This window comes from Salvelinus fontinalis, chromosome 33, assembly GCF_029448725.1.
Source record: "Salvelinus fontinalis isolate EN_2023a chromosome 33, ASM2944872v1, whole genome shotgun sequence".
Classification (NCBI taxonomy): Eukaryota; Metazoa; Chordata; class Actinopteri; order Salmoniformes; family Salmonidae; genus Salvelinus; species Salvelinus fontinalis.
Genome location: NC_074697.1, coordinates 22828589 through 22950484, shown reverse-complemented (window position 1 = coordinate 22950484; position 121896 = coordinate 22828589). Strand labels below are relative to the sequence as shown.

At 44.1% G+C, this 121896-nt stretch overlaps 5 protein-coding genes and 1 pseudogene across 9 annotated transcripts; 4 read left to right on the top strand and 2 right to left on the bottom strand.

Annotated features, from left to right (window-relative positions):
- Nucleotides 1-1134: 1134 nt before the first annotated feature.
- Nucleotides 1135-15403, top strand: LOC129831835 (V-set and transmembrane domain-containing protein 5-like). Its single transcript, XM_055895328.1, has 4 exons — nt 1135-1465; nt 14262-14588; nt 14857-15000; nt 15124-15403. Exons 1-4 carry the CDS (start codon nt 1390-1392, stop codon nt 15153-15155), a joined length of 579 nt encoding a protein of 192 aa, XP_055751303.1. The 5' UTR covers nt 1135-1389; the 3' UTR covers nt 15156-15403.
- On the bottom strand, nt 15394-21691 carry med17 (mediator complex subunit 17). The gene is made up of 12 exons (XM_055895327.1): nt 21612-21691; nt 20896-21160; nt 19666-19829; nt 19154-19373; nt 18891-19027; nt 18568-18802; nt 18196-18326; nt 17786-17970; nt 17415-17552; nt 16358-16475; nt 15938-16097; nt 15394-15795 (listed from the first exon to the last, which is right to left on the bottom strand). The coding sequence occupies exons 2-12, from the start codon at nt 21134-21136 to the stop codon at nt 15587-15589; spliced, it is 1938 nt and encodes a 645-aa protein (XP_055751302.1). The 5' UTR covers nt 21137-21160; nt 21612-21691; the 3' UTR covers nt 15394-15586.
- Nucleotides 21692-23568: 1877 nt separating this feature from the next.
- On the top strand, nt 23569-27118 carry LOC129832534 (centrosomal protein of 295 kDa-like). Its single transcript, XM_055896653.1, has 11 exons — nt 23569-23594; nt 23773-23974; nt 24150-24274; nt 24363-24453; nt 24722-24835; nt 24919-25059; nt 25256-25439; nt 25697-25846; nt 26015-26269; nt 26398-26491; nt 26661-27118. Exons 1-11 carry the CDS (start codon nt 23569-23571, stop codon nt 26689-26691), a joined length of 1413 nt encoding a protein of 470 aa, XP_055752628.1. The 3' UTR covers nt 26692-27118.
- Nucleotides 27119-27122: 4 nt separating this feature from the next.
- Nucleotides 27123-34643, top strand: LOC129831833 (centrosomal protein of 295 kDa-like). Of its 2 annotated transcripts, XM_055895325.1 has the most exons (14): nt 27123-27233; nt 27377-27592; nt 30392-30512; nt 30652-30861; nt 30992-31164; nt 31280-31608; nt 31741-31934; nt 32176-32736; nt 32896-33033; nt 33152-33224; nt 33361-33696; nt 33847-33928; nt 34053-34152; nt 34288-34643. In XM_055895325.1, the coding sequence occupies exons 8-14, from the start codon at nt 32302-32304 to the stop codon at nt 34315-34317; spliced, it is 1194 nt and encodes a 397-aa protein (XP_055751300.1). In that variant the 5' UTR covers nt 27123-27233; nt 27377-27592; nt 30392-30512; nt 30652-30861; nt 30992-31164; nt 31280-31608; nt 31741-31934; nt 32176-32301; the 3' UTR covers nt 34318-34643. The 2 variants fall into 2 exon arrangements, with proteins under 2 accessions (XP_055751300.1, XP_055751301.1); XM_055895326.1 differs by lacking the exons at nt 34053-34152; nt 34288-34643 and having other exon boundaries at nt 33818-33906.
- Nucleotides 34644-35201: 558 nt separating this feature from the next.
- On the top strand, nt 35202-47125 carry LOC129832533 (coiled-coil domain-containing protein 150-like; annotated as a pseudogene).
- Nucleotides 47126-47367: 242 nt separating this feature from the next.
- Nucleotides 47368-81646, bottom strand: LOC129831832 (endothelin-converting enzyme-like 1). 4 transcript variants are annotated; one of them, XM_055895323.1, is made up of 18 exons: nt 80872-81633; nt 74264-75455; nt 74052-74120; nt 73716-73826; nt 73387-73479; nt 71242-71366; nt 57782-58004; nt 56123-56221; nt 55098-55172; nt 52903-53006; nt 52183-52241; nt 51702-51753; nt 50744-50811; nt 50262-50386; nt 50100-50165; nt 49609-49704; nt 49417-49493; nt 47368-49304 (listed from the first exon to the last, which is right to left on the bottom strand). In XM_055895323.1, the coding sequence occupies exons 2-18, from the start codon at nt 75122-75124 to the stop codon at nt 49205-49207; spliced, it is 2403 nt and encodes an 800-aa protein (XP_055751298.1). In that variant the 5' UTR covers nt 75125-75455; nt 80872-81633; the 3' UTR covers nt 47368-49204. The 4 variants fall into 4 exon arrangements, with proteins under 4 accessions (XP_055751298.1, XP_055751296.1, XP_055751297.1 ...); XM_055895321.1 differs by having other exon boundaries at nt 47368-49493; nt 80872-81646; XM_055895322.1 differs by having other exon boundaries at nt 47368-49493; nt 74264-75451; nt 80872-81646.
- Between the last annotated feature and the right edge of the window lie 40250 nt (nt 81647-121896).

The window sequence follows — 121896 nt, the reverse complement described above, 5'->3', positions numbered from 1 at the left end:
ACAACTTTTTGTGAATTTTTAAGCATTTATGTAATTTAAAAAAGCACATAAAGACTTCAGAATTTATAAAGATCATGTTAACTAACTCATATTATCTCATAGTACAAAACGTGTAAGATCTCCTAAGCCTGTGTATACCACATACCTTTTCAGCGTTCATCTCAAAACCCTATTCTTTCCCCATAGGATGGCTGAGTGAACCAGAGATAACTCATTTCCGGGCTTTAGGACTACAAGCTGACGAGCCCTATTGAGTCTTCACATAGGAATGAATGGTGTCGATGGCTTTGTCCAATCATATGCAGTCATTGGTCCTCACCCCAAAAGTAGACAGGTCTACAGATATATGATCTTAACTTGACCAGTTTCTCACAGCAGATTATAATTAATGGACAGTTTTGTAGGGCAAAATAAATGTTTAAGTGGAAATGACAAACTTAAGAAGCCTTTTTAAACTTTGAATACACTACAAGTTTGCATTTTCTGCTATGCAAATTAGGGTCCTACTTCTGGACATTGATTGGGAGTGGTTGAATAAGTGACAAAAAAACACGACTCATCTAATCCAATTCATGCATAATACAGTGTTACACCAAAACCCTTTAGATAGGAGAAAGGCTGACTGCAGACTAAAACAGAAGGATCACAGTTCTTACGTTGATCCTTGACTAAACAGAACACATTTTGAGGGGAAAAATACTTAGTATTCTAAGCTATTGCAACAGTGACCAGGCGGCCAATAGGCAAAGACGATTTGTGATTTACTACATTGCAACTTTTATTCATGTGGCCATCATAGAGAGGTGCAGTCCTCTTAGAATAGATCTATGAATAGACACTCCTTCCTGTCTGGCCTGCTCAGCAAGGTGTGTCCAAACTCGAATACCAGTTATTCATCCCACGGTGGTGCGTTTCTGGGAGGTAGTACCGGGAGACAGTACAGGGTGGCAGTACAGGTGTGTCTCTCTGTGTGTGTGTGTGTTTCTGCATGAGTGTGTGTCTGCATTTGTGTTTACTCTGTTATTGCCTCCCTCCCTCCCTCCCTCCCTCCCTCCCTCTCTCTCTCCCTCTTTCTCTCTGTGTTAGTTTGAATGTATACACAGTAATCTCCTCCTGATCCTGTCTGATAGGTGAGCTGCCGTTGCACAGGCAGAGCAGCTTAGGTAGCCAGTGAGCACAGAACTGAGAAGGACAGAAGAGAACATCACCAACAAAAGAGAGATAATGTTTTCCACCAGAGTAAAACATTAACAATACACTGAGAATAAAAAGGAAAGAGAAACACAGGAAAGAATGGATTTTCAGAGAAGAGTAAAGCGAATGCTCCAGAATGCGGAATGACCCAGTAGACACTCCGTACTGGTGAGAATATATGGACCTGGGGATCTAATGTGGCCTTTGCGGCTCTGGGACGCACAGGAAGTCGCTCTTTTCCTCAGCCTCACATTGTATGTGTGCCACCTAGGTATGTATCCTACCCATACATGGAAACACTTCTGTCAGCATGTATTCATATATGGAAATACTGATTTGAATGTGTTTAGATGTGTGAGTACTTGCGTGTTTAAGGGCATGCCTATGTTTGCCTTAGGGTGTATGATGTATGCCAATCACTTGCAGAAGAAACTTTCTTCTGGTATCAGTTGACTAACTTTGAGTATTCTCCAACATTTGCTCTGATGTGGTTTGTACTGGTGTATCAGAATAATAGTACAGTTAGACACACAGTGGTTTGTTAATTCACCAAAACTTCGATACGGAATGATGGTTTCAAGGCATTCTTCTGGCAGCCAAATGTTTCTCTGTCATTCTTTCCACGCTGTAACAAAATTATTTGTGCATGCTTGATCTTGTGTACACACACACCTTTAATTGGACTGGTGTGTCTGAGTCAGTAATTCACATTGATTGCAACACATCTTACATGATAAAACAACCGAAAGCAGGTAGCCATGTGGGCAATTCAAAACCCATCAATCAATCAATCAGGAAAGGATTTTTCTAGGAAAAACTCCCTAGAAAGGCAAGAACCTAGGAAGAAACCTAGAGAGGAACCAGGCTCTGAGGAGTAGCCAGTCCTCTTCTGGCTGTGCACGGTGCAGATTTTAAGAGTACATGGCCATTTAGGCCAGATTGTTCTTCAAGATGTTCAAACGTTCATAGATGACCAGAAGGGTCAAATAAGAATCACAGTGGTGTTAGAGTTTGCAACAGGTCAGCACCTCAGGAGTAAATGTCAGTTGGCTTTTCATAGCCAAGCATTCAGAGGTCGAAAAAGAAGGTGCGGTAGAGAGAGAGAGAGAGCGAAAGAGGGAGAGGGAGGGTCGAAACAGCAGGTCCAGGACAAGGTAGCACGTCCGGTGAACAGGTCAGGGTTCCATAGGCAGAACAGCAGAAATGAAGATCTCCCCCACCGCACAAGCCTGAATGGGCGCAAAACAGAACAATTCTAGTATAGCAAAAAAGGCCTGGCACGACATGATGCACCCCTCATAGGGATGGCATGAGAGAGCACTAGCAAGTCAGTGACTCAGCCCCCGTAGTATGGTAAGAGACAGAGAATCCCAGTGGAGAGAGGGGAGCCGGCCAGGCAGAGACAGCAAGGGTGGTTCATCACTCCAGTGCTTTGCAGTTCACCTTCGTACCCCTGGGCCAGACTACACTCAATCATAGGACCTACCGAAGAGATGAGTCTTCAGAAAAACTTAAAGGTCAAGACCAAGTCTATCTCTCTCACATAGATAGGCAGACCATTCCATAAAAATTTAGCTCTATAGGAGAATGCCCTGCCTCCAGCTGTTTGCTTAACAATTCTAGGAAAATTAAGGAGGCCTGCATGACCGTGGAGTACGTGTAGGTATGTACGCCTGGACCAAATTGGAGAGATAGGTAGGAGCTAGTCCATGTAATGCTTTGTAGGTTAGCAGTAAAACCTTGAAATCAGCCCAAGCCTTAACAGTCAAGATTCTAGCGGCTGTATTTAGCACTAGCTAAAGTTGATTTAGTGCTTTATCCGGGTATCCAGGGAGTAGAGCTTTGCAGAATTCTAATCTCGATGTGACAAAAGCATGGATTGGCATTTCTGCGTAATTTTCTGACAAAAAGTAAAACATTTTTGCAATGTTTTGAAGATGGAAAAAAGCTGCTCTTGAAATATTTTTTATATATTTGTCAAAAGAGAGATCAGGGTCCAGAGTAACATTCAGGTCCTTTACAGTTTTATTTTGATACAACCATTGAGATGAATTGTCAGATCTGTCACGTTCCTGACCTGTTTTCCTTTTTCTTGTATTTATTTACTTGGTCAGGGCGTGAGTTGGGTGGGTTTGTCTATGTTTGATTTTCTATGTTGGGAGGTTTGCGTTCGGACGGGTATGATTCTCAATCAGAGACAGCTGTCAATCGTTGTCCCTGATTGAGAATCATACTTAGGCAGCCTGGGTTTCACGTGTGTTTTGTGGGTGTTTGTCTTCCGTGTCTGTGTTTGTTGCACCACACGGTACTGTATCGGTTTATGCACTTCGTTTATTTGTTTTGTAAGTCAGTTTCAGTTTCGTTATAATAAATCATTATGAACCCTAACCACTCTGCGTATTGGTCCGATCCGTCTCGCCTCTCCTCGTCCGAGGAGAAGGAAGAATATGACAATAGCCGTTACAAGATCAAACAGAACATCGCTTTGTTTCTTGAGACCTAGAGCTAGCATCTCTATTTTGTCCAAGTTTAAAAGTAAAAACATTTGCCGCCATTGTAACGATCGTCTGTGGTGGAAGAAGGATCGGACCAAGGTGCAGCGTGGTAATTGTTCATCTTGTTTAATGAAGGTGAACACTCAAAATACAAACAACAACAAATGTGAAAAACCGAAACAGTACTGTCTGGTGCAGACACACAAAGACAGAAAACAACCACCCACAAAACCCAACACAAAACAGGCTACCTAAATATGGTTCCCAATCAGAGACAATGACTAACACCTGCCTCTGATTGAGAACCATATCAGGCCAAACGACAAACCCAACATAGAAACACAAAACATAGATAACCCACCCAACTCATGCCCTGACCACACTCAAACAAAGAAAATACAAAAGAACTATGGTCAGAACGTGACAGCCATTCACTTCCACATGTCTGAAACACAGGCTTTCAAGGTAGGCAATTGTGGGGATTCACCTTGTGTCATCAGTGTCGTCTGCATAGCAGTGAAAGTTAACATTGTGTTTCCGAATGACATCCCTAAGAGGTATACACTGAGTGTCCCAAACATTAGGAACACCTGCTCTCTCCATGACAGGTGAATCCAGGTGAAAGCTATTATCCCTTATTGATGTCACTTATGAAATCCACTTCAATCCGTGTAGATGGGGAGGAGACAGGTTAAAGAAGGACTTTTAAGCCTTGAGACAATTGAGACATGGATTGTGTATGTGTGCCATTCAGAAGCTGAATGGGCAAGACAAAAGTTTATGTGCCTTTGAACGGGGTATGGTAGTAGGTGCCAGGCGCACTGGTTTGAATGTGTCAAGAACTGCAATGCTGCTTGGTCTTCATGCTCAACAGTCTCCCGTGTGTATCAAGAATGGTCCACCACTCACCACCCATTTGAGTCAACATGGGCCAGCATCCCTATGGAACGCTTTCGTAGAGTCCATGCACTGATGAATTGAGGCTGTTCTGAGGGCAAAAGAGGGTGCAACTCAATATTAGGAAGGTGTTCCTAATGTTTTATACACTCAGTGAAAACAGTAGTGTTCCTAAAATGGAACTGAGCAACACCGAAACCATCCACAGAAACAAACTGATATCTTCCTGTCAGATAAGATCTAAAGCAGGCAAGAACTTGTCCGAGTATCCAAGCTAGTTGGAAGAATTCCAATTTGGTGGAGCGCTATTTCCGTTCCAATTTTCTGGAAACTTGCTTCAGGGCTTGGGTATTTTCTGTATATCAGGGAGCTAGTTTCTTGTGACGAATGTTTTTGTTTTAAGCTGTGCAACGGCATCTAGGGTATTACGCGAGGTTAAGTTTAGATCCTTGGTTAGGTGGTTAACTGATTTTTGTACTCCTTAGGTAGGTGGAGGGAGTCTGGAAGGGCATTTAGGAATCTTTGGGTTGTCCGAAAATGTATAGCAAGGGTTTTAATAAACCTTGGTTGTGGTCTGAGCTAATTATTTGTTGCGATTGCAAACCTAATAAAATGCTAGTCCTATAGTCCAGGATTATGAGAAAAAATATTTAGATCCACAATATCTATTCCACGGGACAAAACTAAATCCAGGGTATGATTGTGACAATGCGTAGGTCCGTAGACATGTTGGACAAAACCCACTGAGTCGATGATGGCTCTAAAGCCTTTTGGAGTGGTTCTGTGGACTTCTCCATGTGAATATTGAAGTCATAAAAAATGTGAACATTATCTGCCATGACTACAATGTCCGATAGGAATTCAGGGAACTCAGCGAGGAACGCTGTAAACAGTAGCTATAGAAAGTGATTGAGAATGCTGCATAGACTGCATAGACTTTTTTTGTAAATTGAAATTTGCTTTCATAAATGTTAGCAACACCTCTACCTTTGCAGGATGCTCAGGGGATATGGTCACTAGTGTAACCAGGAGGAGAGGCCTCATTTAACGCCATAAATTCATCAAGCTTGAGCCATGTTTTAGTCAGGCCAATCACATCATATGATTAGTGATTAGTTCATTGACTATGACTGCCTTTGAAGTGAGGGATCTAACATTAAGTAGTCCTATTTTGAGATGTGAGATATTAACACAATCTCTTTCAATAATGACGACAGGAATGGAGGTCTTTATTCCAGTGAGATTGCTAAGTTGAACACCGCCATGTTTAGTTTTGCCCGACCTATGGGGAAAACTGAGCTGACTACACTGACTGTGTTGGGAACAGACTCCACTAAGCTGGCAGGCTGGCTAACAGCCTGATGCCTGCACCTATCTCATTGTGGAGCTAGAGGAGTTAGAGACCTGTCTATGTTGATAGATAAGATGAGAGCACCATTCCAGTCCGTCCCTCCTCAGCAGGCCAGACTTGGTCCTGTTGGTGGTGAGTACCAGGAAGAGGGCCAGTTATGTATAAATTCTATATTTTGGGAGGGGCATAAAACAGTTTGATTTGTGTTAGTCTGCTGTAGAGCTCATCACTCCCCCTAACTGGGAGGGGGCCAGAGACAATTACTCAATGCCAACACATCTTTCTAGTTAAGTTACACGCCAAAGATTTGTTGCGCTTGGTGACCTCTGACTCTTTCATCCTAATATCGTCGGTGCCGACATTGATAACAATATCCCTATAACCTACACTCTTCAGACTATCCTTTACGCCCCCTGGTAAACAATATATGATTGCTGGATAATTCTTTTTAAGTTTAATATTGCGGTTAATGGAGTTGCCAATGATTAGTGTTTTCAATTTGTCAGAGCTAGTGGTGGGAGGCTCAGACCCGGTAACGGGTGGAGGAGAGACCTGGAAAGTCTTGGGCTCTGACTCGGGCTCTGACTCTGACAAGTTGGCTGGTGGGGAAAACCAGTTGAAAGTTTCTATCGGCTGAATGAGCGACAACGGTTGAGCATGCCGACAGCCTTTCTTTCCAGAAGCCATAAGCTTGTTTGGCAAGTTTCAAGGAAGACGAACTAAGAACAACCTGTTATTAAAGACAGTGACGCAGAAGGTTCACAGTACCTGGAAGAACCTGTTCTATAGTATAATATATTTTTAAATTCCTAACATTTCTAACATCTTACTGGTCTCAAGACTGACTTGGACATGACTTAGGTTTCAGGCTGTTAGGCGTGCACATCATTGACGACCTGGAATGGTCCCTTCACACAGACAGTGTGGTGAAGGAGGTGCAACAGCGCCTCTTCAACCACAGGAGGCTGAAGAATTTCGGCATGGCTCTTAAGACCCTCATGAACTTCTACAGATGCACCATTAAGAGCCTCCTGTCGGGCTGTATCACCGCCTGGTACGGCAATTGCACCATTCGCAACCGCAGGGCTCTCCAGAGGTTGTAACGGCCAGACCAACGCATCACCGGGGGCAAATGGCATGCCCTCCAGGACATCTACAGCACCTGGTGTCACAGGAAGGCCATCAAGGACCTCAGCCATGAGCCGTGGCTATTTTACCCCGCTACCATCTAGAAGGTGAAGACAGTACAGGTGCAAAGCTGGGACTGAGAGACTGATAAACAGCTTTTATCTCCAGGTCACCACTAGCCATCCTTCGCCCAGTACCCTGCCCTGAACCTTAGTCACTGTTACTAGCAGGCTACCACCCGGTACACTACTTACTGCACCTTATAAGATTGCATTTAATAATGTTTACATACTGTACTGTTTTTCCCACTTTATAGGTACATTGCATTCGGAAAGTATTCAGACCCCTTGAGTTTTTCCACATTTTGTTACATTTTGCCTTATTCTAAAATGGATGAAAAAAATCCTCCTCAATCTACACATAATACCCCATAATGACAAAGCGAAAAAAAGTTTTTTAGAAATGTTTGCAAATGTATTAAAAATAAAATCCAGAAATATCTTATTTACATAAGTATTCAGACCCTTTGCTATGAGACTCGAAATTGAGCTCAGGTGTAACCTGTTTCCATTGATCATCCTTGAGATGTTTCTACAACTTCATTGGAGTCCACCTGTGGTACATTCAATTGATTGGACATGATTTGGAAAGGCACTTACCTGTCTATATAAGGTCCCACAGTTGACAGTGCATGTCAGAGTAAAAACCAAGCCATGAGGTCGAAGGAATTGTCCGTAGAACTCCGAGACAGGATTGTGTCGAGGCACAGATCTGGGGAAGGGTACCAAAAGGTCCCCAAGAACACAGTGGCCTCCATCATTCTTAAATGGAAGAAGTTTGGAACCACCAAGACTCTTCCTAGAGCTAGCCGCCCGGCCAAACTGAGCAATCGGGGTAGAAGGGCCTTGGTCAGGGAGATGACCAAGAACCCGATGGTCACTATGAAAGAGCTCCAGAGTTCCTCTGTGGAGATGGGAGAACCTTCCAGAAGCTCTGCAACACTCTACCAATCAGGCCTTTTACGGTAGAGTAGCCAGAAAGAAGCCACTCCTCAGTAAAAGGCACATGATAGCCATCTTGGAGTTTGCCAAAAGGTACCTAAAGACTCTCAGACCATGAAAAACAAGATTGTACTCTTTGGCCTGAATGCCAAGCGTCACATCTGGAGGAAACCTGGCACCATCCCTACGGTGAAGCATTGTGGTGGCAGCATCATGCTGTGGGGATGTTTTTCAGTGGCAGGGACTAGTCAGGATCAAGGGAAAGATGAACGGAGAAAAGTATAGAGAGACCCTTGATGAAAACCTGCTCCAGAGCACTCAGGACCTCAGACTGGGGCAAAGGTTCACCTTCCATCAGGACAACGACCCTAAGCACACAGCCAAGACAACGCAAGAGTCGCTTCGGGACACGCCTCTGAAGGTCCTTGAGTGGCCCAGCCAGAGCCCGGAATTTAACCCGATCGAACATCTCTGGAGAGACCTGAAAATAGCTGTATAGCAATGCTCCTCATCAAGCCTGACAGCATCCGCAGAGACGAATGGGAGAAACTCCACAAATACAGGTGTGCCAAGCTTGTAGCATCATACCCAAGAAGACTCGAGGCTGTAATCGTTGCCAAAGGTGCTTCAACAAAGTACTGGGTAAAGGGTCTGAATAGTTACGTAAATGTGATATTCAGTTGTTTTAATGTTTACAAACATTTTTTTAAAATCTGTTATTCCTTTGTCATTATGGGGTATTGTGTGTAGGTTGATGCGGGAAAAAAAACTTTTTAATCAATTTCAGAATTAGGCTGTAACATAACAAAATGTGGAAAAAGTCAAGGTGTCTGAATACTTTCTGAATGCACTGTATTCTAGTCATGGCTCATCCTATATACCGTAACTACTGCTCTATTCATATACTGTCCATACACATATAGGGACAGACTGATATTCTGCAAAAGGTAGAGGGATTGGACTGCTGAGGACTGGGGTAAAGTCATTTTCTCTGAGATATATATATGTCACGTTCGCTGGAATGATTGTCGGACCAAGTCGCAGCGGATGTTGAGTTCCACATTATTTATTAGAAAGTGAAACTAAGCAAAGACAAAAACAAATAAACAATAAACTACCGAACTGTGACTACAGAGTTGCTACGTGCACTAACTCAAAACAATATCCAATCAACACAGGTGGGAAAAACAGCTACTTAAATATGATCCCCAATTAGAGACAACGATTACCAGCTGCCTCTAATTGGGAATCACACAAATCACCAAAGGAGAAAATGAACTAGAACACCTCGTAGAAATAAATACATTTGATCACCCCCAGTCACGCCCTGACCCACTTCACCATAGAGAAACAATGGCTCTCTATTGTCAGGGCGTGACAGTACCCCCAAAGGTGCGGACTCCAGCCGCAAAACCTGAAACCAAATAGGGAGGGTAGGGGGGGGGGGGGGTGATTAGTGTCAGTGGCGTCTCTGGTGCGGGCCGAAGAACCTGCTCATCCCGCGGATCCAGCCATGGACCCAGGCTGAACACTGTGCCTAGACTGGATCTCGATGCCGAGGAAGGCTCCTGCCATGGAGCGGGACTGGACACCGGCCCTGGCCATCGATACAGAGGAAGACTCCTGCCATGGAGCTGGACTGGACGCCGTGTTAGGAGTAGGCATCGGCGCAGGGGAAGGCTCCCGCCATGGAGCGGGACTGGTCACTGTGCCTGGACTGGGCACCAACGCAGAAGACTCTGGCCTTGGAGCTGGACTGGACGCCGTGCTCAGACTGAGCATCGGCACAGGGAAAGGCTCCGGCCATGGAGCTGGAGGTTCCGGACTGTTGACCGTTTCCGGAGGTTCCGGACCGGGAACCGTCGCCGGAAGCTCCGGACCGGGAACCGTCGCCGGAATCTCAGGACAGGGAACTGTCGCAGGAAGCTCTGGACTGGGAACCGTCGCCGGAAGCTCTGGACTGGGAACTGTTGCCTAAGCAAAGACAAAAACAAATAAACAATAAACTAACAACGAGCCGCGACTACAGAGTTGCTACGTGCACTAACTCAAAACAATATCCCATCAACACAGGTGGCAAAAACAGCTACTTAAATATGATCCCCAATTAGAGACAACGATTACCAGCTGCCTCTAATTGGGAATCATACAAATCACTAACATAGAAAATAAACTAGAACACCACATAGAAATAAATAAATTAGATCACCCCCAGTCACGCCCTGACCCACTTCACCATAGAGAAACAATGGCTCTCTATGGTCAGGGCGTGACAATATATACAGTATATTTGGATGAGCAATGTAAGAGCGGCATAGATTAAGATACAGTAGAATAGGATAGAATACATTATATATAGTCGTGGCCAAAAGTTTTGAGAATGACACAAATATTCATTTCCACAAAGTTTACTGCTTCAGTGTCTTTAGATATTTTTGTCAGATGTTACTATGGAATACTGAAGTATAATTACAAGCATTTCATAAGTGTCAAAGGCTTTTATTGACAATTACATGAAGTTGATGCAAAGAGTCAATATTTGCAGTGTTGACACTTCTGTTTCAAGACCTCTGCAATCCACCCTGGCATGCTGTCAATTAACTTCTGGGCCACATCCTGACTGATGGCAGCCCATTCTTGCATAATCAATGCTTGGAGTTTGTCAGAATTTGTGGGTTTTGTTTGTCCACCCACCTCTTGAGGATTGATCACAAATTCTCAATGGGATTAAGGTCTGGGGAGTTTCCTGGCCATGGACCCAAAATATTGATGTTTTGTTCCCCGAGCCACTTAGTTATCACTTTTACCTTATGGCAAGACGCTCCATCATGCTGGAAAAGGCATTCTTCATCACCAAACTGTTCCTGGATGGTTTGGAGAAGTTGATCTCTGAGGATGTGTTGGTACCATTCTTTATTCATGGCTGTGTTCTTAGGCAAAATTGTGAGCCCACTCCCTTGGCTGAGAAGCAAACCCACACATGAATGGTCTCAGGATGTTTTACTGTTGGCATGACACAGGACTGATGGTAGTGCTCACCTTGTCTTCTCCGGACAAGCTTTTTTCCGGATGCCCCAAACAATCGGAAGGGGATTCATCAGAGAAAATGACTTTACCCCAGTCCTCAGCAGTCCAATCCCTGTACCTTTTGCAGAATATCAGTCTGTCCCTGATGTTTTTCCTGGAGAGAAGTGGCTTCTTTGCTGCCTTTCTTGACACCAGGTCATACTCCAAAGTCTTTGCCTCACTGTGCGTGCAGATGCAGATGTCCTGTTGCCATTCCTGAGCAAGCTCTGTACTGGTGGTGCCCCGATCCCGCAGCTGAATCAACTTTAGGAGATGGTCCTGGCGCTTGCTGGACTTTCTTGGGCGCCCTGAAGCCTTCTTCACAACAATTGAACCGCTCTCCTTGAAGTTCTTGATGATCTGATAAATGGTTGATTTAGGTGCAATCTTACTGGCAGCAATATCCTTGCCTGTGAAGCCCTTTTTGTGCAAAGCAATGATGACGGCACGTGTTTCCTTGCAGGTAACCATCGTTGACAGAGGAAGAACAATGATTCCATGTACCACCCTCCTTTTGAAGCTTCCAGTCTGTTATTCAAACTCAATCAGCATGACAGAGTGTCACGCCCTGGCCTTAGTTATCTTTGTTTTCTTTATTATTTTGGTTAGGTCAGGGTGTGACATGGGGGATTTATGTGTTTTGATCTTGTCTAGGTGTTTTGTATGTTTATGGGGTGTTTTCTAGTCTAGGTGTTTGTATGTCTATGGTTGTCTAGATTGGTTCTCAATCAGAGGCAGCTGTTTATCATTGTCTCTGATTGGGAACCATATTTAGGCAGCCATATTCTTTAGGGATTTCGTGGGTTATTGTCTATGTATTGGTTGCTTGTGTCTACACTTTATATATATATATAGCTTCACGTTCGTTTTGTTGTTTTGATTAGTTTGTTTAAGTGTTCTTCGTTTTTGTGTTAAATAAATAGAAGAATGTATTCGTATCACGCTGCGCCTTGGTCCTCCTCTCTTCCACCTTACAACGAACGTGACCCAGAGAGATCTCCAGCCTTGTCTTCGTCAACACTCACACTTGTGTTAACAAGAGAATCACTGACATGATGTCAGCTGGTCCTTTGTGGCAGGGCTGAAATGCAGTGGAATTGTTTTTTGGGGGATTCAGTGCATTTGCATGGCAAAGAGGGACTTTGCAATTCATCTGATCACTCTTCATAACATTCTGGTGTATATGCAAATTGCCATCATACAAACTGAGGCAGCAGACTTTGTGAAAATTATATATTTGTGTCATTCTCAAAACTTTTGGCCACAACTGTACATATGAGATGAGTAATGCAAAATATGTAAACATTATTAAAGTGACTAGTGTTACAGTTATTCAAGTGGCCAGTGATTTCAAGTCTGTGTATATAGGGCAGCAGCCTCTAATGTGCTAGTGATGGCTATTTATCAGTCTGATGGCCTTGAGATAGAAGCTGTTTTTCAGTCTCTCTTGTACTGACCTAGCCTTCTGGATGATAGCAGGGTGAACAGGCAGTGGCTCGTGTGGAGGTTGTCCTTGATGATCCTTTTGGCATTCCTGGTGCTGTAGGTGTCCTGGAGGGCAGGTAGTTTGCGATGGGCAGACCGCACCACCCTCTGTAGAGCCCTGCGATTGCAGGCAGTGCCGTTTCCATACCAGGCGGTGATACAGCCCGACAGGATGCTCTCAATTGTGCATCTGTAAAAGTTTGTGAGAGTTTTATGTGCAAAGCCAAATTTCTTCAGCCTCCTGAGGTTGAAAAGGCACTGTTGCGCCTCCTTCAGCACACTGACTCTGCCGTTTCCTGAAGTCCATGATCATCTATTTTGTTTTGTTGACTGAGTGAGAGGTTATTTTCCTGGCACCACACTCCCAGGGCCCTCACCTCCTCCCTGTCTCGTCATTGTTGGTAATCAAGTCTACTACTGTTGTGTCGTCTGCAAACTTGATGATTGAGTTGAAGGTGTGCGTGGCCACGCGGTCATGGGTGAACAGGGAGTACAGGAGGTGGCTAAGCACACCAGTGTTGAGGATCAGTGAAGTGGAGGTGTTGTTTCCTACCTTCACCACCCGGGGGCGGCCTGTCAGGAAGTCCAGGACCCAGTTTCACAGGGCGGGGTTCAGACCCAGGTCCTTAAGCTTAATGATGAACTTGGAGGGTCCTGTGGTGTTGAATGCTGAGCTATAGTCAATGAACAGCATTCTTACATAGGTATTCCTCTTGTTCAGATGGGATAGGGCAGTGTGCAGTGCGATGGTGATTGCATCGTCTGTGGATCTATTGGGGCGGTAAGTAAATTGAAGTGGGTCTAGGGTGTCAGGTAAGGTGGAGGTGATATGATCCTTGACTAGTCTCTCAAAGCACTTCATGATGACATAAGTGAGTGCTACGGGGCGATCGTCATTTAGTTCAGTTACATTTGCTTTCTTGGGTACAGGAACAATGGTGGACATCTTGAAGCACGTGGGGACAACAGACAGATAGGGAGAGATTGAATATGTCTGTAAACACTCCAGTCAGCTGGTTTGCACATGCTCAGAGGCCAGCAGTTTTGCGAGGGTTAACATGTGTATTGTTTTGTAGTTTCTAGGTATTACTGCACTGTTGAAGCTTGAAACACAAGCATTTCGCTGCACCTGCGATAACATCTGCAAATCTGTATACGCAACCAATAAACTTTGATTTGAGATGAGCGAAGCGCCAGAATCACATACCAATAAGCCATCTCAAAGTAATTTGATGACAGCAACCCCATCATACAGTATGAAATAAGCCAATATAAATGTAAAAGTCTGTTTTTTATAGAATAATATGTTATGTAATGTCTGTTGTGGAACTGGTTATGTAAGGGAGTAGTGTAAAGGGTGGGTATTTCTTATGTCCAGAACTGAGGGGCCAATTGTGCTCTAAAGAAAAGAAAAATTGAAGGTATTTGATCCGTTGCTCATATAAAGGCAAGTGGGCTCGAGTCAGGAAGTTTCTATGGTGATAACATGTCAATAACACATCAGTGTGTGGGTCATAATATGTTGATTTATCTGATTCTAAAATACAAATCATATATATCAGGTTTTCCATCTATCTATCATACATTAACCAGCACTGTTCCTCTCTTTCCCTTCCTCCCTCCACTATGTCCTTCCTCTGGCAGCTGGAGCCATCTCCATACGGTCTCCTCAGCAGAGTCTGACCAGGCCTGTCCAACAGGAAGTGTTGTTCTCTGTGGACATCTCCTGTGTTGGGACTCCCACCATACAGTGGACCTTTATGTCTGGCAGGGTGAGCAGAGACATTGGGGCGTGGCAACCTGGTGGGTATACCAATGTATCAGAGGACTACATGGACAGAGTCCACACATACACTAATGGGTCTATGGGACTGTCGGACCTACGTATTCAAGACGCCGGCTTCTACGTGATCACTGTGACTGAACTGTCCGGGAGCAGCAAAGATGAAGGCTTTGTCTTGAAGGTGGAAGGTGAGTGAATAGTGGGCGCAGGCCTGTATCACAACGTGGCATTTTGCTTTAGGGTACAGTGTTAGTGTTTCATCATAGCTGACATTTACAAGAATCCCTTTATGAAACTGTTTTCTTCTCAGTCCTGGAGACGGTTTCTGTAGCGGCCTTATGGTGTTAATGGACAGTATCTTTACAAGTAGTTCAGTACAAGTGGCCTTCATTTCTGAGTAAGCTAGTTAGCGGAAGTGAGAATGAACATGGTGTGTTCTCCCTCCCTGTGCTGTAGAGGTTCTGTATGAGGACCTCCAGTACCTGGCAGTGTTTGCTGTAGGGCTGGCCTCCCTGGCTGGCTTTCTCATGGTCTCCATGTGGCTCATGGACAAAGCCTACTGCCGGATCAAGGCATGGAGACAGAGGCAGCAGATGCCAGGTCAATTATTTTAGAATGCTTTTTGGTGTAATAGATACATTTAGTAATTCAACGACTCAAGTTTAATTGTTCTTGTGTGTACTCGGTTTGTGTGTCATTGAATCTCATGTTTTCCCTCTCCAGAGAATGATGTAACTGACCTGCAACCTCTCTGATATGAAGATCTATGAGACAGCCAGATGACACTGCCCAAAAACCAATCTGAGCTAAAATGAAAGACTAATGTTAAGCGTCCACAGCGTGTAAATATGACCAGGTTACTGATTCCAGGAACAGATGAAGGATTGTCAACCTACGTGCCTCAAGACTAGCTGCATGTATTATTTTACTGTACACACAACAGCTGATATTAGTCCATGCTATTTTATGTAAGGAAACACACTGACAAGTGGAAACAAATAATATATTTATTTTCACTGTAACATTTGAAATATATATTTTTTTACATTGACACGGGTAAGTCAAATGTCCAAGCAATTCTACTAACATCAATGCATGATTTCCACAAAAGTGGATCAAGTTAGGATTCAGCACATAGAAAACATTCAGAGACAGCAAGAGAGAGAGAGAGTGATAGTGGCCAGACCTAAGGACAGGGGGTGAGGGCAGCCATGAGAAGCTCCATCTTGTAGACAAAGTTGCGTCCCTCCATCTTACTCCAGTGGACCTCCTTGTAGGGCCCTCGCAGGTGGTTCCACTTCCCATCCTGGATGACGTCAGACTTGGGCAGCTCCTTGCTCTGGCTGCGTGGGAACTGGACCAGGACCTTACAGCCACTCTCTGGACCATTACGCACTGGAGAAGATACAACACATTAATTTGGACAAATGTTACCATAAGCTTATACATTTCAGTCATTATATTAGTTTTCAGACTAAATTAGTTGTTTAAGGTGTATGACATCCAATATGCCAGATTGATTGATTGAAGACGGTACCCGAGATGGCGTATTCCCCATTGGAGGAGGCAACGGTGATGGCCGAGGCATTACCGATGCTCTCCACAGAGCCCAGGCCCACATGGTTACTGAAGCTCAGAACATGCCAACCCATCACCTTAGCCAGCTGCTGTACCGCATGGACCTGGTGCTGAGACATCTGTAGTACCAGGGGACAGACACAGGGGACACTGTTACTGACACTGGTTCAGACAGGCAGCTACAAAAAGGCTACATCAATACTTTGAAATTAATTTGAATAAAAGTTTCCCTGGAGCAATAAGCCAAGTGAAGAACTAGGTCTAGCAAATGTTATGCACTTTAGAATATATAGGTGGCTTCTAGCTATACTTGAGTGTAATACTGGGTACATAAACAGCAGTTGACGATGATGTGACAGCAGTCAGTGAGTCCCTTGACCTGGGAGAGAAGAAAGTCCTGCAGCTCCTGTTCCTGGTGAGAGAGTGTGATGACACGGCCGTCCCTGTGCACCACTCGTATCTGCTCAACCCCTATGTTCAGCTGCAGCTGGATAGACCTGCACACACCCACACAGAAGGTCATGGAACATTCTTTTTCCATGGTCAAAGTTTATTGCTAGACAATACTTTTTATTTTTACCGAACGTTGAAAAAGCTGAAGCTAATTGCCCAATTAAATTGGTGGTAATTCATTAAGGTGAAACCTCTTCTTCTGTTGTTCAAGCACGGAACCTAACTTTTCCCCTTTTAATTTATTCTCACCATATATCCAGGCTGTATCACAACCGGCCGTGATTGGGAGTCCCATAGGGCGGCGCACAATTGGCCCAGTGTCGGCTGGGTTTGGCCAGTGTAGGCCGTCATTGTAAATAAGATATTTTTCTTAACCAACTTGCCTAGAAGATATGTTGACAATTCCTGGCCCAGAAGTATATTCTCTAAACACTGTCCCTTAAACAATGTAGAAAGAGTACTCTCTGCCTCTGTTCTCCTGGCTTTAACAGTACTCTGTCTCTGTTGCTCTAGCCTAGCCAGACCTCCTGGCTTTAACAGTACTCTGTCTCTGTTGCTCTGGCTTTAACAGTACTCTGTCTCTGTTGCTCTAGCCTAGCCAGACCTCCTGGCTTTAACAGTACTCTGTCTCTGTTGCTCTGGCTTTAACAGTACTCTGTCTCTGTTGCTCTGGCCTAGCCAGTCCTCCTGGCTTTAACAGTACTCTGTCTCTGTTGCTCTGGCCTAGCCAGTCCTCCTGGCTTTAACAGTACTCTGCCTCTGTTGCTCTGGCTTTAACAGTACTCTGCCTCTGTTGCTCTGGCTTTAACAGTACTCTGCCTCTGTTGCTCTAGCCTAGCCAGTCCTCCTGGCTTTAACAGTACTCTGCCTATGTTGCTCTGGCTTTAACAGTACTCTGTCTCTGTTGCTCTAGCCTAGCCAGTCCTCCTGGCTTTAACAGTACTCTGCCTCTGTTGCTCTGGCTTGGCTCCTGCTCCACTTACTTGCAGATCTGCTCGTAACCCTGGGAGGTGATGAGGACTTTGACACTGGACTCGTACACATCGTTGATGTTGGACCAGTGGGCCTGGATCTGAGGGTCTTCTATACGGCTGGCCAGGCTGTCGATGGTCCGCGCCGTCCTGAAACAGACACGAGGGGTGGACTTGCAGTCAATGTTGATTTGCTGTCCTGTAAAATGTTAATTCAGTAACATATTGTTTCATTGTGCAAACATTTTCATGATTTGTGATTTGACAAAAAAGATAAGGGGCGCTTTGAGTGAAACAACAAGCCTGACAGAAGAATATTATTAAAAAATAAAACAATATGACAGTATGAGCTTACCATTGATGTGGTGTGTTTTTGTGCCTACCTGCTGCGTAGGAAGATGTGTTTGGCCTGTTTGATGATCTTCTCCAGTAGGCCCTCATTCTGCTGCAGGTTGGAGATCTCAGCCTTGTCGTAGGCCATGGGCCCTGCCATACGCTGCCTTTTGTGGCCAAAGGGGGCACTAGCCGGATGGGGCATCACTATCGAACTCAGGGTCTGCTTGTGGAACTGTGGGTGGGAAGGGCGGGGCATTTATATTGATCAATATGTATCACAGTTCACACAATCAGCAGTGATACACACATGTGCATATGTATAAGATGAAATAAAACACGGGGGACTTAGTTTGGTCAGTATCTGTCTGAGTAGGTCTTTGGTCAACAATATAATTACTAGATGGTCAGGTTCAATTTAGTTCCAGAATTTTCCACCCAGAAAGACTGGCGGACCCACCTCTCTCATGAGCTGGTGCAGGTTGTGTTCTAAAACGTAGAGGTGGTCGTCGGGTTTGGGTTTCTCTGGTGACGCCCTCTGGTTCTTCTTCTCTCCAGTGGAGTGACACAGAGAAATGGACAACTGGAGACCTGCAGGGAGGATAGACAACCTTAACGGTGGTGTAATACAGAAATCTCTTAAGAGTAGGACTCTGCACATCTGACGAGGGGTGAATAACAGCAAAAGCATCTCTGGACACTTAGAACGTACTACTCCAGGTAACAGACAACAACAACAACGCATTGATTTTGCAAAATGCATGGTTTCATGGAGTATTCATTTTCCATGGGCTACAATAACTCTCCTAAAAGCATTGTGAAGTGTCCTCACCTGGGAAGGGTTGAGAAATTATCTGGTTCTTGACTACGATGTGGGGGATCTGGGACTTGATCTGAACCGCCTCCCGGGACAGCTGGGCGAAAATCTCCTTACAGAGCAGCACGTTCTGGGCAGCTTCCAGCTTCACATGCCATGGCTGAGTACCTGCTTTAGCTTTAGGCTGCCTCCTGAACAGGCTCACAGTGCCTAGGTCACCTATGTCAGGGGCTTGTTTCTGGATTGAAACCTGGAAGACAACACATAATGTTTGAGCGGCCAGGCCGAACATCAACATAATCACAATGAGGTATGTTCCCTGAGCAGTATCTATTCACTTTGATGTAAGCTGATCCCTCCAGATCACTGGGGATCTGGACGTTCAGTGGACAGTAATCCTCCGGGAGCTTCTTGTCCAGGTCGATGTCCGTGTTCTTTATCACCTCAAAGGTGCCGGCATGAGGAAACAATGATCCTGCAGAGAGATACATGGCATTAGAAATTAGCTATATAATGTCATAAAAACAATGAATGTGCAGTAGGTGGTAAATAGTGCAATGACACTAAATGAAACATTTGAGCAGAGTTAAAGCCTCCACACCTGCGCTCCTGTAGCTGAGATCTCCCAGGATCTTGTCTCCTACTTTGCGTAGTTTCCACTGCGAGCGGAGCCGCAGCAGCTCTGAGTTGAAGTCTCTCTGTCTCCTGTTCTCCTGGTTCTCTGCCACTGACTTGCTTAGTTTATCTGCCCCCTTCAGGAGCAGCTGAGCTGCTGTGGCCAAAGACTTCTTCTTACTGATGAGCTGGAACACCTGGGGTGTCTATAATAAAGAGTGAGGTAGGGAGGTCAGGGGAGAGAGAGTGAGGTCATAGGTACATGTCAAATAGTCCAGTGGCTTCATCTCCTTCATCTGCAGTGACCTCAAAACACAGGATGGATCAAAGTAAGCAATATGTTGGATGTGTATTGTGTACCGGGAATTAGCTTTGATTATCAGTTTAGTTCTTCCACGTCAGTGCAAATGAAGACAGAATGAAGAAAGAACCACTTAAGACTACTGAGATGCATTGAAAAGATTGAAGTCCGGAGTAAAGCCACTTAGCTAGGCCTACCTTTCCGGCTGAGGGGTCCTGGGACACTGGGTCCAGGGCCATGTACTTCTTCTCCTTGACTACGCTGAGGACGTCGTATAGCACACACATCTCTGTCAGGGAGCTGCGGAGGTTGTTACGCACAGAGTCCCAGGGCCACAAGGACGGCTGGAACTTCACTGTGGCTGGAAGAAGGAGCAAGTATCAATCAACCATTCTGTTCAGATCAACTCCCTACAGAGCGCTTAATAGAAATCATAAGTGTTGCTTCAGATTTGGGCGGGTACATACCAGTATTGCGATACTCATTAGTATCGTGGCAAGGAAACAAAACACGAAGCGGATTAAATTTTTTAGGAAAACAGACCTAATGTTGGAAACAAATGTATTATGTTGTCATCCAGTCACATTCATTTATTTTCCAAGCTATAGCACACAATGTTTTACAGACAGCAGGTTTTCAAAGGACCAAAGAGTTAGGTCTGCTTTGTGTTTTCATTTTTGCCATGGAAAAAATATTGTGCTATTGGTATCATTGCAGCCCTGCTACAGATGTCTATCAGATGGTCTCAGGAACATAAGGTACGGTGGTTTTTCGATAATAACTCTCCAAGGCAGAAATAATACCTTTACAGTCAATTAATGAAGCTGGTGTAGACTGTCGTTGAAATTCAGTCCTGAGAGAGATTTGGTCATTTCTTCAAACAATGATATTTATTTAATATTGATAAATTATTGCAATAATGAGGCTGTTTGACCCCCCCCACCCTTGAGTGTTGGACCGAGTAACCTAACCTTCACACATATGAAGAATACTTTATATTGCTGACACTAACAATGCTCAGCCATGGTTGGTTCAACCCCCCTCATGCAGACCAAAGAGCATCATAAGCCACTCTGGGTTCATCCTGTCATTATCTGCACGTGGGTTGTTGTCTTAACCCAAACCCTGGCTTAGTTTCCCAGATGCAAAGATGATTTTGAGACAATGAGGGATTGTTCTACTCCTAAGCTATCTCTAGGAAAACACATTATTGTCTATTCAACGCTGTCTTTAACTCATTTGTTAGCTCAAACCATCTCTGCAGGGAACTAGAGTGGAGACCATAAAAACACAGACACTAACAGGACAGAAATATCCTCATATTTGTTAAGTATTAATTGCTAACTATTAATATCAAACAAAATGAGGTAAATGTGTAATTTTTCTATCACAAGACAAACACTGAATGTGTCCATGGGGTGACATACCTTCATCCTCCTCTGGTTCTTGCTTCCCCCACTCTTGGGGGTCCCTGGGCTCTGTTTCCGCCCCCTCTTCATCGGAGTCTGATCCCTGGCCAAAGTCGATCCTCTGGGCTAGCTTGGCCAGGTTCTGGGACATGGACAAGGGAGGGACATATGTCTCCATGCCATCCAAAGACACCTCCTGGACCTGCTTCTCGCAGGACGACTCGATGCTGACACGCACTGCTGGACCACTACCCGACATGTTGATGGTGAAGAGGAGTCACACCTAAAGCACACCAAACCATTCTAATCACTACATTTTACCCACCATAACTATGATGATCATAGACCATGGGCAAGTTAAGACAAATAAGGAGCTAGCTAAAAAGACTACAACTAGCCATGTAGAAAATATAGTTGGCGTCTCCACCTCCTGGATGGCACTGAGCTCATGCTGCTCTGTCATCTCCATGACGGCCAGCCATTTGCCTTAGCTAGTTGGCAATGAGTGATACTAGACATTGTCACATACTGTAGCTAGTTAACTTTAGCATTGGCTAACAACAGATAGCTAGCTAAACAAAGCAAACAAGCCAGTCCGATTAGCCTAGTATAAAATCCAGCTCCCTAATACACATTACAATTAGATACACGTGGAATACAATCTATGTTAATCAAACGATTTTCAACGGAATGTGAGATAGATAGCTAACTAGCTAAATATAAATATAGCTCACAGTTAAGAAAAGGGCGACTTTTGCAATGTCTTCTTCGTGTCCTGGAAACCACTGGTCGTGGGCTATTCTGCCACCTACAGTGCATTTCAGTGTACAATATATGGGTACGTTCCACACATACTGTGTGTTCAGGCAATTTTGTGTTTAATAACTGATAAAGAAAACAATTTCGTCAAGCATTTTATTTATTAAAGGTCCAATGCAGCCATGTTTAACTCAATATCAAATCAAAAGTAAATTTGATATCAATAAAGAATCTATCAGCAAAGTCAGAGCTAGTAAGGGGGGAAAAAGTAAGGTGCGAGTGTTAGTTCACGAAAGGCATTTTGGGGGCAGGGTGAGAAAGGGGTGCGAGAGGGGGGCTGTGAGATTATTTAAAAGACCCTTTGAAGAGGTAGGGTTCAGATGTTTTTGGAAGAGGGGCAGGGACTCTGCTGTCCTAGCTTCAGGGGGTAGCTGGTTCCACCATTGGGATGCCAGGACAGAGAAGAGCTTGCACTGGACTGAGCGGATGCTGCCCTCTCGTAGGGGTGGGAGTGCTAATGAGAACAGAGGTAGCAGAACAGGGTGTTTATAACTAAACCAAGATAGACCACAGCCTGTCATTTCCAATGGGAACAAATGAGTCATAGTGGGCAGAACAAGCAAGGAGGTGGGCATTGCCAAGCACGAGCTAGCGAGATCCTATTAGCCCGTTCTAGCAAACATCTGCATATTTCCGTTTGGGAATTCCTACTCTGTGAAGTGCGCGTGTGCAATAACTCAATTCGCCTTTGCACTCAGAAAACTGTATTATTAAGATCAAGTGTTTCATCAATGAGAAAATTTGCAGAATGTCGGCCAAAATCCATCTCGTTCCATCTTCTCCCACTGTCGGATACTGGGCTTCCTCTCACTACCATATTTGGTAGTGAGTGGAAAAACCAAGCAGGTACTTCACATTTATAAATCCGTTGAAATATCTGTCTCATTGTTCTATCTGGGATGGAGTGCTCGGTTTAGGGGTGTAGGGTTTGAGCATAACCTAAAGGTATGGAGGGGCAGTTCCTCTTGCTGATCCGTAGGCTAGTACCATTGTCTTGTAGTGGAAGAGCAATATCTCAAGCAATAATTTAGCTAGGACTGTCTGGAATTGGAGAGGGGAAAACTGAAAACTAGCTGTTATTGGCAGATTGGGTTGGAACTCTCTTTCTTATTTGTCTATTAAATAGTTACCTTCTGTGAGTTCACCAGGCAGGCCAAAACTCCATCCCATCAAAACAGGCTGACATTTCTTTCCAAAGACTTGTACTAAAAGGGCGTTATCATAATTTCCCCAATTTCACAGTATTATTCCAACCTCATAAAGTGGAAATATATATAAAACACAAGAAAATCAAGTTGACTGCACTGGTCCTTTCATCAGCAACAGATAAATTATATGTTGCAAGCATTTCTAAGGCTGTGTTTAGACAGGCAGCCCAATTCTGATTTTTCACTAATTGGTCTTTCGAATAAAAAGATCAGCTCTGAAAAACACCCAATTAAGGAAACATTTCAGAATTGGGCTTCCTGTCTAAACGCAGCCATCGTCGCCCAGTTTGTGGTCATGGTGGAACGCATCCAATCACATGATTTAGTTGGCAGTTTAAAATACAGGAAGTGACGTTGGACGACGACCTAACGCTTTTACGCGTTGGCTAATAAACAACACTTTCGAAGATGATTTTGCAACGCATTTGAATGTTAGCTAATTCAAATTAGCAGAGTGTTTTATTTATTTGTTCAGCTAACGCAGCATAAAGATTTACAACAATGTAGAATGCGAAAACGGGTATATTTGTTCTGCTATGTAGTTTCTGGTGCTAGCTAGCTTAGCACAACAACTGGATGGCCTTTGTTTTCATGGGTGTTTTTCAGCCAGTGCTGACCAGCGAACTAATCTTTTCGCCTGTCAACATCCCTGGATTTTCTAAAGATGAAGAGAAAGGTGTCTCGATTACGGTTAAGTCCAAATGAAGAAGCGCAACTCATTCGAGAGGAACACGAAAGGAGAAGGAAGCTGCGAATAGAACAGGTATACCGTAGCTAACGGCTAGCAAACTAGCTAGAAAACACTCACTGCCAGTAGGCCAATGCATACACTGCCAAGTGCGGATCATTAGCTACCACTCTTTCACAGGTGCGGTAAACAGGAGCGGTATATCGCCCTGCAAATCCGCACGGAGGTTCGGCAGCGACTGGAGCGCGAGCTGCAGAACCTGGCGCAGGAGTTGAAGGAGGAGTGGGAGCGACAGCAGAGGGAGAAACAGGAGACCCTGCAAAAGTTATATCAGGACAATCTCCGAGTTTTGGGAGAGGGACATAGAAATGCCAAAGAAAATGTAAAATCTCTCAACCCATGTCTTAGCTATGTGTGATCCATTGCAGACTGCCAGTGTAATGTTACTGGGTTTTGTTGGAATGTTTAGGGTCATGGGTCTTGCCCCAGATCACAAAATAACTCTCTTTACTTCACTATACAACGGGGTGATCAAGGCACACTTCATGTTTCCCCAGAAGCCTGACTGTGAGGCAATTGTACAGAAAAATGAGGAGAATAACGTTCGGGCAGATGAGCGCAATCGAGATGCCATCAAAGAGCTCAAATCACAGAGACAGAAAGAAAAGGAGGAACAAAATCGGTGAGCCTATCCACTGGATTTTTTTGGGCCAAACAAACATGGTATATTTACTTTGTTTTATATTAATTAGTTTTTCTTCTCACCAAAGTGTTGAGGCTAGGAAGAAGGCCATACAAGTGGAGAAGGAGAGGGCAGCAAACGTGGCCAACCTCCCATCCCTTCCACCCAACCCAATTGAGGTACAATTCATGTTTAGGATTCGGGCACATTGTGACCTGTGGTCCTACCATTAAAAAGTTGTACTATGAGCCTGTAGTTTTGGGATGGGAAGTTCATAATCAGATGCAGGATGAAACAATGGAATACAGAACCCACATAACATTCTAAAAGCACACATTTAAAAGTATTCCATTGTAGTATGAGCTAACAACAGTCTGAATAGAGCCTATCAAATCAATACCAGAAAAGATATTCTAAAATGTTTGCATTTCATTTGACTATTAACAGAATATTGAGTCAAGGAAGCTACCTGGAGTGAAGAAATCGGACGTGGATGCCTTCTCTGTGACCCACTATCACATGCCAGAGACTGCAGTGGACAGGGAAGTCGACACAGCACAGGTAATCTACTCTTTCAAAGCTAAAAAATATGCAATGGCCCAGTGTGATATTTCTAATGTAACCGGTGTGTTTTGTTCCATCAGCCAAAGGCATGGGAGGTGGCAGAGGAGGAGGTGCGGCGCCTGCAGGAGCTAGGACAGGAGGAGCAGAGGGAGAGACAGGAGCAGCTGGATAAAGCTCGTCTTAGGGGCAACCACGCACTGAGGAGGGAACGGCTCACACAGGTACATACTACAATCACACTCAACTTGTTGAAGACTATTCAAGTGATAACATGACAGAAAAGTTAATATACAACTTTCTGCATTACGAGGATAAATCTGTCCTGAGCTGTTAAAGGAATGCCTGAAATCCTTTCAATGCATATTGTATACGTCAAGGCCAAGACAACAGCAATACTTATGTTTTCTGCTGTGTCAGGACCGAGAGCGTCTCCTTGTGGAGCTGGAACACATGCATCAGACAGACCTGTTGAGGCGCAGGCAGGTGATGACTCCGATGCCTGCCCAGATCTTCCCGCCGCTCTACAAGAGACAGGAGATGAGGGAGGACTGGCAGAGGGACATGGAGTTCACGTTTGAAGATATGTACACTGGAGAGAGGAGTAAGGAGGGGAGGTGGGGTGGGGGGTCCAAATCAGGATCTACCAGACCTGAGTGCTCTACTCTGGCCATGAGTACAACATTTGTTGGTATTGCCCTGGTGCATAGATAAGTTGTTTTACTTTATTGAAATGGAGAGATTTACCCTATCCTAGACAGTCGTGTGGACACATCGTTAGGACACCTAATTACCATTAGTACGTTGGCATGGAGTTTCTCTATTCGTCTAATTAAACATGTACTGCTCTCTTGCCTGCAGGAGTGAAAGGTGACCTGGTGCTGCAGCTGGGCCCAGAGCCTCTCGCAGCTGTGTCCACTGGCAGCCAGGATGAAGACCTAGACCTGACCCTGGAGGAGGCCATTCCTGACCTTACACCCTTGGCTGGGGCAGAGGAACAACAGAATGAAGGTGATAAGATGGATGACATTCTGATGTTGGACTCTGGCTTTGATTAATGTTTGAATTACTGACTATCAGAGGATGACCATAGTGTTGTCAAAAAAGGTTATGCAAACTGTAATAAATGGAGTTGGATCATGTGCATAAAATAAACAACTATTTTGCCTTTAATGGTAGAACCATCCAGGCCTCTAGGTGGTGCTCCCAGACAGGCCTTGAAGAAACTATTGACCAGCGTCAGGTCACAGAGACACCAGTGGGGCTACCGGAGGCTGGTTGACCCCACGTCTGACCGCCAAACTATTCAGACAGCAGAGTGCGACACGACCTCAGGTGGTACGACCATTGAGTCAGGCTCTCTGGCCAGCAAAAAGCGGGGCCGACCGTTGACCACTAGTCCCAGACTCCCTGACCCCTCTCAGCCAGCCCAAGGTCAGTGAGCCCTTAGTAGACCGTCTGTATTTGCTACCAAAAGTTGAAGAGTCAGGAGAAGCGTTGATTGAGAAAATAGCGTCCCAGTGTTTGTTTGATTTTCCACTTCATGTATTTTATCTGTTCAGCTATAGAGACAACAGAGGAGTACATAGTAGCTGGTAACCTGCTGATAAACAAGCCATCAAGATCCACACATTTGAAACCGAGAGGAAGAGAAGGGTGTGTGTGTTTGTATCTATGTATTCATGCATGTCTATAACATGTCTGTGTAATATTTCTGTCTTGAGGGGGATGTATAATAAAACAAGTGAATGTATTTACCTTTCTGGGAAAGTGTCTCTAGAGCTGAAAGCTCATAGTTTGACCTGTGGGTGCCTCTGTTTTCCAGGAGGAGGAGCTGGAGAGGCAGGAGCAGATAGCCCTGCTACAGGATTTAGGGGAGAAGAACAGCAGGCTGGAGCTGCTGTTACTACAGGAGGCCCAGGAAGAGAGAGAGCAGCTACAGATGGCCATGACCCAAGACACTGCTGCTGCATCTGGAACACCGAAAACACCAGCCCAGGACGTCAGCCCTGCTGCTCCATCTCCTGAGTTAAGTGGATGTGGGTGAGATTGTGTGAATGTATCTGAGTCATGATGTAAATCAATAATAGCCTGAATTTTATTTTTCAATATATTTCATGATGGTTTCTACACTTGAACTGCGCTCTGTGAATGTGTGTGTTTCCACATGCAATAGCGACACTGACTTGTTCTGTGGTTGTCCCTGTGCAGTCTACTATACACTCAGCTGCTGAGGTTGACCACTCCAGGAGAATCAGAGAGTTCACTTCACACCCAGACAGACCCGCCAAACCCCCGGTGGCCCGCGCCAGGCTGGCCGTCATGGAGATGACAGAGCAGCATGAGCTCAGTGCCATCCAGGAGGTGGAGACGCCAGCTAACGCCAGCCTGATCACAGGTCGGTCAGCCAGCCAGCCACACACTCAGGGGGCACCATACACTACACCAAACGTGGCAGTGGTCAGCTCTGGTAACCACTTGTATACATTCTTCATAAACAAGGGTGTATCTCTAACCAGCTACTCTGTGCTGTGTCCACAGGTCCAGAAGGGAGTGGGAGTCTGTCTCGTATTGAAAGGGCATTCCCAGAAGAACAGGACCACTCGGCCCACTCTGAGAGAGGTCACTCCAGCACCTCTGTGTTCAGTGTAGGGGAACACACAATTGGGAGTGAGACATTAACCGGGTCTGGTAGATCCAGCAAGCTATCCTGGAGAGAGAGATTACGACTGGAGGCTGGTGCCTCTCCTGAACCTGGTAAGGAAAGGAGGAAATGGATGAAGGGGAATAGGGAGTTATCTTATGCCAGGGTGGTTACCACAGGTGTATATGACAGGGATCCTTTCACTTAGATTTAGACTGATGGTCAAGGGGTCCTCTGACATTTTCATTCACTCTAATCCAACTATTATTTTTCCTGGATCCCACCCCAGTCTGCACAGAACAGTCTCATTATTCCTCTGAGTTTGGGAGAGGTGTCCCTGGAAAATCTCCTGAGGGAAGTTTAACCCATGATTTATGTCCGAGGGTTTTTACTGGTTATATTTGGCTCCCTCGGAGGTCCACCATATTGTGGATATATTGAGGAGTTATCAAATCTGGGGGTTTGTGGTCTGTCCTACAATGCCCATGATATCGCTTGAGAATACGTTTGTTGTATTTGTGTCTTGTGTTCGTGTCTGGATTTCTGTTTCCTTTCTGAGCGATGATGTAAATCAATATTGTCCTGAAGTATATTTGAAATATATTTCATGATGGTTTCTACACTTGAACTGAGCTCTCTGTCTGTCTGTCTGTGTGTGTGTGTGTGTGTGTGTGTGTGTGTGTGTGTCTGTATTTTCTTTCTGAGCCATGATGTAAATCAAATACTCCTGAACTATATGTGAAAACATATTTCATGAGGGTTTCTACACTTGAACTGAGCTCTCTCTCTCTCTGTGTGTGTCTGTCTGTATTCTCTTTCTGAGCCATGATGTAAATCAAATATTCCCGAACTATATGTGAAAACATATTTCATGAGGGTTTCTACACTTGAACTGAGCTCTTTCCACAGTATTATTTACAGTGCATTCGGAAAGTATTCAAAATCCTTGACTTTTTCACATTTTGTTACGTTTGTTAGGTTCTAGTTATCAGCGTAAGAACTCGACGTACACTATGAAAACTTAAACCAAGTTTATTCTTCCCAAAGGATCGAACAGCTGAATCGACAAAAACATGTTTACAATAGTGGTGGTATATATATATATACCACTTTGAGTCTCCTCCTCGCTAAACATTGTATTTTTATTGCTAGGCAGGAAACTAAGTGAAACTGCAAACTTGTCCTTCTCCCTTAACCTGACCCCCTTCATCACTAATCCATGACTCTCTCTCCTCTTATCAATGCCTGCCACATGATCGTTTTCCCTACACTCAGTACATTCCAAGCTTAATTGCACACACCATAAACTTTCCTCCTACCATTACCTTCTGGTGTAGACCCTCTAAAGCATAGCACTCAATATTTCAATAGAATACCTGATAGAACCCAGAATCCATCACGTTACAGCCTTATTCTAAAATTGATTACATCGATTTTTTTCCCCCTCATCAATCTACATACAATACCTCAGAATGACAAAGCAAAAACAGGTTTTTAGACATTTTAGCAAATTTAAAAAATAAACTGATAGCACATTTACTTAAGTACTCAGTACTTTGTTGAAGAACCTTTGGCAGCATCTATACTCAAGTCTTCTTGGGTATGACTCTACAAGCTCGGCACACCTGTATTTGGGGAGTTTCTCCCATTCCTCTCTGCAGATTCTCTCAAGATTCTCTCAAGCTCTGTCAGTTGGGATGGGGAGCGTTGCTGCACAGCTATTTTCAGGTATCTCCAGAGATGTTCAATCGGGTTGGGCTCTGGCTGAGCCGCTCAAGGACATTCAGGGACTTGTCCCGAAGCCACGCCTGTTGTCTGTGCTGTGTGCTTAGGGTCGTTGTCCTGTTGGAAGGTGAACCTTCCCAGCCTGCTCTGGAGCAGGTTTTCATCAAGGATCTCTCTATACTTTTCTCTGTTCATCTTTCCCTCGATCCTGACTAGTCTCCCAGTCCCTGCCACTGAAAACATCCCCACAGCATGATGCTGCCACCCCCATGCTTCAATGTAGGGATGGTGCCAAGTTTCCTCCAGGCGTGATGCTTGGCATTCAGGCCAAAGAGTTCAATCTTGGTTTCATCAGACTAGAGAATCTTGTTTCTCATGGCCTGAGAGTCTTTAGGTGCCTTTTGGCAAACTCCAAGCGGGCTGTCATGTGCCTTTTTTACTGAGGAGTGGTTTCTGTCCAGCCACTCTACCATAAAGGCCTGATTGTTGGAGTATTGCAGAGATGTTTGTCCTTCTGGAAGGTTCTCCCATCTCCACAGAGGAGCTCTGTCAGTGACCATCGGGTTATTGGTCACCTTCCTGACCAAGGCTCTTCTCCCCCGATTGCTCAGTTTGGCCGGATGGCCAGCTCTTGGAAGAGTCTTGGTGGTTCCAAACTTTTTCATTTAAGAATGACGGAGGCCACTGTGTTCTTGGGGAGCTTCAATCCTGCAGAAATGTTTTGGAACCCTTCCCCAGATCTGTGCCTGGACACAATCCTGTCTCGGAGCTCTACTGACAATTCCTTTGACCTCATGTCTTGGTTTTTGCTCGGACATGCACTGTCAACTGTGGAACCTTGTATAGATAAGTGTGTGTGCCTTTCCAAATCATGTCCATTCAATTGAATTTACCACAGGTGGACTCTAATGAAGTTGTAGAAACATCAAGGATGTAAATAAGGTATTTCTAGTCTATATTCTAAAAACCTGTTTTCGCTTTGTCATTATGGGGTGTTGTGTATAGATTGAGGAAAAACATGTATTTAATCCATTTTAGAATAAGGCTGTAACGTAACAAAATGTGGGAAAAGTAAAGTGGTCTGAACACTTTCTGAATGCACTGTATATACACTCGCTATGTTATCAAACCTTGTCTAACCCTGGTGTCTTCCCCTGTGTTGTGTCCCTGTCAACTGTTTTGTCCAGTTGGAGAGCCTGTCCTTCCAGTCAGCTGGTAGACCCTCAGAACCAGACTACCTGTCCTCCACCACCATCTCTTCTGGCAGCTTCGCCACCACTGACCCTGAACACACCTCCACCAAAATAGGTGTGTGTGTGTGACTTGTTTGTAAGCCTAATCAATTATCTATCCAGGCCAGTCATGTCAGAAATTCTATGTGATAAATGATAGTTGCATTTAAAATTGAGAAATCTAATTGTCTGTTTTATTTCCCCCCCCCTATAAGACTCTTCCCTGCTCTTGGCTGGGTTTGGAAGAGGGAAAAAATCATCGGTCAATGGCTCCTCTTCGGGAAGACACAGTTTCTGTAGGGACGTATCTGGTCCTGGGTCTCCCATCTCAGACTCACTCCTACACGGCGGCAGTATTCAGCGCATCATAGACAAATACACCAGGGAGTTCAACCTCTCTCTCAGTTCTGCTGGGAACCAGATGGGTACACACACAATTTGAATCTTTCTTTTTGATTGCAGTATTCTACCCTTGGGAATTTCCAAACAGCAGCCTCTTACAATTCCCCTTCCTCTCTGATTATTTTTCCTCCTCCCACCCATGTTCCTCTGCAGTGATAGAGGGGTCAGTGTTTGAGGAGCCCAGCTTCTCTGTGTCCCAGCAGCATCAGAAGCCCTGGTCAAAGCAACTGCAGGAGAATGAGGGACCAGACAGGTCACCTGTGTGGGGGGCCGACCCACACACTCTCCCCTTGGACACCGAGTCAGGAGCTCAGAGGCACGACCAAGTGGGTTCATCCACACCCTCACACTCCATTCAATGGCAATATGGGTTCAGAGTAAATACTCAAATGTTGTTGTTTTAGTATCAACATTGACTATATCTTTTTTTATCTTATTCAGGAATGGGACCGCACTGTCAACCAGATCATAGATCGCCTCTCAGACAAGTCCTCCTCATTGGCTCTGGACCAGGGGCAGGACTCCACTATCAGCCCAATGATTTGCCAGCTCTCAGGTCAATCAACCTCACTGGACCAAGGGTGGGATTCGACTTTGAGCAGAATGATTGGTGGACCCTCCAATCAGTCAACCTCTGAGCCAGCTGATTGGTAGGATGCGACTGGACCAGTCATCCCAGTGGCTGGATGAAGGCCAGGATGAAAGCCGGATTATGGGGCCTCTGGTTGGAGAGCTGGATGAGTCTGCTTCCCAATGGAGTGGGAGCTCAGGTAACAGTCAATGAATATGGATGGAATATTACTGTCTGCTTAGGGTGTTTTGGTTTGTGTTATTGCATGTCTTATTTCAGTGTGCAAGAGCACATTTCTTGCTAATGCTGTACTGAACCCCCCCTACATTAGGAGCTGATGGGTCAAACTTCCGGGCTGGGTGGATTTGAGAGGCTCGGGCCAGACAGGAGTGTCATCTGACCGAGAGGGAGCACCTAAAGCCCATTCACTGAGCAGCTCCTTTCTCCCTGGACTGGAACCTCTGCCACACTACCAGTGCCTGCAGCGCTCTGGCACCAGCTCCCAGGAAGTAGACAGTACTGGGGGTAAGTCTATTCGAGATGTTTTCAAATGATGAATCAGGATTTCCTGATAATAAAAATAAAAATAAACAGTAAAAAAAAAAATATATATATATATATACATATATATTATTATAATTTTTTTGTAAAAAAAAAAAATCTGACATCCTCTGTTTCTCATCCTCATTTGTTGTGATGGTATGGCTGAGGTACTAGGTTCAGACTGTTAATCATATTTTACTATGTTCTGTCTCTGTGGATCCAGCCTCTGACTCCTTCCACCCCCTCCTGGCTGAAGTAACACACAATGAGACAGCTGAACCGTCCATGACCTTTCACCTTTCAGAAGAGGAAGTGGACGGGCCATGTTCCCACGAAGAAGAAAGTGACCATGAAGCACCTGCAGGGGACCTTAATCTCTGCATGCTCAGAAGAGTTTGTGGACAACACTTGGTCTGTCACCTCTGACCCCTCTCCCGAGTGCCTGAGAGGAGGGGAGGAACCACCTCAGCCATCACCTACCCTGCACGACTCCTTGTACCAGCTGACCACGTCCCAGTGCCTCCCTCATAACTCTGCTCTGGATGTATCCCCAGGGGCAGCAGTGGGGGGTCTGGCAGCATGTTCCCTCTCAGGCGCCTCTCTCTGTGAAGATGTCCCCACTTTGGACAAGCCACTTGAAGGCGGGGATACTGATATGGAGAGCACACCAGCACCTCAGACAGTTGACCAAGGAGGTGCTATTAAGGACCTGGGTGCAGGAGAGCCGGATGTCCAGCTATGTTCAGAGTCAAAGATCAGCCCTCCCATCTGGGAGAGAATAATGGTATGTCATTACATATAATTCACTATTCAAATGTTTCAGACTATTGCTCCAGTGAAGGGATTGTTTAACGGATGTCACTCGAGGCGGGCTTTGAGAAGGTGTCTTTGATGCTAATAGTTGATCTTTGTGATTTGATGTCTTTCTCCTCTTCTCTCTTAGGTGCGCAGTGTGAAGGGGATAATGGACGATTCCATGCTGACCCTGGTGAGCCTGACAGACACCACATTAAAGGACAACGGACTCGCTGAGGAAGGAGAGATGGATGAGGTATCAGACCAAGAAGGTATTGTGGAAAAGGTAATTGCCCAATGACCAGAGGAGTCTGTGAAGACTGAGCAACTGAATCTCGGCTGTAACTTCCTCCTCTGCATGCATTTTGTTGGGTAGTCTCTGACCTTGGTGTGATGTTTTCTAGGAATCAGAGTGGACAGTGTTGCTAGAGGAGGACGCCAGCCTACAGGAGGAAGAGACAACCCCCTCTCATGCAGGTGAGAACCAGAAGACCTGAAACTTCTGACTCTTCTCTTTCCTTCTGAGTCCTTTCTTGGTCTGTACAAGATCCTGAAGTGCTTTAAGTACAGACGTGAATCCTTGTTTATACTTTTTTTCTCTTTCCATGGCAAGTAATGCTGCTGGAGTTCCAGTTATGTCCCAGCCTGAATCTACAGGAGGCCTTCCAGGAGAAACGCAGAGCCCTGATCCAGAGGTCTGCCCACAGGGTGGAGGAGATTCAGGCCAAAACGGCTGAAGCCAAAGCAAACACCAGGGCCCAGGCTGAAACCACTGAGACCAGGGCCAACACAACCACCAGGGCCCAGTCTGACCCAATCACTGTTCAGCCATCCACTACTAAACCCAGGAGAGAAGGGAGGAGTGCAGAGTCAACCCATGCAGGAGTGGATGCCAAGCAGAAAAAGCAACAGCCAAAGCTCCAAACTCCCTTGCCCCCTCCCATGCTAGGTAACAATAGATGCGTCTAATATTGTGTTAACAACCAACACATGGCAACTCTTGGGGAAGGAATGTGGGGTTAGTGATGGGTCAAACACTTGGTCTTAGGCGTTGTACTGTTACTGAACAGAGTCCTCTCTTTGTCCTCGGTGAGTGAAGCCAAGCTGAAGAAGGTTGGGGAGGTGAGGATCAGCACTACTGAGATGATGTGTGTGGCTGACATGCGCCAGAGAACAGAGAGGTGATAAGTTCTTTCTATTCTGCTGGAACAAGACCCAACCACACATCACATTAACATGATATCCTACTCTGGTACCTAAGATGTTTTTTCAGTGCCACCCGTTTCTCTCATGGTCTCCCTGCAGGTTGTACAGCCGACTAGATGAGGTGAAGCTTCAGAAGGAGGTCAGGAGCAGACAGGAGGCATATGCCAAAAACAGGGAGAAGGCCAAAGAGTTTCACACGGTAACATTTAAAATACCCCAATTTTTAAAGGAATTTAACATGATGCATTACTGTATATTGAAAGTTGAAGTGGATTGATATACATCAACATTAGTCAGTTTGAATTGATATGAATTCTGTTTTCTTTCGTTACAGAAGCTACGGGCCAAGCAGTCTCCGCAATGATACTGAATATCAGTTTTATCTGTTGTCATGTGTGTTCTGTTTGCACTTATTTTGTACTTCCATGTGTTTTTGTACAGTTTAATCAGTAATGTAAAATATATTTTTAAAGTGTGTATATAATCTGCGTTCAGTCTATTCATCACAACTTACTACTGTGTTCACACAACAAAAGCAGCTAGTGCACTATTGCACCTTGAATACTGTAGGTACACACATTGCATTATGAGAATGTTATGTTGCCTGTAGAAATATATTTGTTTTAGGTTTTTATAGCTAATAAAGTTGTTTGTTGCAATCTTGAACTGAAAAGATTGGAAAACGTCTAATTGTTGAATATTTATTTGCTTGAAGGGCATTCTTGAGCGTGCATTATTTCCCTATAACGCACAGTATATTTGCACGGTAGAATTCAATGGATATATGTAACAGTATAACTTTAAACCGTCCCCTCGCCCCGACACGGGCGCGAACCAGGGACCTTCTGCACACATCAACAACTGACACCCACGAAGCATCGTTACCCATCGCTCCACAAAAGCCACGGGCCTTGCAGAGCAAGGTGCAACACTACTTCTAGGTTTCAGAGCAAGTGACGTAACTGATTGAAACGCTAGTAACGCGTACCCGCTAACTAGCTAGCCATTTCACATCCGTTACATATAGTTCCGTCTTACATGTTCTATGTTTGAGCTGCTTTTGAAAGCAAAAGTCTAATTGAAAACCATTATTGGCATTGTTGAATTCGCTTTTCATAATGGCAAGCTAGTACTAAACAAAACTAGGAAGTCTGTTTGGTTACTATGGCAACTACTGTTTCTAGGTTCCTATCTAGTGATCTTTCTAGCTACTTCTAGCGGTATAAAAAGGATAATCAACTCGGGACTATGCGTTCTCTGGAAAATAATGCAACTCTGTGGAAGGTCACTCCGCTAGCACGTCGTGCAACATATACTGTACCTTCCACGTCATTCATTATTTTCCAAAGAACGCATAGCCCCTCGTTGATTACCCATTGTTTAACAATATATTGGAGTATACAGTATTTCTAAAACCATGTGTAGGTTACCACTTAATCTGTATCCATACCCATTGGATGCAGTTATCACAATATAGTAGCTATATCTAGGAGAACCAAGGTTCCAAAAGCTGGGCCTAAAATAGTGTACGAAAGTTTTTGTGTAACTCTTATGTGGATGATGTAAAAAATATTTTTTGGTCTGATGTGTTTTAATAAGGAGCATCCAGATGCTGCACTTGATGCATTTATGAAATTGCTTCTTCCAATTATTGATAAACATGCACCTGTTAAGAAACTGACTGTTTGAACTGGTAAGGTTCCATGGATTGATGAGGAATTGAAAAACTGTATTGTTGAAAGAGATTGGGCAAAAGGAGTGGCTAATAAGTCTAGCGGCACAAATTGAGAAATGATGTGACTTAACTTAAAGAAACTGTATTATGAAGCCAAGATCAATGATATAAAGAATGATGGGGGAAAAAAACATTTTCGCTTACTTTAAATGAAACTGGGTAGAAAGACAAATTCAACTCCATCTTTAAGCTAATCAGATCTTATTCATCACAACCATTTGATGTTGGCAATTATTTTAATGATTACTTATTTGGCAAAGTGGGAAGACTTAGGCAGGAAATGCCAACAACGAACAGTGAGTCATTGTATTCATGCATAAAAAAACAAATTATGAAAGAAAAGCATTAAGTTACAATTTTGTGAAGTTAGTGTGGGACAGGTGGAAACATTATTGTTATTGATCAATAATGACAAACCTGGCATTGACAACTTAAATGGAAGGCTACTGAGGATGGTAGCTGACTCTATGACCACTGCTATCTGTCATATCTTTAATCTTAGTCTAGAGGTAGGTGTTTGTCCTCAGGCCTGGAGGGAAGCCAAAGTAAATCCGCTACCCAAGAGTGGTAAAGCAGCCTTTACTGGTTCTAACAGCAGACCTATCAGCTTGCTACCAGCTCTGAGCAACTTTTGGAAAAAATTGTGTTTGCAAATACAATGCTATTTCTCTGTTAAACCTCTACAGTATCGCCCCCCCCCCCCCCCCCCCCCCACGGGATGGTTAAGCTAATGTAGGCTAATGTGATTAGCATGAGGTTGTAAGTGACATGAACATTTCCCAGGACATAGATATATCTGATATTGGCAGAAAGCTTAAATTGATGTTAATCTAACTGCACTGTCCAATTTACAGTAGTTATTACAGTGAAAGAATACCATGCTATTGTTTGAGGAGAGTGCACAATTAGGAACTTGAAAATGTATTAATAAATCAATTAGGCACATTTGGGCAGTCTTGATACAACATTTTGAACAGATATGCAATGGTTCATTTCGATCAGTCGAAAACGTTGCACATACACATACACCATCTAGTGGCCAACATCAAAATTGCGCCTGGGCTGGAATAAGACATTATGGCCTTTCTCTTGCATTTCAAAGATGATGGTACAAAAAAATACACAAAAAACACAGTTTTTTTCCTTTGTAATATCTTTTACCAGATCTAATGTGTTATATTCTCCTACATTTAATTCACATTTCCACAAACTTCAAAGTGTTTCCTTTCAAATGGTATCAGGTCCTGAGCTACAGGCAGTTAGATTTGGGTATGTCATTTTAGGCGAAAATTTAAAAAAGGTGCGGATCCTTAAGAGGTTTTAACAAATTGACAACAGCCTTTCAGCATGCTTAAAGGAAGGGGCACTCAACATGTACTGTACTGACACAAATTACTGATGATTGGTTGAAAGAAATTGATAATAAGAATATTGTGGGAGTTGTACTGTTAGATTTCAGTGCATTGATGTTATTAACCATAACCTGTTGTTGAGAGAACTTAGGCTTAATGGCTTTTCAATCTCAGCTCTGAATCCACGATATGGCAATCTAAAATAACTCAAAGGGTTTTCTTTAATGGAAAATTCTCTAATGCCAAACCTGTAGTGTGTGGTGTACCGCAGGGCAGTTCTCTAGGCCCTCTACTTTTTTCTATTTTTACCAGTGACATACCACTGGAATTTAACAAAGCCTGTGTGTCTATGTATGCTGATGATTCAACCATATACGTGTCAGCATTCACAGTTAATGAAGTCCCTGAAACCCTTAACAAGGAGTTGCAGTCCATTTTGGAATGGGTGGCCAGTAATAAACTGGCGCTGAACATCTCTAAAACTAAGAGCATTGTATTTGGTACCAATCTTTCCCTAAGCTATAGACCTCAGCTGAATCTGGTAATGAATGGTGTGGCTGTTGTACAAGTTGAGGAGACTAAATTACTTGGCATTAGCTTAGATTGTAAACTGTCATGGTTAAAACAAATAGATTCAATAGTTATAAAGATAGGGAGAGGTTTGTCTGTAATAAAGAGATGTTATGCTTTTTTGACACCACACTCAGCAAAGCAAGTCCTGCAGGCGCTAGTTTTGTCTTATATTGATTATTGTCCAGGCATGTGGTCAAGTGCTGCCAAGAAAGACCTACGGTGCATTCGGAAAGTATTCAGACCCCTTCCCTTTTTCCACATGTTGTTACATTACAGCCTTATTCTCAGCAATCTACACATAATACCACATAATGACAAAGGGAAAACAGGTTTTAGACATTTTTGCATGTTTATAAAAATAAAATAAAAACATACCTTATTTAGATAAGACCCTTTGCTATGGGACTTGAAATTGAGCTCAGGTGCATCCTGTTTCCATTGATCATCCTTGATGTTTTTACAACTTGGAGTCCACCTGTGGTAAATGTAATTGATTGGACATGATTTGTAAACTCACACACCTGTCTATATAAGCTCCCACAGTTGACAGTGCATGTCAGAGCAAAAACCAAGCCATGATTTTAAAGGAATTGTCCATAGAGCTTCGAGACAGGATTGTGTTGAGGCACAGATCTGGGGAAGGGTATGAAAACATTTCTGCAGCATTGAAGGTCCCAAAGAACACAGTGACCTCCATCATTCTGAAATGGAAGAAGTTTGGAACCACCAAGACTCTTCCAAGAGCTGGCCGCCCGGCCAAACTGAGCAATCGGGGTAGAAGAGCCTTGGTCAGGGAGGTGACCAATAACCCAATGGTCACTGACAGAGCTACAGAGTTCCTCTGTGGAGATGGGAGAACCTTCCAGAAGGGCAAACATCTCTGCAGCACTCCACCAAACAGGCCTTTATGGTAGAGTGGCTGTACGGAAGCCACTCCTCAGTAAAAGGCACATGAGAGCCCACTTGGTGTTTGCCAAAAGGCACCTAAAAGACTCTCAGAAACAAAGATTGAACTATTTTGCCTGAATGCCATGCATCATGTCTGGAGGAAATCTGGCATCATTCCTACGGTGAAGCATGGTGGTGGCAGCATCATGCTGTGGGGATGTCTTTCAGCGCCAGGGACTGGGAGACTAGTCAAGATCTAGGGCAAGATGAACAGAGCAAAGTACAGAGAGATCATTGATGAAAACCTGCTCCAGAGCGCTCAGGACCTCAGACAGCTGTCAAAGGTTCACCTTACAACAGGACAACGACCCTAAGCACACAGCCAAGACAATGCAAGAGTGGCTTCGGGACAAGTCTCTGAGTAAAGGGTCTGAAAACTTACGTAAATGAGAGATTTCAGTTTTTTATTTGTAATAAATTTGTAAACATTTCTAAAAACCTGTTTTTGCTTTGTCATTATTGGTTATTGTGTGTAGATTGATGAGAGAAAAAAACAATTTAATCCATTGTAGAATGAGGCTGTAACGTAACAAAATGTGGTAAAGGTCAAGGGGTTTGAATACTTTCCGAATGCACTGTAGTTAAGCTGCAGCGGATCCAGAACAGAGCGGCACGTCTTGCTCCTTATTGTAATCAGAGGGCTAATATAAATACTATGCATACCAGTCTCTCTTGGTTATGTGCTGAAAATTCCTAATTGTTTGCATAGTCAACTTACGCACAGCTCTGGCACACACTTACCCCACCAGACATGCCACCAGGGGTCTTTTCATAGTCCCCAAATTCAAGAAAGCGTAGAGCATTATATAGAGCCATTATTGCATGGAACTCCCTTCCATCTCAAATTGCTAAAATATACAGTCTCTCGTTCGTTCGTTCGTACAGGCTACATGTTATTCTATTCCTGTGTCTCTCTCAGGCAGAGAGGAGTTGTGTGGCCAAGCAGCTGCAGGAGAAAGACCTCCTTCTGGAAGTATCCAGGCAGAACTTCAGGGGGCACTATCAGCTAAAGTTAAATTGCAGATGGAGCTGTGGGTGCTAAAGCTAATACTCATAGGAATTAATCATCTCTATGAATGAGGAATGGATAGGATCTCAATGATAATGCTAGCCACACACATCCACCACATCCTCTCTTTCTGCTCCACACGGAGACTCTGAAGGTTGACCATGCCCGACTACTGCAGAGTTCCGCAGTTGCCCAAGAGACAGTTGTCACTCAGCGGGAGCTGTTGGATCGTACCATTGAGAGGTTGCGAGGGGATCTGAACTCGTATGTAAAGGAAGGGGAGGTTGTGAGGACAGACAGGGACAGTGCAAAGACTGAGGTGCAGCTGCCATGTCTCTTAGAAAATACATAGCCTAAGAGTATAAGGTTGTTAAAACCTAACTGTGCTTTGCATTCTCTCTTTTTATAGTGTCTGTGGATGTCCTTAAATGTTACAGTATGTCCTTATCTCGCTGTCTTTGGGTCACAGATGTGCATTGTGGTCACCAAGCTAGAGGGTGAGAGGAGTGCTCTGGAAACGCAACTCGCTAAAGTCAAGGTACTGTACTGCCAAAGATCTCTGATGGGCCTCCGCATTATGAAAAGGGTCTCCGCAGTATGAAAAGGGTCTCCGCAGTATGAAAAGGGCCTCAGCATTAACAGTGAAAACACTTTGTGTCTGAATCTGACCATAGCTTCCTTAACTGTCCTCTGTCCACTTTTCATCCTGTGTTATTGACAGTTGGAGGCAGGCAGTCTGAGCTCTACCTTGCAGAAGCAGGAGGAAGAGAACAGGAGGCTCATGGGAAAGCTGGCTGCCATGGAGCACCAGCAGGTGAGCGATCCATTCAGTATCTACAGACTGGGGTCACATCACTTTAAATCTGTCCATCCATAGTGAATGTGTGTTTGTATGTAACATACTTTCTCTATTATTTTCTTTAATTTCCCCTCACCTCTCATCTCATGGTGTCCTCTTTACCCAAATTGCTCAGCAGCAGGTGGAGTAGATGCTGAAGGAGCTGACGGACAGTAAGAACAACCTGGCCTATGAGAAAGGGAAGTTACAGGTAAGGACTTTACACATAAAACCAGTGATGGAAAAAGTGCCCAATTGTCATACTTGAGTAAAAGTAAAGATACCTTAAAACCTCTTGTTAATAGGGGGCGCTGTTTTCACTTTGGGGAAAAATCGTGCCCAAATTAAACGGCCTCGTACTCTGTTCTAGATCATACGATATGCATATTATTATTACTATTGGATAGAAAACACTCTGAAGTTTCTAAAACGGTTTGAATTATATCTGTGAGTAAAACAGAACTCATTTGGCAGCAAACTTCCAAACAGGAAGTGAAAATTCTGAAAATGGGTGTCTGTGTAAGTCCTTGCCTATTCAATTGCCTTATATTTATGGATCTGTATGCACTTCATACGCCTTCCACTAGATGTCAACAGGCAGTAGAATGTTGAATGCGGTGTCTAGCTTGATGTGAGACCGAATGAGAGCTTTTGGAGTGACAGGTCCGCCATATTGGCAGTATTTTGCTGCGCACCAGAGAGCACCATATTATTTTCTGCAATGCGTTAGGTAGACATGACGAAATGCTCCGTCTTGGACGTTATTGGATATATATGAGAAAAACATCATAAAGATGGATTTTCAACTGAGTTTGACCGGTTTATTCAACGTTTATTATGACTTTTGGAACTTTTTGTTCCATGCGTCAAGAATTCATGGACTCCACCATGCGCTCCACCATGCGCTCCACCATGCGCTCCACCATGCTAGCCAAAGTTGCTAATTCGACAGAAGAAATGGACATTCTAAAACAAAACAACTATTTATTGTGGAACTAGGACTCTTTGCACTGCATTCTGATGGAAGATCATCAAAGGTAAGAGAATATTTATGTTATTTCATATTTTTGGGAAATATGTTGGCTCCAACATGGCGGAGAATGGCTGGGCGCTGTCTCAGATTATTGCATGCTGTGCTTTGTACTAAAGTTATTTTTTTTTAAATCTAACAGCGGTTGCATTAAGAAGAAGTGTATCTTTCATTTGCTGTACAACATGTATTTTTCAGCAAAGTTTATGATGAGTTTTTTGGTTAGATTACGTCGTTGTCTAAAATGTCTCCGGACATTTTGGTGTTATTTGTGATGATGGCTGCGTTGTAAAACCAGGATTTGTAGCTATAAATATGCACCTTTTCGAAGAAAGCATAAATGTATTGTATAACATGATGTTATAAGACTGTCATCTGATGAAGTTGTTCAAAGGTTAGGGATTAATTTTATCTCTATTTGTGGGTTTTGTGAAAGCTATGTTTGCGGTGAAAAAATGGCGTTGTGTGTTTGGCTATTGTGGTGAGCTAACATAAATATATATTGTGTTTTCGCTGTAAAACATTTTAAAATCGTAAATGTTGGCTGGATTCACAAGATGTTTATCTTTCATTTGCTATATTGGACTTGTGATTTCATGAAATTATATTATATGATATCCCTGTGGCGCTAGGCTAGGCTATGCTAGTCAGCTTTTTTGATGAGGATGATCCCGGATCCGGGAGGAGGGGGTCCGGTTAATAGAAAATGACTCAAGTAAAAGTGAAAGTCACCCCGTAAAATACTACTTGAGTAAAAGTCTAAAAGTATTTGGTTTTAAATATACTTAAGTATGAATAGTAAATGTAATTGCTAAAATATACATTCGTATCAAAAATAAAAGTATAAATAATTTCAAATTCCTTATATTAAGCAAACCAGACAGTATGAATTTCTTGTTTCTTTAATTTACGGAGAGCCAGGGGCACACTCCAACACTCGGATATAATTTACAAACGAAGCATGTGTGCTTAGTGAGTCTGCCAGATCAGATGCAGTAGGGATGACCAGGGATGTTCTCTTGATAATTGCGTGAATAGGACCATTTTCCTTTTTTGCTAATCACTCAAAATGTGTCAGGGAAAATACACTGCTCAAAAAAATAAAGGGAACACTAAAATAACACATCCTATGAATGAAATATTCTTATTAAATACTTTTTTCTTTATATAGTTGAATGTGCTGACAACAAGAATTATCAATGTAAATCAAATTTATCAACCCATGGAGGTCTGGATTTGGAGTCACACTCAAAATTAAAGTGAAAAACCACACTACAAGCTGATCTAACTTTGATGTAATGTCCTTAAAACAAGTCAAAATGAGGCTCAGTAGTGTGTGTGGCCTCCACACGCCTGTATGACCTCCCTACAACGCCTGGGCATGCTCCTGATGAGGTGGCGGATGGTCTCCTGAGGGATCTCCTCCCAGACCTGGACTAAAGCATCCGCCAACTCCTGGACAGTCTGTGGTGCAACGTGGCGTTGGTGGATGGAGCAAGACATGATGTCCCACATGTGCTCAATTGGATTCAGGTCTGGGGAACGGGCGGGCCAGTCCATAGCATCAATGCCTTCCTCTTGCAGGAACTGCTGACACACCCCAGCCACATGAGGTCTAGCATTGTCTTGCATTAGGAGGAACCCAGGGCCAACCACACCAGCATATGGTCTCACAAGGGGTCTGAGGATCTCATCTCGGTACCTAATGGCAGTCAGGCTACTTCTGGCGAGCACATGGAGGGCTGTGCGGCCCCACAAAGAAATGCCACCCGACACCATGACTGACCCACCGCCAAACCGGTCATGCTGGAGGATGTTGCAGGCAGCAGAACGTTCTCCACGGCGTCTCCAGACTCTGTCACATGTGCTCAGTGTGAACCTGATTTCATCTGTGAAGAGCACAGGGCGCCAGTGGCGAATTTGCCAATCTTGGTGTTCTCTGGCAAATGCCAAACGTCCTGCACGGTGTTGGGCTGTAAGCACAACCCCCACCTGTGGACGTCGGGCCCTCATACCACTCTAATGGAGTCTGTTTCTGACCGTTTGAGCAGACACATGCACATTTGTGGTCTGCTGGAGGTCATTTTGCAGGGCTCTGGCAGTGCTCCTCCTGCTCCTCCTTGCACAAAGGCGGAGGTAGCGGTCCTGCTGCTGGGTTGTTGCCCTCCTACGGCCTCCTCCACGTCTCCTGATGTACTGGCCTGTCTCCTGGTAGCGCCTCCATGCTCTGGACACTACGCTGACAGACACAGCAAACCTTCTTGCCACAGCTCGCATTGATGTGCCATCCTGGATGAGCTGCACTACCTGAGCCACTTGTGTGGGTTGTAGACTCCGTCTCATGCTACCACTAGAGTGAAAGCACCGCCAGCATTCAAAAGTGACCAAAACATCAGCCAGGAAGCATAGGAACTGAGAAGGGGTCTGTGGTCACCACCTGCAGAACCACTCCTTTATTGGGGGTGTCTTGCTAATTGCCTATAATTTCCACCTGTTGTCTATTCCATTTGCACAACAGCATGTGAAATTTATTGTCAATCAGTGTTGCTTCCTAAGTGGACAGTTTGATTTCACAGAAGTGTGATTGACTTGGAGTTACATTGTGTTGTTTAAGTGTTCCCTTTATTTTTTTGAGCAGTGTATATGGAGTGAAGGTAAAGTAGGCAAAAATATAAATTAGTAAAGTACAGATACCCCCCCCCAAATGACTTAAGTAGTACTTTATTGGTATTTTTACTTAAGTAATTTATACCACTGACTAAAACACACCGACCACACCTGTTGATATGTGTGTGTTGATGTATCCTCATGTTGAAGTGTATTTCCTCCTAATGCTCTTCCTCTTCACCAGACCAGGGTAGATCAACTCCAGGAGGAGCTGCAAGCTTTAAGGGACACCCATGTAGGAAGTGTCCAACAACGCACATTGAGCTCTGTGTTAGAGGACAAGTACACACAGGTACACACACTCATGGTAGTAATGTGGTCATGTAGTAATGTGTTCATATATCAAAAACAAGTTAACTCCCTAACATACACCTGTCTACTCTCCTACAGGTCAGCTCTGAAATTAGCACCCTAAAGACAACCTGTCATAAATTGAAAGCTCAGGCAGGCCCAGGCTGCAGTCCAGGTGAAGGAGGGGGAGGGGGTGCCGGCGGTGTCAGCCAGAGACGAGACTCTGAGGGACAGCCAGACCCTGAGGGGACAACTGGACAAACTGCAGGAGCAGCATGGGGACAAGGTCAAAGGGCTAGTAAAATGGTTACCCAACCTGGGTCCTGGAGAGCTACTGGGTGTATGCATGCTTTTGTTCCAGCCCAGCACTCACTCACCTGATTCTGCTCTTTGTGTTTGTCCTGTAGCTGTGTGAGCTGGAGGGCTGGCTAGGTGTGTCTCGTCAGGGTGGGGGCAGTGTGGCTCAGACCCTGGAGAATGTTTTGGCCTCCCACTCCCGTCTGCAACACAACACTGAGTCTGTACAGAAGGAGGTGGGGCGACAAAAGCAGGAGCTAGCCTCACTCAGAAGAGATGGGTAGGTGTGTGTTTGTCTGTTGTGTATGTATATATGGGTGTATGTTTGAACAACCAATGTATTTGTCAGACTGCAGGGTCAGAGAGCGATGCAGAGGCTACAGGCAAAGGTGGAGAAGCTCCAAGAAAAACTAAATGATAACTACATCCATTAATGAGTCATCAACACACATATACCCACAAACAGTTCTTACCTTTTAATAGTCATAGTAGTTTACAAAGATACATTTGATTCTCTAGCTGGAACACTTGCATAAGGCCCTGGATGTGGCAAGGCTGGACAACAAGAAACTAGCCCAGAGTTTGGAGCAGGTTGTGTTGGCCAACAGCACTCTGTAGGCCAACCTAGACCGAGCCAGAGACCAACCCCAGAACACCATCACACAGAGGTAACTAACTAGGAATAATGTGGATAGTGGGGGTTTATTTTAGTGTGGTTTAATTATGTGAAAGCGTACATGGTTACTTAGCATGAATGTGACATTCATGTCAAAATTTTGCATGTCTATCAGAGAGACGGAGCTGGCTGAGGCCAGAACAGAGAATGGTCAATGGTCAGAGCATCTGGAATCTATGAAGCTTCAGATAAGGAAAGAGAGGAACTCCGTGAAGAGGTTGTCACAGAGAGAAATCTCAGAGGTACTGCACTCTCTCTCACACTCCATCATCAGTCATGAACATGAACATGAAATATCATCCGGCCTCGTTCCTCATCACTCTTTATTTCTGTCTTTCCCTTCTGTGTATGTGTCTCTCTCTTTCTCTTCAGTTGAGAAAAACGCTTGAGGATTTGTCATCTAGGTCAGCTGACCTCTCCAGGGCCAATCGGGAGCTGCGGGAGAAGATGTCTGAGTTGGAGAAAGTGGTGTCCAATCAGAAAGCCCGTCTTCTCAGAGATCAGAAGACACAGCTCAAACAACACCTGGATAACAGAGCCACTCTGGGCAACTCTCAGAAAATAGAAGTGTCTACAGCACTATCTAATATATCAAATCAAAGTGTGTTGGTGGCGTACACCGTTTAGCAGATGTTATAGCGGATGCAGTGAAATGCTTATGTTACTAGCTCCTAACAATGAAGTAAAATGTCAAACACAAATAGTCAACAACAGAAAAGTGAGTGCACACAGTTCATCATGCAAATCCAACAGAAAGGTGCTTTCCTCTCGCATCCCTTTATCAACCCTCACTTATAATGCCATGAGTCTGCAGTCCTCTCAGCTTTTAATGCATTCTTTGTTTGGTGTTTCAGTGGTACTTCTTTACCACAGTTCTCCCAAAGTGACTCCATTAAACTCAATGAAAGATAGACTCTAGAGTGCTAGGAAGTGCTAAAATCACTGAGTGACTAGTATGTCTTAACTGCCTGTGAAATTCAGAGAATTGTCCAATCCGTAGGAGTAGGAATTACAGCTATTCATTAACTTATCAAATATTTAAGTCCTCACACCCTCTGAGAAAGCCTCTTAGATCTAAAAGCACTATCGGGTAAATGTTTGGTTCTCTAGAGGGGGTTTAAAGACCTGAGAATTTTCTCGGTTGCAGGCACAGACTATTCACATTTTTCAGGGAAGGAGATTTCTAATAAAAAGGAGGTATTGAGTAAATTTTCTGTACAAAAATCTCTTTGTAATGGCGATTTAAAGTGCTCCACCAAAGTTAACAAAGACGTGCAGAACTGTAGCTGGAAAAACATCATCAAGGCTGGAACCATCCAATTCTATATTTTTGAAATACGGTCACGACTTTGCCCTGAGCATTTTTATAAGCACACACCTTATTGAAACCTCTTGGTGGGAATGTTAAGCACAGTTATGTGATCCAAATAACTTTGTCAGACACTTTATGAAAATTGCCTGAGGTGTTTGTCTCAATGGGGTTATTCTGTGTCTTGTCAAAGAGAGTGGTGTTGTCTTACAGACAGTTACCCAGCGGCTATGGGGATGTGTATCTGAACAGGGGATGAGAGTGGTTCCGGACGTAGACACATAAGTTCTCTATTTTATTCTTGTCATGTTCCAGACTCTGTGTGATAGCAGGTCTCCAGAACCACCAGAGTGGGAGAGATGGAGATCCACCATGCAATGCTGGGAGACCAAGAGCGAGCTGGTGGATACAAACCTGGATACAAACCTGGTGGGACATATGCGCTAACACACTGACACACACAACAAGATGTGCATACATACACACAACTAACACACACACACACACACACACACACACACACACACACACACACACACACACACACACACACACACACACACACACACACACACACACACACACACACACACACACACACACACACACACACACACACACACACACACACACACACACACACACACACACACAACTACTGGACCAAGGCACATGGAGAAACCAGCCCCTCACAGTGATCCCATTTATTTATTTAAAACATTGAACACCAAGAAATATGAGCGAGCACGAGCAGCCACATATATGAGATAGCAGTCACATATATGAGATAGCAGTCACATATATGAGATAGCAGCCACATATATGAGATAGCAGCCACATATATGACATGGCAGCTGAATGCTGAGAACTGTGTGTAATGTCATCCTTTTATCTCAGTCTTAACTGTAAAGCTGGTTTTGAACATGCTGTTTTCAGAAAAAGAACTGTACAATTATAACTTATACATAGATTGTTCTTATTTTTTAGATTCTTTATACAAAATTATAATATATTTTTTATATCACTGTACAAATGTTTTTTCTTTTTTTCTCTGACTTGACTGGAGTCACAGTTTTGTGTGTACAGCATGTAGATGATTTGTTATGACCGTGGAATATCAGTCATATTGATCCTTCCTTTGAAAGCTTCTTGGCTATGCAGACCAGGCCAGGGGCATTCATCAAAGTTCATCAGAGAGAGTATGTGCTGTATCAATGATGGCCCCGGAGTTAACATAATCCAATAGGAAGGCCCCGGAGTTAACATAATCCAATAGGAAGGGCTCCGAGTCCATAATGTCAAATCGAAATGACTCTCAGTTGAAGTTGTCCAATAGGATAGATGACGTTGTTCAACAGGACCATGCTTCCATCTTAGAAACACAGTCTTCTTGCTAAAGAATCCATACTCTAGGGTATGACAGTGAGACATGGGGTTGTGAGGAGTTTGGAGTATCCGGTGGATCGTGAAGCATAGTTCACCATGATTTACACTAAGGTAGGAGTGGAGGGGTTAAGGGTTTAGACGGACTAATCCATGATGTTCCATCACTATTCTTTGGCACTTTGGCCACTGGACATACACTTAGCTACAAATCCTGAGCAAAAGGTCACTATGGATTCCACTCTCATTAGAAAAGGGACCTTCAAAACCGTACAAACACACACATACTCACAGTAACACCATTCCAATGATGTCCACAAGGCCAAGACCAGACAAGAAACAACAGTCAAGACGAACAAGGACTCCACAGTGGAGACCACTTCTTTGTTCAGCCACTTGAGGGCAGCATGGCAGCACGGTGTCCACTATTTACCTCATAGAAAAGACTCACAAAAACATTGGCAGGCAACACTGATCCCAGTGAGTGCAGTCCATACTGGCCATTGTCATTCAGGCAGTACAATCCCCATTCCCAATCCCTTCTACACAAAGTTCTTGAATACACCAACTCTGAACCTGTTGCATTAAATTGGATTTAATAACACTTGACTACTATCAAAAGTGATTCAAATAATTATAATGAATTGACATCACACAAATCAAAACCAAAAAGGTAATCCCATGATACAGTACATCTGTTGAAAAAAATAGATGTATATCTACAAATATATAATTAAATGATATGCTTAAATGAGTGCAGATACTCATGTTGGGTGCCGGCACTGTTTATTTAGGTGTAAGAGCTCCACAATACTTTGAGCTAATATTTTATAAGAGAAACAGGAGCTCAAGCAGTAGAAAATTTGAGGTGCCGGTACTCTGCTCTGGGGAGCTCCTGCCCAAGTCAAGCACTGGATATCTACATGAGTAGACAGTGAAGTGATCATGGTTTTGCCTGGTGGTGATGACATTATTTGCTTGCAAATTCTGTGATAATAGGAAAAGGTAGTCCCAGGATTGAGATGGAAGTAAAAGTGAAACTGAACATAATGTCTGATAGGTTGGTTAGAAGAATTTAGTTCAGGTCACAGGTAAGTTCTAGTTGTTGGTGGGTGGTGAAGTTCAGAGGTCAGTGTTGAGGGGTCACCATACAGAACATTTGTCAACAGGGTGCATGGGTGAACCCTTTGGACAGTGGAACACTCGGGCAAACTCATCAAACTGGGACACGCTGCCAATCACCCTGCAGGGGTAGAGGGGATAGAGAGAGAACAGTCCAATCGGAGAGGGGAGTCATATTAGGTATGGCCTGTGATAGGCTGATGCACATCAGGAAAGTGAGGAAGTGTATGTACCTGTAATGCTCTGGTGCGTGCTTGTCAGTCAGTAGCTGCAAGTATATGGACTGAGACCGTCTCTTCATACACCAGTTCTAATAGGAGAGAGGAGACAGCAGTAAAGACCATAAAAAATATAATCTTTACTCCAACTAAAAATAAAAAGATTCCCAAGATTAAACAACAGTCTGTACGTAGTTGTTTGTGTACCTGTGCGAAGGCGATGAAGAGTAGTTGTTCATGTGTGTATTTGAGTCCAGGGAGAGGTCTTTCTGGGCCATGTTCTCTGATCCACTTCTGATATGCCTGGAGAGTGGGAGAGAGTGTAACAGAGGATTGGAGAGATGGATGGAGAGAGATATATGAGACCTGGGCTTACAAACATACTGTAGCTTGTCATTAGTCCACAGAGATAGTGATTGAGAGCTCTATTTAATCTGTAACGCCAATGTTTTTGTGAGTCTTTTCTATGAGGTAAATAGTGGACACCGTACTGCTATATAAATGTTAAGGTCATTTCCGATTGATCCGACATGTAACGTTTACCGTGAATGCAGTCTTCGCTAGAGCAGGAACATTTCTTTAAAATGTAAATCACGCTGTAAAGCTGATCTTCTGTGATGCTGATTGAATAGTGCCCTTACAGATGGTAATCAATATTGATTGACAGCTAGCACAGCCTATTGGAAGATTTCACTCACAAAGTAAGACAGTTTAAGGCCTCCCATATCTGCTATATTCTCCCCCAGAGTCAGACGGCCATTCACCTACAGACACACAGGGGAAAGATACCATTGCAACTCCCATTACAGGTGTGTGTGAGTGTCTAGTAAGCAGTGTAACAAGGTATGCTATGCACCCACCCTCTGGTTGTAGACGGTGAAGTTGTCGTAGAGCTTGACGATGCACTCTGCTTTCTTCTGAAACTTCTTGTATGACTCCTCCGTCCACCACTGCTTCAGGTTTCCATGGCGATCATACTGGCCACCTAAGAGAAAGATTACATAATTTAGCATGGTGGTCACTATTCGGCCATGCTGCAAGGTACAGTTGTTGGCTATAACCTTTTACTCTCTTAAGTCATTTGACTGATTTCATTGGTTGGGTTAAGGGGAGGCGGGACTTCCATACCTTGCAGCATGGTCTGATAGTGACGACCCACTTAGATGGGGGGCAAGAGGCTTGAGTTAGGATGACCAATGTGGACAAAAGACATGAACCCCTTATTCAGAACTGATATTGCACTGACATTACAGTTTTACTACTGTTAGGCTACTACTGGTCATACCCCATTGGATTTTAATATTTTCTAGGACACGTGTAAGACAAAGAAGCGTTCTCTCACCCCAGTCATCATATCCATGTGTCAGCTCATGACCGATGATGGCTCCTATTCCTCCATAGTTCAGAGATCTAGAGGGAGGAGGGAGAGAGGGGATGAGTTACTAATCACTTAGCATATGAGGACAACAGCTTAATGTATTTATAATAACACATAACACAAACTGAAACTTTTTATCAGCCTGCAGTTCTAACCCGTCCTGAAGGGGACAGTAGAATGTTACATGAATCATAATCTGACCCATTGATATCATATCTAACTCTGTTAATAACTGAATAGAGGGAGAGTTCTGGCCACCTCTCCTTGACCTGGGCGGGTGTAGTCTGGCAGACCATGCAGATAGAGACTGATGCGATGCAGGGACTGCCCGAAGCCTCCGGCTATCCACATGACCAAGTCTGAAAATGACTTTCTGACAGGACGTCGATACCCTGCTGAGAGTTGCCCTCCAAACCTGAATAAACTAACTGGCTGAGTGAGGCTTCATTACCTGGGGCCTGATAGCAGTGCTGGACTAGCCTCAGTCTTCATGGCAGGTTAGGGCTACTGCAGTAATAACTCCAGGGAACGGTACCACGATCACACATCTAATATCATATTCCATTCATCAGTATGCATGGGTGGATGCAGCGGTCGTTTATGTGGAGTGGTAGTGATCACTTCTAATGGAATAAGTATGTGAATAAATAATACCGTGCTGTGAGGGTTCAGGGTTGCAGTATAGCTGTGATTGTGTTGTGATCATTAAGTGAGAGGGGAATGGTTTGGAGGTAGAATACGAGGGGTAATGTAAGGGGAAAGTAATGGTGTATAGGGGTTGTCCTGGACAACTACAGTACAGCGGGTGCAGGCTTTTGTTCCAGCCTAGTATTCTACTAACTAACGCACTTGATACAACTAATCAATGTCTTGATTAGCAGTTGATTAGTTGAATGACTTTGAAATATTCAGTTGTACTCACTGTGGAAACTCAGGGTCGTACAGCGTGGGCTGAAGGATTCCAGCGGGAAATACTAAAAGTAAAGAAAGAGATAGCATAAGATAAAGAGTCGGGTAGATAGAGGGAGAGAAAGGGAGGGAGGGAGAGAGAGGTAGGGTAAAAAATTAGCTTGTGTGGCTGATGGCTGTGTTTGTCTGGCTCTCTCTGTCCTTTGCTGCCTGCTCTGTAACTCACCATTGATTTTTCTGTGAGGTAAATTTGATCCACGAGGCAGACGCAGACATCAATAGAGGCCAACACTGGTGGGAAAGTGAGGGGAGATGACAAAGTGTGTGGGGCGGAGGAAAGTGAGGGGGCTGGTGTAAGTAAGTGAATGCAGAATACGTGAGTTAGGGCGTGTGGGTGCCTTATCACATGGATGGACCAGAAAGAAGAAGAGGGAGTGTGTTATCTTGTATATACTAAGAGCATTGATGTGCATTGGGATCACACACTGACTCACCCATTTGATTCTTGTTTGGGAGATAGTAGGCATTGAGGGCCTGAGGGGGAAGGAGCCACCTGAGAGGGAAACAGTCAATCAGAGGTTTATTAATCCTACATTCACTAAACATCTTCAAACAACACGAGACACAGATACTTCTCAAGTGTCACAGGCAATTTATCTCAAAACTTGAGATATTTTAAGGTGAAATCATTCAATATTTTGTCCAATATTGAGAGTTCCTGTCTGCACAAGAAAACAGTCCCTTCATCATAATCTTTTTAAATACGGACACATTGATTTGTGGAAATTTCCCAAATTAATAACTTTGAAATTCAGAGATGCCCCTGTTCTGGTGGGAAAGACAAATGGCCCTACGGCAGCAGAGAGATGGGGACACCGATGGAGGCATGGGGACATGTTTTCTCTACAGAGGGAGATAAGAATCATGAAAGGAGTTTATTTGTGATAAAGGAGGAAGACATGATTTGGCAGTACAGGGTGGAGGGCTTCAGCTTGTTTGGACACAAAATCAGTTTTGAGTGCTGTCCTAGGAGCACATTTTAAACAGTCACACAAAAGACAAGCTTATGGTATCTTCAATCACTTCTATTACTCTTGTCATAAAATGTAATGTTTTGTGTCAAGAGGTGCATATAATTTTGGTTCTGTGTGTAGTTGTGTTTAGTTGTGTTATTGTGACACGGAACATCTGGAGCAGTTGAAAGCATCACTCACGCAGTCTTGTCCACCTGCTTGTGGATCTTCTTGACAGACATCTTGATGTTGAACTTGATGCTGTTGAGGATGTTTTTGAAATAGGTATTTTCATCCACATCAAACTGGATAACAAATAACAGAGATGGAGAGAGAGTCAATAAGAGCAATAGAGGGAGAGAGAGAGTACGTCTGTGAGGGAGTAAAAGTTTTTTTTAGGGGGTGGATCAGCTTTAATATTGCGGATAGATTGTCACTTCCATCAATGTAATTGTCTACATCATTTCCAGTCCCCCATATATTTTTGGGATAAATATATATTTATATACAGTACTGTGCAAAGGTTTTAGGCAGGTGTGAACATGCTGTAAAGTAAGAATGCTTTCAAAAATAGACATGTTAATAGATTATATTTATCAATTAACTAAATGCAAAGTGAGTGAACAGAAGAAAAATCTAAATCAAATCCATATTTGGTGTGACCACCCTTTGCCTTCAAAACAACATCAATTCTTGTAGTTACACTTGCACAAAGTCAGGGATTTGTAGGCATATAGTCAGGTGTATGATTAAACAATTATACCAAACAGGTACTAATGATCATCAATTCAATATGTAGGTCGAAACACAATCATGAACTGAAACAGAAACAGCTGAATCAGAGGAATAAAACTGGGTGAGGAACAGCCAAACTCCGCTAACAAGGTGAGGTTGCTGAAGACAGTTTACTGTCAAAAGTCATACACCATATCAAGACTGAGCACAGCAACAATACACACATTTCAAGGCAGAAAGGGGTTTACAGATGTGCTGTCCTGTCACGCCCTGACCTTAGAGATCCTTATTTAGTCTCTATGTTTGGTTAGGTCCGGGTCTGACTCGGGTGGGAAAATCTATGTTTTCTATTTCTTTGTTGTTTTGCCGAGTGTGGTTCCCAATCAGAGGCAGCTGTCTATCGTTGTCTCTGATTGGGGATCATATATAAGTTGTCCTTTTCCAGTTGGGTTTTGTGGGGTGTTGTTTTCTGTTTAGGTTGTTTCCCTGACAGAACTGTGCGCTTTCGTTTTCTCCTTTTGTCATTTTGTTTGAGTGTTTTTGTGAACATTAAATCATGAACACTTTCCACGCTGCGCTTTGGTCTCATTCCGACGAAGAACGTTACATGTGCAAGCTCTTTTAAAGAAGCACAAAGAAACAGGCAACGTTGAGGACCCTAGATGCAGTGGTTGGGCCTGGAAACTTACTGCAGCAGATGAAAGACACATCGTGCTTACTTCCCTTCGCAATCGGAAGATGTCCGGCAGTGCCATCAGCTCAGAATTGGCAGAAAACAGTGGGACCCTGGTACACCCATCTACTGTCTGGAGAAGTCTGGTCAGAAGTGGCCTTCATAGAAGTCTTGCGGCCAAAAATCCATACCTCCGACGTGGAAACAAGGCCAAGCAACTCAACTATGCACGAAAACACAGGAACTGGGGTGCAGAAGAAATGTACATATTTGGCTGTAGCCAAATAGAGCGGTACACAAATGAATGTCTGCAGGCAACAGTGAAGCATGGTGGAGGTTCCTTGCAAGTTTGGGGCTGCATTTCTGCAAATGGAGAAATTAATGGTCTCCTCAATGCTGAGAAGTACAGGCAGATACTTATCCATCATGCAATACCATCAGGGAGGCATCTGATTGGCCCCAAATGTATTCTGCAGCATGACAATGCAAATTAATGCAAATTCATTACTTAAAAATCATACAATGTAATTTTCTGGATTTTTGCTTTAGATTCCGTCTCTCACAGTTGAAGTGTACCTATGATAAAAATTACAGACCTCTACGTGCTTTTTAAGTAGGAAAACCTGCAAAATCAGCAGTGTATCAAATACTCGTTCTCCCCACTGTACATACATACACATACATACATACATACATATATATATAAACATACATATACACATATTTTAAGAACATACATTCCTTTATTATTCCCCAAACCCTACCACCGGTCCCCCAACTGGAGTAAACTATTAAACGATAACACTTAGGCTTCTACTTCCAGCTTATACATACTATACACATTTTACAGACACAATCTATTGTACAGTGGTTATATTTTGTTTGTTTTTAGGTCCTGGCCTTCCTCTATTTCTGATGTCCATTGAGTTTGATTTCTATTTGCCATATATTTGTAACTGCTATTTCACAAAAGTAAAAGTTGTCTCACCCCGTACTCCTGGTCTATGAGCTCTGGTTTGAGGAGGAAGTCTGGATAGCCTGTCATCACCATCATATGCTGCAGCTGAGAGAGGGAAGGGAGAAAAGGGCCAGAGAAAAAAGAAGGGGAGAGAAAGAGTGAGTGAAAGAGAAGAGGGGGAATGAAAAATAGACTGCAAATATTTAGCTGCCATATCCTTCATAAACCACACACACATGAGCAGACTGTTATAATGGAATTATACTGGAGACCCGTTTGTTTCAGCACATGCTCTAAAAGGATTAAGATCTTATATTCAGAAATTATTTGACAACATTCTCAGATAGGGATATAATAAACCAGTATTAGACAACATTCTCAGATAGGAATTTAATAAACCAGTATCAGACAACATTCTCAGATAGGAATTTAATAAACCAGTATCAGACAACATTCTCAAATAGGGATTTAATAAACCAGTATCAGACAACATTCTCAAATAGGGATTTAATAAACCAGTATCAGACAGCATTCTCAGATAGGGATTTAATAAACCAGTATTAGACAACATTCTCAGATAGGGATGTAATAAACCAGTATCAGACAACATTCTCAGATAGGGATTTAATAAACCAGTATTAGACAACATTCTCAGATAGGGATTTAATAAACCAGTATTAGACAACATTCTCAGACAGGGATTTAATAAACCAGTATCAGACAACATTCTCAGATAGGGATTTAATAAACCAGTATTAGACAACATTCTCAGATAGGGATTTAATAAACCAGTATCAGACAACATTCTCAGATAGGGATTTAATAAACCAGTATTAGACAACTTTCTCAAATAGGGATTTAAAAAAACAGTATCAGACAACATTCTCAAATAGGGATTTAATAAACCAGTATCAGACAACATTCTCAGATAGGGATTTAATAAACCAGTATTAGACTGATCCAGAATAAAATAACCCCTGCTTTCATCCTAAATGGTAATACAGCAGGCCTACAGTATCTTTTTGGTTATATATAAGGTAGTGTGGCATCCTGACCTTGGCCCTGGCTGCCTCCTTGGTCACCTCATCCATCCAGTCCAGCTCTTGCAGCCGGAGGTCCAGTGAGTGCTTTATGTCCTCTACCAGCTCCTGTACCTGTGGGAAGATAATATGGGTCAGAGGTTAGAGGTCAGTTGTCTAAAGGTTCCATTGGGAGTGGGCCAGAGAGATAGCTATATTGGGTACGCCCAACGCCAAAAAGACCCTTCACCCCCTACTCCTGCCCCTAGGCACTTTTCATAGATCTGAAACTGAAAGGGTGGGTTAGCTGTCATATGTAGGATATTCCAACATAAAGTGCCTAGGGCTAGGTTCTGGGGTTGAAGCTAGGTTGGCATTGAACACAACAGAGGGGGAGAGAGGGGTGAGACAGAAGGAGGAATAGAGGATGAAGAGCTTAAATACAGAGAAGGGTCAGAGGGGTTAGAAATGCCATTGGAAACCACATCCCCTAGAATGAAGAAGACAATATATAGAGGCAGACTAGAAAAGAGTGGGTTAAGGTGTGACGATGGAAGAGTGGGATGGAGAGAGAGAGAGAGACATTTTCAATTCTACTTCACCAAACAATTACAGAAAATAACAAAGAAAGAGAGACAGTCAGAGACAGAGGAGCAGAGAAAGAAGCTGCCCTACCTTGGCCCTGCTGTGAGGAGAGATGAAGAAACAGAGGAGCAGAGAAAGAAGCTGCCCTACCTTGGCCCTGCTGTGAGGAGAGATGGAGAAACAGAGGGACAGAGATAGAAGCTGCCCTACCTTGGCCCTGCTGTGAGGAGAGATGTAGAAACAGAGGGACAGAGATAGAAGCTGCCCTACCTTGGCCCTGCTGTGAGGAGAGATGTAGAAACAGAGAGACAGAGATAGAAGCTGCCCAACCTTAGCCCTGATATGAGGAGAGATGAAGAAACAGAGGGACAGAGATAGAAGCTGCCCTACCTTGGCCCTGCTGTGAGGAGAGATTAAGAAACAGAGGGACAGAGATAGAAGCTGCCCTACCTTGGCCCTGCTGTGAGGAGAGATGAAGAAACAGAGGGACAGAGAAGGAAGCTGCCCTACCTTGGCCCTGCTGTGAGGAGAGATGAAGAAACAGAGGGACAGAGATAGAAGCTGCCCTATTTTGGCCCTGCTATGAGGAGAGATGAAGAAACAGAGGGACAGAGATAGAAGCTGCCCTATTTTGGCCCTGCTATGAGGAGAGATGAAGAAACAGAGGGACAGAGATAGAAGCTGCCCTACCTTGGCCCTGCTATGAGGAGAGATGTAGAAACAGAGGGACAGAGATAGAAGCTGCCCTACCTTGGCCCTGCTGTGAGGAGAGATGAAGAAACAGAGGGACAGAGATAGAAGCTGCCCTACCTTGGCTCTGCTGTGAGAAGAGATGAAGAAACAGAGGGACAGAGATAGAAGCTGCCCTACCTTGGCCCTGCTATGAGGAGAGATGTAGAAACAGAGGGACAGAGATAGAAGCTGCCCTACCTTGGCCCTGCTGTGAGGAGAGATGGAGAAACAGAGGGACAGAGATAGAAGCTGCCCTACCTTGGCCCTGCTGTGAGGAGAGATGGAGAAACAGAGGGACAGAGATAGAAGCTGCCCTACCTTGGCCCTGCTGTGAGGAGAGATGGAGAAACAGAGGGACAGAGATAGAAGCTGCCCTACCTTGGCCCTGCTGTGAGAGGAGAAGTGTTGCTTGACGAAGAGTGCTCCCAGGGCCATGCCGAAGTGTTTGTTAGCCTGGGTGAGACACAGCATCCCCAGCTCCAGCTGACGCTCCGTACCATCAATCTCCCGGGAAAACTCATGGATGGTGCTCCGGAACGCCGTGGACAGGTGTTCACTGAGAGCTGCTACAATCCGCCACAGCATGTAGTTATGGAGAACCCTGGCAAGAGAGGGAGGAGGTAGAGAGAAGGGTGGAACGATGAGTTTTAGTTTTTAACAAGACTTTTTTATATAATTAAGGAGTGCCCCTACAGAGATTCAATGTAGAATCCTCTGAAAAAGAGAGAAGCTAAAAACATAGAAGGGGGAAGACAGAAATAGTGGACAGAGAGGGGGGGGTGGGGTAAAGCAAAGGAGATACAAGCAGGTTAGAGAAGAGGAGAGAGACCGAGAGTATCGGTGGGGGGAAGAGAGGAGAGATGGACAGCAAATGAAAAGAGTCCAAGAGTGACTCAGACGAGTAGAAGTAAAAAATAAATAAATGTGTATTTCATTCATGTATTCAAATGTTATTTTCTCTTCTCAGTAAAGTAAAGTTGTATTTAATGTGTTGAGGGATCCCACAGAATGAACATACCATTCTGTCCGCAGGACAATTGGCCCTGTCTCCTACTGCGAGACTACGCTCCACGTGAAACGCTTTTTGTTTTCTGTTTTTATTTTTGACACGCGTGCTGCATATTAAATCAAAATTGCTTTGGCAAGGCAGCCCCAGTGTCTCGCCAACAAAGCACTTCTGAAGTGAAATTAATTGAGAAGAGAGAGGGAGAGCGAGGAGGAGGGAGAAAGAAGAAGACTCAGTGTCCTTGTTCTTTTATACCTCTTATAATCAGTACAGATCAGTATGTTGTAGGTGTGGCAGCTTCGCTTGGTTTTGTGTGTGTGTGTTTGAGTTTGTTTACTTGGTTGAATAAAACACCTGTTAATTCATTTGGTGCAGATGACTTGTTTGCAAGGGGCATAGCTAGAGTGTGTGTGTGTGTGTGTGTGTGTGTGTGTGTGTGTGTGTGTCAAAATCTAATCCCAGATAGAGTTGGCGCATGGGGTGTTGTGAAGATTTAGGAGACCTGTGAAATTAGATGGAAAAAGCTTTAGTAAAATGTATTCTAATGATCAAACAATATCCCTGAATCACAATGGGATGGGAATTAAAAATCATTAGAAGACTGGATTGTAATGGAACCCATTATTAAGACAGAATACATTGTCCGTCCAGAATACCTGCAGACATTACCTTCTGTAATAATGGTCGTACAGTTTCTACCCACAGTCTAACTTCACTACTCACACAAACACACACAACCACATTCATACACACTTCCCATTGAGGTGAGTGATAGAGTGACAGACGGATGAGCAGAGAGAAAGGAGGGAATGATAGGGAGAAGAGGAGAGGTTGTAAAGAGACGCTGGTGTTGTCATTAATGTTTCAGCCTCATTGGACATCAGCTCATCTGGTTAATGGGATTGAATGCAGTTGTCTGGGTCTTGTCAATAGAAGCCAGCAACATGGGCATTACACACACTGCCAAAGAGAGGGAGGGAGAAGGAGGGTGGGGGGAGAGAAGGGAGGGAGAAGGAGGGTGGGGAGAGAGAAGGGAGGGAGAAGGAGGGTGGGGGAGAGAAGGGAGGGAGAAGGAGGGTGGGGGAGAGAAGGGAGGGAGAAGGAGGGTGGGGAGAGAGAAGGGAGGGAGAAGGAGGGTGGGGGAGAGAAGGGAGGGAGAAGGAGGGTGGGGAGAGAGAAGGGAGGGAGGGAGAAGGAGGGTGGGGGAGAGAAGGGAGGGAGAAGGAGGGTGGGGAGAGAAGGGAGGGAGAAGGAGGGTGGGGGGAGAGAAGGGAGGAGGAAGGAGGGTGGGGGGAGAGAAGGGAGGGAGAAGGAGGGTGGGGGAGAGAAGGGAGGGAGGAGCAGGGTGAGGGAGAGAAGGGAGGGCGGGAGAAGGAGGGTGGGGGAGAGAAGGGAGGGTGGGGGAGAGAAGGGAGGAAGAAGGAGGGTGGAGGAGAGAAGGGAGGGAGAAGGAGGGTGGGGTGAGAGAAGGGAGGGAGAAGGAGGGTGTGGGGAGGGAAAGGAGCGAGAGAGAAAGCGAAAGAGAGAAAGATGGGACGGCACAGGGTTTAAAAAGGAATATGTGCAAGCAAACAACTAGAGAATTAAACTGAGGGTGACCGAAAGAAGAAACCCACACACAAAGGAGGCCTTGTAAAAAGTTTAAGTGTGTATGGAATTGCTTCTCCACTCTCCCTCTGACTGTGGGGCTCTGACACATGGATCTGAACTGTCTGAATGACAGGAGGGGAACAATTTTTTTTTTAACATTTTCATTTTACCTTTAACTAGGCAAGTCAGTAAGAACAGATTCTTATTTTTAATGACGGCCTAGGAGCAGTGGGTTAACTGCCTTGTTCAGGCAGCGAACAACAGATTTTCACCTTGTCAGCTCAGGGATTCGATCTTGCAACCTTTCGGTTACTAGTCCAACTCTCTAACCACATACTGTTCCAGAACACAGTGGATGTATGTCTGTGTGTTTTCTTTTCTTTCACTGTCTGTCACCCTTTGCCACTCAGCAGGTAGAGAAGCTCAGTGAGTTCCCACTGCGAGAACAGACTGAGACTGTATGCATTCCTGCAAGTGTGTCTATGAGTGAGTGTGTGTGTCCGCCCGCCCCCTCTCTCCAGGCAGTATGTGGTGTGAGTGACAGTCACCCATGGGGAGGCCACAGCCCAGTGTGTCCAGAGCCCAGACAAAGACCTGTTTCTGGGCTGCATTAGTGACCTCCCAGGGCCTCTCAGCTCTGCTGTTCCATAAAGCAGACAGCTGTACGGCTGGCCTCCGTCAAACACCTCTGTCACAGCCTCACCCCCTGCCTGGCCCAAATGTGACTGTGTGTGTCCTAAAGAGATGTGTTTGTCCTAAAGAGGTGTGTGTGTGTCCCACTGTCTGTGTGTGTGTCCCAAAGAGGTGTGTTCCTCTGTCTGTGTGTGTTGCTCTGTCTGTGTGTGTTCCTCTGTCTGTGTGTGTGTTCCTCTGTCTGTGTGTGTTGCTCTGTCTGTGTGTGTTGCTCTGTCTGTGTGTGTTCCTCTGTCTGTGTGTGTTGCTCTGTGTGTGTGTGTTCCTCTGTCTGTGTGTGTGTTCCTCTGTCTGTGTGTGTTCCTCTGTCTGTGTGTGTTCCTCTGTCTGTGTGTGTTCCTCTGTCTGTGTGTGTTCCTCTGTCTGTGTGTGTTCCTCTGTCTGTGTGTGTTGCTCTGTCTGTGTGTGTTCCTCTGTCTGTGTGTGTGTTCTTCTGTCAGTGTGTGTGTCCCAAAGAGATGTGTGTGTGTGTTCCTCTGTCTGTGTGTGTGTCCCTCTGTCTGTCTGTGTGTGTGTGTCCCTCTGTGTGTGTTTATAAGAAAGAGTAAGAGTGCTTGTGAGCGGATGTGTGTGTCTGGGCGTGAGCGTGTGGTTGTTTACATCAATGGGATTGCTCACGTGTAGGTGTGAATGTTCGATGGTATCTGTGTGTGTGTGTGTGTGTGTTCGTGTATGTGTGGGTAGCTGTGTAATTGGAGACTCATAAAGAGCAGTGGAGAGACCCCACACTGAGAAGCACAGGGGCATTTCTCATCACTTATGCAAATGAACAAAGGGGTGCACAGTGGGTAGTGGTAGGAACAGGAGTCCGCCACACCCAGTGTGTGTGTGAGGAAACAGCGACGCTAACCTTTCATTAAAAACAGATAATGGAGAGAGAGAGAGAAAGAGAGAAAGAGAGAGAGAGAGAGAGAGAGAGAGAGAGAGAGAGAGAGAGAGAGAGAGAGAGAGAGAGAGAGAGAGAGAGAGAGAGAGAGAGAGAGAGAGAGAGAGAGAGAGAGAGAGAACAGATGAGCTCCCACATTTTTCAGCATGTTTTTACAAATAGATAGATTTAGAGTTAGATAAACTTGGATTTTTCGCCAAGGACATATACAAGATACTACCCTCCACAACATTACCTTCATTCCAAATCCAAACTCCAAACCTACAACCTGATTTTGGACAAAATGACCTGGAACCATTCCTACTATCAAAGATTCTTATTTTCAAGCTATACAGCAAATGCTCTGACAAACAAACAACAAAAACCTGAAAACACCATCCAACCTGGAACTGAGCGAGTCATGTTAAGCCTGAAGCTACTTTTAAAGCCAAAAAGAAAAACACATTACCATGCAATATTTTACTTTATGAGGACTGAATGCTAAGTTAAGGCTACCAAGCTTGCTAGGACAGAACATATCTGACTGTAACTTCAATTAGCACTGAAGTGTGAAGTGAGAGGTGTCAAAGCCCTTGAGCCCAACAATGGCAGGAGAGTTGCACAGCCTACCTCACCCAAATGCAGAGGCTTTTGAAGCCCCCTCCCACTGTTCAGAGGTCATTACAATACAGTACCCTCTGGAGAAAAAAAATGAGAAGGCACAAAAAAAGTACAAAAAGAAGCTCTTTATGGAAAATCAAGAGACACTTTTTGCTGACTGCCATAAAATGGGAACATAAGCAACTTAATCTTCCACACAGATCCTCCCCTGGCATGGCACAGTGCTATATTAACACACTACCTCTCTGGTAGGAGACGGGTTGTTAGTGATGGGTGGAAACTCTGCATATTAGACAACGAGGACTCTGAGTCAGCCAATGTCAACCTGTACAAGTCTGGAACAGTAATGGTACAGGGCAACACCAAACAGTTTCAGCTGGATGTTCACATAATCAAAGAGAGATCTTAGCAGGATAAGCTCTCTCTTGAGAAAGATACCCCCAACCCGAGCGTGTCAGACCAGACCTCTTAATTATACAACCCCACAGACAAGCAACCCCAAGCGGTAAGTCAACCTCCCAGCACAGAGTACTACTCCTTCATTGAAATGAAGGACAAATTCACCCAGCTGGAGGTAAGGCAGGTGGAGCTGGAACAAGAGGTGAACACACTCCAGTCAGCACAAAAAAATGGTCCAGCTCAACAACACCCCCTGAACCAGACCTGGAGAGCTGGAGGTGGAAAGAGACATATCTGCACTCTGGTCTGTGGTGAGATAACATCAACAGGAGAACGAGCAGACGAAGAACATAACACTAGAGGAGAAGGTGAGAAAGATGACGTGTGACAGAGAACACCCCATAAGGGAGCTAGCCACCCCCGCAGAGAAGCCAGCAGAACAGCCCACCTCAGAACCTGACCACAGCCTCAACATCACAGCAGGACAGACAAATGAAGAACCCCAAGCCCAGGGGATCCCATCCCCTATGAGCACCCCTCTGTCAGCCACCCTGATAGCCCACCTGACAACCCCCCCACACTCACTGAGAACATATACAAGCCACAGATTTGACTCCTTATGGACTCAAACTGGAAATATATATAAGAAAATAAACTTTTTCCCAAACATACAGTGTCTAAACTCTGGTGTGCAAACACTCAACACACCCTAGACCTTCTGACTGAGGACCAAATAGGGTCACCCAGCCACATAATAATACACACAGGCACAAACAACCTGAGAACACAGCAGGAAAGGGTGGCCACAGCACTCAAGGGAGTGATTGAAAAAGCTTCTTCTACTCTCCCCAACGCACAAGTGGTAATCTCCACCCTGCTACCACAAAAAGACTTCCCCCCTACCATCATACAGAGGCTAAACACAAGTATTTCCCGTGACTGTGCCTCAAAACCAAATGTCTACCTGGCCCCCCACTCCACCCTGGACTTGAACAGCCTTTTTGACTAGGTCCACCTATACAAGGCAGCAGTGCCCACCTTTGCCCGGACTCTAAAGGATCTCACCCTCAACCGCAGCTCCAACACTTCACACAGGAGCAACAGATCAACAGACACCCCACCCAGACCAGCGAGACAATATCCTAGACCTGCCGGACACCTCCCTCCGGACCTATACATAGAGGACCCACGCCGAGAGGACCTACATCCAGACCACAGCACTACCAGCGACATACACACCCCCACCCCAACCAATCAACACCCCAAGTCAACCATGCCCACACCCCATTTAGGTCCCATCAGATCAGACCTATGCCCCTCCTGCCCACCCCCCCATGCACCCCACCCCCGCAAAGAGGGCCTCAACATGATATGCCCAGGCAGTGAGCAGGCAAACAGGCCCAACCCCGACTCTTACACTAGCCCAAGCCGATGGCATGTACCAGATGCTCAGCAGGCTCTGCTCACACTTACTGGTCTGAGGCCAAACCACATGAATAACAACACTGGACACTTTATGGAACACAAAGTCTTCACTATCTTATCCTGGAATATCCAAGGTCTGAGGTCATCTGCCTTTGGCCTAAAGACTTCACCAAAAAAATCAGAAGTACAGACATTGTCATCCTACAAGAAACATGGTATAGAGGCGATGGGCCCATTGGTTTCCCTCTACTGTAGTTTACAGAGAGCTGGCAGTCCCCTGGAGGGGGAAATCAATCATTTCCAGTCCCAGGGACATGTACTAATCTGTGGCTAAATGTTAGAACTGGACAAGAACCTGACACCTTCAGCACACAGGTGGACAAACACCTACCTGGAGGTGACAGCATTCCCTCCCCCATATACCCCCCTAGGCACAACTAAGACAACATAACCAACAAAAACGGGTCACAACTCCTGCAGCTCTGTTGCATGCTGGGTATGTACATAGTCAAAGGTAGGCTTCGAGGGGACTCCTATGGTAGGTACACCTATAGCTCATCTCTTGGCAGTAGTACTGTAGACTACTTTATCACTGACCTCAACTCAGAGTCTCTCAGTACGTTCACAGTCAGCCCACTGACACCCCTATCAGATAACAGCAAAATCACAGTCTACTTGAACAGAGCAATACTCAATCATGAGGCATCAAAGCCAAAGGAACTGAATAATATTAACTTCTTTGGGGTAGGGGGCAGTATTTTTACATCCGGATGAAAAGCGTGCCCAGAGTAAACTGCCTGCTACTCAGGCCCAGATGCTAGGATATGCATATTATTAGTAGATTTGGAAAGAAAACACTCTGAAATTTCTAATATGAGGTCTGTAGTTTTTCAACTCTTTGCTTATCCAAGATACAGTGGACACTGGGTCATATTGCACTTCCTACGGCTTCCACTAGATGTCAACAGTCTTTAGAACCTTGTTTGATGCTTCTACTGTGAAGGAGGGGGGAACGAGGTCTGCCAGAGTGGCATGAGCTGACCATGCACGTTCACGTGAGAGTTATCTTGCGTTCCATTGCATTTCTGAAGACAAAGGAATCCTCCGGTTGGAACATTTTTGAAGATTTATGTTAAAAACATCCTAAAGATTAATTCTATACATCGTTTGACATGTTTCTACGGACTGTAACGGAACTTTTTGACTTTTTGTCTGGACCTAGTGATTGCGCCTCATGAATTTGGATTACTGGGCTAAACGCGTGAACAAAAAGGAGGTATTTGGACATAAATTATGGACTTCATCGAACAAAACAAACATTTATTGTGGAACTGGGATTCCTGGGAGTGCATTCTGATGAAGATCCTCAAAGGTAAGTGAATATTTATAATGCTATTTCTGGCTTCTGTTGACTCCACAACATGGCGGATATCTGTGTGGCTTGATTATGTGTCTGAGCGCTGTACTCAGATTATTGCATGGTGTGCTTTTTCCGTAAAGTTATTTTGAAATCTGACACAATTCCATGCATAACAGTTGTATCTCTTATCAATGTTTATAATGAGTATTTATGTAAACTGATGTGGCTCTCTGCAAAATCACCGGATGTTTTGGAACTACTGAACATAACGCGCCAATGTAAACTGAGATTTTTGGATATAAATATGAACTTTATCGAACAAAACATACATGAATTGTGTAACATGAAGTCCTATGAGTGTCATCTGATGAAGATCATCATAGGTTAGTGATTCATTTTATCTCTATTTCTGCTTTTTGTGACTCCTCTCTTTGGCTGGAAAAATGGCTGTGTTTTTTTGTGACTAGGTACTGACCTAACATGGTATGCTTTTTTTTCTTCCGTAGTGTATTTCTGTATTGTTTTAGTGATTCACCACAGTGAAGGCATGGTATGCTTTTGTCGTAAAGCCTTTTTGAACAACAAGTTTATCTTTAAAATGGTGTATAATACATGTATGTTTGAGGAATTTTAATTATGAGATTTCTGTTGTTTGAATTTGGCGCCCTGCACTTTTACTGGATGTTGGTCAGGTGGGAAGTTAGCGTCCCACGTACCCTAGTGAGGTTAAGAAATGCTATAGATGGAAGGAAAGTAGTGAGGAAACCTACCTAAAAACAATTAGGAAACAACAAATTCAATCCCTTTTAGACAACTTCCTGGACAAAACATTTCACTGTAATAGTGAAGGTGTAAACTTGGCAGTAGAAAACCTAAACAATATACTGTATTTGACCTCTCAGCTTCCCTATCAAATCTAAAGATGTAAAACGGAAAGCCGAAGAAAATTAACAACAATGACAAATGGTTTGATGAAGAATGCAAAAACCTAGGAATGAAATTGAGAAACCTATCCAACCAAAAACATAGAGACCCAGAAAACCTGAGTCTACGCCTTCACTATGGTGAATCACTAAAACAATACAGAAATACACTACGGAAAAAGAAGGAACAGCACGTCAGAAATCAGCTCAATGTAATTGAGGAATCCATAGAATCTAACCACTTCAGGGAAAATGAGAAAACACTAAACTAACAACAACACGAAAGGTTATCTACCCGAAACGGAGATGTATGGGTAAACCACTTCTCCAATCTTTTTGGCCCTATAACAAAGAACAAACAGCAAAAATATATACATGATCAAATAAAAATCTTAGAATCAATTATTAAGGACTACCAGAACCCACTGAATTCTCCAATTACATTGAATGAACTGCAGGACAAAATACAAACGTTCCAACCCAAAAAGGCCTGTGATGTTGATGGTATCCTTAAATATACAGACCACAAATTCCAATTGGCTATACTTAAACTCTTTAACATCATCCTTAGCTCTGGAATCTTTCCCAATATTTGGAATCAAGGACTGATCACCCCATCCACAAAATCGGTGACAAATTTGACCCCAATAACTACCGTGGGATATGCGTCAACAGCAACCTTGGGAAAATCATCTGCATTATCATTAACAACAGACTCATACATTTCCTCAGTGAAAACAATGTATTGAGCAAATGTCAAATTGGCTTTTTACTAAATTACCGTACGACAGACCACATATTCACCCAGCACACCCTAATTGATAAACAACCAAAACAAAGGCAAAGTCTTCTCATGCTTTGTTGATTTCAAAAAAGCTTTTGACTCAATTTGGCATGATGGAAAATTGATGAAAAGTGGTGTTGGGGGAAAAACATACGACACTAAAAAATCTATTTACACAAACAACAAGTGTGCAGTTAAAAATGTAATTAGAAAACAATCCCAATTTCAATAAACTCCCATATCTATTGTGTGAAATACCACAGCATGCCATCACAGCAGCAATATTTGTGACCTGTTGCCAAAAGAGAAGAGCAACCAGTGAAGAACAAACACCATTGTAAATACAACCCATATTTATGTTTATTTATCTTCCCTTTTGTACTTTAACTATTTGCACATAATGACATTTGAAATGTCTTTATTATTTTGGAACTTGTGTGAGTGTAATGTTTACTGTACATTTTTATTGTTTATTTCACTTTTGTTTATTATCTACTTCACTTGCTTTGGCAATGTTAATATATGTTTCTCATTGAGGGAGGGAGGGGGGAGGGAGGGGGAGTGGGGATAAAAAAGACCGTAAAAAGAGAGAGGAAGGAGAAAACAGAGAGAGGAGGGAACATGAAGCGAGGGGTTTATCACTGAAATCACCAGGATGGAGAGATACATGGAGAAAGGGGGGAAAAACTAAAGAAAAGACACAAAATCTCCAGAGCCTCCAGCGAATTGAGGATCAAAGTGGATTGGCTGTAATGCCGGTGTGATTATAGTAAAGAGGATTATGATAAGATTATTATTACATTATCTGATATTAAGTGACGTGACATTTTATGAGAGCACTCACCCCACTGTGTGCCTCTTTTCTCATTTCAAAGAACATCTTACTCAATAACTGATATAACTACATACAAGAACAGAAAAAAGTAGGAAAGGAGATAAGAGCAGGAATACAGCTGGAGGGAGAGAGGGAGTTGGTATGAAGGATGAGGGAGGGAAGGGGTATGAAGGATGAGGGAGGGAGGGGGTATGAATGATGAGGGAAGGAGAGAGGGAGTTGGTATGAAGGATGAGGGAGGGAGAGGGTATGAAGGATGAGGGATGGAGGGGGTATGAATGATGAGGGAAGGAGAGAGGGAGTTGGTATGACGGATGAGGGAGGGAAGGGGTATGAAGGATGAGGGAGGGAGGGGGTATGAATGATGAGGGAAGGAGAGAGGGAGGGGATATAAAAGTAGAGGGAGGGAGAGGGTATGAAGGATGAGGGAGAGAGAGAGGGAGTTGGTATGAAGGATGAGGGATGGAGAGAGGGAGGGAGTATGAAGGATGAGGGAGGGAGTTGGTATGAAGGATGAGGGAGGGGTATGAAATATGAGGGAGGGAGAGAGAGAGGAGGTATGAAGGATGAGGGAGGGGGTATGAAGGATGAGTGAGGGAGAGAGGGAGGGGGTATGAAGGATGAGGGAGGGGGGAGGGAGGGGAAGAGAGGGAGGGGAAATTAAGAATGAGGGGGAAGAGAAGGAGTTGGTATGAAGGATGAGGGAGGGGGGAGGGGGTATGAAGGATGAGGGAGGGGGTATGAAGCATGAGGGAGGGGGTATGAAGGATGAGGGAGGGGGGAGGGGGAGGGAGGGGAAGAGAGGGAGGGGAAATGAAGAATGAGGGGGAAGAGAGGGAGTTGGTATGAAGGATGAGGGAGGGGGTATGAAGGATGAGGGAGGGAGAGGGAGTATGAAAGATGAGGGAGGGGTATGAAGGATGAGGGAGGGGAGAGGGAGTATGAAGGATGAGGGAGGGGAGAGGGAGTATGAAGGATGAGGTAGGGGAGAGGGAGTATGAAGGATGAGGGAGGGGTATGAAGGATGAGGTAGGGGAGAGGGAGTATGAAGGATGAGGCAGGGGTATGAAGGATGAGGTAGGGGAGAGGGAGTATGAAGGATGAGGGAGGGGTATGAAGGATGAGGGAGGGAGGTTGGAGGTGTAGAGTATTGAAAGATAAAAAAAGCTATACAGACAGACCATCAATTGAAATGTACTGTAATTGTAACTGTAATTATATGAACTAAAATGAACTGAGAGACAGTAGGCTACAGACAGACTACTACAGACTGGCAGACAGACAGGTGTGAAGTGTAGTGTAGTGTAGAGTAGAGTATAACACCAGTCAGTATTGGAGAGCTGTCAGCAGTAGTAACAGGCAACCTGACTCCCACTAGCCCTCACAGCCACCTCTGGAGTCTGGCAAGAGCTGCCTTTAACAGCACAACACCCCCCCTCACACACACACACACACTCAAAAACAAATGTATACACACTATGACACTTCAACATGACACAACGTATAGTAACAGCCCTAGTATAACATATGTATACACACTATGACACTTCAACATGACACAACATATAGTAACAGCCCTAGTAAAACATATGTATACACACTATGACACTTCAACATGACACAACGTATAGTAACAGCCCTAGTAAAACAAATGTATACACACTATGACACTTCATGACACAACGTATAGTAACAGCCCTAGTAAAACATATGTATACACACTATGACACTTCATGACACAACGTATAGTAACAGCCCTAGTAAAACATATGTATACACACTATGACACTTCATGACACAACATATAGTAACAGCCCTAGTATAACAAATGTATACACACTATGACACTTCATGACACAACGTATAGTAACAGCCCTAGTAAAACATATGTATACACACTATGACACTTCAACATGACACAACGTATAGTAACAGCCCTAGTAAAACATATGTATACACACTATGACACTTCATGACACAACATATAGTAACAGCCCTAGTATAACATATGTATACACACTATGACACTTCAACATGACACAACGTATAGTAACAGCCCTAGTATAACATATGTATACACACTATGACACTTCAACATGACACAACGTATAGTAACAGCCCTAGTAAAACATATGTATACACACTATGACACTTCATGACACAACATATAGTAACAGCCCTAGTAAAACATATGTATACACACTATGACACTTCATGACACAACGTATAGTAACAGCCCTAGTAAAACATATGTATACACACTATGACACTTCATGACACAACATATAGTAACAGCCCTAGTAAAACATATGTATACACACTATGACACTTCATGACACAACGTATAGTAACAGCCCTAGTAAAACATATGTATACACACTATGACACTTCATGACACAACGTATAGTAACAGCCCTAGTAAAACATATGTATACACACTATGACACTTCATGACACAACGTATAGTAACAGCCCTAGTATAACATATGTATACACACTATGACACTTCAACATGACACAACGTATAGTAACAGCCCTAGTAAAACATATGTATACACACTATGACACTTCAGCATGACACAACGTATAGTAACAGCCCTAGTAAAACATATGTATACACACTATGACACTTCATGACACAACATATAGTAACAGCCCTAGTAAAACATATGTATACACACTATGACACTTCAACATGACACAACATATAGTAACAGCCCTAGTAAAACATATGTATACACACTATGACACTTCAACATGACACAACGTATAGTAACAGCCCTAGTATAACATATGTATACACACTATGACACTTCAACATGACACAACATATAGTAACAGCCCTAGTAAAACATATGTATACACACTATGACACTTCATGACACAACATATAGTAACAGCCCTAGTAAAACATATGTATACACACTATGACACTTCATGACACAACATATAGTAACAGCCCTAGTAAAACATATGTATACACACTATGACACTTCAACATGACACAACGTATAGTAACAGCCCTCGTAAAACATATGTATACACACTATGACACTTCAACATGACACAACGTATAGTAACAGCCCAAGTAAAGACCACACACACTAATTCAGCAACTCCTACAAAAATTCTTACACATGCCCAAAACTCATGTATCTTATGCCATTGATTTTCCATGTAACTCTGTAACCTTTGCATTCTTCCTTTTTCTCTTATCCACCCTTTCCCTCCTCTCCCCCTCCCACCCTCCAATCCTTCCCCTCCTCCCACCCTTCACCTCCTCCCCTCCTCCCACCCTTCCCCTCCCCCCTCCTCCCACCCTCCCTCTCTCTCTCACCTTTTGGAGGTGGTCTTGATGATCTCGGAGACTTTCTCCATGTAGTCAGTAGCCAACACCACAATCTCTTCATCCTCAGAGAAGTTATCATGGAAGATTCTGTCCAACAAACGTTTCCAGTGCAGCTGTAGAGACAGGTTAGAGGAGAGGAGAGGAGAGGAGAGGAGGAGAATAAAGAGGAGAGGAGAGGAGAGGAGAGGAGAGGAGAGGAGAGGAGAGGAGAGGAGAGGAGAGGAGAGGAGAGGAGAGGAGAGGAGAGGAGAGGAGAGGAGAGGAGAGGAGAGGAGAGGAGAGAGCAGAAAGAGGAGAGGAGAGGAGAGGAGAGGAGAGGAGAGGAGAGGAGAGGAGGAAAGAAACGGAGAGGGAGAGAGCAGGAAGAGGAAAGGAGAGGAGAGAGCAGGAAGAGGAAAGGAGAGGAGAGGAGAGGAGAAAAGGAACGGAGAGGGAGAGAGCAGGAAGAGAAAAATAAAGGAGAGGAGAGAGAGCAGGAAGAGAAAAAGAAAGGAGAGGAGAGGAGAGGAGAGGAGGAAAGAAACGGAGAGGGAGAGAGCAGGAAGAGGAAAGGAGAGGAGAGACCAGGAAGAGGAAAGGAGAGGAGAGGAGAGGAGAGGAGAGGAGAGGAGAGGAGAGGAGAGGAGAGGAGAGGAGAGGAGAGGAGAGGAGAGGAGAGGAGAGAGCCGGAAGAGGAAAGGAGAGGGAGAGGAGGTTTGAGTTTTAGCAAGATAAGAAAACGCGATTGTTAGAAACCCCTGCTCACAGTTTAGGTCATCCACAACACAAAGTTCCTCCTTAACTACTGAGCATACAGCATCCCTGTAATCCCAAATGGTCTCATAATCTCCCACTATTATTAACAGGCAATAGTGGGATTGTAGAAAAGAGTGAGAGAGAGTGAAAGAGAGAAAGGTGGAGAGGGATAAATCAGTATGAACGTAATTTGACCATGTCTGTCTGTCTGAGCGTGGACTGATGTAGGCTATCTTAATTTGAGCCAGTTTGAAAATAATCCTTCAGCAACAGGAAATGTGAATTATTATGTGGATTATAATGAATGTACATTTTTGTAGTGATTGATACATTTTTTTGTTAGGGCAAATCAAGTTAGAAATCAAGTGGAAATGAGAAACCTTAGAAGTCATTTTAAAATCCAAATACACTACAAATTTGCATTTCGTACTGTGCAATAAAATTCTCAGCAACAAAAGAGTGATCAATTAAGATCCTACATCTGTATATCTAATTGTCCATCTGTCTAACCAACAGTTACAGCTACTGTCTATTACTCCTCCCCTGGGTTTTGCTGTCTGTCTCTAAATCCATCTGTCTGTCTCTGTATGTCAATTTCACTCTCCCTATTTGCATATTTTTAGTAATCTCTTTCACATTTCTTGTATTCTTTCTTTCTTTTTTTCTCTCATGTTTCTTTCTCTCATTTTATCCGTGATGCTAGTGAAGCTCACATCATCCATCTCTCTCTCCTTTCATGTCCACTCCCCCCTTCGCTCCCCTCCCCACCCTTCTTCTCCAATCAGAAGTGATGGAGCAGCTCTGAATTCTCCATCAGTTTTCTGCTGCTCTCCAACGCACCTTACGGCTCTCCCCTCCTGTCTTCCCCCTCTCCTCCCTCTTTCTCTACCCGCCCAGTCCCTCTCTCCCCCAGATTCATTCCATATGCTTCCCCATCGGTTCCCCTCTCTCTCCTTTCCCCCCTCCTCCCTCTATTCTCCTTCTGTAGTCCCCCGTCGACCACCATTTATCCCGTCCTCTCCCTTTCTCTACCCTCTCTCTCCCTCCCACCTCCCTCATTCTGTAGCCCCCCGTTGGTCTCCTTCTATCCCTGCAGGGCGGACAGCTTCGCTGAGCCACAGAGGCGTGAGTATGAACGGTTTACAGGGCGTAGAATGGCCCCCCCGCCTCGCACACACACACACCCTTCACAGTGCTCTGCTGGAGTTCAGCTTTTAATCCATCATACTTCTGCCCATACACACACACACACACACACACACACACACACACACACACACACACACACACACACACACACACACACACACACACACACACACACACACACACACACACACACACACACACAATACAGATATAAAGATATAAAGATGTGTGTGTGTGTGTGGTACTCACACTGGGAGCGATGCGCTGTAGTTGTCTCAGGGTGATGCGGTTGTACATAATGCTGATGTCCTTTCTCTGTTCATCATACTCAGACACAGTGATCTGAAACAGAGGGGAAGAAATATTAGAACTGAACGCACGCACGCACGCACACACACACATACACACACACACACACACACACACACACACACACACACACACACACACACACACACACACACACACACACACACACACACACACACACACACACACACACACAGACAGACAGACAGACAGACAGACAGACAGACAGACAGACAGACAGACAGACAGACAGACAGACATAGACTTACGCTGGCCAGGCGTGTTTCCAGCTGTAGGATCTCTTTGGACTTCTGAGTGGCATTGTGAGCTCCCAGCATGCTTAGCAGACGCTCCATCAGGGCCTTGTAAGCTGCCAGGATCTGTCCATGACATCATCATTAATGGACATTGGACAACAACATGACATCATTATTAATGGTCAATGGACAGCAGTGTGACATATGGCGGAGCAGACAGGATAACAAAGGGAACAGCGATGACAGGAACAAACAGGTGGATAGATGGAGAAGAAAGGAATGGGTCGATAAGTGAACAGATGGAAAGATGGAATGGTGGATAGAAAGAGGGAGGAGGTAATCCTTTACCTTCACACTGTCCTCATCCTGCCCCAGGTACAGAGTCCTCTCAGGCAGTGTGAGCCCCTCCTGATCAATCTATAAATACACACACAGTCAAGAGAACACATATGAACACGTGTAAACCACACCGACATGTAAGTAAACAGATGATACATCAGTCAGATGACAAACAGTAGGTGTTCACAGACAGACAGACACATACATACACACATTCTTACCCTGATAGCGTTGCGTGAGGAGTTCTTATCGTCTACGTTGACAGTGAGAGAGAAGAAGACAGCCGTGCTGTACACCCCCTGGGTCCTATAGAGCAGCTCATCAAAGTCTGGTCTGGCTGGTGCAGTACTGCTCTCCCACCCCGCACCACCAGAGGGCGCTCCAACCAGGTCCCACCCGCCACAGCTGTCAATCACCTCCGACATGGGCCCAGACCCCAGCTTGTCAATCTCCTGGATGTTCACACAGGAGCGGTAGAACTCTTTCACCTTGCGTTCAGCCGAGTCCACGGTGCGCCGGCGCACGGGCTCCAGCAGGAGGCGTCGTAGCTTCTCCTCGTTGTGCTCTCCGATGGCGGTGATGATGCCGTAGCTCAGCTTGTCCTCTGGGATGCCATGGCGTCGTAGCCAGCCGCCGCAGGCAAAGCTGTAGAAGTCCTGGCAGGGCTGGATGGTGGGGTCGATGTTGGCCTGGACGAAGCGTGCGGCTCGGACTAACGAGCGTTTCTTCTGGCAGTCCTGTCTGCAGTGCGCCTCCTGCTGGAAGTCCAGGGAGATATATTTGAGTGCCAGCATGCTGCCCAGGATGACACACATCCCCGCAGCAAACACCAGAGCAGAGAGCAGGCAGATCTCCCTGCGGCTCCATCGAGGAAGTCCCTGTCCGCTGTTGATGCCACTCAGGTCCCGATTCCGATCACTAGCCCCGCCCCCTTTGCCTCGGCCCCGCCCAACATTACGGTCCAGGCTCCCACCCAAGTGCAGGCTCATGCCGTTGCTAAGGGTGCCGCTGCTATAGCGACCACCATACTTGACCTCCTGGAACTCATCGTAGTGGGCCGTGAGGGAGTATGTCTTCTCCATGGCAACGAGGGTTGATTAGCGTTACGTTGTTGAAAAGAGAGACTGATAGAGGGAGTGGTGGAAGGTGGTAGAGAGAGAGGAGTCTTTCAGGTGGCCAATGGCCCTCCAGGCCTGATATGAGAGAGGAGGGCGCCCACTAGATGGCTAAAGGGGTACGGCAGCCCAAATGCCCTTGGCTCTCCTGAACACACTCACTGCCTCTTGTATGTCTCCTCTGCTACCCTTACCGTTAGAGAGTTAGGGACCACTGAGGCTATCTCTCTTCTTGTCTGTCAGTGTATCTCTTGGGTCTTGGTCTCTTTCCTTTCCCACCAATGGAGCTTCAGCCTGTCTTTCAATAGAAAAGGAGGAGAGGGAATAATTATTTTTTTAACCTTTATTTAACTAGTCAAGTCAGTTAAGAACAAGTTCTTATTTACAATGATGGTCTACCCCAGCCAAACCCTAACCTGGATGAGCCTGGGCCAATTGTACGCCGCCCTATGGGACTCCCAATCACAGCCGGTTGTGATACAGCCTGGAATCAAACCAGGGTCTGTAGGGACGCCTCTTGCAATGAAATGCAGTGCCTTAGACCGCTGCGCCACTCGGGAGGTAAAGGGAGGGAGGGGCGATGAGACAGAAGATGGAATCCATGATTACAACACAGAGATGACGAAGGGTACTGTCTGTTGAGATGCTCTTTTTTTTCTTTCTTTCATTCTGTCATTCTTTCCTAAAGTAATTTTGGATTGATTTCTGACACCCATCAATCAGGGAGATGATGTTGCTCTGTGACTCATGACTTTGGATGGGTCGATAGGGAGTAGGGGAGGAGAGGAGAGAGGGAGGGTTAGGAAGATGGAGAGAGAGGATGAGGGGAGGAGAAGAGAGAGGGAAGGAAAGGAGAGAGAGAGGGAGAGGAGGGGTAGATAGAGATGGAAGGATGGGAATGGTGTGGGGGAGTTATTTAGACAGGCAGGAATGGACATTCTGCAGAACTGGTTGTGAGGACACACACACGCACGCACGCACGCACGCACGCACGCACACACACACACACACACACACGCACACACACACACACACACACACACACACACACACACACACACACACACGGAGCAGGTGATAACTTCACACGCACGTAAAAAAGTAGAAATTAACAGAGATCGCTATCCCAGGTTTCAGAAGTTCGATAAGTCTGAGAATGGCTTTTCCCTATTGTGGAGTGTGACAAACAGCAATACACACCCATCATCATAACACATACACACACAGACACGTACACATTTTTTGCCTCAGGAAAGTGAGCAGAGAGATCAAAGATTTGGAAAGTGGGCAGACTGCTCCAGATCCTCAATACATCACATGTGTAGTATGCCAGGGTGTGTGTTGAGGCCCAGGGTGTGTGTTGAGGCCTAGGGTGTGTGTTGAGGCCCAGGGTGTGTGTTGAGGCGCAGGATGTGTGTTGAGGCCCAGGATGTGTGTTGAGGCAACAGTGTGTGAGCATCTGGCTCTGTGTTTGTTTGGCTGTTACTAGTCTACCAAATCAAGCCAGTGAGTTGTATTTCCCTTGCATTTAGACTTGGCAGCCATATTAATTGTGATTATCTTTCTCTATAATTCATTATTGAAGAGTTTAATTCCAAAACGATGTATCCACCAATTTTTAACATTTGTGTTTTTTCATCAGAAATGATTGCTTATGGGTATCTTTGTGTGTGTGTAAAATATTATTGTTCTCAGATTTTGAATTCATAGATTTTAGATGTGTATGAAAATGTATTTTTGTTTAGCAAAAAGCTATATATCCATTGTTTAGCTGGAATAGAATGTTAGTATCCTGTATATTTGATTGTGATATGTGGTGGTCTCAACTAGCTACAGTATCTTCAGATGACTACATTTACTGTAAGTCACTCTGGATAAGAACATCTTCTAAATGACTAAAATGTAAAATGTAAATGTTTTACATACAGATATCACATTACTTGTTTGAATTATTATTTATAATTATTTTACAAATATTGATGTTACACATGTATAATTTGTAAATTTCATTATTAAACGTGTAGTTATTTGCTACATTTAACTGTGTAAAACCTAGCAGTACTACTTATTTCTCTGAGTGATGTGAAGATATAGCTTTTTGCAAAAAAACATTATTATGTGTCTCTCTGAAATGAAACCATTAACTGATAGATTTTAAACAAATACATGTCTGTCATTGAACAAACCCATGCCATGATTGGATATTGAAAAAAAAACACACCAATCTCTTTCATAAGTTCTTTAAACAATATAAGCTCATTTAACAACATTTCAGAAAATGGATATATGCCGTTTTGGAATGATACTTTTCAATATGTACTCTATGATGACCTGACGTCTACTATGGTCCAGTACACCAAATATTGGTTTTGAGTGTAAAAAATCTAAATAAACCCTGTGCAAAGCAGTGGTTCAAGGTCCAGTGCTGGTTTTAGCAGGAACAATTAGTATTCATAAACAAGAGTATAAACCGCACACTGAAAAAATAATAAATATAAGTACACACCAAATTCATTGTTTTTGAGTGAGAAAGAACGACACACAAACAGTCTGCATTATATCAGCGTATGTGTGTCCGGAATCTGAATTTGAGCATGTCTGTGTATAACAAGATCTAACTATAATGTGGTTTGCATAATCTGTAACAGGATAGGAGGGGAGGAAGAGAGGAGGGGAGGAAGAGAGGAGGGGAGGAAGATGGTGTTTGTGCGGAGGGAGAGACATTGGGGACAGAGACACAATCACATCAATGACCTGCCTCCCACTGATGAGATACCAGACTGCAAATCAACATTGCTATTCACACCTGCTCAACTTTAGCCAGTACAGGAACTATAGAGAGGAGGAGAGGAGAGGGGGAGAAAGAGTGGTAGAGGCAGAGTTGTTTCTCTGTGTGTGAGGAGAGAACACACTGGGCACAGATGTCAATTCAATGTCTAGTTTTGATTTAAATTTGACTGAGTTGTCAACTATTGTAATTTCATTGTGAAATCAACAAAAATCTCACCATGTCATTGGGTTTAGGTTAAAAGTTGCGTGAAAAAATACAAAATGCCCTTACGTTGAATACTTTTAGCAAATTCCATAACATAGATTTTTGGAGTTGAAATGACGTGGAAACAACGTTGATTCAACCAGTTTTTGCCCAGTTCGAAGGGGGGAATGGGGGAAGAGAGAAAGTGCAATCAAGGGAGAGATGGAGTGAGGTAGAAAATATTTGTTGCTCTCTTTGTGGAATGGGAAAATAGGAAGAAAAAAGGGTGATAGAAAAAGGATTGACTGTGAATAGAGCTCCACAGTGGAGGTGTCATAATACCCATAAACCCTAGCGGTCAAACAGGGAAATGGTTCCAATTGTTTATCCACTATTCATTTTTCCCATAGGTGATTTTTATAAACACTTAAAATAAGGGCTGTGTTTCATGTAGGCTTACCCTGGCATGATATTTTGATAACCATGTAAATCTCTCTTGGACAAGGTGACTTTTATTAATATATTTGGCTCTATTTACTCTCTGATTCAAAAATGCTAATTAGCATCAAAGTAGACATCATGCAAAACTACAAGTCCATGCAAGCTCCTGCATGGTATCTCTAGCTGACACCTTTGCTAACAAGTGGTGGTGGGGGGGAGGGGGTACTGCGGTGAAATGAAGGGGGAGGAAAAGGGGGAATGGTGTTTTTTCACAAGATGTCATTATCTATCCTCTCCATCATCCATCACGAGTCACAACTCTACCCCTCTTTCACACACACACATTACAAACATACTTACCCACACTCCCCAGAAACCCACCTTACGCTGTATCTATATCAACATACACACATAGACACAAATTGGTAGGATAGCCTCGAGCATGGAGAAGGACACACACTTACATCCAATCTGTCCTAAAAACAATTACAGAATCATAATACACACACACACACTAACTGAGTCCTCTTGCAGTGGGCAGACATAAACTTGTGTTGCCCACACTGCGTGGCTAATGGATTGGATATGAGTGGCATCACTATGAGAGGAGAGGCTGATGAATGGCTCTGTACCCGACATGATAGGTCTAATGTCTGAGAGTGATATTAATGCTGCTCTCTGTCCTGCACAGTCCATACACACACATTCTTATACACGGATTCACACACACACAGATACACTCTCTCTCTCTCCCTCTCTCCCTCTCTCCCTCTATCCCTCTCTCCCTCTCCCTCTCACACACACACACACACACACACACACACACACACACACACACACACACACACACACACACACACACACACACACACACACACACACACACGCACACACATAGTCTAAATGCATCATACATACACTCAGTATGATGCATAGTACCCAACCAGTTGTCAAGTTCATCTAATATATAACCTATCAGGAGGAGCACATAGATAGCAGTAGGCCAAAGCTCAGTTCAAACAACTCTAGGCACATACACACACGCACGAAAACACACACAAATAAAACTTTATTACACATAAACATTGCACACAAGAAAACCTCTGTTATGCACAAAAGCCCACCACACCCATCTTGGCCAGAGTATGGCCTAGGTCCCTAACCACCCTCCATAAATCCTAGATACGATCAATGGACCGAAGGGCACGACGCCCGAGGGATCAGGTTCAGATCAATGCTATTATTATCCAATTAATTTCAGCGCACAATAGGTTATCGTATAGTATGGGAGCAGGGGAGGGCGCACGCGTCTCTGGCTTTCCTGCCGCCTGCCCTGCACGCGCAACCACTCGGGCTGGGCTTGGAGACCCGGGTCAGCGCCATACTGTAAAAAGGTTTATTTTCTTCTAGTCAAAGTGGCCATGGACCCTGACGGATCACATTCAGCGGTACTGGAGTTTCTGAGCAGGCCGGTTCTAACTCTTATCGCCGCCTGCCAGAGTCTGCGCACACAACAGAGTGCCGTAGTGATGGTGTAGGGGCTACATACAGCTATAGTGTGACATCGTTTTTTGAGAACACTGTTGCATAAGGACCAAAGAGAACCTGAAACATAACTACTTCTCACAAGAAATTTACACTTTCCGTGTCTCTCTTACACACAGCCACTGGTACTCATGTGTGACATAACCACACACACGCACGCACACGCGTTCCCGGGGATCGCTTAACCACTAACTGGACCGCTATTGCACACATAATTGTGCGTCCCAGACCCATAGACCCATCAGGGCATCCCGGGTCCCTTCCTTTCTCCCCTGTCACGCAGCCACCAGGCGCGGGCAGCTAACTCAATTAACCCGGCTAGGGTGACCCCATCGAGCCCCTACACACACAGTCAATACGCTCGCTACCGCCACTCGATATTATTGGAGTCACTGAAATGGATACGTTGATAAGCGGCGGAGCTGTTTTAAGTTGTCAAAGTCAATAATCTCCATCTTTATAACTTTTATATTAGACGTTCTCACCATCACTCATATGGGATGTGGTGGTTGCGTTGGTCCCAAGGGAGAAACCAGAGCACTGCTCCCCGTATAGCATACATGGGCTTAAGAACACATTCATCAAACAGAGGATCGTGAAATAACACATTAACATTCTACTGTCTGTCAGTGGCTATGAATGTGATAGAAAACAGTATTAACTTGACGTCAGTGCTGTTACAAACAGATTTAACTGCTGGGAATTAGACAGACATGCCACGATAGAAATTTAGAATGGGTACACACACACTTACCGGCACAAATTCAGTGTTCAGAGTCTTTCCAGGCGCTTTTGATGCAAGTGTGGTCTGCGATAGAGGTTCAGATCGTGTCCTGTCCATGCATGTACATACAGAAGCTGGTCAGAGGGCTAGACGCTGTGAAACATGCCACTCACTGCAAATCCAAAGACCCGAATAAGAGCAGCGCTCATTTGCTCAACAGGACTGTGTGTGAGAGAGAGAGAGTGAGAGAGAGCGTGTGTGACAGACAGGGGGATAGAGGAGTTGGGAAGGGGAGAGAGAGAGAGACTAAGATGGACGATGTAGTCTACCTCACCACGGTAGCGAATAAGTGAGTAGCCTGTCGTTCAATGTTACTACTAAATTAAGTGAGTAGACTCTCGTTCAATGATGCCAGTTGAATCATCTCATCAAATATGAATAACACAAGCACTAGGCTATAGCCTAAACATAACGAAATAGTCCAAATTATTATCAAAAGTCAGTTGTACAGGTTATTAAACTGCTGAGAAATCTCATCCAAGCCCAGAGAGCCACACAGAATGCAAACATTCAATCTATAGTTACTATGCAAATCAGTTCAATAACTGCCCATTTCATTAAACCTTAGCCTATCTCATAGTGCATTTGCCAGAATAAGAGGTGGCGGGAAACCATGCTGTTGCGCGCGATCTTGACGTTCTGGACTGATGATCAAGTTGTAAAGATGTCAACAGATGGGCAAAATAAATCAAACACAGTTCTGTTGCTTTCCATGCCTCCCCGGTGCCTGGATATACTAACCATTTGCTGACCCTCAGCCCTCACCCACCCAAAGAAAACGAATTTTTTTTGGAAGAGGTGACGTATGTGTAAAATTACTTCGAGTACATAATGTCTATAGCCATGTATCGACAGTCTTCACTTTAAACCCGGTCAGTGTGTAGAACTCATTAGTGTCGTGTATTACCAAGCTACTGTCTAGCCTAGCCTAGCTCTGATGGAAACTGAAAGGTAAACATCGGTGATAAACAGTAGACACTGAGCCGGTCCACAGTATACCTGTCTAATCTGCTCGTTCTGGTGTAACGTCCACAGGACCGAGCACTCGGCGAAATTACACTGCGAGTGAGACACCTAGCCTACAGTCATATAATTCTAACCAGCCCCTGTACGGTAGGGAGAGACGGGGTATCGGTTAGGACACCGACTGTGAACAGATGAGCCACGATCGATGAGGGTTTTGATGAGGGGCTTTCAGGTGAGTGGCGCGCGCGGATACCATGGGACTTTTATTTATTCGAGTTTAATGAAGGTGATATTTACGCACCTGCCGCCAGTGACACGAAGGAGGAAACCCACACCATGTTAACCTCACCCATACAACCACTTCAGGACAAATATCGAAGAGTTTATAAGCCATAACTCTTTAGTCTATTTTTGAGATTCTAAAAATATCAATTAAGTAGGCTACTGGTTCATTCAGCGCCAGGGCCCCTTGCAATAGGCCTACATTTCATACATGTAAATAGAACAGAATGTAATAATAAATAAATAAAAATGGCACATTACATTCAAAGTGAAGTTTTTGATATTTCAAAGCTAAAGTTTGTTTCCAGTTTAGAATGATGTGAATATCCACTCTAAACCCCCTTAAAATGAGAAAAAAATCTTAATGGTTTGGGGAGAGGGGTGATAGCGTGATTAAAGGCAGGTGACTTAACATGAGAAAGATGGCCATAAGGGTGAAGAGAAAACAGAAAGTGTTTTCTGTGTCTGTTCACTCAGCAGCACCTGACCATGTCACCGCCCTGCTGCCCCCTGACTCAGCCAGACTAATGGGAAGTGAAGCAGGCCATTTATATTCCTGACTTCCCACCAACCAACAGGACTTGCCTCTCAGTTGGAGGCTGTAGGAAAGACCTCCCCTGTGCGTGTGTGTGTTTGAAAGAGAGAGAGAGAGAGAGAGAGAGAGAGAGAGAGAGAGAGAGAGAGAGAGAGAGAGAGAGAGAGAGAGTACAGTCGTGGCCAAACGTTTTGAGAATGACACAAATATACATTTTCACAAAGTCTGTTGCCTCAGTTTGTATGATGGCAATTTGCATATACTCCAGAATGTTATTAAGAGTGATCAGATGAATTGCAATTAATTGCAAAGTCCCTCTTTGCCATGCAAATTAACTGAATCCCCCAAAAACATTTCCACTGCATTTCAGCCCTGCCACAAAAGGACCAGCTGACATCATGTCAATGATTCTCTCATTAACACAGGTGTGAGTGTTGACGAGGACAAGGCTGGAGATCACTCTGTCATGCTGATTGAGTTCAAATAACTGACTGTAAGCTTCAAAAGGAGGGTGGTACTTGGAATCATTGTTCTTCCTCTGTCTACCATGGTTACCTGCAAGGAAACACGTGCCGTCCTCATTGCTTTGCACAAAAAGGGCTTGTTACGAACCCCTTTGGCCCTGCAGCCTAGGGGGGATGGAAACGAGACCCGTAACATATCTCATGCAAATCATAATAGTGAAAAGGAACAGTGAGAACTAATAACAACAGACAACATAAATCTACCGTCAAACGCGTATGGTTTATTTGTTAAACACATGGTAAGGGGGGGGGGGGGGGGGGGGGCTGAGCTGGACCCAAGGAAATAAATATTAAAGATCCAAAAACCCGTAAGCTAGACTTACTTGCTTCTATAACCGCTAGCTAACTAACCAATAAAATACAGTGGGTGGTCCGCCCAGTTCTAACTAGGGTTCTTAGACAATGTTTTCATATGGGTAGTGTATGCCCATGGGCGACTTGTCTTGGTATCCCCTTTTCCCACCAACAAACAAACATTCATAAACCACAACGATACATACTCACATAATAACGGACAAATGTGACATGTAGGTGCAAAAACAAAAGAGAGATCACTGCAGAGACAACTGATTGTGATTATTTTAAACTAAGGGAAAGGGGATGTGATTGGATAAGGGAAAAGGAGCAGGTGTGTCTTCTGATTGGCGACTGATTGCCGACTGATGAGTGACACCTGTGACTAGGGCAGAAGGAAAGAAAGCAAATACACACACACACAGGATACTTGTATCCGTAACAGGGCTTCACAGGCAAGGATATTGTTGCCAGTAAGATTGCACCTAAATCAACCATTTATCGGATCATCAAGAACTTCAAGGAGAGCGGTTCAATTGCTGTGAAGAAGGCTTCAGGGCGCCCAAGAAAGTCCAGCAAGTGCCAGGGCCGTCTCCTAAAGTTGATTCAGCTGCGGGACCGTACAGAGCTCGCTCAGGAATGGCAGCAGATAGGTGTGAGTGCATCTGCACGCACAGTGAGGCGAAGACATTTGGAGGATGGCCTGGTGTCAAGAAGTGCAGCAAAGAAGCCACTTCTCTCCAGGAAAAACATCAGGGACAGACTGATATTCTGCAAAAGGTACAGGGATTGGACTGCTGAGGACTGGGGTAAAGTCATTTTCTCTGATGAATCCCCTTTCCGATTGTTTCGGGCATCCGGAAAGAAGCTTGTCCGGAGAAGATAAGGTGAGCGCTACCATCAATCCTGTGTCATGCCAACAGTAAAGCATCCTGAGACCATTCATGTGTGGGGTTGCTTCTCAGCCAAGGGAGTGGGCTCACTCACAATTTTGCCTAAGAACACAGCCATGAATAAAGAATGGTACCAACACATCCTCCGAGAGCAACTTCTCCCAAACATCCAGGAACAGTTTGATGACGAACAATGCCTTTTCCAGCATGATGGAGCACCTTGCCATAAGGCAAAAGTGATAACTAAGTGGCTCGGGGAAGAAAACATCGATATTTTGGGTCCATGGCCAGGAAACTCCCCAGACCTTAATCCCATTGAGAACTTGTGGTCAATCCTCAAGAGGCGGGTGGACAAACAAAAACCCACAAATTCTGACAAACTCCAAGCATTGATTATGCAAGAATGGGCTGCCATCAGTTAGGATGTGGCCCAGAAGTTAATTGACAGCATGCTTGGGCGGATTGCAGAGGTCTTGAAACAGAAGTGTCAACACTGCAAATATTGACTCTTTGCATCAACTTCATGTAATTGTCAATAAAGCCTTTGACACTTATGAAATGCTTGTAATTATACTTCAGTATTCCATAGTAACATCTGACAAAATATCTAAAGACACTGAGGCAGACTTTGTGAAAATGTATATTTGTGTCATTCTCAAAATTTTTGACCACGACTGTACAGTTTGCGCATGCATGTGTCTATGTGCCAGTCTGCCTCTCCTTTTCCTCCTCCAACCAGACATCTGAGACATGGATGTGATTGATAAACATTGAAAGGAACTTATGGTGATGTACAGAACTTGGCAAATTACTCTGGCAGGCTTTCTTCCTCTCCTCCTCTTTTCCTCTCCCCCTCTTTAAGGCTGCAGTGGCAGTCTGTTCCCCAGGCCCAGCTCTGGCCCAGCTTGGTTCTTACTCCCTGCCGAGCCATAACAGAGAATTGCAGACTTCTGAAGAACGTTTACCCTCCCGCAAACAACGACAAACAAGCTGAGGAACCTAAAACAAATTCTGGAACCACTCAAATTATTCAGCGTTCATTAAATGCTTAATTAACACTTTCTATAAGAGTTTCTCAAGCCTCTAAACACACAACGCAAACACACACACGCTCACACAATAATGAAGGCAGTAATGAAAAGAGCCCCAAACTGCTGCTGTGGTGCTCTGGAAAGAATGGCTTCTCTAAGGACCAATGAAATACTTTTGTTTGCTTGATGACAGAGGCTCTTATATATAACCAATAACCTCCCTCCATCCCCAGTCGGAAGTGTCAGAAATCCCATTACAGTAATTAAGTCTGTAGACCCTCAAAGAGCCCTCCCCTGGGTCTGGAGTTAGACCGCCTGGGAGGGAGGGAGGGGGGTGAGAGGGTGAGGCGGGGGAAAGTATAGATAATGAAAGATGAGGAAAACAGGGCGGTAGAGAGAGACAGAGAGAGTGTGTGGATGGTGAGAGGGAGGGAGTGGAAGAGAGGGGTGGAGGCATGAGTAAGAGAGGGGTGGAGGCATGAGTAAGAGATGGTATAGAGCTCATGAGAGAGCAACATAAATCACGGAGATGGATAACAGGGTGAGGCATCTGGACCAGTTAGGAAGAGGTAGAAACAAGTGATAAAGAGAAAGAGAAGGTAAATAAATATACAGTGCCTTTAGAAAGTATTCATACCCCTTGACTTATTTCACATTTTGTTGTGTTACAGCCTGAATTTAAAATGAATGAACTATACATTTTTTCTCAACAATCTACACACAATACCCACAAGATTCAACAGTCTCATGTCACAATTAGACATTCATCCATGTTTCTCAAACTTCAAATTTTGAAGTTGTTCCAAACGTCAAATTTCAAAATGTTTGGTTACTTCTCTGTATAACATGTTTTTAGAATTCTGATCAAATTGATTGAAAATGAAATACTGAAATGTCTCATTTACATAAGTATTCACACTCCTGAGACAATACTTTGCAGAAGCACCTTTGGTGGCAATTACAGCTTTGAGTTGTCTTGAGTATATCTGCATCAGCTTTGCACATCTGGATTTGGGTATTTCTCACATTCTTCCTCGCAGATTTTCTCAAGCTCTGTTAAGTTAGATGGGGAGCGGCGGTGAACAGCAATCTTCAGGTCTTTCCACAGATTTCCAATGGGATTCAAGTCTGGGCTTTGGCTGGGTCACTCAAGTACTTTCACTTTCTTGTTCTGAAGCCATTCCAACATTGATTTGGTTGTATGCTTGGGGTCATAGTCCTGTTGGAAAGTGAATCTTCACCCCCAAGTCCAAGGTTGCTTGCACTCTGAAGCAGGTTTTCATCAATAATTTACCTGTATTTGTTTCCATTCATTGTTCCCTCTGTCCTTACCAGTCTCCCAGTCCCTGCTGCTGAAAAGCATCCCAATAGCATGATGCTGCTACCACGCTGCTTCATGGTAGGAATAGTGTTAGATGGGTGATGAGCTGTGCCTGGTTTTCTCCAGATATAGCAATTTGCAATCATGACAAAAAGTAAAAATTTTGTCTCATCAGACCACATAATCTTTTTCCTTATGCTCTTAGAGTCTTTCACGTGCCTTTTTGCAAACTCCAGGTGTGCTGTCATGTGCCTTTTTCTCAGGAGTGGCTTCCGTCTGGCCACTCTCCCATAAAGCCCAGATTGGTGAGATCCTGTAGAGACTGTTGTCCTTCTGGCAGGCTCTCCTATCTCAGCCAAAGAACTCTGTAGTTCTGTCAGAGTGGTCAATGGGTTCTTGGTCACCTCCCTGACCAAGGTCCTTTTTGCCCGGTTGCGCAAGTTTGTCAGACGGCTAGCTCTAGGCAGAGTCTGGGTGGTTCCATATTTTTTAAATTTCCCATTGATAGAGACCACTGTGCTCTTGGAAACATTCACCAATAGAAATGGTTTTATATCCTTCCCCAGATATATGCTTCATCGCAATTCTATCTCAGAGATCTATGGAAAGTTCCTTGGACTTCATGTTATAGTTTCTGCTCTGACATGAACTGTCAACTATTGGACCTTATATAGGCAGGTGTGTTTCTTTCTAAAACATGTCCAAACAATTGAATTGGCCACAGGTGGAATCCAATCAAGTTGTGGTGACATTTCAAGGATGATCAAAGGAAATTGGATGCACCTGAGCTCAATTTGGAGTGTCATAGCAAAGGGGTGTGAATACTTATGTAAATGAGATATTTCTGTATTACATTTTCAATGAATTAGCAACATTTTCTAAAAACATGTTTTCAGTTTGTCATTATGTGGTATTTTGTAAAAAACAACAATAACAATTTAATTAATTTTATATTCAGGCTGTAACAGAAAAACATTTTGAAATAAGTCAAGGGGTATGAATACTTTTTGAAGCCACTGTGAATACACCATCTACCAGCCATATCAGGGGCGGTGAGTATGTGTGAGAGAAAGAGAACTGGTCACACCATCAGAGGCAGATTCTGAGAGAGGGAGAACAAGAGAGAGGGAAGAGAAAAGGACAGGTGTCAGGCCTGTTGATAAAAGCCAGCGAGGAGAGGAGTTATAGATCGGGAGGAGGAGAAGGAGGAGGGAGGGAGGGAGAGAAGGAGAGGGTGGGGATTGGGACTGGGAGAGACGGGTGAGTGCCTGCGACTTAGTGCTGTCCTCTCTCATTGATATTCTGAGGTCATGCCTCGCTGACAACTGCCCTCATCTCTCTCCTCCCCCACTCTCTCAAACACGCCCTAAAAGTGTGATGTCATCCTATATGGAGCACTTGGTCAGATGCCACTGTCAGTATCACTGCACCTCACTACCACTTACCCTATCTCCAACCCTGATCCACATTTACCGTTTAGCACAAAGAACATAAATACATTTGAAACATTAGCGGAGAGAGCAGGAGTGGCCTCAACAATGGATGTGGTTCGGTTAGGAATAAAGGTTCAGATATACTATCACCAAGGAATCGCCACCCATCAGGGCATGGTTAGTGGTTGTATTTACCGTTCTTGTTTGGATGATGGTAACTATACAGTGCTGTTATTTTGGCATCTCATCCTCCTCTCCCAGCAGTCTAGATTTGAAAGTGGGCGGTGGCAGGGCCTCCATTTTAATATCTCTGAGTGTTTACAGTAGTGACCCTGGCTGTGGGAGGATCTATAAATCATACTCATTATAAATGCACAGAAGGAAGCGGGAGAGAGCGAGGTTGGGGGATGTTTTCTTTATTTCTCCCTCAGGTCGCTGCCAAGGGTCTAGGGGGGCGGGGGGGGGGGGGGGGGTTATTTATGTGCTAATGTTGTAAATTACTATTGTAGCTGGAAACTGAAGATTTTTTATGGAATATCTACATGGGCGTACAGAGGCCCATTATCAGCAACCATCACTCCTGTGTTCCAATGGCACGTTGTGTTAGCTAATCCAAGTTTATTATTTTAAAAGGCTAATTGATCATTAGAAAACTCTTTTGCAATTATGTTAGCACAGCTGAAAACTGTTGTTCTGATTAAAGAAGCAATAAAACGGGCCTTCTTTAGACTAGTTGAGTATCTGGAGCATCAGCATTTGTCGATTACAGGCTCAAAATGGCCAGAAACAAAGAACTTTCTTCTGAAACTCATCAGTCTATTCTTGTTCTGAGAAATGAAGGTTATTCCATGCGAGAAATTGCCAAGAACCTGAAGATCTCATTCAACGCTGTGTACTACTCGGTAGTGTACGTCTTTGTAATGTAGCTAGGGTTAGGGAATGGATGTATTCACTAATTCTGGGAATTCCACACCCAGTCTTCAGTTGTCGTATGCCCGAGCAACAACAGCATCCACGGTGTACACAAACAGAGATGGATGAACATTTGTGGGATGGAGAGAGGTGTGGGATGGGTGGAGTGGTGGAGTGGAAGAGTGGAGGAGGCGTTGTGTGTGCAGGAGGAATGGAAAACGCAGTCTCATGCTATTGGTTGTCGATTGATAAGGAGGTCATCTGAAAGTCACACTCTCGCTCTCTCCCTCCCCTCTCATCCCTTTCTTCCTCTCTCTCTCTCTCTCTCTCTCTCTCTCTCTCTCTCTCTCTCTCTCTCTCTCTCTCTCTCTCTCTCTCTCTCTCTCTCTCTCTCTCTCTCTCTCTCTCTCTCTCTCTCTCTCTCTCTCTCTCTCTCTTATGAAACTCTCTCCGTAGACTGGAATTAAAACCAAGGCAATTAAAGCCAACCTGCTTGCGACTTGGTGTTCCGGCTCGTAATTTTTATTCAGCGTAATTAAAGTGTTATGGTGGCGACGGCAGCGAGATGGGGGGGTGAGTTAGAAGGGTATGGATGATTGATTGACGGCGAGAGCAATAGTGAGGGTGAGGGAGAAGGGGATATATACAGAATTCACAGAGGCCAAAAGTCATTGCCTTGAGTTTGATTGGAAAGAGACAAAGAGAGAGGAATGGGCCAGAAAATGTTTTGTGGCACAGTGAGAGAGTGAGAGAGAAAGAGAGAGAGAAACAAAAGAAAGAAAGAGAGATAGAAAAGAGAATGAGAGACAGGGAAAAGAAAGAGTGAAAAAGAGTAAAGCGAAGAGAGGTGTGGAGTAGTGAGAGGTAATGTGTAGACTTTAGGAGGGGGTTATCTGATTGGGAGGGGGGTGGCATGGGGCCTACTGGGATAACTAACGAGATGACCAGGTGAAGTAATTGCTTCTGTTGTGTCCTCATGTCCAATCAATTAAGACAGCCCTTAGTGCACCAGAGGGCCACAAACATAATTGTGTGTGCGTGGGTGTGCTTGCGTGGTTATGAGCATGTGTGTGTGTGTGTGTATGTGCAGGCGCATGTATGAATTTATGACTGTGCTTGTAGGTTAGTCTCTATGATTGGATATTATCAGTCCTGAGCGTGTATTCACTGTCTGGACGTATGTGCTTTTATGTCATCACAATCTTTACGAGTATTTGCAAGAGAGTGAGAGAGAGAGAGAGAGAGAGAGAGAGAGAGAGAGAGAGAGAGAGAGAGAGAAAGAGTGAGTGAGTGAGTGAGTGAGTGAAAAGAAGAAAGGAGGGGGGGTTAGAAAGACACTCTTTCTGTGTTCTCATCCCTCTATCTCCCTCCCTCTCTTCTTCCTAAGCCACTACACCAAATTCTATTATTGGGCCCAATAAAAGAGTGTGAAATGAAAACATAATCGGTTTTAATCCGGCTGTAAAGCTCCAGCCACCCGCTGACAAAGGACTGATGAGCGAAGCTTCACTGGCTTATTAAGGAAAAAGACAGGAGAAAAACGCTCCTGCTAGAATAGGAATTCTCTCAGACAGAACCAAACCACCACACCGTGGCGTGTTTGTGTGTGACATAGAGAGTGATAAGAGAGAGTGTGCGGTGTGTATGAGTGTGTGGCTCATCGCTGGCCATGGCAGAACACTGCAGGAAATCACGCACAGAACGAGCAGTATGGCTGGTGGCCTTGTCATGCTGGAGGGTCAGGATGAGCCTGCAGGAAAGCTACCACATGAGGGAGGAGGATGTCTTCCCTGTAACACACAGCGTTGAGATTGCCTGCAATGACAACAAGCTCAGTCCGATGATGCTGCCCCAGACCATGACGGACCCTCCACCTCCAAATCGATCCCGCTCCAGACTACAGGCCTCGGTGTAACGCTCATTCCTTCGCCAATAAACGCGAATCCGACCATCACCCCTGGTGAGACAAAACCGCGACTCGTCAGAGAAGAGCACTTTTTGCCAGTCCTGTCTGGTCCAGTGACGGTGGGTTTGTGCCCATAGGTGACGTTGTTGCCGGTGATGTCTGGTGAGGACCTGCCTTACAACAGGCTTACAAGCCCTCAGTCCAGCCTCTATCAGCCTATTGCGGACAGTCTGAGCACTGATGGAGGGATTGTGTATTCCAAAGTGTAAATCGGGCAGTTGTTGTTGCCATCCTATACATGTCCCGCAGATGTGATGTTCGGATGTACCGATCCTGTGCAGATGTTGTTACACGTGGTCTGCCACTGCGAGGGCGATCAGCTGTCTGTCCTTTCTCCCTGTAGCACTGTCTTAGACGTCTCACAGTACGAACATTGCAATTTATTGCCCTGGCCACATCTGCAGTCCTCATGCCTCCTTGCAGCATGCCTAAGGCACGTTCACGCAGATGAGCAGGGACCCTGGGCATCTGTCTTTTGGTGTTTTTCAGAGTCAGTAGAAAGGCCTCTTTGGTGTCCTACATTTTCATAACTATGACCTTAATTGCCTACCGTCTGTAAACTGTTAGTGTCTTATAGACCGTTCCACAGGTGCATGTTCATTAATTGTTTATGGTTCATTGAATAAGCATGGGAAACAGTGTTTAAACCCTTTACAATTAAGATCTGTGAAGTTATTTGGATTTTTATGAATTATCTTTAAAAGACAGGGTTCTGAAAAAGGGACGTTTCTTTTTTTGGTTAGTTTGTGTACCCATTGATTCTTATAAACATATATGTGCCTCATGAGCTTAGTTCAACTCTTGTACACCAATCAGAACCCAAAATATAAACTTGTTTTACTCAAATGTTTGTAAACAAAGTAAATGTAATAAATTCACACTATAAAGCCTCAAAACATGGTTAAAACTATAATTGTGTTATCATGGATGGTCAAACCTTGCATCTATAATGCTGTCTATGAATTTCGGAGCGGTTACATTTCTCTAGCCCCATGCCTCAGCGTTTTACAGAAACAAGGGCGGGGTAAGACTTTGTTATTGTGTCAGCTACGGATTGCCGCTTTAAACAAACTCTTGAACGGGTCACTCTTGAAAAATAAATGATCTAAATGGGAATAACCTGTATAAACAATAAGGCTACCAGTCTGTTTGTGCCATGTAGACTATTGTATGATTGTAGCCTGGCTACCAGTCTGTTTGTGCCATCATGAGTGACAATGAGTTGACAGATCTGGGACCAGGCTAGTAAGATTGTATATGATTGTAGAATTATCAGTATTATCATTGTATATGAAACCAGATGAACACTGAATTTAACATATACAGAAGAAGTGCTGCATGTCCTCCGTAAATGCGTAAACAGGGCGAGATTATATGGATAAAAGATGCGGAGTCTTCAGACCAAGAAGTTATAAAAAATAATACAAATCTTTCCATCAGCATCATGTTTTCCTCTGTGGTATTTTACCACCTACGATAACGCCACTCTAACACTGCATTCCTCCAGCAACAGATTAATAGATTTTGGTCAACTGCATCCTCAAGGTGAAAAGTTAACAGCAACGTAGCCTTGTTCCTCTAGCAACTGGCCCAGTGCCAGTTTTAGCATTTGAGCTCCTGATGGTTATGATGACGACCTGTCCAGGGGAAACTGATCCTAAGTCAGCTGTTCTGGATCAGTGTGTGAGTGGTGGTTTTTGAAGAACCTTCCCAGCAAACTGAAAACATTCCCAGGACATTAGCTTACATTCTCGTTCAGTTCTAAATAAGGTTTGATCTAACAAAATGTTTTTTCTAAGAAAATGATTGACATTAAATATCCGTGGAATGTTCTTCTAATATTCACTAAAATGTACATATCTGTGACAACTACCACAGAACATTCCCCTGAGGTTCTTGTTAGGTTGCCAGGGAATGTAATAACACAATATTGCAGTAATGCTATAACAACATATTACCGCAACAAATGTGGGAGCAGTAGAAGGGGTTCTGAGAAAACATTACAGGAACGATCTGCTAACATTGATGGAGATGTTATTCAAAACACTGTTAACAAACAGCAGGGAATGGTCTCATAAAGTTACAGTGTGATATTATGACTTGATTTTTCCAGTAATGTTTCCCCTCAACATACGTCAGCAATATTTCCTGAATACAATGAAAGTGGTTATGAGAAAACAATATTTTAAGGTTCCATTATATTTATGTAGATGTTGTCCAACATATAATGTGAAGAAGTGGGGACCAGGATGGAGCTTATCTATTGTGTCACATAGGCTAAGAATTTCAAGTCTCATGGATAGAGTACTGTTTGTCTTAGTAGATATGTGCATCTATTGACACGTTACCACAATCTGGCAGTCAATCATTTCCAATGCAATTTTATGATTCTATGAACACAATACTATAATTCTAAGAACATTGGAGAATGTTGGGTAAAAAACGAAATATACTATGTTGGGAACCTCTAAAGAATGCAAATACATTTTTGTGTGAACATTCAACATCAGTGGCATGTTTCCTGCATCCTGATATGCTTTTTTTATCACTTCAGAACATATTTTGTGTTTTGGGAACCTATATCCTAAGGTCCTCAAACTGTTCCCACAACTTAATAAAATAAAATATTTTGGGAACTTTTAGAGAACATAAAAAGTGTATTCTGTGAACATTCTTCCAACATCAGAGGAATTTTCCATGCACCCTAATACAAACATTGTATAATCATCAGCACAACTGGACAGATTTTGTGCTATTAGAACTTTTGGGAGAAATGTTCATACACCTTTTTCTACAACTTAATGAAATGCTCTGGGAACATTCACTGAACCAATTTTGTTTTGCTGTGCAAACACAAACTGTACTGTAACTCATAAATGGGCACATCTATACTTCATCACTTCATCTCTACCTGGAGTGGGTCTGTCACCAGAATCTTCCCTCATGATGTTTATAGAAGCCTTGAGCAACCAGAATACTAAAGGAGGCCCGTAGTGCTTCACCTTAGAGCAAGGTCATGGTCACATTCAGATTGAGATTTACTTTGATCCATCTTACCACCTGTATTCTTAAAGTAGAGAAAAGGGGGAAATGAAAGCTGGAAACTTTGAACACAACCATCACCATCATAATAGAAAATTGTACAATTCTGACATCCTCTAAAATAATACTTCCTGTGTAGAAATGCCTCCAACACAAAAGTGGCAAATCACCACACATGGACATTGATTGTAGTCAAGGAAACATTACATACCTGTTTTTCAGCAATATGTGCTACCTGTTTTTCATGCCAGTAGCACATTATGAGGTGAATCAATATCTTTACAAGGGTATTGAACAGACAATATGATATCCCTACAAGGATAATGAACAGACAATATAATATCCCTACAAGGGTATTGAAGAAACAATATGATATCCCTACAAGGATAATGAACAGACAATATGATATCCCTACAAGGATAATGAACAGACAATATGATATCCCTACAAGGATAATGAACAGACAATATGATATCCCTACAAGGGTAATGAACAGATAATATGATATCCCTACAAGGGTATTGAAGAAACAATATGATATCCCTACAAGGGTAATGAACAGATAATATGATATCCCTACAGGGGTAATGAACAGATAATATGATATCTCTACAAGGGTAATGAACAGACAATATGAAAATGCCACAGGGTACCGCACTTCCAATGCCCTTTGTAGCTCAGTTGGTTGTGCATGGTGCATGTAATGCCAAGGTAGTGGGTTTGATTCCCGGGACCAACAATATGTAAAATCTATGCATGTAAGTCGCATTGGATAAAATAATATATTATTATTATTATATATTAAATAAGAACATGAGCAAAAATGCTGACTGTATCACTTATGTCATGCTACAAAGACATACATCTATTTAATTAAGCTTGGGAGCTTGGGCTGTTAAGAAGCCAGCGACCGTCATCCAGACTGTCCCTACTCAGCGGTAATGTGATTTAGTAGGTCATTTGGGACATTTTTTCTTTTGAGCCTTTTAGGATTGAAGGGAAACATGTTACATTTATAAACGCTTTGATTCAATAATTTGTGAAGAGGTACAGTATCTTTACTGTGATTGGATAGGTCTCACAGACGCACCTCTTATGATATCATATTTTATTTTCCATTTTAGTAATTTAGCAAATGCTCTTATCCAGAGTGATTTACATTAGTGCATTCATTTTAAGATACTGTAGCTAAGTGAGACAATAACATATCACAATTGTAGTAAGTACATTTTCCCTCAACAATGTAGTTATAAGCAAAGTCAGTGCTAGTTGGAAAAGTACATTTTTATTATTAATAAAACGTGTTCATTATCTACCATTATTACAGTACACCTGTGCAAAAGCAAACACACACCATTATCCCCTCTGCCTATTAAGACAGTATTACATTTCACAGTGGGGGAGTGCCACATGTAATAACCCTCCTGACTGGTAACTATTCAGCAACACCATGTTCACCATAAGACCCAATACCTCGCACTCTGGAAAAAAAGATAATGAAACAAAAACCAATCCCTCGCTCTCTAATCTTTTTTTATTTATTTATTTATTTCACCTTTATTTAACCAGGTAGGCAAATTGAGAACACGTTCTCATTTACAATTGCGACCTGGCCAAGATAAAGCAAAGCAGTTCGACACAATACAACAACACATAGTTACACATGGAGTAAAACAAACATACAGTCAATAATACAGTGAAAATAAGTCTATATACAATATGAGCAAGTGAGGTGAGATAAGGGAGGTGAAGGCAAACAAAATATATATATAAAAAAATAAAAAAATATATAAAAAGGCCATGGTGGCGAAGTAAATACAATATAGCAAGTAAAAAAAAAGAACACTGGAATGGTTGGTTTGCAGTGGAAGAAGGTGCAAAGTAGAGATAGAAATAATGGGGTGCAAAGGAGCAAAATAAATAAATACAGTAGGTAAAGAGGTAGTTGTTTGGGCTAAATTATAGATGGGCTATGTACAGGTGCAGTAATCTATGAGCTGCTCTGACAGCTGGTGCTTAAAGCTAGTGAGGGAGATAAGTGTTTCCAGTTTCAGAGATTTTTGTAGTTCGTTCCAGTCATTGGCAGCAGAGAACTGGAAGGAGAGGCGGCCAAAGGAAGAATTGGTTTTGGGGGTGACCAGAGAGATATACCTGCTGGAGCGCGTGCTACGGGTAGGCGTTGCTATGGTGACCAGCGAGCTGAGATAAGGGGGGACTTTACCTAGCAGGGTCTTGTAGATGACCTGGAGCCAGTGGGTTTGGCGACGAGTGTGAAGCGAGGGCCAGCCAACGAGAGCCTACAGGTCGCAGTGGTGGGTAGTATATGGGGCTTTGGTGACAAAACGGACGGCACTTTGATAGACTGCATCCAATTTATTGAGTAGGGTTTTGGAGGCTATTTTGTAAATGACATCACCGAAGTCGAGGATTGGTAGGATGGTCAGTTTTACAAGGGTATGTCTTAATCTTAATCTACACCTTCACCAATTCATCTATTCTACCTCTCCTCAGTCTTGTCTCATCTTGTCCCATGTAAATAGTCGGTTTCATTGTTTTTTTTCGTATATACAGTATTTTAATCTCACTTTCCACCTACGATCTAAATGTACTTTCCTGCAACCTGCCTCACCCAATGTGCTATTTTTATACGTTATAACTGGAACCTCCATCAGTAACTAGCCAGCTAACTAGCTACTAGCTAGTAGTCACTGTTAGCCACGGCTAGCGGTCTTCACCTTTAGCCCGGACACCAGCCAGTTTTAGCTCGGTCAATACCTGTCAGTCTGCACAGCGCGATATCAACCCAGAGCATATCGGACTGCTTTTCTCCACCACATCACCGGATTCCTGCCACAAACTCTGGGCGATTACGCCGGATCATCGCAGCTAGCTAGCTGCAACCGAGTGGCTACTGCTGGCTAACGCCTCTGTCCCGAAGCAAGCCCCAGTTAGCCTTGAGCTAGACTCGAGCTAGGCCCATCTCCCGGATAGCCGAAGAGGTATACCCGCTAATTCGTGGGCTGCAATACCTCTTTTGCCAATTGGTCTGGACCCTTTATTGCCGACACGGAGCGCCACCGATCCATCATGACTGGTCTGCCTACGTAATCGTCCGATGTGGTTTCAACAGGCTTTTCCGTTGCGATGTCACCGAAGACCCATCTGCTAGCCCCGGCCCACTAGCTTTCTGAACGCCATGCCTCCCGCTCGCCTAGCATGGTAGCGACTACCGAACGGCTCCCGGACTCATCTATTGCTGCTCATTGGACCCTATGATCACTCGGCTACACATGCCTCCCTCTAATGTCAATATGCCTTGTCTTCTGCTGTTTCGGTTAGTTATTGTTTTATTTCACTGTAGAGCCTCTAGTCCAGCTCAACATGCCTTAGATAGCTCTTTTGTCACACACCTGGCTTAGATGGTGTCTCCAGAGACGCAAGCTCTCTCATCGTCACTCAATGCCTAGGTTTACCCCCACTGTACACATCCTACCATACCCTTGTCCGTACATTATGCCCTGAATCTATTCTACCACGCCAGAAATCTGCCCCTTTTATTCTCTGTTCCCAATGCACTAGACAACCAGTTCTTATAGCCTTTAGCCATACCCTTATCCTACTCCTCCTCTGTTCCTCTGGTGATGTAGAGGTTAACCCAGGCCCTTTCGCCCCCAGCATCACACCTGTTCCCCAGGCGCTCTCATTTGTTGACTTCTGTAACCGTAAAAGCCTTGGTTTCATGCATGTTAACATCAGAAGCCTCCTCCCTAAGTTTGTTTTATTCAGTGCTTTAGCACACTCTGCCAACCCTGATGTCCTAGCCGTGTCTGAATCCTGGCTTAGGAAGGCCACCAAAAATTCTGACATTTCCAACCCCAACTACAACATTTTCCATCAAGATAGAACTGCCAAAGGGGGCGGAGTTGCAATCTACTGCAGAGATAGCCTGCAGAGTTCTGTCATACTATCCAGGTCTGTTCCCAAACAGTTCGAGCTTCTACTTTTAAAAATCCACCTTTCCAGAAATAAGTCTCTCACTGTTGCCACTTGTTATAGACCCCCCTCAGCCCCCAGCTGTGCCCTGGACACCATATGTGAATTGATTGCCCCCCATCTATCTTCAGAGTTCGTACTGATAGGTGACCTAAACTGGGATATGTTTAGCACACCGGCCATCCTACAATCTAAGCTAGATGCCCTAAATCTCACACAAATGATCAAGGAACCTACCAGGTACAACCCTAAATCCGTAAATATGGGCACCCTCATAGATATCATCCTGACCAATTTGCCCTCTAAATACACCTCTGCTGTCTTCAACCAGGATCTCAGCGATCACTGCCTCATTGCCTGCGTCCGTAATGGGCCTGCGGTCAAACGACCACCCCTCATCACTGTCAAACGCTCCCTAAAACACTTCAGCAAGCAGGCCTTTCTAATCGACCTGGCCTGGGTATCCTGGAGGATATGGGTCTCATCCCGTCAATAGAGGATGCTGGTTGTTCTTTGAAAGTGCTTTCCTCACCATCTTAAATAAGCATGCCCCATTCAAAAAATGTACAACTAAGAACAGATATAGCCCTTGGTTCACTCCAGACTTGACTGCCCTTGACCAGCACAAAAACATCCTGTGGTGTACTGCATTAGCATCGAATAGCCTCCGGGATATGCAACTTTTCAGGGAAGCCAGGAACCAATATACACAGTCAGTTAGGAAAGCTAAGGCTAGCTTTTTCAAACAGAAATTTGCATCCTTTTGTACTAATTCCCCAAAAGTTTTGGGACACTTTAAAGTCCATGGAGAATAAGAGCACCTCCTCTCAGATGCCCACTGCACTGAGGCTAGGAAATACTGTCACCACCGATAAATCTACGATAATCGAGAATTTCAATAAGCATTTTTCTACGGCTGGCCATGCTTTCCACCTGGCTACCCCTACCCTGATCAACAGCCCTGCACCCCCCACAGCAACTTTCCCAAGCCCCCCCCCCCCCCCCCCCCCCACTTCTCCTTCACCCAAATCCAGATAGCTGATGTTCTGAAAGAGCTGCAAAATCTGGATCCCGACAAATCAGCTGGGCTAGACTGGACCCTCTCTTTCTAAAATTATCAGCCGAAACTGTTGCAACCCCTATTACTAGCCTGTTCAACCTCTCTTTCGTATTGTCTGACATCCCTAAAGATTGGAAAGCTGCTGCGGTCATCCCCCTCTTCAAAGGGGGAGACACTCTAGACCCAAACTTTTACAGACCTATAGCCATCCTGCCCTGCCTTTCTAAAGTCTTCGAAAGCCAAGTTAACAAACAGATCACCTGACCATTTCGAATCCCACCATACGTTCTCCACTATGCAATCTGATTTCCGAGCTAGTCATGGGTGCACCTCAGCCACGCTCAAGGTCCTAAACTATATCATAACCGCCATAGATAAAAGACAGTACTGTGCATCCGTTTTCATCGACCTGGCCAAGACTTTCGACTCTGTCAATCACCGCATTCTTTTCGGCAGACTCAACAGCCTTGGTTTCTCAAATGACTGCCTCGCCTGGTTCACCAACTACTTCTCAGATAGAGTTCAGTGTGTCAAATCGCAGGGCCTGTTGTCCGGACCTCTGGCAGTCTCTATGGGGGTGCCATAGGGTTCAGTTCTCGGACCGACTCTTTTCTCTGTATATATCAATGATGTCGCTCTTGCTGCTGGTGATTCTCTGATCCACCTCTACGCGGACGGCACCATTCTGTGTACAGCTGGCCGTTCCTTGGACACTGTGTTAAAACTTCTTATGGCTGCAAGGGGCAGCATTGAGTAACCTGGAAAGAGGTGGCCATTTCAAACGGCCTCCTACTCAATTCTTGCTCGTACAATATGCATATTATCATTACTATTGGATAGAAAACACTCTCTAGTTTCTTAAACCGTTTGAATTATTTCTCTAAGTGAACCAGAACTCTTTCTGCAGCCCATTTCCAATCCGGAAGTGAGATTTCCAAAAGCGAGGTCTTTGTTCAAGAGCTTGTCTATAAAAGGGCATGTCACTTGGGACTATAGAAACACGTCATACACCTTCCCTTGGGTGTCATGCGGAAGTGAGAGCAGAAATGACTTGATTATCTCGTTCTGGGATTGAATACAGCCTCTTGGAGTGAGAGGTCCGCCATTATTTTTTTTTCCGAAGGCGCGAAGTTGGACCTGGAATTGCCTCCTGGAAAACCGTCGTAATAGGTGAATATGATCTCCGGCTTCGATTTTATTTGATACATGTCACAATATCATCCTAAAGTATGTTTTTTCAATATAGTTTAATTATATTATTGAAATTTATTCGGGACTTTAGACGTGATGCGTTGGAAGAATTTGTTCAAGAAGGAGAGGTTAGCGCCGCACGGCCAGTGTGCTTGCTAATTCAAGAGGGAAATAGTTCGTTTTGGATCCAAACAAAGACGGTTCTGGACAATGGACCCCTTTACAACATTCTGATGGAAGATCAACAAAGATAAGGACCCAATTTGGGATTCTATTTCATATATCTGTCGAACTGTGCTATCGCTACCGATTACTTGGAATCAATGATGTTGTGTGTTAGCTATTGCAGTAAGCTAATATAACGATATATTGTGTTTTCGCTGTAAAACACTTAAAAAATCGGAAATATTGTCTGTATTCACAAGATCTTTGTCTTTCATTTTGCTATACACCATATATTTTTCTGAAATGTTTTATGATGAGTAATTAGGTAGTTGACGTTGGTGTCTGTATTTACTCTGGCTACTCCCGTGCTATTTCTGACTGTAGCTATGATGGTAGCATCAATGTAAAACTGATTTATAGCTCAAATATGCAAATTTTTCGAACAAAACATAGATTTATTGTGTAACATGTTATAGGACTGTCATCTGAGGAAGTTGTTTCTAGGTTTGTTTGGTTGGATCTTGGTTAGTTAGGTTGGCTTTGTGCATGCTACCTGTGCTGTGAAAAATGTCTGTCCTCTTTTGTATTTGGTGGTGAACTAACATAAATATACGTGGTGTTTTTGCTGTAAAACATTTTAAAAATCGGACACGTTGGCTGGATTCACAAGATGTTTATCTTTCAAATGCTGTATTGGACTTGTTAATGTGTGAAAGTTAAATATAAAAAAAAAATAGATTTTGAATTTCGCGCCCTGCAATTGAGCTGGATGTTGTCATAAGTGTACCGGTGTCGGGCCAGCCAGCCTAACAGGTTAACAAACCTCAAAACGAGCTTCAATGCCATACAACACTCCTTCCGTGGCCTCCAACTGATCTTAAATGCTAGTAGTGTGCATGCTAGTAGTGCTAGTAGCTAGTAGTGTGCATGCTCTTCAACCAATTGCTGCCCGCACCTACCCGCCCGTCCAGCATCACTACTCTGGACGGTTCTGACTTAGAATATGTGGGCAACTACAAATACCTAGGTGTCTGGTTAGACTGTTAACTTTCCTTCCAGACTCACATTAAGCATCTCCAATCCAAAATTAAATCTAGAATCGGCTTCCTATTTCGCAACAAAGCCGCCTACACTCATGCTGCCAACATACCCTCGTAAAACGGACTATCCTACCGATCCTTGACTTTGGCGATGTCATTTACAAAATAGCCTCCAACACTCAGCAAATTGGATGCAGTCTATCACAGTGCCATCCGTTTTGTCACCAAAGCCCCATATACTACCCACCACTGTGACATGTATGCTCTCGTTGGCTGGCCCTTGCTACATATTCATCGCCAAACCCACTGGCTCCAGGTCATCTACAAGTCTCTGCTAAGTAAAGCCCCGCCTTATCTCCGCTCACTGGTCACCATAGCAACACCCACCCGTAGCACACGCTCCAACAGGTATATTTCACTGGTCATCCCCAAAGCCAACTCCCCCTTTGGCCTCCTTTCCTTCCGGTTTTCTGCTGCCAATGACTGGAACAAATTGCAAAAATCACTGAAGCTGGAGACTTATATCTCCCACTAATTTTAAGCATCAGCTGTCAGAGCAGCTTACCAATCACTGTACCTGTACACAGCCCATCTGTAAATAGCACACCCAACTACCTCATCCACATATTGTTATTTATTTTTTTGCTCTTTTGCACCCCAGTATCTCAACTTGCACATCATCATCTGCACATCTATCACTCAAATGTTAATGCTAAATTGTAATTATTTTGCCACTATGTCCAATTTATTGCCTTACCTCCCTAACCTTACTACATTTGCACACACTGTACATATATTTTTTTATTGTGTTATTGACTGTACGTTTGTTTATCCCATGTGTAACTCTGTGTTTGTAAAGCCTGGGTGTCGGAGTGTGAAGGAAAAGCGCAGGAGCAGCAGGTGCAAATACAAATGTTCTTTAATGAACATGGAACAAACTAGGCCACCCTACTAACACACTGGGAGTACATTATAAACTACCCCAGACACGGGGGGAATGAACACAGTCCAGATAAATGTGAAGCACAAAACCAACAACACACTTACATGCAAACAATCCCGCACAAAGAAACGTGCGGGCCGGCTGACTAAATAAGCCCAACTAATTACACCCTAATACAAACAGGTGCACCCAATAAACACATAGGGAGGGGGAGAAAAGGATCAGTGGCAGCTAATAGGCCGGTAAAGACGACCGCCGAACGCCACCCGAACGGGAAGGAGAGCCTGCCTCGGTCGAAGTCGTGACAGTGTTGTTGTTATTGTCGCACTGCTTTGCTTTATCTTGGCCAGGTCGCAGTTGTAAATGAGAACTTGTTCTCAACTGGCCTACCTGGTTAAATAAAGGTGAAAGAAATGTAAATAATAAAATCAATCCATCAAGCTTAATTTGCTGTAGCACCCTCTGGCAAAGGAAACTTTGTTTGTGTGTAGTGTGTTAGTGCATTTTTGAGGGTGTGAGTATGTTTTTTGACTGAATTGTGAGTTTGGGCATGTGTATTAGTGTGTATGAGTGTGTATGAGTGTGTATTAGTGTGTATTAGTGTGTATTAATGTGTATTAGTAAGACCAAGGGCTTGCTTAAGTGTATTTTCTCTCTCTCTCTCTGTGTTTCTCTCTCTCTCTCTGTCTCTCTCTTTCTCTTTCTCGCTCTCTCTCTCTGTCTCTCTCTTTCTCTCTCTCTCTCTCTCTCTCTATGTCTGTCTGTCTGTCTGTCTGTCTGTCTGTCTGTCTGTCTGTCTGTCTGTGTGTGTGTGTGCGCGTGCGTGTTTGTGTGTGAGTGTGTGTGTGTGTGTGTGTAAGTGCGTAAATCAGATTGATTGTGGCTGTAATTAAATTGTATGTGCTGTAGGAGAACGTGTCGCTCTCTCCCTCTCCATCTCTCTTTCTCTCATAATCACTGTTTTACGGTAAGCAATGAAGAGATGGTCACGGTAACTGGAGCCACACAAACCACACGGACCTCACACACCCCAGCCACAAGCTGAGGTCTAATACAAACAGGCCCAGAGACATCTACAAGCCATCAAGACTGCTGAACACTTGAAGTGGACTGACCACCTGAACTCTCCACACACACACACACACACACACACACACACACACACACACACACACACACACACACACACACACACACACACACACACACACACACACACACACACACACACACACACACACACACACACACACACACACACACACAAACAAAAAGGAGTTGGCCCTCAACAATAGTAGTGACATGTTGTCCATTTGCCAAACAGCACCCATGTTCCTATTTCATATAACAGAATTGAAAAATCAGTTGGATGGCTTTTGGGGCCCCTACCCAAGATGTGGTTGGGGGGGGCCGCCACCTCGCGGCAAAACATTTTAATTGACGGTGGAGAAAGTTGACTTACTGCAAAAAAAAATTTAAATGCCATGAATGTTTTTAAGGAAGTTTTCCTTAAATTGTACACATTTTGCCATGGGGCAAAGACACATTTTGGCATTTTTAAAGCTAATTTCCTTCATTTCTACACATTTTGTAACGACTTATGTCATGTTACAAAATAAAGGTGGCCCCTTGGAGGGGGGCATGTACCATGCGTGACCGGTTGGTATTCAGCCATGATTACTACAAGTTTAGATAGCTGGCTAGACTAACTACCAATCCAAAGATTGTTAACTAACCCCGCCATCGAGGTTAGTTACACTGGCATACCGAAGGCACACAAAGACAAGCCAAAAACATAACTGTTCCCAATTACAGAAGGCCATAATCGTTTGGTTCTGGGTGCTAAGATTAAGGTCTAGATTCAATCCGAACCATGGAAGATCCGCGTTATAGCGCGATTCATATTTAAAGGTAACTTCCGATTGAGGCGACATATGCCGCATTTAGGGAATGTGGTCTCTGCGAACACTGGAACATTGCCTATAATGTGTGCATAGCAGACAAAATGCAATCGGATTGAATATGGCAATTGAATACAAAAACAGGTGGGTTGGCTCTACTCACTATAGGACCTGAATACAGACACAGAAAACAAGCGCCCATGGGCATGGATGGCATGATTCTGAGATTCTGTTAGATCTTTCCTCATTTCATATGTCATGTGTAACAAACCCCAATCCCCCTCAATCCCCTATATCTCCCCCTCCACAGCTCCACCCCCCTTCAAGCCAACCCCAAACCAACCAGCAACAGCCTACGACCGAGTGAAAGGGATGAGAGAAAGGATGAGGCAAGGAGATGAGGGGAACGATCACTCTAAACTCAATTGTAATTTTCTTTCTCAAAGGGATTCGATTAGCAATGACAGAGACCAGTCGGCATTTGAGAGAGTGACGTTGTGATTTGAATTTTATTATTCCCCGTAATGAGATGACAGTTATTACATTGTTGTGCTTTAATTAACATTAATTCCAGTTGCCTTTTGTAAATGAGGAGCCACCTTCAGGACTCGTTTTCAAAGATCTCTTCTTAATTCCCTGTCACCTGCAATAACCCCTTCCCCTCCAATCACGTATGCAGTTCATACACACACGACATAGATGTACATTATACAGACACATACACATAACATACATGCTCATTCCACACACACACACTTGTAAGCCCACATCCTCCGTACACCTGTGTTTGTGTGTGTGTGTTGAGCCCAAACCTAGTATGATCATACTACCATTTCCATGTTTCAGGCCTATTATTTGTGTTTAACTAAATGAAACAATTGAAACAAATCAAAGCTTAAATAAGCTGCTAATGTTTAATCTGTGGAGTGTTTTAATGCTGAAACTTTAATCTCTTCCTGCTGATTTGAATGCCGTACCACCCGATTGAAAACCCACCCGTTGACTTTTAATAATGAACCTCCAAATGCCAATAATTAATAACTTTGATCTCACTCCATTTTTCATTGTCTGATTTCCCTTTTCCTGGTCGTTTAGAAAATGTATTGTTTCAAATTGTTGCTGATGACTAATTGGCCATTAAATTGACACAGAAAGTAATGAACGTTTAGAGTGATGTATGGTGCTCAACTCAAGTCCACTTTCCTCCATGGAGTCTTGTTGGTTTTGGATATAAAAGAGAGAAATAAGTGAGCTCCAGCACAGCATGAAAACACGTGTTCCTTTCTGTTCTATCAGCTTTACACAGTCAGACACAAATGCCATGGGCACTACACACACACACACACTCACACACACGTACGCGCGCGCATGCACAAGCAGGCTTCTACGTGCAACGTACACACGTACAAATGGCCCACTGGCAACAAACACAAAGAAACAACGGCAGCCCCCTGTTGACGACACCTGTCAATAACTTTCTCGCCTGAATGATAACGTTTATGTTGGAGACACACACATGCACTTCAACTCTCCTTCTCTCTTCTCCAACCACCCCTCCTTTCTCTCCCTCTCTCTCCCCTCTTTTCTCTCCCTCTCTCTGCCCTCTTCTCTCTCACATCCTTTCTCTCCCTCACCCCTCTTTTCTCTCCCCACTCCTCTTTTCCAGCTATAGCTCCCTCTTTCCCCACCCCTCTTTTCCAGCTATAGCTCCCTCTCTCAACACTCCTCTTTTCCAGCTATAGCTCCCTCTCTCCCCACTCCTCTTTTCCAGCTATAGCTCCCTTGCTGTTTCATTCTAGCATTCCCTCTTCTCTTCTCTCTCCATATGTCACCCAATTCTCCCTCTCCTCCCCCCTCTCACATGGCCTCTAACCATCCCTCTCTTCTCCTCCCTCCCTCTCTGATGAGAGCAGACAGTGTGGTATTCCAGTCACAAGGCCCTGGGAAGGGTGGCACAGAGAGAGAGAGAGGTTTGTAGACGGGTGGGAGGGTGGCACAGGGGGAGACACGCTGGGATCACCCTCCGAAGCCACTAAACATTCAGCTGCCATCCCATCAGCCCCTCTGTCATTACCACGGGCCAGCGACCTCGCTGACTGCACAGCTGTTGTGTGAGTGTGTGTGAGTGTGTGTGAGTGAGTGTGTATGTGATTGAAAGTCAAATGAAGGGGTTTGAAAGAGGAGTGAGGCGCTATGGAATATCATGGAAAATTATTTCAGAGTGTTTGGCTCTGGGTGTGTGACTATATCAGGGCTCTCCAACCCTGTTCCTGGAGAGCTATCCTCCTGGACTACATGATGGATACCAGTGTGGGTGTGCAGAGTACACAAGATGTTATTGTATGAATTGTATATACCTTTGTCAATTCTTATTATGCAGTTTTTTACTTTACATAACTTCATGTTGATCTAAAGCCAGCAATCCTCTCCCTCACTTTGTGAATATCTCACTCTCTTTCTCTTAACCTAGTCGTTAGCTAGTCAGGATTTAGCATTTGTTCTTAGAAAAACATATCAATTCTACTTTTGATCAAATGCTTTGGTTTAGGTCTGTCTGTCCCATGTTTCACAGTGAGAGAGTGTTGCTCGGCTCTTCTCTCAGTGGGTTTACTTCTGAGCAGGGACGCAACTTTCACTAGGGACAGGGGAGGGGGGGGGGGGATCATGTCCCCCACACATTCTGAAATTGCATTTTTGTCCCCCCCAGTTTTATAATTGCAATGTGATACAAAAAGCTGCAACGGCGTGCTTTAGGACCATGCGGACGCCTCCGAGCGGTCGTATTGGCTGTTTGGAGTGTTCAGCCAGCTGGATTTAGGACCGTGTGGACACCACAGAGCGGGCTGACAGGCTGTGTGAAGGCAAAGCATCTGGAAGGCTGGCTGGACCAGCATGGTAGAGTTGAGCTTAGTTCGGTGTGTATGTGATACGCTCTTTAACCGAGTTGTAAAAGCAAGCAGAGCAGAAACTGGCTACTCTTTAGTTGACTGATGTAGCTGGCAAGGTAACTGCTGTTTAACTTAACAGAAAACAACTAAACTAGTGTTTATTTGCTGGGCTGAGCTAGTATTCTAACTGACATGTTAGGTTAGCTAATGTATCATCCCCTCTCGACTGAGGTGAATGAATAAGCTACGCTAGCTAGTAGCTACTACAGCCAGGTCAGCTCAAGCCTCTAGTTATCTGTCAGATAGCGATATGACTTGACTGTTATTACTATCTAACAGCTGTTGTTTTTGCGGAAATGTTTTGTAGCCTTTGTTTTGTCCCGTTTCAGAAGTAAATTAACTTGGCTAGCTGGCCAAAAGTTGGCTAATGTTAGCTATTCCTTTTTTTCTGAATCAAACGATGAAACCTTTGGCCAACGATTGAAGATTGATATTATGACGTTTTTTCAGTGCAATGTGAGTTTCATTAGTCAGTATGGCAATGTAACGTTATTGATTTGTCAGTGCTTATTCCTTACTTTTCACACTGACACACTAAACAGCTCTAACGTTACATGCTTCACTATCATGGTGGACAGTAGATGTCTGTGTGGGACTGATTTCTTCATCCCACTCCCACCGGCACCTGCTAGTTTTCTGTCTGACTCCCACCCTCTACCGCAAGAACTCGTCCCAAACCCAACCGCAGCCCAGCAATTTTGCGTCCCATAGGCAAAATATCAAATGCGCAAAAATAACTTAAGATTCTAACATGGCCCTGATATTGTATTACTGGGCTAGATCAGCCAATATGCTAGATGTAGTTTGAAGCGAGCAGAGTTGGAGAGACTTGCACTTTCTCTTGAGCTATTTTATAGCCTACCTTTTAGGAGTGGGAATTTTCAGACAGAGAAATATGGGTGATCAATATTTAGGCCTATTTCTAGGCAATGTAGTAAACTATAGCCTAATCATAGACCTATTTAGGAAGTACATTTCCTTGGAAGGATAACTGCCCCGTGCTGCTCTGCCAATGCATAGGCTATAGCCTACTCTATTTAATTGAGACCACATGTGCACCTGATCTCGCAGGTATGGCTACAGAACTGGAAGCAGCAGTAATGATGACAGCGACATTTGCTACGTTTTGTATAGGCCTATAGGATATAGTTTACCTCAGTGGTGGAAAAAGTACCCAATTGTCATACTTGAGTAAAAGTAAAGATACCTTTGTTGAAAATGACTCAAGTAAAAGTAAAAGTCACCCAGAAAAATACTACTTGAGGAAAAGTCTAAAAGTATTTGGTTTTAAATATACTTAAGTATCAAAACTAAATCTAATTGCACAAATATACTTAACTATCAAAAGTAAAAGTACAAGTTTGAATCATTTCAAATTGCTTATAATATGAAAATCAGATGGCAAAATGTTCTTGTTTTTTATATATACGGATAGCCAGGGGCACACTACAACACGCAGACATAATTTACAAACTAAGCATTTGTGTTTAGTGAGTCCTCCAGATCAGAGGCATTACGGATGACCAGAGATATTATCTTGATAAGTGGACGGACCACCTCACGGACCACCTCACGGACCACTTTCCTGTCCTGCTAAGCATTGAAAATGTAACGAGTACTTTTGGGTGTCAGGGAAAATGTATGGAGGTAAAAGTACATTATTTTCTTTAGGAATGTAGTGAAGTAAAGTAAAAGTAGTCAAAAATATAAATTGTAAATTAAAGTACAGATACCTAAAAAAAAACGACATAAGTAATACTTTAAAGCACAGGTGTCAAACTCATTCCACGGGGGGCCGAGTGTCTGCGGGTTTTCGCTCCTCCCTTGTACTTGATTGATGAATTAACATCACTAATTAGTTAGGAACTCCCCACACCTGGTTGTCTAGGGCTTTATTGAAAGGAAAAACCAAAAACCTGCAGACACTAGGCCCTCCGTGGAATGAGTTTGACACCCCTGCTTTAAAGTATTTTTACTTAAGTACTTTATACCACTGGTTTACCTTTTAAGAGGATGATTTGCAGGCAGAGACAAATAAGTGTGTAATCAATATTTATTTAAATGAAAAGACGAAATGCTTGCTTAGTAGCCTAACCTATGTAAGCGTTGTGCCTTTTCCTTTTCAATGATGATTACATTTTTTGATTGCACTTTGACTCACGTTGGTTGAGCGCCCTCCACATCTTTCCATTATTAACATTTATTTATAGACACTGTAAACTACAGTCTAATCATATATATAAGTTAATTTCATATTTAAGTTAACAGCCACTTCATTCTCCACCCATGTTCGGCAGCCTACTCTATTTCAATGAGACCACACATACTAGGCACACTTGAACTCTCACGCCAAACTAGGAGAGGTAGGCTACTGAAGTTGAAGTAGTGAATTGTGAGTGTGTGAATAATGTGAAAAAGATGTGCTTTTAATACAATAGGTAGGCTAACGCATACAAAGCAGAAAGAGGACAATTTCCAAATAATCTGTGGGACAACAATAATATTTTCATAGCAAAGTCGTCTGTCTGACCGCCCGCTCCCGCCCGCAGCATAAAAAATTATCCGATGGTAATGCAGTCCTCTAGTGCAGTCAGTACACAACACCTTGCTCATCATATCTTCGCAGGATCAGATGGTGACAGGGGTCCCAGCAAGATCAAACAGCCCGGGAAGACCAGTCTACGGTGTGAAGGCTGGCTGAATTCTGGCAAAGAGCATGTTCTTTTATCTCAGCATGTCTACAGTGAATGAATCTTGAATTGATGGGTAGACCTACATTAGCTACAGGATAGCGGTTTAAGCTCAAAATTACAGTCTGGGATCTGGGAATAACTGTCATTTCAATTATTGAACCATTGATTATATTCTTGGATAATATAATGTATAAATGTACGCCAAGGTAATTCTTTGGCATGCCTCATTTTAGGATCAGACGGTGACAGGGGTCTCAGCAAGGTCAGGCAGCCAAGGAAGACCAGTCTGTGACAGGTAAGGTGAATTTTTATTCTCTCTGTGCAGCAAACACTGGACAAGCCAGATGCTATTTTAAGGCAGTATGACAAACCTCCAAAACTGATTTCCAAACTGTATCAAGGCTTTTCCCGATGACACCAAACATGTATAACAAAAATGTGAGGAAGACCTGGTAGAAGCTATTGATGATGATGATGAATTGACACAGATATGTTTGAATGCCCAGTCATGTTCATATCATCTCAGACATACATTATTGCAGTTAAGACCATACATAGAAGGTACTATATGCCAGTGAAACTGAATATCATGAAATCAGAAATGTTATTCCTCTGCTGGAGGTGTAAAACACAAAAAGGGACATATTTGCATATGTTATGGTCTTGTGAAGGCTGGCTGATTTCTGGCAAAGAGTATGTTCTTTTATCTCAGCATGTCTACAGATTCACCCTTCTCCCTGTTTTTGTTTGCTGATACTGGAGACTGTTATCTGAAGAAACTATGCAACCAAACATTTATAGCGGATAAGAAATGCATTGCCCTTAATTGAAAGGTTGGTTATCCTCCCACAATGTCAAGTTATGTATCACTACATTTGATTCATTACAAGATTAAGTGTATACTGTGCAACTTTCATAAGGTCTGGATGCCTTATATGGAATACAATATGACTAAAAGAGTATGTATTGAAAACATGCCCACGTCAGGGCAGATACCTATTGAGGCAATACCTAGCTGTTGGGCTGCTCAGTGCTGGCCCTGAGGGTCTGCCGTCCTGTGGGTTGTCACTCTGGCCTTGGTCTAATACACCTGAACGCAATAATGAATGTTTCACTAAGATCCTAAAGCTGAGTGGGGTCTGTTGGGTTGAGGCGCTGCAGGGTGTCGGACCCTTAGGGACAGAATGGGGCGACCAAGCTATATTGTGTGCAAGTAAAAAGAGTGCTACAGTACTATTAGTCCTATGAGATTTATTATATGGAGGATTTGCTGTTTCTGTGTGTTAATACATATTTAAGGTGTATGTGTGTGTTTTTCCCAAACCTTTCTCTTGGGAATAAAAGAAATGAAAGGTGTGAACTAGGAAGGCAATTGTGTTGGGACAGAGTTGAGTTATTGACTAGACTGGTGGGGGTTGGGTGTGCAGGTGGCTCGGGCTGGCTCGGGCTGGCTGGTTGTTCTGTCTGAAATTTGATATAGAGAATTGTCACTCCCTGATCTGTTTCACCAGTCCTTGTGCTTGTCTCCACCCCCTCCAGGTGACGCCCATCTTCCCCATTATCCCCTGTGTATTTATACCTGTGTTCTCTGTCTGTTTGTTGCCAATTCGTCTTGTTCGTTCAAGCTTTCCAGCATTTTTCCTGTCAGCTCCTGTCGGTTCCCAGCCTCTCTTTACTCGTTCTCCTTTGACCTTTGCCTGTCATTACCCTGTACCCGCCCGCCTTACCTCTCTGCCTGTCCCTGACCCTGAGCCTGCCTGCCGTTCTGTACCTTTGCCTTACCCTAGATTATCGACCCCTGCCTGCCTTGTCCTGTCTTTGCCTGCCTCTGTTGCTACAATAAACATTGTTACTTCAACAGTCTGTATCTTGGTCTTACCTTGATTCCTGACAGAGAATATCTTATTAAAGACAATCAAAAGTCTTTGTATTTTTTCAAGAGTTGTTCATTTGTTGGGCTATTGGTTAAATGTGCAACACAATATTTAATATTGAACTAACTTCGATCTAGTTCAGTCTTAATAATCACTTAAACATATTAAACAATGATCTCTTACAGTGCCTTCGGAAATTATTCAGACCCCTTGACTTTTTCCACATTTTGTTAGGTTGCAGCCTTATTCTAACAAGATTAAATCATTTCCCCCCCTCATCAATATACACACATTACCCCATTATGACAAAGCCAAAACAGGTTTTTAGAAAATGTTGCTAAAAAATAAAAAACAGTAATATCACATTTACATGAGGATTCAAACCCTGTTCTCAGTACTTTGTTGAAGCATCTTTGGCAGTGATTACAGCCTCGAGTCTTCTTGGGTATGACGCTACAAGCTTGGCACACCTGTATTTGGGGAGTTTCTCCCATTCTTCTCTGCAGATCCTCTCAAGCTCTGTCAGGTTGGATGGGGAGCGTCGCTGCACAGCTATTTTCAGGTCTCTCCAGAGATGTTCGATTGTGTTCAAGTCTGGGCTCTAGCTGGGTCACTCAAGGATATTCAGTGCCGTGTCCCGAAGCCACTCCTGCGTTGTCTTGGCTGTGTGCTTAAGGTCGTTGTCCTGATGGAAGGTGAACCTTCGCCCCAGTTTGAGGTCCTGAGTGCTCTGGAGCAGGTTTTCATCAAGGATTCTCTGTACTTCGCTCCGTTCATCTTTGCCTCGATCCTGACTAGTCTCCCAGTCCCTGCCGCTGAAAACATCCCCACAGCATGACGCTGCCACCACCATGCTTTACCGAAGGGATGGTGCCAGGTTTCCTCCAGATGTGACGCTTGGCATTCAGGCAAAAGAGTTCAATTTTGGTTTCATCAGACCAGAGAATCTTGTTTCACATGGTCAGAGAGTCCTTTAGGTGCCTTTTGGCAAATGCCAAGCGGGCTGTCATGTGCCTTTTACTGAGGAGTGGCTTCTGTCTGGCCACTCTACCCTAAAGGCAATCAAACAAGCTAAATGTCAGTATAGAGATAAAGTGGAGTCGCAATTCAACCGCTCAGACACAAGACGTATGTGGCAAGGACTACTGACAATCACGTACTACAAAAGGAAAACCAGCCACGTCACCGCGACCGACGTCTTGCTTCCGGACAGGTTAAACACATTCTCCACGCTTTGAGGATAACACAGTGCCACCAACGCGGCCTGCTACCAAAGACTGTGGGCTCTCGTTCTCCGTGGCCGACGTGAGTAAAACACTTAAACGTGTTAACCCTCGCAAGGCTGCCGGTCCAGACGACATCCCTAGCCGCGTCCTTAGAGCATGCGCAGACGAGCTGGCTGGAGTGTTTACGGGCATATTCAATTTCTCCCTATCCAGTCTGCTGTCCCCACATGCTTCAAGATGGCCACCATTGTTCCTGTACCCAAGAAGGCAAAGGTAACTGAACTTCATGACTTTCGCCCCGTAGCACCTCACCTTTGTCATCACGAAGTGCTTTGAGAGACTAGTCAAGGATCATATCACTTCTACCTTACCTGACACCCTAGACCCACTTCAATTTGCGTAGTGCCCCAGTAGATCCACAGATGAGGCAATCGCTATCACTCTGCACACTGCCCTATCCCATCTGGACAAGAGGAATACCTATGTAAGAATGCTGTTTATTGACTATAGCTCAGTATTTAACACTATAGTACTCTCCAAGCTCATCATTAAGCTCGAGGCCCTGGGTCTGAACCCCGCCCTGTGCAACTGGGTCCTGGACTTCCTGACGGGCTGCCCCCAGGTGGGGAAGGTAGGAAACATCACCTCCACTTTGCTGATCTTCAACACTGGGGCCCCACAAGGGTGCGTGCTCAGCCCCCTCCTAAACTCCCTGTTCACCCATGACTGCGTGGCCAAGCACGCCTCCAACTCAATCATCAACTTTGCAGACAACACAACAGTAGTAGGCTTGATTGCCAATGATTACAAGACAGCCTACAGGGAGGAGGTAAGGGCTCTGGGAGTGTGGTGCTTGGAAAATAACCTCTCACTCAACGTCAACAAAACAAAGGAGATGATCGTGGAGACTCCAGGAAAAAGGAGACTCCAGGGAACAGCAGAGGGTGCACCCCCTATCTACATCGACGGGACCGCAGTGGAGAAGGTGGAAAGCTTCAAGTTTCTTGGCGTACACATTACTGACAAACTGAAATGGACCACCCACACAGACAGGGTGGTGAAGAAGGTGCAACAGAGCCTCTTCAACCTCAGGAGGTTATAGGGGAGGACCCACAGAACCCACCGCCAGGTTATTTCCCCCCCACGTCTAAAACCTGCTTCTGTGGACAGTTTTCCCTCTGTTTAAAACTCATCAGCCCTCTGTCTTCTTTGCACTCCCTATCACTTCTCTCACCCAATTCTACTCTGGCAGACAGAAAGACAGAAAAAGACAGAGAGAACAAAATAGAGAGAAACAGAGAGAGATACAGAAAAACAGAGAGAAGGAAAGACCATGAGAGAGAGAGGGAGAGAGTCTAGGGGGAAGATAGAGGGAGAGGGGGAGAGAGTTTAGGGGGAAGAGAGAGTGAGCGGGAGAGAGAGAAAGGGAAAGAGTCTAGGGAGACGAGAGAGGGAGAGGGGGAGAAAGAGAGAGGGAGAGAGTCTACCGGGGAGAGAGTCAGGGGGAGAGAGAGAGGGAGAGAGAGTCTAGAGGTAAAGAGAGAGGGAGAGATGGAAAGAGGGAGAGAGGGTGAGAGGGAGAGAGAGTGGGGGAAAGGGAGATGGGAGAGTGTGAGAGGGAGAGAGTCTGGGGGGGGAGAGTGAGAGAGTCTAGAGGTAGATAGAGAGAGGGAGAGGGAGAGAGAAAGAGTGTCTAGGGGGAGAGAGAGGGTGAGCGAGGGAGAGGGAGAGGAGGAGAGAGTCTATGGGGGAGAAGAGAGGGACAGGGGGAGATAGAGAGAGAAAGAGAGGCAAGAGGGAGAAAAAGAGAGGGAGAGAGAGAGAGGGTAGAGAGAGAAAGAGAGAGGGAGCGGTAGAGAGAGAGAGTGATATAGAGAGAGAGTGATTGAGGGAGAAACAATGAGTCACCAGCAGACAGGCAGGCAGCAGTCCCAGAAGGCAGCAGTGTTGAGGCACCTTCCTCAGACATATTGATTGTGGGGGTGAACTGTCCTGGCAGAGAGCTACTGAGCTTGGCACAGTCCCGCCCGCCGTCGAGACTGGGCTGGATTGGGCTGGCAGTGTGTGTGTGGACAGCAGTTGGAACAGTCCAATATCCAACATCACACAAACACATTCACCCATGCACACAAGCCCACATCAGCCCAAATAATGTGCTGCATCTCGCTAGTCTAAACTTGAAGGGGCAGTATAGTGGAGAAGAAGAAGCCCCTTTGCCCTATTGAGATGCAGCTTGGGTCTATTCAAGCAGGGCAGGGGAAGGAGTGTTCTGTCTCTCTTTAGCTCTCTCTAACTCTTTCTCACTCTCTATTTCTTTCTTACTCTCTTTTTCTATCTCTAACTCTCTCTCTCTCTCCCTCTCGATCGTTTGAACTCCCCAGGGTGTAAAGACACAGTGTTCCCTGATGCCATCACACAGAGGAGGCGCGGCAATCAAAACTCTTTCCTCCCTCCAAACCCCCACAATTACAGAAAAGCAATTATTTCTGCGCCGAAGCACTGAGGCCCAAGAGAAACAAGCCACATATCGACTTTGTATCCGTCATCTCACTTCCTTCCCCTCTCTCTCTCTCTCTCTCTTTCTCTCTCTCTCTCTCTCTCTTACCCCTTCCTCTTTTCTCTCTCCTTTTTCTCTTTACAAAAGTGATAGAAAAACTAATTTGCTGGAGATGGGCCTTGTTTTCATGCAGGGCAGAACAAGAAGAAGAACAAGAGAGAAGGGATGGTGGTGTTCCACCACGCTCGCTGGATCGGACTGCAGTCTATTAGGAGGCAAGCGAGCGAAACAAATGTTCAGACTTTAGCACACTGATTCCTAGCTAACATTGATTCTGCTGCATTTCACAGTGCCTGAGTGTTCTGACAGCTCCTGCCTGCCGTCCAGGTGACGTGAATCTGCATGGGTGGGGTGTGTGGGCACGGGCACGGAACACAAAGCATTGTTTTTGGGGAGAGAGAAGCTGGGCGGTGTGTTATCTTCCCCGCCACAGGAGCAGTACACACACGCACTCACTCACGCACGCACGCACGCACGCGCGCACACACACACACACACACACACACAGAGAGAGATAGAGAGAGACTCCATGGACAATCACGCTGGGTTCATCAAAGCAAACCAGGCAGCCACTGCAGTAGTCCCACAATAGATTTCTGATTGGTATTTTACTGTGATATTACAGGAGGGGAGGGAGGATTGTTGAGGGGAAAGGAAAATTGGCTTTACTAAATATAAATGCAGCTAAAAACAGACGTGAAAATGGAGGTAAACACAATACATGTAGAGAGCCTGGGAATTATCTCAGTGAGAGAAAGACTAGAGGAGTTTCCCTCCACTCTTAACCCCCACTGAAGCCCTGAGCTCCCCCCACCATCCCACCCCCGGTGACAGACAGCTTCCTCTGACTCAGGCTGGGGGTGCAGCAGACTTGTCCACCTTGGCCTGTTTATAACCCCTGATTTTAATTCAAAGTCAATTTAGAGCCCATTATGGAGCCCCACTGGGGAAGACTTACCAAATGAGGACTATCTACTTGACTGAGTTCTTAATTAAAAGCACATCACCCACCTGTGTGAATCAGGGCGTAGCAATGAATGTGACAGAACATACACACAATCATGCACACACACGCACACACGTAACTACACCACGCACGTGCACAAATACACACACACGCACACACACAGTCTTGATCATCCTCAAGGGAATTTCAGCTATACCCCTCATTCACTATACTCCTTGCCTCTATCCTACTCAATTCTACCGCCATGTAACCACAATGTGACAGAGCAGTTTTGGGCTACCGTGTTTATGTCTCTGTTTCTGTGTTTTTTTTCATGCGGGGTGTGCTTGAAGCCTCATTACTTTAAGGATTAAAGATGGCTTGGCTGGTGATTTGGTTGACATAGAAGCACAGTGGGATCTGGCCACACTCTGGACACTGGCCACGGTTCACTCTGGACACTCTGGCAACGGTTCACTCTGGACACTCTGGCCACGGTTCACTCTGGACACTCTGGCCACGGTTCACTCTGGACACTCTGGACATTTTGCTCCGAAAGATATCGATAGAGGAAAGAGAGCAGGATGGGGAGGGCTAGGGGAAAGAGGGAATGAAGGGCGGAGTGTGAGAATAGATGTAGTAATATCGTCGGGCCAACTCCATATCCTCTGTAATCACCGTCGTAAAACTTGATAATTACACTGAGAATAACAGAGAGGCTTAAACACGAAACACTGCTGCTGCTGCCACTACAGAGAGCAGCCAGGTTGCTCAAGATTCACAGCAAAATGTGAAGTCCATCTAGGTAAGCAGAACGTTGGGAGATGACTGTCCACTAGGGTGTGTGTGTGTGTGTGTGTGTGTGTGTGTGTGTGTGTGTGTGTGTGTGTGTGTGTGTGTGTGTGTGTGTGTGTGTGTGTGTGTGTGTGTGTGTGTGTGTGTGTGTGTGTGTGTGTGTGTGTGTGTGTGTGTGTGTGTGAGACAAAGACAAAATCAGATAAAGAGTATGTGAATGTTCTGATTTGTATGTATTGACTCAGTGAGAGTGAATGTATTCAGTGAAGTTCATAGTGCCCGTATTCAGATGGCTCTGCCATTTTGTTTGTATATAAGAGAGCGTGTCTGTAAGCTGGTGTGTAGTGGTTGCTGGGGTGTAGTGGTTGCTGGTGTGTGTGTCTGCTGATGTGTAGTGGCTGAGAAACATTTCATCTGGTAAAGCACTGAGTTCTCACTAATGCCTGGAAAGTGGTTGGGCTGGCGGAAGCACTGCCGTGAAACGCAGAAGAGAAGGTATTTCTCACGGTTCACAGAGGAGTCAAAAAGAGAGGGATGCATTGAAATGAGATGATTTGGAGCGAGAGGAGAGGAGAGAGAACACACAAAGCGCTCCACTGTGCTCACTGCTGGGTACTGAAATGACTTCATGGCTACTGGAGTATTACGTTTCAGGGTACCCATTATACTTACACGCACAGTGAAACACACACACAACACATTAACACACAAATGCACGCACACATGCACACGCACACACACACACACACTTAGTTGCACACACACAAAAGTAAACAAAAGGTAAACAAAAGCATCCACCAGAAATCATTACACTTTGGCCTTGTACGTTCAAAGGGAAGAAACGGTGGGAAGAGAGACAGAGGTCAGCTCTTGGGGAGAGAATTAGTATGTGGCATTAGGCGTGAGTGAGATGGAAAAAGGCAACAGTACAATAACAATGGGGTAATTTGGAGTGTCAGTTGTTAAAACAGACGAGGTACTTTTTGGAGTGAACGAACGTGCTTAAAATGCTCTTTCACAAAATAAGGCAACAAAAGCCAAGGAGAGCAGAGAGAGAGTCAGACAGAGCGAAAGAGAGAGAGAGAGAGAGAGAGAGTCAGAGAGAGAGAGAGAGAGTCAGAAAGAGAGAGTCAGAGAGAGAGAGAGCGTCAGAGAGAGAGTCAGACAGAGTCAGAGAGAGTCAGAGAGAGAGTCAGAGAGAGAGCCAGAGAGTCAGAGAGAGAGTTAGAAAGAGAGTCAGACAGAGAGAGAGTCAGACAAAGTCAGAGAGAGAGAGAGAGTCAGAGAGAGAGTTAGAAAGAGAGTCAGAGAGAGAGCCAGAGAGTCAGAGAGAGTCAGAGAGAGAGTCAGTGGCAGTCAGAGAGAGAGAGAGAGGCAGTCATGCAGGTCAACAGCTCCTGACTTGTTATAACTTTCTGGTGTGAGATTAAGTGAGATTAACAAGATTATATTTGCAAAACATATATAGGTAATCAAATTGTACACCTGAAGATCAAGATATTGACAGTGTTAGTTAAAAGACCAATCTTAATCATGCTAGCTAGCTAAATTCCAATTTGTCAGCTATCTTACTTGCTAGCTCCAACTGTTTACTGGTGGTAACCATAGCAACATGGCCACTGAGACGGTGCTACCATTGAGAGACCCCCCTTTTTTTGAATTTCCAGCAGAAATCAAAGCAGAGAAGGGAAGAAGACATTTTAAACACAGAATTCAGAGGGGGAACCCGGAAAATGTTGTTTGCCGACTGCTCACACAACAGGACTGTTGCAAAACTCTTATTTTACACAGACCACACTACTGCCTGGCATACAGCTGTAACCAGGCATTTCAGCTATACAACAAAGAAAGGCATCTGCAAGGGAAGTTAAATAAAAAATGTTGAGAACAGCAAAAAGGACCAGGAAAACAGGTTTCTGAAGGTAAACGTGTCTCAGTACGGCACTGTCATGGTCCAGGGCAGTGAGCCTGCACTCAGCTCTTTTGTGCAGGACTTCCCCACCCTAGCCTTTTCTCAATAGGGGGTGCTGTTGGCACTTTGTAATAATTTCGTTCCCAAATTAAACTGCCTCGTACTCAATTCTTGCTCGTACAATATGCATATTATTATTACTATTGGATAGAAAACACTCTCTAGTTTCTAAAACCGTTTGAATTATATCTGTGAGTAAAACAGGACTGGAGTTAGAGCAATTTTCCTATGAGGATGTGAGAATGCTGAAATCTGCAGGCTGTTCTGAGATTCGTTTATTGATTTGCCTGTCTTCCATTGGTTGAGATGCACTGCATACGCCTTCCCCTGGATGTCAGTGAATAGTGAGAATTGAAATGGTGTTGCTAGGCAGATCTGAGAGCTTATAAATGGACTGGCAACGTGGGGTCCGTCCTTTCTTCTCTTCGCCATTACGCAAAAAGGACCTCTGGATGTCGTTCTAGAAAGCTCCCGTTATAGCCCTTAGATATATCCGGCTCTGTTTTTATTTGATATAGGTGTTAAAGACATCATAATGTTGTTATTTTAAACCGAGTTATATCAGTTTATATCAGTATATTGCGATTTTCAGATATTTATTAGTGCTGCGTTTTAGTGAGTTGGACACGTCTTTGCCACATGGCTAATGTTTACTGCTAATTCGAACGTTGAAGACGACAATCTACAACCGAGCAACGATTATTTTGGAAAAAGGACAACTTGCCCAAGATTCTGATGGAAGCTCATCAAATAGTAAGAACTATTTATGATGTTAATTCGTTGTTCTGTTGAAAAATGCAAAACTCATAATCCGCCATTAATCTCGGTGCGGTCTCGCTTTAATGCACGCTGTATGTCGTAGTAACGTTAATTTTAAAAATCTAACACAGCGATTGCATTAAGAACTAATGTATATTTCATTTGCTGTCCAACCTGTATTTTTTAGTCAAGTTTATGATTAGTTATTGATTAGATTAGGTGCCTCTCCCAAGATTTCTCCCGACATATTGTTGGCAGCTTGGCTACTTTTCTCATTGTATAACCACGATTTGTGCCGCTAAATATGCACATTTTCGAACAAACTCTATATGTATTGTGTAATATGATGTTATAGGACTGTCATCTGAAGAAGTTTGAGAAGGTTAGTGAAAAAATTAATATCTTTTGCTGGTTTATTCGTTATCACTATTGTTGGCCTGAATCAATGCTGTTGTGTGGTTGGCTATTGTAGTAAGCTAATATAATGCTATATTGTGTTTTCGCTGTAAAACACTTAAATATTGGCTGGATTCACAAGATCTTTGTCTTTCATTTGCTGTATGCTGTGTATTTTTCAGAAATGTTTTATGATGAGTATTTAGGTAATACACGATGGTCTCTGTAGTTATTCTAGTTGCTTTGGTGAGAGTTGTGATGGTGGCTGCAATGGTAAACTATGATTTATACCTGAAATATGCACATTTTTCTAACAAAACATATGCTATACAATAAATATGTTATCAGACTGTCATCTGATTAAGTTGTTTCTTGGTTAGTGGCTATTTATATCTTTATTTGGTCGAAATTGTGATAGCTACCTATGCAGGAAAAAAATGGTGGAAAAAAAAGTTGTGTCTTTTGCTATCGTGGTTAGCTAATAGATTTACATATTGTGTCTTTCCTGTAAAACATTTTAAAAATCAGAAATGATGGCTGGATTCACAAGATGTGTATCTTTCATCTAGTGTCTTGGACTTGTGATTTAATGATATTTAGATGCTAGTATTTACTTGTGACGCTATGCTAGGCTATGCTAGTCAGCTTTTTTACTGATGGGGATGCTGCTCCCGGATCCGGGATTGTGATGAAGTAGAAGCTAGGGAAGATAGAGTAAAACCAAAAAAGACAAGGACAGCAACCCGACCTCTCCCCTCACCTCAGGCTCTCCAACAGCAGGAGCCCAGGCCCAGATCCACACAACAGGTCAATCTTCCCCCCTGCCTGCCTACGACCACCAGAGCCATGACCACACCACCTCCAGACTGCTGAGAGACAGGCTGGCTCTTTTAAAGGTATGGGTTACTGAGCTAAAGGAGCAGTCCCCCAGCTACACCACCTCCAGACTGCTGAGAGACAGGCTGGCTCTTTTAAAGGTATGGGTTACTGAGCTAAAGGAGCAGTCCCCCAGCTACACCACCTCCAGACTGCTGAGAGACAGGCTGGCTCTGTTAAAGGTATAGGTTACTGAGTTAAAGGAGCAGTCCCCCAGCTACACCACCTCCAGACTGCTGAGAGACAGGCTGGCTCTGTTAAAGGTATGGGTTACTGAGCTAAAGGAGCAGTCCCCCAGCTACACCACCTCCAGACTGCTGAGAGACAGGCTGGCTCTGTTAAAGGTATGGGTTACTGAGCTAAAGGAGCAGTCCCCCAGCTACACCACCTCCAGACTGCTGAGAGACAGGCTGGCTCTGTTAAAGGTATGGGTTACTGAGCTAAAGGAGCAGTCCCCCAGC

Excerpts from the sequence above, each read along its gene's own strand:
- LOC129831833 (XM_055895325.1), top strand. The coding sequence starts at position 32,302 with ATGAAGCACCTGCAGGGGACCTTAATCTCTGCATGCTCAGAAGAGTTT. Across the intron at positions 32,737-32,895 it reads CCATCTGGGAGAGAATAATG|GTGCGCAGTGTGAAGGGGAT; the intron begins GTATGTCATTAC and ends CTTCTCTCTTAG. Across the intron at positions 33,929-34,052 it reads ATGCGCCAGAGAACAGAGAG|GTTGTACAGCCGACTAGATG; the intron begins GTGATAAGTTCT and ends GTCTCCCTGCAG.
- LOC129831832 (XM_055895321.1), bottom strand. The coding sequence starts at position 75,124 with ATGGAGAAGACATACTCCCTCACGGCCCACTACGATGAGTTCCAGGAG. Across the intron at positions 73,827-74,051 it reads AGGATGAGGACAGTGTGAAG|ATCCTGGCAGCTTACAAGGC; the intron begins GTAAAGGATTAC and ends TGTCATGGACAG. Across the intron at positions 56,222-57,781 it reads CCTCTCACAGCAGGGCCAAG|GTACAGGAGCTGGTAGAGGA; the intron begins GTAGGGCAGCTT and ends ATCTTCCCACAG.
- med17 (XM_055895327.1), bottom strand. The coding sequence starts at position 21,136 with ATGTCGGGTAGTGGTCCAGCAGTGCGTGTCAGCATCGAGTCGTCCTGC. Across the intron at positions 19,830-20,895 it reads AGAACCAGAGGAGGATGAAG|CCACAGTGAAGTTCCAGCCG; the intron begins GTATGTCACCCC and ends TCCTTCTTCCAG. Across the intron at positions 17,553-17,785 it reads CACATCTTCCTACGCAGCAG|GACGGCGCGGACCATCGACA; the intron begins GTAGGCACAAAA and ends TGTCTGTTTCAG.
- LOC129831835 (XM_055895328.1), top strand. The coding sequence starts at position 1,390 with ATGTGGCCTTTGCGGCTCTGGGACGCACAGGAAGTCGCTCTTTTCCTC. Across the intron at positions 1,466-14,261 it reads ATTGTATGTGTGCCACCTAG|CTGGAGCCATCTCCATACGG; the intron begins GTATGTATCCTA and ends TTCCTCTGGCAG. Across the intron at positions 14,589-14,856 it reads CTTTGTCTTGAAGGTGGAAG|AGGTTCTGTATGAGGACCTC; the intron begins GTGAGTGAATAG and ends CCTGTGCTGTAG.
- LOC129832534 (XM_055896653.1), top strand. The coding sequence starts at position 23,569 with ATGAAGAGAAAGGTGTCTCGATTACG. Across the intron at positions 24,836-24,918 it reads GGGAAGTCGACACAGCACAG|CCAAAGGCATGGGAGGTGGC; the intron begins GTAATCTACTCT and ends TTGTTCCATCAG. Across the intron at positions 25,847-26,014 it reads AGAGGAACAACAGAATGAAG|AACCATCCAGGCCTCTAGGT; the intron begins GTGATAAGATGG and ends CTTTAATGGTAG.